At 44.6% G+C, this 144,179-nt stretch overlaps 1 protein-coding gene across 1 annotated transcript; it reads right to left on the minus strand.

The window, feature by feature from the left end:
* Positions 1-27,164: 27,164 nt before the first annotated feature.
* On the minus strand, positions 27,165-94,757 carry BSDC1 (BSD domain containing 1). The gene is made up of 11 exons (XM_040424574.1): positions 94,695-94,757; positions 94,090-94,150; positions 80,896-81,012; positions 78,320-78,487; positions 58,586-58,640; positions 57,708-57,823; positions 56,786-56,854; positions 55,173-55,254; positions 38,799-39,221; positions 30,089-30,186; positions 27,165-28,286 (listed from the first exon to the last, which is right to left on the minus strand). The coding sequence occupies exons 1-11, from the start codon at positions 94,703-94,705 to the stop codon at positions 28,254-28,256; spliced, it is 1,233 nt and encodes a 410-aa protein (XP_040280508.1). The 5' UTR covers positions 94,706-94,757; the 3' UTR covers positions 27,165-28,253.
* Positions 94,758-144,179: the final 49,422 nt, after the last annotated feature.

A 144,179-nucleotide genomic window follows, 5' to 3' on the forward strand; every position in this document is an offset into this window, starting at 1 on the left:
GACCCCCCCCCACAGTGCCCCATCCCTTAAAATTGGACCCCCACAGCAGCCCACCCCTTTAACTTTGACCTTTACAGCAGCCTTCCCCTTTAACAGTGACTTTCACAGAATACCACCCCCTTGACAGTGATCTCCACAGGGGCCCGCTCCCTTAGGGCTCATGCACACGACAGTATTTTGCGTTCAGTATACTGGCCGTTTTTGTAGTTCAGTATGCGGTACATATACTGAACCATTCATTTCAATGGTTCAGCAAAAAATACTGAAGTGTCTCCGTGTGCATTCCGTTTCAGTATTTCCTTACCGTGAAAAGATAGAACATGTCCTATTCTTGTCCGCAAATCACGGTGCTTGGCTCCATTCAAGTCAATGGGTCCGCAAAAAAAACGGAACACATACGGAAATGCATCCGTATGTCTTCCGTATCCGTTCCGTTTTTGCTGAACCATCTATTGAAAATGTTATGCCCAGCCCAATTTTTTCTATGTAATTACTGTATACTGTACATGGCATACGGAAAAACGGAATGGAAAAATGGAAAGGAAACGGAAACAAAAAACGGAACAACGGATCCGTAAAAAACGGACCGCAAAACACTGAAAAAGCCATACGGTCGTGTGCATGAGGCCTTAACAGTGGCCTTTACTGGACCGGGGGCATGTCCTTGAACAGCTCACTCTAACAGCAGCACTGTACTGTCTGAGTGTGATCTGCAGGGAGAAAGTCACTGTCCCTCCCACCCCTGCAGCTGACAGAAGTTGATTTTTACCTTAATTTTTTCAATCCCTGTCGGCTGAGGAGTGGAGAGGTGGTGTGGCCTAGCCAGATCGGGGCGTGGCTTAGCGCGACCTAGAAGTTGATTTTTAACTTAATTTTTTCAATCCCCGTCAGCTCAGGAGTGGCCTAACCAGATCAGAGGCGTGGCTTAGCGGGACCTGGGGGCGGGGTTTTAAGTATTTTGAGGGTGGACATATTGTGGCAGAGGGCGTGTCTGGGCTCCTTCCTGAAAGAGTGACGACCATCTGAGCACATTACTGGCTCATTTGCATACCAAATAAACTGGATTTTCAGAGGATAAAAACATCTATTGGTGGAACAAAGGCACATCTTGAAATAAGGTACTAAGTTCTATTAGGCCATGGCTTTACTTCAATAGCAATTATCCTTGTGACAGATTTCCTTTAAAGTTCTCCTACAGCAGTGAAGAAAAATGGCTGGGTTGTTATGGAAACCTGGAGTAAAACTGTATGTGGAGGCTGGAGGACCTGCGAGCTTCTATTGGCTGATAAGGGTCATGTGACCAAGCTTCTATTGGCCGATGCATTTTTTTGGGAATATCTAAGGAACGGTACATCCTAGAGAGCTGAGACCTGGTCTAAAACCTTCCCGGACACCCGATGTACCTGTGTGCCAAATGTCGTGATTGTAAATACGACAATACGGATTCCTTTAGCGGACATACACTCAGCTTTAGGGTACTTTCACACTAGCGGTAGTGTGATCCGGCAGGCAGTTCCGTCGTCGGAGCTGCCTGCCGGATCTTCCGATCAGTGTGACAACTGACAGCATTTGTAGACAGATCCGGGGGCAGATCCGTCTACAAGACGGATCCGTCTCTCCGCTTGTCATGCAGATGAACGGATCCATCTTGTAGTCTTTTTCACAGTTTTCCCGGTCTGCGCATGCGCACACCAGAAGGACGGATCCGTCCTTCAGTTGTTTTGCAATGCCGGATCCAGCACTAATGCAAGTCAATGGGAATTAATGTCCGATCCGGCATTTCAGCGTTTGATCAGGCATTTTGGACGGACATAATACCGCAGCATGCTGCAGTATTATGTCCGGCAACAACGCCTGACAGTGACTAAACGGAAGGCATACTGATGCAAACTGAACGGATTTCTATCCATTCAGAATGCATTGGGATATGCCTGATCAGTTCCTTTCCGGCATAGAGCCCTTTTGACGGAAGTCTATGCCAGAAAAGAATAACGCTAGTGTGAAAGTACCCTTATATATTAGATATAGCGGGATTTGAACCTAGTTCTGTGTAAGAGCAATAGGATGCGTTATTTTTCACGCTATCCTTGCTCTTTATCATTTATCACTTTTATACCTTACACACTGCTTGTTGCTACCTGGTTTCAGGGAAAAACATAATGCCCTGAATTTCCTTTATTTGTAACAACTGTATCTGTTTTAGGATCTTACTTTAAAATAAACAGAGATTGTATTACGCGATTGAAGTCGCTACATAAGCTATCCCTTGCTACCAGAAGCTTAAAGGCTTTCTGTCACCAGATTTAACCCTATTAAGCTAGCTGACATTAGCGATGTGCTAATGTCAGCTAAACCTAACTATTCTATTCCTACTTTTATCTATGCCCATTACGCCAGAAATCTAACTTTTATAATATGCTAATTAGCCTCTAGGAGCAGGGGGGGGCGTTGTTCCTGCTCCTAGAGGCTCCGTTCTCCCACCTTTGTCACCTCCCTCCAAGTCCTGATTGACAGGGCCAGGCAGCGCTCGCATCTGTCTGCCAGCCCTGTGCTCTGGTGAAATCTCGCATCGTTCAGCATTAGTGTTTAAATGCGGGGAGAAAAGGTCTCTCACCACCTATGCCCAAAACTTTTAGTATCTGACGTTTCTGTCCATAACTTATCAGATCACTTACCCAGAGCTTGCGTGCGGGACATAGTCTCAGAAGCTCCAAGTCCTCCGTGCCCATAGCGCATGTCATCGGTCTTAGTGATTTTTCACTACCTATCTCTATAGATCCTATGTCATCCTAACTTCTGCGCATGTCTTAACACTTAGTCTTTTTCCAGGATAATGTGCATGTGGCATTAGAAGAATTGGACTATATAGTTAGTTATTTGTTTGAATCTTTCATATGTGGAAAAAGAAATAACCTATATCAATTGCATCCCTATCTCCTCCTCCATTATATCTGAAAGCTCACTCCTTTCCTATGATAAATCAGATAATTTTATTCTTGGATACCTTTATAGATATTACATAAGGCATGATTTCACCTTTATCATATTTTTATTTTTATATTCTACATTTTATACTTTAATCATGATTATTCTAATAGTACATATATTCCTCATTTATCTAGTTTTTATATTAATATCTAATTATAAAGAACATGATTCTAGGTTGTACCTTATAAGATCAAACTATCAGTCAAATAATTTTCGATTTTATTATTTAATCATGCTTATTTAGTTACTCTAATCATGTTTATTTTAATTTTATATTTTAATCATATTTATTTTGATAGTACTTACCGTATATTCTTAATTTCTCTAGTTTTTAAATTATGATATATCATTTTTGAAGAATCATGATTGATACATTGTGAGGACATCCTATTAGTCAGAAATTTTAATCCAATAATCATGATTGTCAGATGCCATTAAGAGGAATAATATATATATATATATATATATATATATATATCTATCAGCAATGAAAGTCCGCAGCACTCCTTGAAAGATAAAATGTGTTCTTTATTCACACATATCAAGTGACAACATTTCGGTTCTCTCACAGAACCTTTCTCAAGTCAGGTGAAACATAAAGTGCAGTAGTGCCAGTATAAATACATGATAAGGTTGTTTCCAATTAATTCATCAACCAATACAAAAAAAGTGCACTCCCCTTTGTGAACATTACAATTCATTCATTTCAACGTTACAATTCAACGTTACAATTCATTCATTTACACCACATCTCAAATGAGGACTGAGACCGCCCAACGTCCCATACATATCCTGTAGTGTTATAGCTGTGATATCTATTCCAATATTTCATAATCATTGTGCATATAATAAAGTGCATAAGTTAAAGTGCATGGTGCAATTAAAAACACTTAACATACATCTATACCTTGTTGGGAATTTGTGAAAAGAACCCAGGGGGTGGCGTCTTAGCTCGTGTGGAGGCACGCTGATTCTCTGCGTCTCTTCCCCGCCAATGCGCATGTGTCTACCCTTACCCCTCCTGTTGGGTGGTACATAACAACTGTACGTCACCAGTAGGCGGAGACCAGAGGCCGCAACGTCTGGTGTACTGCGTCGGCACACACCGCGTGCATCACGTGCCCGCGAACCTGACGTCACAGACCCCAGCGTTTGAGATTGCTAGAAAAATTGATGTACAATTAAATATAGCAGATGAAAAGGGCATCATAAACAAACAACTCAAAGAATTTTTGGTAATGAGGTCTCCAGTTATACCAACTATATATGTATTACCCAAAATACATAAGAGGCTGACGGACCCTCCGGGGGGGCCTATAATTTCAGGCAGGAATTCTATTTTCTCAAATATTAATGTCTTTCTTGATAAAATATTGAGAGAATATGCCATGGGTGTGCGAAATCATATATTAGAGATACTGGAGACTTCATTAGCAAAATAAGAGGGATACGGATCCTGAAAGGGGCAATTTTGGCATCTTTTGATATAGTATCACTGTACACTGCGTGCAGAATTATTAGGCAAATTAGTATTTTGACCACATCATCCTCTTTATGCATGTTGTCTTACTCCAAGCTGTATAGGCTCGAAAGCCTACTACCAATTAAGCATATTAGGTGATGTGCATCTCTGTAATGAGAAGGGGTGTGGTCTAATGACATCAACACCCCCTATATCAGGTGTGCATAATTATTAGGCAACTTCCTTTCCTTTGGCAAAATGGGTCAAAAGAAGGACTTGACAGGCTCAGAAAAGTCAAAAATAGTGAGATATCTTGCAGAGGGATGCAGCACTCTTAAAATTGCAAAGCTTCGGAAGCGTGATCATCGAACAATCAAGCGTTTCATTCAAAATAGTCAACAGGGTCGCAAGAAGCGTGTGGAAAAACCAAGGCGCAAAATAACTGCCCATGAACTGAGAAAAGTCAAGCGTGCAGCTGCCAAGATGCCACTTGCCACCAGTTTGGCCATATTTCAGAGCTGCAACATCACTGCAGTGCCCAAAAGCACAAGGTGTGCAATACTCAGAGACATGGCCAAGGTAAGAAAGGCTGAAAGATGACCACCACTGAACAAGACACACAAGCTGAAACGTCAAGAGTGGGCCAAGAAATATCTCAAGACTGATTTTTCTAAGGTTTTATGGACTGATGAAATGAGAGTGAGTCTTGATGGGCCAGATGGATGGGCCCGTGGCTGGATTGGTAAAGGGCAGAGAGCTCCAGTCCGGCTCTGACGCCAGCAAGGTGGAGGTGGAGTACTGGTTTGGGCTGGTATCATCAAAGATGAGCTTGTGGGGCCTTTTCGGGTTGAGGATAGAGTCAAGCTCAACTCCCAGTCCTACTGCCAGTTTCTGGAAGACACCTTCTTCAAGCAGTGGTACAGGAAGAAGTCTGCATCCTTCAAGAAAAACATGATTTTCATGCAGGACAATGCTCCATCACACGCGTCCAAGTACTCCACAGCGTGGCTGGCAAGAAAGGGTATAAAAGAAGAAAATCTAATGACATGGCCTCCTTGTTCACCTGATCTGAACCCCATTGAGAACCTGTGGTCCATCATCAAATGTGAGATTTACAAGGAGGGAAAACAGTACACCTCTCTGAACAGTGTCTGGGAGGCTGTGGTTGCTGCTGCACGCAATGTTGATGGTGAACAGATCAAAACACTGACAGAATCCATGGATGGCAGGCTTTTGAGTGTCCTTGCAAAGAAAGGTGGCTATATTGGTCACTGATTTGTTTTTGTTTTGTTTTTGAATGTCAGAAATGTATATTTGTGAATGTTGAGATGTTATATTGGTTTCACTGGTAAAAATAAATAATTGAAATGGGTATATATTTGTTTTTTGTTAAGTTGCCGAATAATTATGCACAGTAATAGTCACCTGCACACACAGATATCCCCCTAAAATAGCTAAAACTAAAAACAAACTAAAAACTACTTCCAAAAATATTCAGCTTTGATATTATTGAGTTTTTTGGGTTCATTGAGAACATGGTTGTTGTTCAATAATAAAATTAATCCTCAAAAATACAACTTGCCTAATAATTCTGCACTCCCTGTATACTTCGATTAACCATGAAAAGGGCTTGCTGGCTGTAACGGAGATGTTGCAGGGTTCTGATTATCCTGCTCCAACCCGCCAGTTCATCTTGACACTACTGGAACTGTCACTTAGGAACAATTATTTTGTGTTCCAGGGGCAGTTCTACTTGCAGATGGTGGGTGCGGCGATGGGGTCCAACGCCGCGCCCACCTATGCAAATATATTTGTACGGTCATTTGAGGAACGTCTTGTCTATGTATCTCCCCACTTCAACCAGGTTTTGACGTGGTGGAGATACATAGATGACATTTTCCTCATCTGGACTGGCACCATGGAGGCACTGATGGACTTTCATGTATTTTTGAACTCCCTTGACAAGGAGATCCAATTTACATTAACGGCATCGGTGGACCGGGTGCAGTATTTAGATACTCGGATATACACAGAGGATGAACAAATACATATGGATCTGAATATTAAATCTACTGATAAGAATACATTACTGCATTTTGCAAGTGGACATCCAAGGAGGATGGTAAATTCTTTACCATTCAGTCAAATACTCAGAGTAAGGAGAATAGTGGATAAGGATGATAATATGAATCAGGCACTAAGGAATATGGAGCAGTCATTTGTGAATAGGGGTTACCCTAGACATTTGGTGAAAAAGCACGCTGATAAAGTAAGAGAAATGTCCATAGATGAATTGTTAACTTCTAAACAAAAACAGGCAAGTGAAAGGTTACCCTTTGTGTAATCCTATAATGAGTTGAGCCCAAATATAGAACGCATAGTGAGGCGCCATTGGGGGCTGCTTAGCAGTGGCCACCCTACTATAGCGGCTTTTAAAGAGCCTCCTAAGATGGCATATAAAAGAGCAGGGAACATTAGGGACAGAGTGGTGCATTCAAGACTGCCTGAAAAAGGCCAGTTGAGACAAATATTCTTGAAGACGAGGCGTACAGGATGTTTCCCATGTCTGGGATGCGTGAACTGTAAACTTATGTGTAAGGGATCAGTATTCACGCATCCGGGCACGGGAGAAACATTCAACATTAAATATTACCTTACATGTGATTCGTCATGGGTAATATACTGTATGTGTTATGAATGCCCTTGCAAAATGCTATATGTGGGCGAGACCACATGTGACCAAAAAAACAGGTTAAATAACCATAGGCAATCCATCAGAAGTAAAAGACAAGATCTGCCGGTGTCAAAACATTTTGTGGAAAAAAATCATAAGGAAAATGAATTGAGATTCAAGATTTTGGATCATGTAAAACCGCTAGAAAGAGGAGGTGACAAGTTAACTGTACTAAAGAAAAATGAGCTCAGATGGATTTTCTGTTTAGATACCTTGAAACCTAAGGGACTAAATGTTGAGTTTAGGGTAACAGGGGGGGGTGGTGGGCTAGGGCCCTCTCCTCTATTGCCTGGGTTCTCATGTATCCCGAACGCTGTATAGGGTGGATCCAGTGGAAGTTACACGGATCAATTATGCCACAATGTGATTTTTTTATATCTGCATGACTTGAATGTATAATCAGGAATTCGACCTGTTGGGTTGATGATTTGGTCTGTGAAAAGTAACGGGAATAAGGAGGATGGCAGATAGATCTATTGCCCAAAGGATTGCCCTGTTAAAAAATAGCGGAAAAGGCAGGCGTTGCAACGCTGGGGTCTGTGACATCAGGTTCGCGGGCGTGCCGACGCAGTATACCAGACGTTGCGGCCTCTGGTCTCCGCCTACTGGTGACGTACAGTTGTTATGTACCGCCCAACAGGAGGGGTAAGGGTAGACACATGCGCATTGGCGGGGAAGAGACACGGAGAATCAGCGTGCCTCCACACGAGCTAAGACGCCATCCCCTGGGTTCTTTTCACAAACTCCCAACAAGGTATAGATTAAGTGTTTTTAATTGCACCATGCACTTTAACTTATGCACTTTATTATATGCACAATGATTATGAAATATTGGAATAGATATCACAGCTATAACACTACAGGATATGTATGGGACGTTGGGCGGTCTCAGTCCTCATTTGAGATGTGGTGTAAATGAATGAATTGTAACATGTTCACAAAGGGGAGTGCACTTTTTTTTGTATTGGTTGATGAATTAATTGGAAACAACCTTATCATGTATTTATACTGGCACTACTGCACTTTATGTTTCACCTGACTTGAGAAAGGTTCTGTGAGAGAACCGAAACGTTGTCACTTGATATGTGTGAATAAAGAACACATTTTATCTTTCAAGGAGTGCTGCGGACTTTCATTGCTGTTTACCGCCCTGAATCGGGGGATTACCGCGGGCACCCTACGTTGCATACAGTCCTAAAGGGAGTGCTGCAAGATTTTTTATATATATATATATATATATATATATATATATAAATCCAGAAAATGGACGGCACTCCAGCTGGATGAAAGTGAAGTTTTTCTTTATTCAACCATACGGTGCAACGTTTCGGCTCCAAAAATGAGCCTTGAGAAAGGCTCATTTTTGGAGCCGAAACGTTGCACCGTATGGTTGAATAAAGAAAAACTTCACTTTCATCCAGCTGGAGTGCCGTCCATTTTCTGGATTCATTGATTGGGGTAAGAGGTCGATTCCCCTGGAACGTGCACCCAATTTTTCTGATTGCAGTCAGTGCCGCCATTTTTCATATATATATATATATATATATATATATATATATATATCCATGATCCAAAGTACAGTACAGACCAAAAGTTTGGACACACCTTCTCATTCAAAGAGTTTTCTTTATTTTCACGACTATGAAAATTGTAGATTCACACTGAAGGCATCAAAACTATGAATTAACACATGTGGAATTATATACATAACAAACAACTGTGAAACAACTGAAAATATGTCATATTCTAGGTTCTTCAAAGTAGCCACCTTTTGTTTTGATTACTGCTTTGCACACTCTTGGCATTCTCTTGATGAGCTTCAAGAGGTAGTCCCCTGAAATGGTTTTCACTTCACAGGTGTGCCCTGTCAGGTTTAATAAGTGGGATTTCTTGCCTTATAAATGGGGTTGGGACCATCAGTTGCGTTGAGGAGAAGTCAGGTGGATACACAGCTGATAGTCCTACTGAATAGACTGTTAGAATTTGTATTATGGCAAGAAAAAAGCAGCTAAGTAAAGAAAAACGAGTGGCCATCATTACTTTAAGAAATGAAGGTCAGTCAGTCAGCCGAAAAATTGGGAAAACTTTGAAAGTAAGGGCTATTTGACCATGAAGGAGAGTGATGGAGTGCTGCGCCAGATGACCTGGCCTCCACAGTCACCGGACCTGAACCCAATCGAGATGGTTTGGGGTGAGCTGGACCGCAGAGTGAAGGCAAAAGGGCCAACAAGTGCTAAGCATCTCTGGGAACTCCTTCAAGACTGTTGGAAGACCATTTCAGGTGACTACCTCTTGAAGCTCATCAAGAGAATGCCAAAAGTGTGCAAAGCAGTAATCAAAGCAAAAGGTGGCTACTTTGAAGAACCTAGAATATGACATATTTTCAGTTGTTTCACACTTGTTTGTTATGTATATAATTCCACATGTGTTAATTCATAGTTTTGATGCCTTCATAGTCATGAAAATAAAGAAAACTCTTTGAAAGAGAAGGTGTGTCCAAACTTTTGGTCTGTACTGTACGTGTAAACGCCATCCACTTATAACTAAAAATAGACTTCCAGATACAACTGATGAAGAAGACAAGGATTGACAATAAACATATGTACACGCCATTCATTTGTCACTAAAAATAATTATCTTTAGTATCTACTGGTTCAAAATAAAAAATACATTTCTATATAAGCTGAGGTGACTACTGTTCTGTCTAAGGCTTTTTTACTTTTCACTGTCATTTTTACCTTTTATAATTTTCTCCCATATTTAAGGCTGAAAAATAAAAGCCTTCATTAAGGCCCGTGGGACTCATTGTATTTAACTTATAAATCCAACGGGCCTCTATTTGCAGTAACTTTTTACCCAAGTTCCCTCCCCTTGGACCTAAAGACGCCTTTTCAATTCCCCAGAATTTCAAAACATTGGGGTTATTTTCATGGAAATATTTTATGTATCTTGCAATTGACGTATCCTTCTTTGTTTCAATGGCGCTTAAGTGGCCCGATATCAGTCATCTTAATTCCTGCATTGTTTTACCCACGTACAGTTTTGGGCAGGTACATTTAGCTACATAGATCACCCCCTGGGTTTTGCAGGTTATCAGTTGTCTAATTTCATACCTTCTGTCATCACTGGGGTTTATAAAGAATTTTGTTTTTAGAATTAATTTACAGAAGGAACAGTCGCCACAAGGTGCTGATCCTTTTGGACTATCCCTCTGTTTAGATGGAGTACCAGGTTGTTCCTGATGGTGGCTATGGACCAAATAGTCCTTTAGGTTCCGTCCTCTATGATACGTTATATTTGGATATGGGCTAAGAACCATTTTTAGGTCCCTATCCGACTGTAAAATATGCCAGTGTCTTCTCAAAAAGTTACACATTTCTTTTGTGTAGCTATTATATATTCCAATACATCTGATTATTTTTTCTTTTTCTGTTATTTTCGATTCCAATAAGTCTTCTCGTTTTCTTATCTTAGCCCTATTAAAGTTTTTTTTTAAGGGGTGTATAGGATAGCCCCTATTCCAGAATCTAGTGAATAATTCTTTACTTTCTCTGAGGAAGGATTCTTCATTTGAACAATTTTGGTGCGCTCTGAGATACTGACCCGTTGGTATCCCTCTTTTTAAGGGAAAAGGGTGCCAGCTTGTCCAGTGCAAATAGCCATTCGTTGACGTTGACTTCCTATATATCTCGGTGCTTAAAGTTCCATTTTCCCATTTCTTTTTTTTTTCAGATCTAAAAAATATTTCCGTTTCTTGATTCTCATGTGCATATTTAATACCTATAGTGTTATTGTTTAAAATGTGAACAAATTCAAGAAAGAGAGATTGTGTACCTTCCCAAAAAATAAGGATGTCATCTATATATCTGCCCCAAAATATAATGTGGCAGGTATAAGGTAGCATCTCCTCCATAAACACTATGTGATTTTCCCACCACCCTAAAAAAAGATTTGCATACATCGGTGCACAGGCCGTTCCCCATTGTGGTCGCGTTCGTTTGTTTATAGAAGCGGTCCTGAAAAGTGAAAAAATTGTGCTCCAAAATAAATTGAAGTAGTGACAAGACAAAATTGTTGTGTTGCTGAAAAGTGTTACTTTTAGTGTCTAGAAAATATTTTACCGCATTTAGTCCCAAAGTATGTTGTATGTTACTGTAGAGTGTCTCCACATCTAAGCTGGCCAAAATAGTATTCTGAGAAAGAAACATATCATTAATCTTCAAAAGCAGGTCTTTTGTATCTCTTATATATGAGGGTAATGAAATTACAAAATTTCTCAATATTTGATCCACAAAATTACTTATTCCTTGCGTCAGACTATCATTTCCAGATACCATTGGTCTACCTGGTATAGGAATTTTATTTTTATGTACTTTGGAAAGAGCATAAATGGTTGGAATTGTTGGACTTTTGTTGAAGAGGTATTGAAATTCGTCTTGGCTAATCAGACTATCAGTTTTTGGCTTTGTCAGAAGTTGTTTTAATTCTTTTAAATAGTCTTCAGTGGGGTTTTTTGGAAGTATCTGGTACGTTTGTCTATCATTCAGTAGTTTCAAAACCATATTCACATAGTCCCCTTTATCTTGTATGACTATGTTACCACCTTTATCACTTGGTGTTATTACTATTACTATCACTATCATTCTTGCTTAAAGTATCCAAGGCCTTACTTTCCTGCAGTGTTAGAGTCGATCTAATACAATCTTTTCGTAATTTTAACGCTTTTATGTTCTGGGTGACTAAATTCACAAAGGTGTCTATTTCTTTATATTGTGAGAAAGAGGGTGTTAGTTATGACTTAGGTTTTAGAGTAGTAAAAGGTGGTTCTAAAGTTGTTTCTAGGCTTTCACTCTCTCACGAAGCTCTCCAAAGTTTCTACACATTTTTTCTCCTTATCATACATTCTTTTCAAATAGTTTGCGTGCAAACAGGTTGACGTCTTTAATCCATGTGAATTTGTCACAATGCGGTACTGGTAAAAAAAAGTAAGGCCTTTTCGTAATAATGACCCCTCTACTTCCGTTATTTCATATGAGGAAAGGTTAATAATCTGTTCATTTTCAATTGGGTTATTACTTTTTTTCTCTATTTGTTGTAACCCCATTTTTACCGATCCTGTAATTGGACCCCTGGGTGGCCTAAAAAACGGGGGGCAATTGCTGCATTTTTCTCCCCATCCCAGATGGGTTTGAGGTTTGAGCTGCTTGGGTCAGTTGTGTACCCATAGTTTGTAGTGAATCGGTAGTCTGATTCAATGCTTGTGAGAAGACAAAAGGCTGTAAGCCACCAAGAGATACCTGGGGGGCTATGTTGGTATTTACATGTAAGAGTAAAAATCAATGTGTCACCCGTGGGTGGCACTGGACATAAGCGCAGGAAATACAATCTAAGCGGCTACTGATGCTGGGTGAGAGGACTGGATGGGCTGGGGACGCGACCAAAGAGGGGGGGGGGGGGGGGAGACAATATGCAGGCAAAGTGTAGCGTCCACCGGCTGTCTCAATAGAGCGGTATAATGTGAAACCGCTAAGGTTGGAGGCATATGAATAATACCAGTGTAATTCCTACCTGAAAAGGAGTTAGCTCTGGTGTGCGTGCTGCTTGTGGTTGAGGGAACCTTCTTTCCTATCCTGCTTCTGCGGAATATTCTTGGTAGTAGACTTCCTTCTGAGTTGGCGTGGGCTCTTCTTTCACCTTCTAGCACGAGCGCTGCCCCGGCCGGAAGCAAGCGCTCTGCGAGGTGGCTGGTTACTTCGGTTGTCCTGGAAACCGGGTCGGTGACGTCACCTGCGGCAATACTGTAGCCTCCGTAGGACAAAAAACCTTCCTACGCGTTTCGGGGCCGTGCGGGCTCCTTCGTCAGGAAGGTTTTTTGTCCTACGGAGGCTACAGTATTGCCGCAGGTGACGTCACCGACCCGGTTTCCAGGACAACCGAAGTAACCAGCCACCTCGCAGAGCGCTTGCTTCCGGGCGGGGCAGCGATCGTGCTAGAAGGTGAAAGAAGAGCCCACGCCAACTCAGAAGGAAGTCTACTACCAAGAATATTCCGCAGAAGCAGGATAGGAAAGAAGGTTCCCTCAACCACAAGCAGCACGCACACCAGAGCTAACTCCTTTTCAGGTAGGAATTACACTGGTATTATTCATATGCCTCCAACCTTAGCGGTTTCACATTATACCGCTCTATTGAGACAGCCGGTGGACGCTACACTTTGCCTGCATATTGTCTCCCCCCCCTCCCCCTCTTTGGTCGCGTCCCCAGCCCATCCAGTCCTCTCACCCAGCATCAGTAGCCGCTTAGATTGTATTTCCTGCGCTTATGTCCAGTGCCACCCACGGGTGACACATTGATTTTTACTCTTACCTTACCTCAAGGAGGACAACAGCTCCTTCTTAGGACATTCTAGCTGCGGTATCATCCCATCTGGGTTGATTTTCATACATCTAAACTTAGGGAGCGCAGGGAGGTCCATTTCTCTCTTTTTCGGTATTTACATGTATTTCTTTTGTATTTGGACCTGAGGTTTGTGTCCTCAACTATGTTTGTTTGCTTGTTCCTATATCCGGACATATTTGTCTCGTATCAGCCTGATCTTTAGTTTGTCTATTTCATGTTTGGTACCTTCTCTTTTTAAAATTTCTTTTTATACCTCATCTTTGTTTTTGTACTCCTGATTGTACCGAGGCCTCTGTACCTGAAGTTTCAGTATCTGAAAAATGCACTACATACGGAGGCAGTACATAACGTTTCAACCAGCCTATGTTCCTATAAAAAACGTGGCAGATTATTTAGTATATTACTCAGTTTATTAGTAAAGATGCATCTGGTGGCGGATATAACCTCTAGGTACAGAGTCAGGCCAGCCATTACCCTCTTTCCCCAGGGACTTACCCTCTCAAAGTTAAGGGTCCCCATGATTAATAATCTTGCTGCCACTATGTTGGCAGTTAATATTTGCATGTAGCTGTACAGTGGGCCCCCAGTATAAAATTTACTGGTGAGTCATAGGCACCACAGTCCTACACTGGTATGGTACCCTTTATCTTCGGTATTGGATGTCATACTTTGTTACTCTAGTTCATTTAGATATGGGTATTTATCTAGGAATATCTGGGTTCCACCTCTGTTCTTGTTTTGAACTGGGTACACATTAAAGGAAACGTGTCACCAAAAATGTTATCTGCCAGATGAGCGAACTTCTGTCCTCCCCTGCATAACAGAAATCGGACTGATCCGTTATACTGGCCATAGACTTCTATTACGACGGAATGCCTCTACAGGCATTCCGTTAAGTATTCCGTCATTGAATTGCGTTATGTTCAGTGGTAACGGAATCCATAACACAATTCAGTGTAAACCCGAACTTCAAAAAAAGTTTGCTCATCCCTATCTGCCAGTTAAAATCAGATAGTAGCACATCTCCTTTTTTTCAAATCTGTTTTTATTCTCTGATTGTAGATTTTTTTATATTCCATTTCCTGAATATGATTATGGAGGCGGCCATCTTGCCTGAGCTGTTCTTAACAGCATTTAGAAAGCATTAAGAAAACTGCTTTATGACAACCATATTGACTTCTATGGGGGCGTTTTCTAGGCGTGCTCTGTGACCTGTGCAGAGGTCATTGTACAAGGAAAGAATAGAGGAGCTCTTACAATCCCCTGTTGTGAATGGAGGATCCAGTCTTATCTATACACAGAGATTATATAATTACAGGCAGGATTAGAATGAGTTAGTGGCGCCGATTATTAGACATAGTGGCCAGTGAAAAAACTGCAGGATTTTTTTTTTTTTGTTTACATACAGTACAGACCCAAAAGTTTAAAGAGGACCTTTCACCGATTCTTACCCTATGAACTAACTATACAGACATGTGGAGCGGCGCCCGGGGATCTCACTGCACTTACTATTATCCCCGGGCGCCGCTCCGTTCTCCTGCTATGTCCTCCGGTATCTCCGTTCCCTAAGTTATGGTAGGCGGAGTCTGCCCTTGTTCTTCTGTAGCGCTGGCCAATCGCATTGCATAGCTCACAGCCTGGGAGAAAATAACCTCCCAGGCTGTGAGCTCTGCGCTGCGATTGGCCAGCGCTAGGGCAGACTCCGCCTACCATAACTTAGGGACTGGTATCTCCGCCTACTATAACTTAGTGAGCGGAGATACCGGAGGACATAGCAGGAGAACGGAGCGGCGCCCGGGGATAATAGTAAGTGCAGTGAGATCCCCGGGCGCCGCTCCACATGTCTGTATAGTTAGTTCATAGGGTAAGAATCGGTGAAAGGTCCTCTTTAAACACACCTTCTCATTCAAAGAGTTTTCTTTATTTTCATGACTATGAAAATTGCAGATTCACACGGAAGGCATCAAAACTATGAATTAACACATGTGGAATTATATACATAACAAACAAGTGTGAAACAACTGAAAATAGGTCATATTCTAGGTTCTTCAAAGTAGCCACCTTTTGCTTTGATTACCGCTTTGCACACTCTTGGCATTCTCTTGATGAGCTTCAAGAGGTAGTCCCCTGAAATGGTTTTCACTTCACAGGTGTGCCCTGTCAGGTTAAATAAGTGGGGTTTCTTGCCTTAGAAATGGGGTTGGGACCATCAGTTGCGTTGAGGAGAAGTCAGGTGGATACACAGCTGATAGTCCTACTGAATAGACTGTTAGAATTTGTATTATGGCAAGAAAAAAGCAGCTAAGTAAAGAAAAACGAGTGGCCATCATTACTTTAAGAAATGATGGTCAGTCAGTCAGCCGAAAAATTGGGAAAACTTTGAAAGTAAGGGCTATTTGACCATGAAGGAGAATGATGGGGTGCTGCGCCAGATGACCTGGCCTCCACAGTCACCGGACCTGAACCCAATTGAGATGGTTTGGGGTGAGCTGGACCGCAGAGTGAAGGCAAAAGGGCCAACAAGTGCTAAGCATCTCTGGGAACTTCTTCCCCCATTTCAGGGGACTACCTCTTGAAGCTCATCAAGAGAATGCGAAGAGTGTGCAAAGCAGTAATCAAAGCAAAAGGTGGCTACTTTGAAGAACCTAGAATATGACATATTTTCAGTTGTTTCACACTTGTTTGTTATGTATATAATTCCACATGTGTTAATTCATAGTTTTGATGCCTTCATAGTCATGAAAATAAAGAAAACTCTTTGAATGAGAAGGTATGTCCAAACTTTTGGTCTGTACTGTATATGGAATACACTGCGTGCAGAATTATTAGGCAAATGAGTATTTTGACCACATCATCCTCTTTATGCATGTTGTCTTACTCCAAGCTGTATAGGCTCGAAAGCCTACTACCAATTAAGCATATTAGGTGATGTGCATCTCTGTAATGAGAAGGGGTGTAGTCTAATGACATCAACACCCTATATTAGGTGTGCATAATTATTAGGCAACTTCCTTTCCTTTGGCAAAATGGGTCAAAAGAAGGACTTGACAGGCTCAGAAAAGTCAAAAATAGTGAGATATCTTGCAGAGGGATGCAGCACTCTTAAAATTGCAAAGCTTCGGAAGCGTGATCATCGAACAATCAAGCGTTTCATTCAAAATAGTCAACAGGGTCGCAAGAAGCGTGTGGAAAAACCAAGGCGCAAAATAACTGCCCATGAACTGAGAAAAGTCAAGCGTGCAGCTGCCAAGATGCCACTTGCCACCAGTTTGGCCATATTTCAGAGCTGCAACATCACTGGAGTGCCCAAAAGCACAAGGTGTGCAATACTCAGAGACATGGCCAAGGTAAGAAAGGCTGAAAGACGACCACCACTGAACAAGACACACAAGCTGAAACGTCAAGACTGGGCCAAGAAATATCTCAAGACTGATTTTTCTAAGGTTTTATTGACTGATGAAATGAGAGTGAGTCTTGATGGGCCAGATGGATGGGCCCGTGGCTGGATTGGTAAAGGGCAGAGAGCTCCAGTCCGACTCAGACGCCAGCAAGGTGGAGGTGAAAGACTGGTTTGGGCTGGTATCATCAAAGATGAGCTTGTGGGGCCTTTTCGGGTTGAGGATGGAGTCAAGCTCAACTCCCAGTCCTACTGCCAGTTTCTGGAAGACACCTTCTTCAAGCAGTGGTACAGGAAGAAGTCTGCATCCTTCAAGAAAAACATGATTTTCATGCAGGACAATGCTCCATCACACGCGTCCAAGTACTCCACAGCGTGGCTGGCAAGAAAGGGTATAAAAGAAGAAAATCTAATGACATGGCCTCCTTGTTCACCTGATCTGAACCCCATTGAGAACCTGTGGTCCATCATCAAATGTGAGATTTACAAGGAGGGAAAACAGTACACCTCTCTGAACAGTGTCTGGGAGGCTGTGGTTGCTGCTGCACGCAATGTTGATGGTGAACAGATCAAAACACTGACAGAATCCATGGATGGCAGGCTTTTGAGTGTCCTTGCAAAGAAAGGTGGCTATATTGGTCACTGATTTGTTTTTGTTTTGTTTTTGAATGTCAGAAATGTATATTTGTGAATGTTGAGATGTTATATTGGTTTCACTGGTAAAAATAAATAATTGAAATGGGTATATATTTGTTTTTTGTTAAGTTGCCTAATAATTATGCACAGTAATAGTCACCTGCACACACAGATATCCCCCTAAAATAGCTAAAACTAAAAACAAACTAAAAACTACTTATTCAGCTTTGATATTAATGAGTTTTTTGGGTTCATTGAGAACATGGTTGTTGTTCAATAATAAAATTAATCCTCAAAAATACAACTTGCCTAATAATTCTGCACTCCCTGTACATTTAAAATTAAAAACATCATCATCAAACATTCTTCAAAAGCATAAACATAAAGTAAGTGTTAAACAAAAGCAAGTGATTTAAACAGCAGGTTATTTTCTGATGACACATTCCCTGTAGTATCTAGGGACTGATTTTGGTCCTTCATAGGATTCCTATTATATACAGTATTGTAACTTTTTGTATTGGTGGTTTGAATAAAAATTGCTATATTTTTGGATGTGCGACTTTCTAAATAGGTGTTCTTTCCTATTATATGCTCATGATTGTTTGTATGGACTATTAGTATTTCCCTCCTTCATACCATTAGTGCCCCCCCCCCCCCTTCCTTCCTATTACAGGGCTGGTTCCAGCTTTGTTAGAAAAAGACTGTCATGTACCATATGATGTCTGATTTTCACTTGTTTTACAATAATCATGGGATAACACCTTTAATGGAAACAGGATGCGCCTGAGTATTGTGTGTGGAAGATTTACTATTGTGGGGAAGATTTACTATTGCAAATGCTTCAAAATTCTGTTTCAAAGTGATCTAGAATTTTGGAGCACAGGGTGTGTGCCCCATTTAATAAGTGTTGCAGACATTTTTTTTTGCCTCAGTTAACAAGGTTGGGGTGTTGCTTAGCAGCATAGGTGTGGTTTTTAGGGCTCTCTCACATGTGTACCCCTTGCAGGAATCACACTCCGTGTGAGATATCATGTGGTCTAGACTACAGAAGTGCACAGCATTATCATGATTTATAATGCTGTGTGCCTCTGCCTGACCTTTCTGTAACGGAATCATACATAAAGCTGTTGGTATGATTCTGGTACAGAAAGGTCAGGCAGAGGCACACAGTATTCTCAATCATGATAATGCCATGTGCTTCTGTACTCCAGACAGCACGATCCCTCTTTCACACGGAGCGTGATTCCCGCAAGGGACAGACTCGTGTGAAAGACCCTTAGATGTGTTAAATTTGACATATTATTCTGGCACAAAGCAAGACACCTAATACTGTGTTTAGTAAAAAGTAGACAGTCTAAGGCTACGGCTACACGACGACATTTGTCGCGCGACATTTTGTTGCACTAATGTCGCGCGACAATTTTTATAATGGCAGTCTATGGTGTCGCACTGCAACATGCTGCAACTGCGACGCAACAGTCGCAGAAAATCCATTCGAGATGGATTTTTCTGCGACTGTTGCGTCGCAGTCGCAGCATTTTGCATGTTGCAGTGCGACACCATAGACTGCCATTATAAAAATTGTCGCGCGACATTAGTGCTACAAATGTTGCAGTGTAGTTGTGCCCTATCTGTCGCGCGACAAATGTCGTCGTGTAGACGTAGCCTAATGGTATGCAAAATCAGACACTGTGATTAATCCGGCAGGTTTTTAGACTGCCTGGTCTAAGCTTTCACTGAGACAATATTAGTAAATATGCTCTTAGAATTTTAGAATAAGACTTATAATGTAATAAAATCTTACTTTCTGTATATAGAGTTCAAAATTTGTAGATCATTCATATATTTGTTTAAAATCTCTTGCCTGAATAGAACGATTCAAAATTTACATTTTATTTAATGCTATTTAAAAAGATTAGTACCCAACAACTGTTGTGGTCAAACAGGCCTTCTGCAGGGGTATGGTAGAGACTGGAGGAAACTATATTTATTATTGCTATTTATCCTCTTAACCATGGAGCCATACTAGAGTGTTTCATTTTGTAATGTAAAAAAAAAAAGTAAAATTTTGCTTACACCCCGAGTCTCAGTGATGTAAAATATATATATGCCAAATTTCAAGAAGATTGGATAATATTTAGAGGTTGCACACTTTAATCAGTTTTATAAAAGTAGGCAAAAAATTGGATTTTTCAATGCTAATTACTTTTATTGGGAAAACTAGAAATCACAAACTTAAAATAATATTAAAACTAGACACTAAGATTAATAGGTAGTATGATAGGCAAAACATGTGTTATATTAATCAACTTTGAACGATGCAATCCCTTCTTTTGTTAGCTTTTCTGTGATGCTCGACTACCCTCAACAAGAATTGTTTTTGTTGTTCGTCCCTGACATATTCGTTAAACTTTTTTATCAGATCAATTCCTCTTTCTGTGGTATCATTGACCACCTTAACAGCATTCACATGGCTTCTTAGAGAATCACAGCAGTATTCTGTCACGTCGTGGATCCCAAACAATTCAAAGAACGTCTTTGTTTTATTAGTAACAAAATGTCTCAGGTCTTTTCCCTCAAACACTAGGTTTTTACCCTCTAATCGTTTCATTTCCTTTTTCTTTGCAGGTTTGGTTTCAAATTTTTTGTCATATTTTCCTTATCAGCCTGAGTAATACGTTCGTCCAAAAAAGCCAATCCTACGTTTGTTTCTGACAGATACCAAATGTGTCTCTTAGCAACTGTGAGAGCACTTTTTTGACGTCTGCATCTGTGCTCAGAAGCTGTAGCATATCCAAATCATTCTTTAGAGCCCATCGACTTACAATTGCCTTGTGCAAAAAGCAAACATATATGAGGCTGACAAAATGTGCAACCCGTTTCATTCCTTTCAATTCTCGTTGAGGAATATTCAACTGTTTAGCGAAAAGGACAATTTTAAGTGCATATATTGCCTTTGCCATCCACCTTGCTTGATGCAGAGCCGCTGGGATCCTGAAACTGAAGTTGTTTTTAGACCAACCTCCTAGGTACAGGAGTGAGAGTAGTAATAAAATTTATCAATGTGTGCAACCCCTAAATATTATCCAATCTTCTTGAAATTTGGCATATATATCTTTTACATCACCGAGGCTTGGGGCATAAGCAAAGTCATATGAAAATCACATCTTTGGAAAAATGAAACACCCTAAGCCAGTGATGGCGAACCTTTTAGAGACCGAGTGCCCAAACCCCAAAACCCCCTTATTAATCGCAAAGTGCCAACGCGGCAAGTTAACCAGAATCCTACAGTCCAATATAGTATATCTTTCATGTACTTTATCATGTAGTAGCTATAATAGCCTGTCTACATTCAGTGCGCTGCCTGTTCATGGTGTGTCCTGCGCTGATGAATGGCAGGAAAGGTCTAAGGCATATTGGTACAGTCAGACTTTTTCCAGGGTGTGGGTGCCCACAGAGAGGGCTCCGAGTGCCGCCTCTGGCACCCGTGCCATAGGTTCGCCACCACTGCCCTAAGCCATACCTCCCAACTGTCCTGGATCCAGTGGGACAGTTGGGGCAGCACTATTGTTAGGGAAGCACTAAGCGGGCACTGTGTGGGGATACAACGGGAAATAGGTGGGATTGGGTATGTAAAAATAGGCATTAGGCAGAGTTAGAGGGTGGCTTTCTGTGCTGATAGTGTCAGTCCTTAGGCTTTTCAAAAGTTGGGGGTTACGATGGAGCCCACCACACTTTCATAATCACTCCACGCACTGTACTGACCCTAACATTTCAACCTACGCATTTCTACACAGACATTAACTATTCAGTGTCTTCAGGGTGTAAAGTATGATAGTCATATAACACAACATCATTGGGTGCTAAACATAACGTGGCACATTTTGTTTGAGTGTACGGCCCTAATAACTAGCCATGCAGCCTATGGATCAAAAGCCCAATATATACTCAAAATGCCTCCTCCTTGATGATTTTTGCATCACCAACTTTCACTGAATCACCAGCCTATCACCTACAGCTAGACAGGTGGTGGGGAGGAGGTTCAACCAACATCTCTGGTTACCCAGAAGATTATTAAAGGAGTTGAACAATGCTACGATATTGATGACCTATCCTCAAGATATGTTATCAATATCAGATTGGTGGGGGTCCAACTCCTGGGACCACGCAATTCAACTGTTTGAAGAATGTGAGATACTCGTGCAAATGCTGCATCCTCTTCACTGTTTAAATCGCACACCATCTAGCTTGTACTGGTGGTATAGTATAGCTACAACTACTCATCCAATTCAAGTGAATGGAATAGGTACCGGTAGTTACACTGCACTGCTGCTACTAGCTAGACTGTGTGCTGTGCAACAGTTAAAAGTACACAGCTTTTGTCTGACTGCCGCAACCACTTCAAGAAGCTATTCTGATATTTTGAGGATAGGTACCGTAATCAGTATCATAGCACTACACAACCCCTTTAAGAGGCCCCTGACAAGATAAATAAAGACATTATCAACGATAAGAGTGATCAACCAGTAGGTTGTGTATGTTTAAATTGAGATCTAAACACATAGCACCATTAAAGGCATCCATATTGTTCTGCCAACAGTCTAATGTCTAAGGGGAGCTCCCGACTCTCCTCTGACAGATGATGTAGGGGAAGAGAAGGATCGGGCAAAGTGAATATTTTTGCCCGATCCTTTTGTTCTCCCAGGAAATAAGTAGTCAGAAGTGTCTGTCAGTGGCCTTCTCCTCTATTCTCACTGCATACACATATACGGATGAACCGAACATGTGTGCGTGTACGGGGGAGTCAGGAGAGATAGCGGTCGGCCAAATGATAGTTCAGAACTTCAGCCGACAGATATTGAATGTGTATTAAGTCTTGAGGCACTCCAATCCTGAAAGCGATACGCTCCAATCAAACTGCATTGCGATTAGCACATAAGAATACATCCTTCAGCACCAGGGTTGCCAACTGTCCAGAAACTGCTGGATAGTCTGTAAAAAATAGGTGACTTTTTTCCTGTGTCCGTGAATTATTATTTTTTAGGCTGGTGGTACTTGACTACATTATTTTGGTGGTAATTATCATTTTACAGCTCACAGTAAATGATAGTAATGAGTTCAGTATAATCAGCTCAGTATATTGAGCTATAGACATGTATTACTTAGAATCTTTATCATTTATTATGGTTTTCCAATTTGTCCGTAAAAAATGTTGCCTGTCAGTGATTTTGGGTTGGCAACCCTGTTCAGCACAAGAATGTGTTTTTATGTGCTGATCACAGTGCAGTTTGATAGGAGCACATCTACTTAAGGACAGATGCTTTGCTTTAAGTGATGACTGATTGGATTTTTTTTTTGTGTTCCCTAACTCCATCCACAATGTATACAGTATATTTATATTCCAGCCTCTGATGGCCTGTGCAGCTGAAACATAATTTTACATGGTCCTCTTTAAAGAGATCGAGCTGAACTGTGTCAACCCAATATTTCTGAAGTGACAAGGATATGATATCATCAGCTCCCTGTCACAAAAATTGCATAACACAGCGCTTAAAGTTAGCACTATGTTCTGTAGTGTATGTGACCCAGATACAGGAAGCCCCCTTCCTCCTTTCAGGTCGTTGCCATGGAAAGTGGTGATGTCACAATGACCTCATGGGCATCTGACGGATACTGAGATGATCTGATCTGTGTCCTCCTAGAATTCCTCTGTATGCAGGTTACTCCTAATATTATCTAATGGCTATTATCTGTGGTCTGCATACAGAGGAATGCTTGGATAACGCACATCATTTTATCCTTGCTTTCTCCAGAAACAGGAAAATATTATGAAAAAACAAAAATCTAAGAGAAAATATACTTCCCTGTTTTATACTAATGACCTATCCTCAGTGCCACCACCTACTCATCAAGTCCTAGCTCTTCATTCTCTTCCACTTCTTCCTACACTTGCAGCTAACCAACTGGCAAATGGTGGTGAGCAAGGTGTGGAAGTTATTCTTCTTCCACCATCCCTTGTTACATCAGTGCTCCAACATAAATATCAGGTGGATGACATTGTTGATACCGCTGTTGTCCCTGCTCACAAATCTGGTGGACTCGTCAAAGGTCCTGGGTACACGACATGCATCCCTGGTAAGCTGCCTCTGCCTGAGCTCAAAATAACACATAAACCCTAGTGGGCTGGTGCTTGATGTAGTCATTAACCACTTTATGCTGCTCGTAGAGGTGTTCCAGTATATGCCAGTGGGAATGCCAGTGAGTTGCAATGTTGCAGACCAGGCATGCAAAAGCAGAATGTTTTGTCTATGCAAGTCCAGAAGAGTTCTTAGCCACATAAGGCTACTTTCACATCTGTGTTTTTGCTGCCTGGTTTTGAGATCTGGCATGGGATCTCAAAACCACAGCAAAACGCTTCCGTTATAACAATACAACCGACTGCATCCATTCAGAACGGATCCGGTTGTACTATATTGAAAATAACTGATCCGGCATCATTGATTTACATGGTTATTTGGTGCCGGATCCGGCTTCTTCGGTTTACCATGCAACACACAAAAACGCTGCTTGCATTGTGCACTCCGTTCTGGTTTGTTCAGTTTTGTCCCCATTGACAATGAATGTGGACAAAACTGAAGCGTTGTGCTGCGGTTTTGAGACCCTTTGCTGGATCTCAAAACGGGGCAGCACAATGCAAATGTGAAAGTAGCCTAGAAATACCAAAAATATGCACATACTCCTGCCTATGTCAGTACCTTCTGTAAGCCATGATACATTAAGAAAAAAATAATAATGTTGCACCACTAAATGTATGATGGCACCAGGCAGGGAGCATGTGTTTTATATCACAAATACAGTGCAACCACAATGTCATTGTTGCTATGCTACATAGTTGTAATTAGCAGCAAGATTTCCAGCAGGAAATCTGATGCTTGATGCACAATAGCAATTGATTAACTGTGTGGCTTCTCTCAGCATGGTAGCGCTGCAGCTTTCACATATGGAGGGCGGGGGGGGGGAGTGGAACCAACATTCTGCCCTGTTTCTGTTTGGGATGGGAGGATGTCCATTGAGTAACACATGGAGGAGATACATAAGCTCCACGCATGGGAACCACACCTGTAGAACCATGAAGGTGTCAGTAGCACCTGGTGGTGCATCATTACCATTGCCGCACAAAACTGACTCAGCCAATAAAGACATGTACTGTGTCTGACTGAACTTGCTGCACAATGTGTCTGACTGAAATTGCTGAGACAATTCCACTTGAGAGTACAAGGCAGGGATGGGTTTTTATGAGAAATAATGTTAGCTAGGTATCTAAATTGAAGCTAAGTATGCACCATCAGTTGCCTATAGGCAATGATATCCACTAAGTGGTACAGCAGCAACTACACTGTTAGGAACATAGCCAGGTGGGAGTTCATTCATTATAAATGACAGAAGGTGGAGCAGGGGAGAGCAGTAGCACAGTAGACGTTGACAGTGATGATCATGACAATGTGGCCTAGATAGCAGAATGACAAAGGGGAGGAAGACTGTCTTGCTCACTGTGCTGGTCAGTTCAATTTTCCCACGTGAACCTGATGCCGATTCATGTGCTGAAGGAGATCTACAGGTGAAACTCGAAAAATTTGAATATCATGCAAAGTTCATTTATTTCAGTAATGCAACTTAAAAGGTGAAACTAACATATGAGATAGACTAATTACATGTAATGCGAGATATTTCAAGCCTTTATTTGTTATAATTTGGATGATTATGGCTTACAGCTTATGAAACCCCAAAGTCACAATTTTGAGGTACCCTTTGCTCAGGGGATATGGATTAGCTAGCTGACTAGAATTTGACACTTTGAGCCTAGAATATTGAAACTTTTCACAAAATTCTAATTTTAAGCTGCATTAATGCAATTCCTTTTAATTTGCATTACTGTAATAAATGGACTTTTGCACAATATTCAAATTTCTTTTAGTTTTTTACCTGTATAGTTCTCACATTTGTTGTTAAACAGCCACATCTTAGGCTAAGACATTTGTGGCGCGACAATTTTTAGAATGATAGTCTATGGTGTCGCATTGCGACATGCTGCGACTGCGACACGACAGTAGAAATAAATCCATCCAAGATGAATTTTTCTGCGACTGTCGCGTTGCAGTCGCAGCATGTCGCAGTGCGACACCATAGACTATCATTATAAAAATTGTCGCGCGACATTGGTGTGACATCAATGTCGCGCGACACATGTCGTTCTGTAGCCCTATTCTGCAGAACTTACACACTGCGATATTGTTTGCTGGCAATGTTGTCAATAATTCCTGCACAGAGTCATCGCCACCACCAGACCTTGCCCTAGGTCGGATAGCTTTTGATTCTACTCAACAGCAGTTGCATTACCGGCTTCCAAAGCTGAAGTATAAAGTAAAAGCAAATCTCCTTGAACTTTTATTTTTTTATCCATATGTCAGCTCCGCTCGATTGCAGTCACCACCACCCTCCTCATCTCATGTTAGGGCTCTTTCACACCTGCGTTCTTTTCTTCCGGCATAGAGTTCCGTCGTCGGGGCTCTATGCCGGAAGAATCCTGATCAGTTTTATCCTAATGCATTCTGAATGGAGTGAAATCCGTTCAGGATGCATCAGGATGTCTTCAGTTCCGGAACGGAACGTTTTTTGGCCGGAGAAAATACCGCAGAATGCTGCGCTTTTTGCTCCGGCCAAAAATCCTGAAGACTTGCCGCAAGGCCGGATCCGGAATTAATGCCCATTGAAAGGCATTGATCCGGATCTGGCCTTAAGCTAAACGTCGTTTCGGCGCATTGCCGGATCCGACGTTTAGCTTTTTCTGTTTGGTTACCATGGCTGCCGGGACGCTAAAGTCCTGGCAGCCATGGTAAAGTGTAGCGGGGAGCGGGGGAGCAGCATACTTACCGTCCGTGCGACTCCCGGGGCGCTCCAGAGTGACGTCAGGGCGCCCCAAGCGCATGGATCACGTGATCGCATGGCACGCTCTGACGTCATTCTAGAGCGCCCTGGGAGCCGCGCGGACTGTAAGTATACCGCTCCCACTATGGCAACCAGGACTTTAATAGCGTCCTGGCTGCCATAGTAACACTGAAAGCATTTTGAAGACGGATCTGTCTTCAAATGCTTTCAGTACACTTGCGTTTTTCCGGATCCGGCGTGTAATTCCGGCAATTGGAGTACACGCCGGATCCGGACAACGCAAGTGTGAAAGAGGCCTTAGCCCCGACCGCTCCAATATTGATGACCTATCCTTACAGTTAAAGGTAAAGATCTGGGTCAGAGGGAGCCCCTTCTCTCTGACTAACCAGTTGGATGCCACAGTTGCTATTCACTGCGGCATTAGAGTGGTTAAAGGTCTGTGATCAGAACCATCTCTGATCAAGGACACTGCCTGCATGTATCAACTGTGTAACACAGCTTGCACCCACCAGCTATGATGTGAGCTTAGGTCCTGAACCGGGTTAAACTCAAATGTACGTGACACAACATTGGAAATAAATAAAAAGAAACACGCAAAAGAAGTAGAAGGTTGCTTAATGTACTTTATTTACTATAAAATAAAAGAGCTTTTTGTTGGATTTCTAAGGGCAAAGAAAACAACTGTCATCCAAACATTTCTGTCTCAACCTCTAAAAGCAAGACTGGTGTAAGCTTTGGGAGGAAAAAAAAAAAGAAGACGACCAAGAAGCAGTTTCCTTATGGGATTTTCTCCTAAAATGTTGCTCTTCCTCCACCTTGCTGCCATAATAAATAGGAAATATATATTGCACGAACAAATGACAGGGATAGTAGGATGAGTTGATAATTATTAGAGAGGCTAACATAACAAGAGCCTATTTTCTATACACATCAGAATCTGGTCCCCACAGCAAAATGGTGCACACATTACTGCTTGACCCACACAGAAATAAAGAGATAGTTTATTAGTTTATAGCATCGTCTTCCGATTCATTTGGCAAATATTTCTGTTTTTAATGTTTCTAACTTTGAGTGAAACTATCCGATTCAATATATGCCGAAACATTCCAATATGGGAAAATTCCCTAACATACCCTGGAGAAAGGTATAAAAGCCTGGAAAAAAACTAGTCTAATATGAAGCAAGCGTTCTGTAAGTATGGTGATTGTGTTTCATGTTGGGCATATCCATAAACACAAACCAAATTACCCCAAAATTAGCAAAATCAAGGCGAGTTTTTTTTCCTCCCTACATTGGAATGAAAAGAACAGTTCGGGGTTATGTTCCCAAATCAGTATCTATTCAAGCATTTTACAACACAAAAAAGCAGCTACTAAGCAGCCCTGCCAAGGAACATCACATCCACATGCAACTGCCTCCAGATAGCAAGAAATGTCAACTGGATTGAAAACCTGCTTTCTATCCAAACAGGGGAAGGCAAGGTTATAGGGAGAAAGGGCAAACTTTAAAGAAAATATTCAATTAAGCCTTAAAACCCTGCTATGCCAGTGGACACTGATGCCTTTGCTCTCGACATGTGCCACCCAGTGCAGACCAAAGCAGCATGATGGATGTCTGGCAGATGACGTTGGAGGAAAAATTCAGGTCCGAGTGTAGTGTCCAGGAGAAGAAGAAGTGACCTCTGGCCATCAGTTATTCCCAATTTTCCCAGTCTTCATCCTCAAGCTGAAAATATGTACAAGGGAAAGTTAACCTCTTTGATGCAGAATAAGTTGAGTATCACACAATGGGCACTGTGTAGAAAAACCGAGGCAGCGGCAATGCCTCTATTAATCCTAATAATCATGTGGCAAATCACATGATCACAGGGAGGAAAGTGACATAAATAGAATGTAGATCATATAGCGGCAGATGATGGTGAACACAGTGTCTATGTTAGGGCTATTTTTACTTAACTGTACAACTCTACCTCTATTAGGATATAATGAGGTCATAGTGAAAAATTATCTTTAGAAGATATGTTTTCCAACTTTCTAATATATTTTGTATTTCCTCACCATTTTCAAGATGTTTACTTGCTGTTAGTGAACCATATAGGTTAAATTTATCAGCCTAGACTCCACTTATATCAAACTCTCAGCATCTGGACAAATATAAAATGACTTCAATTTACTGACAAACATCTTAAAAATAGTCAGAAATTGAAAAAAAAACTTAATTCAAAATGTTCCTATTTTTATTTTGTACAGTGACTGGACTCACATTAAAGAGATGGTCTCATCTCGCCGTTACTAAGGCAAGATGAGACACAGTCGTGACCACCAGCCGGCCGGGAAACAGTAGAGAGCACTGATGCTCGCTGTTTCAGTAGCTCACATTGTGGTGCATTAGAGCTAAGGAAACAGCACAGCAAGCTATGTTATATCGGAGTTAGGGAGACAGTATAGCTTGCTCTGCTACGTTGTTTCAGTAGCTCTCATCAACCATGGCCATGACAGCTACTGAAACAGCAGAGCGCCGGAGCACTCTGCTGTTTCCCAGCCAGCTGGTGGTCAATACGGTGTCTCAGTTCACCTTAGTAATGGCGAGATGAGACAACCCCTTTAAGACTGCAAAAGCACTTTAAAGGGTTGTCTTAGTATGACAAACCCTCTAGATATGCCCTACTAGGGCACACAGACACTTAAACCCTCTCTATGAGCCAGTGCAGAGATACGGTATGTTACGTAATGCATTACATAAGCTTTCATTTAAATGGCAACCATCTCTAGGAAAATGTATAACCAGATGCCCCAGGGAAGACTGTCGGCCGATTTGATAATGATGGCCTATCCTAAGGAAAGGCCATCAATACTGACAGACTGGAAAACTCCTTTAAAAAGCGGTTGTCCAGGTTTCTTATTTCTTTTAAAATGTGAACCCAAACCAAACTCCCCCCCCCCCCCAAACCCCTGTCATCGGGATGTGTGAAGAACTCCATACTCAAATGGTCCCTGTGACATTTGGTCTCTGCCTGTCAACTTCCTGTACAGTCTGGGACACATGCACCACTGCAGCCCATGACTGGCCAAAGTAGTGGCATATCCCCTAGCAGCACGTAATCCAGCAGTGAAATGCTACTTGGAGACACGTCACCTATGAGTCCAGTAATTGGCTGCAGCAATGCATGTGTCCCCATCAGAGCAGGAAGTTGACAGACTAGGGCCAGAGGTCCAGTGAAGACAGACCATGAGCCAGGGAACCGAAACAGTGGCGAGGACCAGTTGAGCATGGATTTCTCCACAAGACCAGTTCTTTGTTGGGCGGGTTAAAAAAAAAAAAAAAAAAAAAAAAAAGCCTGGACAACCCCTATAAGGCCTATTCAGAAAGTCCTTAAGGGGTTAAAACACACTGTGTGTGTACAAAGTGTAAGAATGATAATATTAATGACAATTCCAATGAGGAATGTACCTCTCTAGGTATCCACATGGTTTCTGGCTATGTAAAAAGACTCAAGAAAAAAAATGATTCTGACTTCAAGCCCTCACCTCTCCAGATACCTCCACCCGGGAAAGTGCCAGCTGTACTTCCTCTTCTGTCATGTCGAAGTCTTTCTCCCAGTCCTCACTGACATCTGTACTCGACCCTGCAAGAAGAGAAGCCCAACTTAATTAAACCAACCAGACAACAGTTAAAGGGAACCGGTCATCAACTTTATGCAGACCGATTTCAGCAGTCTGTCATTTATAAGTAAAAAATAAGTGGTTGCCGAAAACCAACATCACAATCTTTGCAGACTGGGTCTGGAAAAGAGTCCTGGCCACCTGAGAAGAGTCCTGGTTATACATAACTTCCTGCTCTCCTGCCCACCTGCTGATGACTGATCTTCTACCTAGTTTTCTCCCTTTCTCTAGGAGAGAACTGACAATCATCAGCAGATGGGTGAGAGAGCAGGAGACTATGAATAACCAGGACTCTTCTCAGGTAGATTTGACTCTTTTCAAGGCCTGGGCTGCAATGATTATGATGCTGGTTCTCAGCAACCACTGACTTTTAGCTCATGAGTGACACACCGCTGAAATCAGCATTTCTGTCACTAATTTTATGCTGTCCTCAGTTTGATTAGCATAAAGTTGATGACAGGTTACCTTTAAAGCAACACTACAGCTGGACACTTTTCATTCAGCTCCGCCCTTCTTTTAGAAATTGTATTGTGCCAGTTGGGAAAAGCGGTAGTTTGAGACACTCCCCTTGGCTGTTCTGCCACCTAACCCCTTAAAGGGATTCTGTCATGAGATTTTAGCCCTATAAGCTAAACATATGCCCATGTCCGTACTAATAACATGAAACTGGCCTTATTAAACCTGATTGTGGCTCTATTAGCCCAAAGAACAGGTTTTTATAACCGGTCAATCGCCTACCTAAGGTGCCCAAGGGGACATCAGTTAATACAGGGTGCCCGGCCGTCTGCTGCCCAGCGCCTCCTTCCCAGTCTTAATCGCCGCCCTGTCTGTCTACAGTGACGCCTTCCTCACCTCAGCGCCACCTCCGGCCGGCCCTCTGCTAGATCCGGCGCCTGCGCACTATGCTCAGCCTGATGCGCCGCGGACTCCAGGCCGCTGCCAGGAGTCCGCGGCACCTTAGGTAGGCGATTGACCGGTTATAAAAACCTGTTTTTTGGGCTAATAGAGCCACAAGCAGGTTTAATAAGGCCAGTTTAGGATTCATGTTATTAGTACGGACATGGGCATATGTTTAGCTTATAGGGCTAAAATCTCATGACAGAGTCCCTTTAAGGACCAGGCCAATTTTCATTTGTGCAGTCTTGTTTCTTTCCATCCCACCAGCTGTAATTATATATTTTTTTTCTGTTCACATAGTCGTATGAGGGCTTATTTTTTTGTAGGATAAGTTGTATTTTTTTAATGGCACCATTTCATTTGCACTGTAATATAGGAAACAATTCTTTGTTAGGTGATACTGAAAAAAATGCAATTATGCCATTGTTTGTTAGGTTTTATTTACTTTTACAGTTTTAACTGACTTATTCTGCAAGTCAGTACAAATACGGCAGTACCAAATTTATATACCGTATTTTCCCCCCTATAAGACCCCCCCCCCCCCCCCCCCCAAAAGTGTGGGGGAAATGTCAGTGCGTTTTATAGGGTGAATAGTAGGAGTGGCGAGTATAGCGCTTGTGCTGGCTGTACTCACCACTCTTTCCTTTTCTCCTTCCGGCGCCACACACATTGACCTAAGCACAGCATGAGGATGTAGGCATGCTGTCACTTCACACTGTGCTACACTGGGTCACAGCACAGGGCGGCAGAAAGGGCACTGAATCTCCAAAGAGGTGGCGGCATCAGAAGCAGGAGAGGCAAGTTGATTTATTGTTTTTTATTCTTTTTTTGTCTGATGTGAGGTCTGATTAACACATTGGGGGGGTCTGATCTGGAGTATGATTAACATTGGAAGTCTGATCTGGGGTCTGAGCTGAGGTCTGGTTAACACTGGGGGTCTGAGCTAAGGTGTGATTAAACACTGGGGGTCTAAGTTCAGGTCTGATTAACATTGGGGATCTGTGTTGAGGTCTGATGAAAAATATTTTTTTATTATTTTCCTCCTCTAAAACCTAGGTGCATCTTATGGTGCCTCTTAGATGGCGAAAAATACAGTAGTTTTTATTGTTTTAAATAATTTTGGAAAAAAAAATATTTACATTGCCATATTATGTTTACATATTTTTTTTCCCCCCTCTACAGAACTGATCCATTGCTTGTGTATGGCAGAAAAAATAGGTGGTAGGACAGCACCACTTACTTGGATAAACTCAAGAGATTTTGCGGCGGTGCTCGTGGCGTCAGGTCTCGGCCTCAGAGACCCCCAAAATTACCATGTAGAAATGAAGAAGGTCACGGCACTCCAAAAGCTTCCTTATTCAGTGTTCTTTATTGCACCAAAAATACAGCAGCAAATACAAATACAGCTGCTGTATTTTTGGTGCAATAAAGAACACTGAATAAGGAAGCTTTTGGAGTGCCGTGACCTTCTTCATTTCTACATGGTTGCTTGTGTATGGGGGAATAGCTGTAGCTTTTATTGGTATCATTTGGGGGAACATACGACTTTTTGAACACTTTTTATTCCGTTTTTTTGGGGGGGGGGGGGGGGGGGGAGAGGAAGGCTGAGACCAAAAAATAGCCGTCCATTTTTATTTATTTTTCTGTTGCGGTGTTCACCATGCGCAATACATATTTTTAGAAGTTCAAACTTTTTTGGACACAGGATAACAATTATTTTTTTTCCTTTTTTAACTGTCATTTTTGGTGCCCTTAAGGGTTCTCTGATCGCTTAAACCATAGACTGCAATGGTATACTTACGGAGAATTCCTATTGATTGCAATAGGACTTTTTGTGCTTACCTGTAAAATCCTTTCCTCGCTGAGTTCATTGGGGGACACAGAAGACCATGGGTATAGCTACTGCCACCAGTAGGCAAAAAAAAGTGTTTGCTCCTCCTCTCAGCTATACCCCTCCTGCAGACACTGAGCTAACCAGTTTGTACAAAAGCAGTAGGAGCAGTCAGGAAAAGCCAACAGAAAACAATAAAAAGGAAGAAAACTGGAGATGGGTCATCATCAAGAACCAGAAGGACCCATCTAGAAGAAACAGCAATGTACATACAGGGTGGGAGCTGTGAATAAACTCGGATTTTTTGTGCTTACCTGTAAAATCCTTTCCTCGCTCGTATCATTGGGGGACACAGAAGACCATGGGACATTAAAAAGCAGTACCATGGGGAGGGAACAAGAACAGAACGAATCCAAGGCCGGCCATAAGACCCTGCACAGAAATGTGGGGGAAAGACACACCAGGAACCCTGAAAAGGGACAGGAAGACCTATTCCCCGGAATGCCAGCCAGAGAGCAGCTGAATACGCAGAGGCGTGGGGAGAAAAAAAAACAGCCCACGGAATCACGGCTTAGGAGACTTCAGAAGAAGTGGAGAGCACACAGAATATCCACAAGATGGACAAGAATGAAGACAAGACAGTCACTAGAAGCAACGGAGCGATTGCGGAAGATACAGGAGAGAAATACGTAGCCTGGATCCAGAAGAACTCTAAGGAGTGATGCCCATGGATCAAAACCCCAGAAAAAAAAAAAAAACACTCAGTGGAATACTGATTGGAAGAAGACGAACTGAAAATGGCGTCTGGATATCAAGGGCCAAAGAACTGCAGATGTGACAAAACGTGCCCCCCATGGGGGGAAGAAGTAGGAATGACCTAAGGCAAAGGCCCTACACACCATACCGGACTGCTAGAAAAGAAGAACACTCTAGCAGGACCATAACGAACAAGTCAGGGCTAGAGAACCTGGAAGTCAGGCATGAGAATGTCCCACAAGAAAAAACCCCAAAGGGAACAAGGAAGTGGAACCGACCCAAAACTGACAAAAAAAAAAAATTGGGTAGTAACCTGACAGGGAAAGAGTGTCCTCCGGGATCAAAAATGTCCCCTTAAGACCTACGGCCAAGGCGGTTTCTTCATAAGAATGTTTCCCCAGGAAGCAGAGGAGGTAAGCAGAGGCATGTAGAGGAGGATCTTAAATTCCAGAACAAGAGAGTAGAGAAGCCATCTGATACTCCATGGCAGGCTGCCTGAACTGGCAGACCTAATCGAAAGCTGCAGACAGGAACCAGAGATAGGAAAATACTGCGCCAGAAATGGAGTGTGGACCCCGAACACCACAAAGTCCCAGAAAAAAAACTGGTAATAGAACCAACACCACCCGCACAGGCACGCCACAGCAGAAAGGGGCATACGAGAACCCAATAGCTATGAACATTGGCCGAGCAGGCAGTAACAGTATGTGGGTGAGCGCAACTACTTGCCCTGCGGAAGGGGAGAAGTAGAAGCAGCCAATGTGTCTTAGTAGAAAACCAGCACTTAGGGGTGACAAAAAGGGTAGTACGACCGCTCGACCCGGTGAGGGGAGCCATGCAGACAACCCACATATGCAAACTGAATAAATGCATATCCAAACTCCACAAGGAGGAAACGCTGATACTGAGAGGCAATGTGGTGCATGTAAAGAGAACAATGCGCTAAGCCAGCGCCATAGAAATCGGTAGGTTTTACCAGGTACAGAAAACGTACTAATGCCCAGCAGAAGTGAACAAACCCCTCAGCCGCAGCGTGTCATGGCAGAACATAAGCAAAGTGCCCCCTGTGGAAGAAGGAAATGTAGACACGATCACAACTACAACTAGCGAGAAGGCACCATGCCTAGAAGGAGGAATGCTGTGTAGATACTGACGGAATGCCAGGGCCGATACTTCACATGGAGGAAGGGGTAAGAAAACCATAAATGTAGTGTCCCCCGCCTATGTCATGTAAGTCGCAGTTGAAGGATAAACGCAAAAATTCCCCCTGGGAAGGGTTCACGCAGTAGCAGCCACGGAACCGGAGTAGCCAGAATATCTATGGGCAGCGCAAAGACTGCCTCACGGGGGGAAGCGATAGCAACAACTATGCCTGAGAAGGAAGAAAACTGGCAATCAGAGCACACGTTCCACCTACGGAAGGAGTGTGGAGTGCCAATGACAATCAACCAAACGAGATTGCCTCTCACAGGGACTCAAGGCACAAGGAAAGGTATGAGGTATACCAACGGCCTGTTAGAGTTACATGCCGACCTGGAAGACAGAGGCTGCCACATAGGTGCCAGACACCAATCCAAACTAAGACTACCTGAGGAAGGGGGTAGTGTGAAGCAGTCCGAGTATCCACAAGTGGTGCCAAAATACCACCTATGACGGGGGATAAGGCCATTGTAGGTATCACCCATGGAACGGGATTGCCATGCGACAAGGAACAAATGAGAGTAGTCGCGGTAGACAATGTTGAAGCAATTACTCCACCCAAGAAAGACGAATAATGTAATAGGAGGAACAGTTTCCAGTGGTAGTGGAAATACTCCGCCGACGGAAAGAGGGGAACCGAAAAGATGTACAGGGTCCACTGGTAGTCAATGGGGGGAGGGTAATGCTACAGGATCTACAGCACGCAATTGTGGTGCAACTAATCCCCCAATAGAAGGGGGAAAGCTGACAGGACAGATGATTTCCAGTATGAGAGTAATTACTCCGCCTGCAGAGGGGTTTATGCAACAGGACATATGGTATCCGGTGGAAGTGCAATAATCCGCCTAAGGCAGGAGGGTAATGCGACAGTCTGTACAGGATCCAGTGATAGTGCAATTACTCTATAGAAGGAGGATACTGCTACAGGATCTACAGTATGCAACTAAACCACCTATATAAAAGGGAAAAACAACAGGACAGGTGATATCCAGCATTAGTGCAATCACTCAGCCTGCGTAGGGAGCAATGGAACAGGACGTACAGTATCCAGTGGTAGTGCAATTACTCTATAGAGGAGGGTAATGCTACAGAATGTACAGTACCCAGAGTAAGTGCAAATACTTTCACTACGGAAGGAGGGTAATGCTACCTGAAGCATAGGATCCAGTGGTAGTGCAACTACGCAGCTTCTGGAAGGAGGGTAACGCTACCGGATGTACGGTATCCAGTGGTCGTGTAAATATTCCGCCCATGGAAAGAGGGCAATTCTACCAGATGTATAGGAACCAACAGAATGTAAACACTCCGCCGATTAGAAGATTACTCTGCCCATGGAAAGAGGATAATGCTACGGGCTGTACAGTACTCAGTGGGGTGCAATTACTACTCCTACGGAAGGAGAGTAATGGCACAGGCTGTACAGTATACAGTGGTAGTGCTATTACGCTGCCTATAGAAGGAGGATAATGCAATGGGCTGTACAGTTTCCTGTGGTAGAGTAAGTACACCGCCTAAGAAGGAGGGTAGCGCTACAGGCTGTACAGTATCCAGTGCAAGGACAATTACTCTGCCTATGGAAGGAGGAAAATGCTACAGGCTGTACGGAACCCAGTGGAGTGCAATTACTTCTCCTACGGAAGGAGAGTAATGGCACAGGCTGTACAGTATACAGTGGTAGTGCTATTACGCTGCCTATAGAAGGATGATAATGCAATGGGTTGTACAGTATCCTGTGGTATAGCAAGTACACCGCCTAGGAAGGAGGGTAGTGCTACAGGCTGTACGGTATCTAGTGCAAGGAAAATGACTCCGCCTATGGAAGAAGGGTAATGCTACAGGCTGTACGGTATCCAGTGCACGGGCAGTTACTCCGCCTATGCTACAGGCTGTACAGCAGCCATTGGTAGTGAAAGTACTCTGCCTATGGAAGAAGGGAAATGCTACAGGCTGTACGACATCCAGTGCAAGGGCAATTAATCAGCCTATGGAAGGAGGGTATGCTACAGATTGTACAGGGTCCAGTGGTGAGAGCACATATTCCGCCTAAGGAGGAAAGGGTAAGTTACAGGGAGTGCAGTATCCAGCAGTAGTGCCAGGATTCCGCTTACACTATAGGACGTATGTATCCAGCAGTAGGGTAAAGAAATACTGCCTACAGAATGGCATGGGAACTAGGTCCAGAAGGATTAGATGGCTCCAAGGGTTAATATATAAATATATATATTTTTTTTTTTACACATACAGCTCAATTCTAACAAAACAGAGCTAGGGGAACTGAACCCACATCCGTCTGTACTAATGACCAGCACTGTAAGCCTCAGCAGAGAGCCCAGTAAGCACTTTCCTCAGCACAGTAGTACTGAGGCAAGGAAGGGGTTAAGCAGAAGGCAGGGGTGGAGCGGAGGCATGGGCGCAAAATTTTCGCGCTCTGAAAATACAGATCCTGCCCCCGAAACACGCTGGGAGATGCGGCCTAGTAGGCCGCAGAGCCTGGGCCTCGAGTACAGGCAGGGCTGACCGGAAGAACTTCCGGTTGGGGCAGCGATGTAGGGAGGGAGCCGAGTGGACTGGGAAACAAGGAAACCGGGAGCGGGCATACCGATGCCCCGAGTAGAAATGCGGCGTCTGCCCAAGGAGAAATGCGACCGCTGGGACTAGCTCACAGGTCGTGGATGGGGCCAGGGGCCAGAGGTGGGACCGAGGCTGTGAGTCACCAGATACAGGGGCCAAGGTCTAGGAGAAACAACATATATTCCTGTGTTCACTTAGAGAAGACAGGAGAAGGGGGGCTCAGGCACAGGAGGGGGTGAGCAGGGGAGGTAGGTAATGTACTTACCCATACGGTTTCTGCCCACCCTGATTCCAGCAGTGTCACCTTCCTCAGTTTCCTGCCCCTTGGGGAGGGCGGCTACACTGGTAACAGGGGGAACTTCCAGAAGTAGTAACCAAGGTGACACTGTAGCTGGCGGGTAACAGCGGATTTGAGATCCACTGTTCCTCCTTGTCTTCCAGAGGTGGGGAATGAGCAGCAGGCTTGAGGACCCGCTGGTCTCCCCCCTCAAGTGTGGGAAAAACAGGTGGTGAGAGCCCACCTGCAGCCCAAACCTGAAAAATAAAACAAAAAGGAAAACTTTGGCAGACCTGCAGAAAAAATGTCTGCCTCCTACGGGCACTAAGCTAAAATTGATTAGCTCAGTGTCTGCAGGAGAGGTATAGCTGAGAGGAGGCGCTAACACTTTATTTGCTTAGTGTCGCCTCCTAGTGGCCGTAGCTATACTCATGGTCTTCTATGTCCCCCAATGATACGAGCGAGAAAGTATTCTGAGCAAAGCTTAAAAAGCAGTTTGCTATAGCAGTCCTGGGAGCCTTCATAAGTACCCATGCTGCCACATTAACAGACTGGAACCCCTGGTGGCTCTGACTAGAGGACAGAGGGAGACTCATCCCTCTGTCTAGCCTCATAGAAGCTGTGGCATCTGAGGGGTTAAATGAACAGGATTGATGTTATGTCTGATTCTGGTCATTGCAGCAGGCTGTCAACTGTATTATACAGCCAGCACCCTCTGCTTATGGAGCAGGTTCAGCTCAATATTCTCCACACTATATATTCCTCATACGCCTATAACAGATATATCAGTCATGAGTCGTTAAGAAGTCCATTAAGTAACTCCACTAGGGCAGGCACACAGAAAATGGTCCACCAGTAACCACCCACCCTACTCAGCAGTAGTGGGTATAAAGAGCCATGCCAGGACATTGTGGGGAGGTATGAATGTCTTTGACTAGACAGTTACTTTAATCAAAAGCATTAAACATTGTCAAACATAAATGAAGAAACTAGCGTAACACTTTAAAAATGGCTGATCTATTAAGAAAAGTTACAATACATACCTTTCTGGCCATTATTAGAAGGTGTGGATTTCCCACTGTCACTATTGAGCTCAAACACACGAAGGTCAGAAGGTGGCTCACGAACTGCATTTTGCGTGTTTCCTTTGGCCAATTGTTCTTCAAAGTTTGAAGAAGACTGCTTATCTGGTTTGTCTTCTTGCAAATCATCAGTTACTGGAGATGGACTGGCAGGGTTTTCAGCTGGTGCAGTGGGACCATGGTACGCTGGATTGTCAATCTGAGTGATGGGGGAGAGACTTTCACTGCTCTCTGAAGGACTTGTGACACAGACAGTTTCTTTGCCAGGTTGTTCTGGCTCCTCAGAACTGCCTTCCACATTTAGAGTTGGAATGGCAGAAGGCAATATCCTTAAATTATCTTCGAAGCTGGTGCTGCGAGGGGAGCCTGCTTTGACTAATTCTTCTGCAGAAAAAACAAGAAAACCTTATATCATTAACCCCTTGCCAATATACGCTGTACATGTACGGCAAAGTTGCATCTTTAGAAATGGCACCCAATGACTGCAATGGTAGACCTTGGGATCACAAGTTCAAGTCCCTTTAGCTTAGAGGGTTTTTCCAAATACATTAAATGGGTTTCTGTCATGAGAAATAACGTTATGTAGCGATGTGCTAATGTCAGCAGTACATAACAGTGCTTTATAACTCCCTGCCTGCCGCCGTTCTCTTAAAATAAAGACTTTTAAAATATGCTAATGAGCCTCTAGTTGCTATTAGGGCATTGCTTCAGCACCTAGAGACTCGGTCTACGCACCTTTTGGCACGCCCCCATGTCCAGTTGATTGACGTCCGAGTTCTCCTAATCGTCCCGTAAATCCCGCGCCGTCCCGTTTAGTATTCGGCGCAGGCAGTGAAGGACGCGCTCCTGCTGCCGGCTTCCTCACTGCACCTGCGCCGAAGGAAGAAAGCCGGCAGCAGAGGCGCGGGATTTACGGGACACTGAGGAGAATTTGAAAGTCAATCAACTGGACCTGGGCGTGCCAAAGCCTCTAGGTGCTGAAGCAACGCCCTAATAGCAACTAGAGGCTCATTAGCATATTATAAAAGTCTTTATTTTAAGAGAACGGCGGCAGGCAGGGAGTTATAAAGCACTGTTATGTACTGCTGACATTAGCACATCGCTACATAACGTTATTTCTCATGACAGAAACCCTTCAAAGAAATTACAAATTGAAATCACCCCCTCTCCTCATTTTACAAAAATAAACAAAAAAAAAACTAAAATAATCAACTGGTATCGCTGATCTGAAAATGTCTTACTCTTAACACATAGAGTATATATAATATAGTATATAAAATAAAGAGTATTTATTCCGTAGAATGAACACCGTAATGGAAAAAAATAAAAATCCATAAAAGGTTGGTCACTTCATCTCCCCCCAAAAAAACGAAAAAAATAAAATCATCAACATTTATACACACTTAAAAATGGTATCAATGGTGTAATAATTGTTGGGGATAGCAGTGTGGTACAGCAGGAATACCGTGTTAGATATACATTTACCTAACATATGACGCAACAGGAGAGATTTTATATATATCAATATATATATCTATATATATATATATATATCTATATATATATATATATATCTATATATATCTATATATATATATATATATATATATATATTACACATATATATATATTACACACACATACACCGTGTATATATATATATATATATACACACACACACACACACTCTATACATGATGCCTGTATAGAATTTATGCTATGAATAAGATCACTATCTGATCGAAACGCATTGGTTAAGAATGTCTTGACATTGGAGATGTATTTTAATCATAATTAATAAAGCAAGAAGATTCAATTCCAGTCCCTGACAACTTTGTTTCTATTGGATTGAATCTCCAGCAAAAAGGAGAGCTCCCAAAAATCAAAAATAAAACCTATGGGGATTAATTGGCAATGCAAAGAAACTTTTTAACAAGTGTATAGGAACAAGCCATCCCATTGAAATGAATAGGACGGCTTAGGTGTAATTATCTCTGCTGTTGCGACAGCGAGCAGGTAAACAATGAAGAGGAGGCAGCACTGCCTTCTTGTCAAACAGCTGATCGGCGGGGTACCGGGTGTCAGACCCTCGCTGTTCTGATATCGATGACCTATCCTGATGATGGGTCATCAATAAAAATAACTTGCACAACCCTTTTAAAACATAGCAAAACTATATAAATTCAGCATCCCTGTAATCATACTGACCCACAGAATAAAGGTAATGTGTCAGTTTAACGTCGCAAACGACAAACTCATAAAACAATGGTGGAATTATGTTTGTGTTTTTTCCCTAAATCCACCCCCATTTGGAATTCGTTTCTAGCTTCCCACTTGTCCCGCATAAAACAAGCTCTCATACAGCTAGGTGTAAAAAAAATAATAATAATAATGATTTTTAGAAGGCATGAAGTAAAAAACTAAAATGAAAACATGAAAATTATTTATGGCAGGAAGGGACTAAAAGCAATGAGCTAAGTGGTCAATTTATGAATGGTGGGGGTTCCTACCTCCCGGACCCTTACCGATCCTGAGAATGAGGGGTATGCAGTGCTGCAAAGACTGATTATTTGGAAAATAGATTGCGCCGCAATAATATACGGCTAGCTGGGGTCCCTGAGCCAGTGGAAGGCACTTAGCCGGACTCCTACTTCGCGTACTGGCTGCTTTAGACATTTGGAAAGGAGACATTGTCTCATTTATTTGCTGTAGAGTGAGCTCAGAGTCCCTAGCCGAATGGGGATGCCAGGCAGATCACTGCATCCAGTATAGGTAAAAAGACTACACTACAAGGATCGCAATCTGATATTCAAAAGGCTTGTGATATAAAATATAGTTTGCCACAACTGCAAGTCTCCTATTTCATAGTGTATCCGGCCAAACTAGAAATTGCCTTACATTGGCTGGATGCACATGAAGCACAACTCCACCAAGACGCTCCAAGCTAGATTTCTGGAGATCGTGCCTTCGATAACTGATGTGACTTTGGCTGTTATAAGGACCCATGGGCGAGAAGATTGTGATTACCACTAGTCACTAACACGGACTCTCTGTTTCTGCCACTATTTTATTTTGTTGTGCTTTTTCCCCCCAGAATTGGTTGCATGTAAAGGGCTGTTTTGATACCACTGTTTATATGCCGATCGTTATGTCTATAGATAACGATCGATTTCTGCTCCTATGTTACTGCAGATCAGTGTGTTGTACTACAATTCTAATGGTATATTTCTTTCAGATAGGACTTTTCCTGCTCTTATGCTGGGTGGCACATTACAACATTTGGAGGAGATAGAGAGCAGGGCACCTACTGCTACAATACGAAGAGCACAGTACCAAATAACGGGTCCAAATGGGCAAGTTGTTGATACAACCGCTAACATTCTGTGGGTGTTCTGCTAATTCTATACCGATCTGTACAAGGCTAGGGTAACTTATGATAGACAGGGGATACAAGTCTATTTAGATACTGTTACTTTGCCGGTTCTGTCGGCAGAGAAGAAAGATAGTCTGAAGACTCCTATAAGCTTGGAAGAAATACAGAGGGTGGTTAGTAGTATGTCTAATGAAAAAGCCCCCGGCCAGGATGAGCTACCAGTGAAGCTATATAAACTCATGGGAGATGACCCATTGCCTAAATTGTTAGATGTCTATAAGGATGCCTATATGACAGGACATTTACCCTCCTCTTTCTATAAAGCTACTATGGTGGTCCTACCTAAACCAGGAAAATACCATAATATTCCCAAGTCCTATAGGCCGACCTCAGTACTTATGAAGGACTTGGCTAAAAGTTTAGCCAAGGTGCTTGCTACGAGACTGCTGGGGGTGATTACATCTGTGGTGCATCTTGGCTTATGCCTGCAAAATCAACAGTAATTAAAGGGCATCTATCAGCAGATTTGTACCTATGAAACTGGCTGACTAGAGATGTCAATGACTACCTAAGGCCTCTTGCACACGGCCGTTGTGTGCCTGTGGCCGTATTGCGGCCCGCATACGGTAGGTTTGCAATACACAGGCACCGGCCCGTGTGCACTCTGCATCACGGATGCAGACCCATTCACTTGAATGGGTCCGCAAACACGGAGATGCAGAACGGAAGCACGGATCAGAACCCCACAGAAGCACTACGGAGTACTTCCGTGGTGTTTCTGGCCGTGTCTCAGCACCGCAAAAAAATAGAACATGTTCAATTTTTTTGCGGTGCCTACGGATCATGGAGCCATCCACGTTGAATGGGTATCGATCCATCCCGGCCGCCACACGGACGTTGCCCGTGCAAATTGCGGTCTCCAATGCACGGAATTGATGCACAACGTGTGCAAGAGGCCTTAATCTCATGCTCTTATTAGACAAGATAAAACATTAAAGTTGAGGCCTGGATTAAATTTACCCTTGCCAGTTATGGGAATGGGCTAATTTAGCTAAAATGATTCTGATGTCACAACTGGTTGTATGTACTGTACAATGCTCCGGTCTGGATTCCTTACCATTTGTTTAAACAGATTGGTGTAATCTTTAGACCTCATATTTGGAACAAGGGGACCCCGTAAATTAAACTGTGTAAGATACAACTTGCCACTTGCCCGCATCTGTGGGCATGCTTCTTAGCTGCAACAGCCACGGGGTGGTAGTTACAAAGAACACGACTCCAAGGAAACGACCGTTCAATTTTTAGTACCAGAACATCAGATAACTGGTGACAGCACATAAAGTTACTATCTCCTGGTTTACCTACTTTACTTCTACTGGCAGACTAGGAACTGTTACGGATTGAAGGATGCACTAAATATATGCCTTTACATGAAATGTTTAAATTTGAGGGGGTTTAGAGCTGGGATCATAACTGTATGATAATGGACTGCTTAAATCTTTTCAGCAGCTTTCAAGAGTGTGATTTACAATGCAGTGTTCTACCAATAGTTGCAGATACAGCATGCGGCATAGAGCCAAAACCATACTGCTCCCATCTCCTCTACTGCGCTTTTTGATCATATAGTGAAGGCCACTACTCTAGTATGCTCTCTGTATAGGTCTATATTACACTGCTCAAAAAAATAAAGGGAACATAAAAATAACATCCTAGATGTGAGTTAATTAAATATTCTTCTGAAATACTTTGTTCTTTACATAGTTGAATGTGCTGACAACAAAATCACACAAAAATAAAAAAATGGAAATCAAATTTTTAAACCCATGGAGGTCTGGATTTGGAGTCACCCTCAAAATTAAAGTGGAAAAACACACTACAGGCTGATACAACTTTGATGTAATGTCCTTAAAACAAGTCAAAATGAGGCTCAGTAGTGTGTGTGGCCTCCACGTGCCTGTATGACCTCCCTACAACGCCTGTGCATGCTCCTGATGAGGTGGCGGACGGTCTCCTGAGGGATCTCCTCCCAGACCTGGACTAAAGCATCTGCCAACTCCTGGACAGTCTGTGGTGCAACGTGACGTTGGTGGACAGAGCGAGACATGATGTCCCAGATGTGCTCAATTGGATTCATGTCTGGGGAACGGGCGGGCCAGTCCATAGCATCACTGCCTTCGTCTTGCAGGAACTGCTGACACACTCCAGCCACATGAGGTCTAGCATTGTCTTGCATTAGGAGGAACCCAGGGCCAACCGCACCAGCATATGGTCTCACAAGGGGTCTGAGGATCTCATCTCGGTACCTAATGGCAGTCAGGCTACCTCTGGCGAGCACATGGAGGGCTGTGCGGCCCTCCAAAGAAATGCCACCCCACACCATTACTGACCCAATGCCAAACCGGTCATGCTGGAGGATATTGTAGGCAGCCGAACGTTCTCCACGGCGTCTCCAGACTCTGTCACATGTGCTCAGTGTGAACCTGCTTTCATCTGTGAAGAGCACAGGGCGCCAGTGGCAAATTTGCCAATCTTGGTGTTCTCTGGCAAATGCCAAACGTCCTGCACGGTCTTGGGCTGTAAGCACAACCCCCACCTGTGGACATCAGGCCCTCATATCACCCTCATGGAGTCTGTTTCTGACCGTTTGAGCAGACACATGCACATTTGTGGTCTGCTGGAGGTCATTTTGCAGGGCTCTGGCAGTGCTCCTCCTGTTCCTCCTTGCACAAAAGCGGAGGTAGCGGTCCTGCTGCTGGGTTGTTGCCCTCCTACGGCCTCCTCCACGTCTCCTGGTGTACTGGCCTTCCTCCTGGTAGCGCCTCCATGCTCTGGACACTACGCTGACAGACACAGCAAACCTTCTTGCCACAGCTCGCATTGATGTGCCATCCTGGATAAGCTGCACTACCTGAGCCACTTGTGTGGGTTGTAGACTCCGTCTCATGCTACCACTAGAGTGAAAGCACCGCCAGCATTCAAAAGTGACCAAAACATCAGCCAGGAAGCATAGGAACTGAGAAGTGGTCTGTGGTTATCACCTGCAGAACCACTCCTTTATTGGGGGGTGTCTTGCTAATTGCCTATAATTTCCACCTGTTGTCTATGCCATTTGCACAACAGCATGTGAAATTGATTGTCACTCAGTGTTGCTTCCTAAGTGGACAGTTTGATTTCACAGAAGTGTGATTGACTTGGAGTTACATTGTGTTGTTTAACCTCTTAAGGACATAGGGCGTACAGGTACGCCCTTGTGCCCTGGTACTTAAGGACACAGGGCGTACATGTACGCCCTGTGTATTTTCGATCACTGCCGTGCGGCTGGCAGTGATCGGAGCCCGGTGCCTGCTCAAATCATTGAGCAGGCACCTAGGCTAAATGCGCGGGGGGGTCCCGTGACCCCCCCATGTCGGCGATCGCGGCAAACCGCAGGTCAATTCAGACCTGCGGTTTGCTGCGATTTCTGAAGTTTCTGGTCCCCGCGATCCCCCGCCCGCCTCCCCTTGTATAATCGTTAGTGTCTAGTGGGGATACCAGGGTGCCAGCACATTGCTGGCATCCTGGTATAAACGGCTGACATCTGCGATGCGATGTCAGCCGTTTAACCCTTTCCATACAGCGGTCCGTACGGACCGCTGTATGGAAAAGGTTAACAGCGCAGGGAGCTCCCTCCCTCTCCCATCGGGGGGCTGCTGTGCCTTTGCAGCCCCCCGATGGAGAGGGAGAGAGCCCCCAGAGAGCCCCCCGAGAGATCCCCTCCTTACCCTTCCCCGTCTGCGAAGTTCTGAGCAGACGGGGAAGGCTCCCATGGCAACAGGACGCCTCTCAGGCGTCCTGCTGTCCATGGTGCTGAACAGATCTGTGCTGAAAGGCATAGATCTGTTCAGTGTAAGTAAAATACAGTACAGAACAATATATATTGTACTGTACTGTATTATACAGACATCAGACCCACTGGATCTTCAAGAACCAAGTGGGTCTGGGTCAAAAAAAAGTGAATAAAAGTGAAAAAAAAGTAAAAATCAAAAAACACATTTATCACTGATAAAAAATGAAAAAAATAAAATTCCCTACACATGTTTGGTATCGCCGCGTCCGTAACGACCTGATCTATAAAACGGTCATGTTACTTTACCCGAACGGTGAACACCATAAAAATAAAAAATAAAAAACTATGATGAAATTGAAATTTTGCCCACCTTACTTCCCAAAAAAGGTAATAAAAGTGATCAAAAAAGTCGCATGTACGCCAAAATTGTAACAATCAAACCGTCATCTCATCCCGCAAAAATCATACCCTACCCAAGATAATCGCCCAAAAACTGAAAAAACTATGGCTCTTAGACTATGGAAACACTAAAACATGATTTTTTTTGTTTCAAAAATGAAATCATTGTGTAAAACTTACATAAATAAAAAAAAAGTATACATATTAGGTATCGCCGCGTCCGTATCGCCCGGCTCTATAAAAATATCACATGATCTAACCCCTCAGATGACCACCGTAAAAAAATAAAAATAAAAACGGTTTAAAAAAGCCATTTTTTGTCATCTTACGTCACAAAAAGTGTAATAGCAAGCAATCAAAAAGTCATATGCACCCCAAAATAGATGCCAATCAAACCGTCATCTCATCCCGCGAAAAATGAGACCCTACTTAAGATAATCGCCCAAAAACTGAAAAAACTATGGCTCTTAGACTATGGAGACACAAACATTTTTTTGGTTTTAAAAATGAAATCATTGTGTAAAACTTACATAAATAAAAAAAATTGTATACATATTAGGTATCTCCGCGTCCGTGACAACCTGCTCTATAAAATTACCACATGATCTAACCTGTCAGATGAATGTTGTAAATAACAAAAAAAAAAACGGTGCCAAAAAAGCTATTTCTTGTTACCTTGCCGCACAAAAAGTGTAATATAGAGCAACCAAAAATCATATGTACCCGAAACTAGTACCAACAAAACTGCCACCCTATCCCGTAGTTTCTAAAATGTGCTCACTTTTTTGGAGTTTCTACTCTAGGGGTGCATCAGGGGGGCTTCAAATGGGACATGGTGTCAAAAAAACCAGTCCAGCAAAATATGCCTTCCAAAAACCATATGGTGTTCCTTTCCTTCTGCGCCCTGCCGTGTGCCCGTACAGCAGTTTACGACCACATATGGGGTGTTTCTGTAAACTACAGAATTAGGGCCATAAATAATGAGTTTTGTTTGGCTGTTAACCCTTGCTTTGTAACTGGAAAAAAAATATTAAAATGGAAAATCTGCCAAAAAAGTGAAATTTTGAAATTGTATCTCTATTTTCCATTAAATCTTGTGCAACACCTAAAGGGTTAACAAAGTTTGTAAAATCAGTTTTGAATACCTTGAGGGGTGTAGTTTCTTAGATGGGGTCACTTTTATGGAGTTTATAATCTAGGGGTGCATCAGGGGGGCTTCAAATGGGACATGGTGCCAAAAAAACAGTCCAGCAAGATCAGCCCTCCAAAAACCAAACGGCGCACCTTTCACTCTACGCCCCGCTGTGTGCCCGTACAGTAGTTTACGGCCACATATGGGGTGTTTCTGTAAACAGCAGAGTCAGGGCAATAAAGATACAGTCTTGTTTGGCTGTTAACCCTTGCTTTGTTAGTGGAAAAAATGGGTTAAAATGGAAAATTAGGCAAAAAAAATGAAATTCTCAAATTTCATCGCCATTTGCCAATAACTCTTGTGCAACACCTAAAGGGTTAACGACGTATGTAAAATCAGTTTTGAATACCTTGAGGGGTGTAGTTTCTTAGATGGGGTCACTTTTAGGGAGTTTCTCCTCTAGGGGTGCATCAGGGGGCTTCAAATGGGACATGGTGTAAATAAACCAGTCCATAAAAATCAGCCTTCCAAAAACCAAACGGCGCACCTTTCACTCTACGCCCCGCTGTGTGGCCGTACAGTAGTTTACGGCCACATATTGGGTGTTTCTGTAAACGGCAGAGTCAGGGCAATAAAGATACAGTCTTGTTTGGCTGTTAACCCTTGGTTTGTTAGTGGAAAAAATGGGTTAAAATGAAAAATTAGACAAAAAAATGAAATTCTCAAATTTCCTCCCTATTTGCCAATAACTCTTGTGCAACACCTAAAGGGTTAACAACGTATGCAAAATCAGTTTTGAATACCTTGAGGGGTGTAGTTTCTTAGATGGGGTCATTTTTGGGTGGTTTCTATAATGTAAGCCTCGCAAAGTCACTTGAGACCTGAACTGGTCCCTAGAAATTGAGTTTTTGTAAATTTCGGAAAAATTTCAAGATTTGCTTCTAAACTTCTAAGCCTTATAACATCCCCAAAAAATAAAATATCATTCCCAAAACAATTCAAACATGAAGTAGACATATGGGGAATGTAAAGTCATCACAATTTTTGGGGGTATTACTATGTATTACAGAAGTAGAGAAACTGAAACTTTGAAATTTGCTAATTTTTTTCAAATTTTTGTTAAATTAGGTATTTTTTGGTGCAAAAAAATTTTTTTTTTGACTCCATTTTACCAGTGTCATGAAGTACAATATGTGACGAAAAAACAATCTCAGAACGGCCTGGATAAGTCAAACCGTTTTAAAGTTATCAGCACTTAAAGGAACTCTGGTCAGATTTTCAAAAAATGGCCTGGTCCTAAGGTGTAAAAAGGCTGTGTCCTTAAGGGGTTAAGTGTTCCCTTTATTTTTTTGAGCAGTGTAGTTAGGTGTTTAACCGCCTAACGCACGGATGCGTCCTGGAGGCGGTCGATTCATTTCTCCTGGACGCATCCGTGCGTCATCTCGCGAGACGGCAAAAGTTAGAGGAGTATTTCGTCAGCAACCTGCCAGCCAATGATCGTCGCTGGCAGGTTGCTGATTTAAAAAAAAAAATAAAAAAATCGAATCACAAGCCATCTAACATCTTATATTTATAAATATAAGGTGTTAAATGGCTTCTCTGCTCCTCTGCTTGTCCATTTGGTAGGTTGGTTCCAGCAGAGGAGCAGACATTACAGTGAGTACCCACCAACACCACACTTAGCCCCAGATCACCCCCCATCACCCCAATTAACCCCTTGATCGCCCCCTGTCAATCACCTAGTGAAAGGGAAAAAAGTGATCAGTGTAAACGGTCACATTTTTTTTTCACTGGTATTGACTGATAGGTTTTAGGATAGTTTAGGCCCCTTGGTTAGGTAGTTAGCGTCGGTTAGCGCCCAGCCCACCGCACCGCAGTCACTGATTCGCTGATTAGCGTATCGCTAATCAGCTTTTGTACTTTTATAGTATCTGTAAGTGATCAAAACTGATCACAGTCAGATCTATAATAGTATTAGTGTCACCTTAGCTCGCCCTCCACCCAAAACGCAGTGTTTGCCCGATCAGGCCTGATCGGTCGCCCACACGTGCATTCACCCACGCCCGCCCCGCCGCAGTGACAAAAAAATAAAAATTTTTTTGATCACTGCACAATCACTTTACAAGCGCTGCGGCGATAAAAAAAATCAGTTTTGATATTTTTTTATCAATCGCAGCGGCCTCCGGTACTTTGCTATCCTCCCATTTGTAAGACAGGCTTGCTTTTTTTTCTTCGGTAGTCTCAGGGAATACCCCTAAATTTAGTAGTCCAAATTTCAAACAGGTTGTATTCTTCTGAAGAGGCCTACAGGCTTCTGACCCAGTCGGATGAGGAATGGGAACCCTCATCTGATGAATCTAGCGGGTCAGAATATGAACCTATAGAAAGCAGTGGCAGTCTGACCCAAAGTTCGGACGAGGAGGTTGAGGTCCCCGATAGCACCAGGCGTACCTGGCCCCGTGTCGCTAGACCACAGGTTGCGCAGGATCCGTTTCAAGGGCAGCAGAGTGGGGCTGGCGCTGTCGGATTACGTGGTGAGGCATGAACCAGCAGCGCAGCCCATCCTGGACCTAGTACCAGCACTGCCGTACAACATGGTGAAGTGGCGAGCACCAGAAGGGCAGTTGAAGCTGGTACGGTGGCACGTGCAATAGTTACCCCGTCGCAGCCACCGCACAGACAGGCCCGTAGAGCCCCTAGAGTCCCTGAGGTGCAGGCAAACCCTGATTGGCAGTCCCCAACTTCAGCCGCACCTGTAGTTTCCCCTTTCACCGCCCAGTCTGGAGTTCGGGTTGAGACAGCTCAGATCGGTTCGGCACTGGGATTTTTTGAGCTGTTCTTGACTGCGGAGCTCTTGGACTTAGTCGTGGCAGAAACAAATCGGTATGCCACTCAATTTATAGCCGCCAACCCGGGAAGCTTTTATGCCCAGCCTTTCCGGTGGAAACCAGTTCAAGTTTCCGAAATTAAAATTTTTCTGGGCCTTCTCCTCAACATGGGTCTAACCAAAAAGCATGAATTGCGGTCATATTGGTCCACGAACCCAATTCATCACATGCCTATGTTCTCTGCTGCTATGTCCAGGACACGATTTAAGACCATCCTGCGTTTCCTGCACTTTAGCGACAACAGCACCTCCCGTCCCAGAGGCCACCCAGCTTTTGACCGGCTCCACAAAATTCGGCCCCTCATAGACCACTTCAACAACAAATTAGCAGATTTGTATACCCCTGAGCAAAACATCTGCGTAGACGAGTCCCTTATACATTTTACCGGGCGCCTTGGCTTCAAATAATACATCCCAAGCAAGCGCGCCCGGTATGGGGTCAAATTGTATAAGCTCTGTGAAAGGGCCACAGGCTATACCCACAAATTTCAGATCTATGAGGGAAAAGATCAGACCCTGGAGCCGGTCGGTTGCCCTGACTACCTGGGGAGCAGTGGGAAGACAGTCTGGGACTTGGTGTCACCCTTATTTGGCAAGGGGTACCATCTTTATGTGGACAATTTTTACACAAGTGTGGCCCTCTTCCCCCAACGGCTCGTTACCACCCATCTTGCAAGGGGGGAGAGGGCTGCCTTGTGTAACGAAGAACTGCTCGCGGTGAAATGGAGAGACAAGCGTGACGTTTACATGCTCTCCTCCATTCATGCAGACACGACAATACAAATTGAACGGGCAACCAGTGTCATTGAAAAGCCCCTCTCAGTCCACGACTATAACCTTCACATGGGAGGGGTGGACTTCAATGACCAGATGTTGGCTCCCTTTTTAGTTTCCCGACGCTGGTATAAGAAGGTGTCTGTATATTTGATTCAATTGGCTGCATATAATAGTTTTGTTCTCTACAGTAAGGCTGGGAGAACAGGATCCTTCCTCAAATTTCAGGAAGAGATCATCGAGAACCTCCTGTATCCAGGAGGTTCCGTGGCCCCATCCACCAGTGTAGTGAGCCGTCTACACGAGCGACATTTCCCCGTTGTCGTTGCTGGTACCTCAACCCAACCGTCACCCCGAAAAAGATGTCGTGTCTGTAGCAGGAGTGGAATAAGGCGTGACACCCGCTATTTCTGTCCTGACTGCCCTGACCACCCTGCCCTATGCTTAGGGGAGTGTTTCCGGAAGTACCACACACAGGTACACCTAGCATAGGGATTGCATCTCACAGGACAGGCACACAGGGCTATTAGGGCCCTTACACTCACAGCTGCTGCAAACCTCTCCTTTCACCTGGGATAAAGTGCATAATGTACTTCGCCACATCTTTGGGCGATTTGCGCTTTGCACATTGTCCCATGGGGAAGGAGAGGTTTGTCCTATAAAAAGGTAAATAAATAAAAAATAATTACCGGTAAGCAAAAAAGTTAACGTTCAGTTCAAAAAGTTAAATAAAGTTTATATGTTGCGTTCAAATTTTATTATAAAGTTAATAAATTTATTGCGTTGCGGCCTGGTTTTTTCTTTTTTGTTTAGTTTTTTTTACCTTCCAGGTGGACCAACCGATCGACTAGCTGCAGCACTGATGTGCATTCTGACAGAAGCATTGCGCTGCTGTCAGATTACACAAAAGTCGGTGTATGCGGCGCTGCAAGACGAGATTTCTCCTCTGCAGTAAAAGATACGTTTGCCGAGGCATATGAGCTGAGGAGGCGGCGGTGTTCATATACTTTGGCACTTTGTATATAAAAAAAAATATAAAAAATCCCGGCAATGATTTATTCATTCACATCGATTGATGTGAATGGAGAAATCTGGTTTGCCAGGGCATACGGGCTAAGTGGGTATGGATGTTGGGCGGAGCTCCTATGTCCTGGCAGACGCCTTTCCCCTCCTTTTTTTTTTGGCAGAGATTTTTTCATCCACATTGATCGATGCGAATGAAGAAATCTGTGCCGTTCATTTTTTCTTTCAGCCCAGAGGCTGAATGTAAAAAAAAAAATCTCATTACCCGTATGCTCAATATAAGGAGAATAGCAGAAACTCCTAATGCTGGCCATACATGTAATGATTGCGGAGACCCTCAAATGCCAGGGCAGTACAAACACCCCACAAATGACCCCATTTTGGAAAGAAGACACCCCAAGGTATTCGCTGAGGGGCATATTGAGTCCATGAAAGATTGACATTTTTGTCCCAAGTTAGCGGATAGGGAGACTTTGTGAGAAAAAACAAAATAAAATCAATTTCTGCTAACTTGTGGCAAAAAAAAAAAAAAAATTCTATGAACTCGCCATACCCCTCATTGAATACCTTGGGGTGTCTTCTTTCCAAAATGGGGTCACATGTGGGGTATTTATACTGCCCTGGCATTTTAGGGGCCCTAAAGCGTGAGAAGAAGTCTGGGATCCAAATGTCTAAAAATGCCCTCCTAAAAGGAATTTGGGCCCCTTTGCGCATCTAGGCTGCAAAAAAGTGTCACACATCTGGTATCGCCGTACTCAGGAGAAGTTGGGGAATGTGTTTTGGGGTATCATTTTACATATACCCATGCTGGGGGAGATAAATATCTCGGTCAAATGCCAACTTTGTATAAAAAAAAAAATGGAAAAAGTTGTCTTTTGCCGAGATATTTATCTCACCCAGCATGGGTATATGTAAAATGACACCCCAAAACACATTCCCCAACTTCTCCTGAGTACGGCGATACCACATGTGTGACACTTTTTTGCAGCCTAGGTGGGCAAAGGGGCCCACATTCCAAAGAGCACCTTTAGGATTTCACAGGTCATTTTTTACACATTTTGATTTCCAACTACTTACCACACATTAGGGCCCCTAGAATGCCAGGGCAGTATAACTACCCCACAAGTGACCCCATTTTGGAAAGAAGACACCCCAAGGTATTTTGTGATAGGCATAGTGAGTTCATGGAAGTTTTTATTTTTTGTCACAAGTTAGTGGAATATGAGACTTTGTATGAAAAAAAAAAAAAAAATCATCATTTTCCGCTAACTTGTGACAAAAAATAAAAAGTTCTATGAACTCACTATGCCCATCAGCGAATACCTTAGGGTGTCTACTTTCCGAAATGGGGTCATTTGTGGGGTGTTTGTACTGTCTGGCCATTGTAGAACCTCAGGAAACATGACAGGTGCTCAGAAAGTCAGAGCTGCTTCAAAAAGCGGAAATTCACATTTTTGTACCATAGTTTGTAAACGCTATAACTTTTACCCAAACCATTTTTTTTTTTTTTACCCAAACATTTTTTTTTTATCAAAGACATGTAGAACAATAAATTTAGAGAAAAATTTATATATGGATATCGTTTTTAAAAAAAAAAAATTTACAACTGAAAGTGAAAAATGACATTTTTTTGAAAAAATTTAGTTACATTTCGATTAATAACAAAAAAAAGTAAAAATGTCAGCAGCAATGAAATACCACCAAATGAAAGCTCTATTAGTGAGAAGAAAAGGAGGTAAATTCATTTGGGTGGTAAGTTGCATGACCGAGCAATAAACGGTGAAAGTAGTGTAGGTCAGAAGTGTAAAAAGTGGCCTGGTCATTAAGGGTGTTTAAGCTAGGGGGGCTGAAGTGGTTAAAATTAGAGGGTCTCAAAGAAAAGTAGGGCACTGAACAGTGGAAAATATATTGCCAGCTACACCTACCTCTTCCCTGTGCACTGTGCAGCATCGCTCAAGCTTTTCTTGCTACACAGGGTGTATGACCCCACAACTTATCTAAAATGAGAAGCAGAAGCAATGCACAATACCCTCATTGCGCAGAACCAGATCTTAGGCATATGCTATGGTCCTGTCCGGTCCTAAACGCATTATGGCCTGGGGTATTTGATTTGTTGGATGGGTTATATGACATCCAGATTCCTAGACTTCCTTTGGTTGGGTTTATAGTATATGTACATGAACTGCAGACAACTGACTGGATAAGGGTGGGTTCACATGACGTTTTTTGTCTCCGTGTGACGTATATGTTACAAAAAAAAAAAAAAAAAAAATACAAAAACGCAGCACACCACGTTCATGTATACTGAACAGTCCAGTATACATTTTTTTTTCTTTTTTGCAATGGAACTCTAGTGGAGGCCACTCCGTTTAACATATACGTTTTTTGTATACGTTAAAAGGATGGGAAAAACATGATGTGAACCCACCCTTAGATTCGCCATTGCTAAAATATTATACATAACTCATACGTTAATAGCTAAGTATTGGATTAAACAGACCCGACCCAGCTAGTCATAGGTGAAATGACTAAGATTCAAATTCTATGATTCCACTGTAATGAGGAGTATATATTTAAAAAAAAACTGTGTGAACCCTGGTTGGTGTCTCCTGCTGTCTTGAGATTTAGTTTATTTAATAGCCTTATGCTATTAACTAGATCTGTTTGCTGGGGGAAGGGTTAGGGTAATCTTTGGAGTTATGCATTATAAAATAGATTATGCACATATTTCGGCTTTGACTCAAAATATAGATATTAGCTTATCTATAGAGTAGATAAGCTAATAGACCGTGATTTCAGTAAATGGATGAAAAAGAAGTATGAAACCATCTGGACTGTATAGATGTATAGAGAAGCAAAGCATAAAACTATTACTAGAAATACATATGCATATTTCTTTTGTAGACAAGAAATGTGCTCACCCTCTTCCTCCTCCCATCCTGGATCTTCAAAATGTACACTTTGTTCTGCTCTCTGCTTCAGAGCATCTCTCCGAGCTTCTTCCTGAGAACATAAACTCCACATAATATCTTCTAAAAATCCACATATATGCTGCATTTAGCTAGTCCCCACCCTGCTGTAAACACCGTAATAAGCCCCACCACAGTCCGATGGAAAGGTGGCTTCACACCCAGAATCACTGAAAAACGTAACTGCAGGTTTTGAGATGGTGTTTTAGAGAGGACCCACCAGCTCTCCTGACTGTCTGTATAGTATATACTTGCTTTAACCATGTGATAATTCTGGAGCATATATTCTTAGAACTATGTTCTGCCACTCATTTATTATTCCTTCTAGAAGTTCTTGAATAAATTGCCAGCAGTTTGCAATGAAGGCCCCTCTTGGTGTTATGATTTGGGGGTCAGACACTATACAATCTGTGGTTTCAGTAGCAGACTGTGAAAGGACACATCCCCAAACTGCTGGCAATTTATTCATAACTTCTAGCAGGAATAATAAAGGTATAAGACAACAGAGTCATAAGAACAGATGTTCCAGAAGAGTTATTACATGGGAAATGCAATTCGTTACTAAAATAGACTTGTAGATCTAAAAACAATGAGAAGAATAAAGAACTAGTAAGTACTTACTGGACAGATTCCATGCCACAGCTCTGGCTCTTCCGGCCAGGCTTTTATTTGGCGTTCCGTTCGACAACATATGAATGCAGCGGCCAATCGCTGGCCCCAGCAGTGAACACAAGGCCAATGATTGGCTTCAGTGGTCACCTGTTGATGATGTCACATTGCAGTGGGTGTGTATTTACAAGTTCTTTATTGCAAGCGGATCCCAAGGGTTGTGAAGTTTCTTCTTGAAACTTGACAACCTCTTTAGTATTTCTAATTCATTTTGAAAACACTTCTGGCTTTAGATCATAAAACTGCAGCATTTAATAAAAAACGATGTTCTGTGTGAAACCAAGCTTAAAGGTTTTGCTATCTCAGACAATGGGGGCATATCGCTAGGATATTCCCCACCCGCACCTACAATGAGAACGGAACGGGGAAATGAACGGAGGGCGCACTACGCATGCGCAGCCGCCCTCCATTCATGTCTATAGGGCCGCCAAAAATAGCCGAGCACTGGCTTGGCTATTGCCTTTTGCCCCATAGAAATTAATGGGAGCATGGGCCGCGCATGCACGGTGCGCTCCCATTCACTTCTATGGGAGCAGCGCTTGGTGGTGGACGGACCCTGGGAAATCCAGGGTCCTCCAGCCACACCGCTCCCCGCTTCGTTCTCATTGTAGTTGCGGGTCCAAGTGATGATCTTGAGGATAGGTCATCCGATAAAAGCGAAAAAAGAGCAGCACAGTCAAGATGATAAAATGGACACTGGACGTAATGGTAATGGGTAATGCTAACTTATTGACCTGCATGCATGATACAATATTTTGGCCACACAAAAACACTAAATTCCCACCATATTATAAACAAAAACTAAGTAATCACATTAATGTTAAAAAAAAATGTAAAAAAAATAAAAAAAAAATACCATGATCAATCAGAGCATTAAAAAAATATTTCATACATACCTGTTCCAACTGATGCACTTTGTAGAAATACCTTTGCCAGAATTCTGAGTGTGAAACAGCTGCGGGTACCTATAAAATAAATTCATCGACTGAGAGTTATGAAAAAATAGGTAGTTTTCAGCACAAATGCACTGCCTTCCCAAATTACCTCAAAATGTTGTGGTCACGCTAAAAGTCTATCAGCAGAAAAGTCTGTATGCAACTACAATCTTTACAAAAGCCATGTTAAAAGTTCACGCATAAACTAGATAAGGAAAACACCCTATAGCTCCTGTATCCATGTACTTGAAACTAGTGCTACCCACAGACTAGCAGAGTGACAACTGCAGAACACAGGAATACACAGGGCTACTAAATAACTGCAAGCATATGTAAATGTGGTATAACCCCTATGAAAAAAGGAATAGGGTCATATGAATCACATATAGACACAATCCTTAAAGGGGTTATCCAAGTTCTCAAACAGCCCCCCCATGTGCCGGGCTCCTCACAGGTAAGATACTTACCCTGCTCTTTCTCCCTGTACACAGATGAAAACATCTGGTGTCGGGAACAGCCAACGGCAGGAGGGAACGGGGACGAGCCTCCCTAGCGTCACACGCGATGCTAGGAGGCTCATCCCCATCCCCGCCTGTTTCGACCCCCCAACACCGGCGGGACTAGGAGAGGCGTCAGGAGCAGGGTAAGTATATTACCTGTTAAGGGCTCGGCACATGGGGGGGCTGTTTGAGAACTTGGATAACCCCTTTAATGGGATTGCCAGTAATTTTTAAATTAAGCCTTCCATGCACCATGCTGTGCACAAATTGAAGAGAGTAGCTCTGTTTCCATAGATAGATGGATAATTCTATGTTTAAACATAAGAAAGTATATGCCCTGTATATAAACGACAGCAGTATAGAAGAAATGTATAGAGAAATACCATTTTCGTGTAGAGTGCTCGAATGGAGGGGCTGGAAACCAGCAGTTCTGAGATTTCTGCTTTCCTTTCCTGCGAGTCCCAGGAGGTCAACCATTCATCCAATAGTTCCAGGGGACCTGTCATTCATGAGAGATGTTAAAGTAGTTTATTGGTTAAAAGGAATGGACAGAAATATTATCACCACAGTTATTACTTGGTCATTATAAATAAAATAAAAGTATACCTTTTTTTTTTACTGGACTGTGCAGGATACAAGAACGTTATGTGCTGCGTTTTTGTATCCTTTTTTTTCTTCTAACGTATACATCAAACAGGGGCATAAAATGTGATGTGAACCCACTCTAATATGGATTTGTGTGGTAAGAAGTCATGCTTTAGGGCAGTGTGTTCCTCTTTAAATACGATGATGGCCGTAAGTGTGGAACCAGAATTAAAGGGGTTGTGCAGGGATTTTATATTGATGACCTATCAATATTTGACCGGGATCCGAAACCTGGCGCCCCTGCTGTTCAGTTGTTTGAGGAGGCAGAGCTCAATGCGAGCGCAGCTTGCTCTTGATTACACTGCACGTCGTCTTGCTAGCGAGTGAAGCTACAAGTACTTACTCCGTTCACTTGAGTGGAGCGAGTACTTGAAATGACATCACATCACCGCTACAGGGGAAATGACGAGTAATGTAATGAAGAAGCAGCAGCACGCGCATGAAGCGCCACCTCCTCTTCAAAGGACTGATCAGGGGGGTGCCTAGTGTCAGACCCCCGCAGATCAGATATTGATGACCCATCCGGAGGACAGGTCATCAATATAAAACCACTGCAGAATCCCTTTAAATCTATCCCCCCCAGCTACATTTTGCTGTTGTATGAAAAATTATATACCATCAGGTTCATTGCAGTATGTTGCTGGATCAGATTGCAGACTGTACAGGCGCGCCTGTAAGACAAAAAAAAAAAAAAATCTGTAAATTGCAAATCCTTACAAAATAAAAATGGTCCAGTTTAAAGGGCTTATCCCATGAAAAGTTTTATGTCTAGTCAAATAAATATATCATCACCTAGCATTTCAGCTCACTTGATAGCGCATCCACTTTTGTGTCTGTTCAGTGGTGGATATGTGTACCATTTATGTGCTCGGTCACCTCATCTTTTGCAGTGCTGTCAGTAAACAGGTTGTATAATAATCATCATTTTTCGGTTTGTCAGGTAGAGAACCCTATTGCGTATGTTCAGCATCTGCTATACAGGTGGGGTCTGCCAGAATGGCACTTCTTTTTGGTTCAAAAAGGAGGATCCTGAGTGGGTCCTCTGTATGATAGCTATGTGCCCTAACAGGGTTTATGATCAGGGGTTCCCTAAAGGGGGTTATCCCACAAAAATTATTTAACACTCATCCACAATATAGGTAATAAAGAATAGAAGCATCAGCCCCATTGAAGTGAGTGGTGTGGCAGACAGAAATGCACACTGCTGCTCCATTCAGAGAGGGGGCCCGGGGACCGCTCATTCTCAAGATTTTCAAGGACCCCCACAATCTGTTATCACCTATCCTGGGGTATATGCTTTTCATTGGATAACCCCTTTAATGTGAAGATCCCTTTAACAGAAAAAAGATAATGTACCGTATTTTTCGCTTTATAAGACGCACCCCAGATTTTAGAGGAGGAAAATAGGAAAAAATATATTTCATCAGACCTTATATTAGCTCCTCAGATCAGACCCCCATAAATATCAGGACATCATATCAGATCCCCATATCAGCCCTCAATGTCAGACCTCAGATCAGCCCTCAAATCAGCCCTTTATTTCTGACCCCCATCAGACCTCAAATCAGCCCTTTATTTCTGACACCCATCAGACCTCAAATCAGCCCGTTATTTCTGACCCCCATCAGACCTCATATCAGCCCGTTATTTCTGACCCCCATCAGACCTCAAATCAGCCCTTTATTTCTGTCGCCCATCAGACCTCAAATCAGCCCGTTATTTCTGACCCCCATCAGACCTCAAATCAGCCCGTTATTTCTGACCCCCATCAGACCTCAAATCAGCCCGTTATTTCTGACCCCCATCAGACCTCAAATCAGACCGTTATTTCTGACCCCCATCAGACCTTAAATCAGCCCGTTATTTCTGACCCCCATCAGACCTTAAATCAGCCCGTTATTTCTGACCCCCATCAGACCTCAGATCAGAATAAAAATTAAAAAAAACTCCTCTTACCTCTCCTGCGCCGCGGCTCCTCTTTATCTCCGGCAGAAGTCGCGCTCCCCTGTCTTTCCAGCCCACGCTGCACTGTCACCTGACAGAGTGCAGCGTCAGGTCATAGTGCGCGCACTACGTTCTGATGCTGTACGGGGTCAGGACAGTGCAGCGCTGGCCTCATCAAAGAAGACCAGGGGGTGAGTACCGGAAGCGATTGCAGCGCTTCTTCCCCGCTCCCGGCACCTAATGCATACTAGTAAGCGCTTCCATAATGGAAGCGCTCACTAGTATTCGCTTTATAAGATGCACGGCCATTTCCCCCCCACTTTGGGTGGGAAAGGAAGGGGGGGGGGGGGGTAGGGGTGCGTCTTATAAAGCGAAAAATTATAATTACTCTTACCAGTCCATGATAGCACCAGCAGAGAGGATCCTCCGCCCAGGACAGGAAACCCACAGATATTTAAGAAGGAGGGACCTCTCCATTCCTTAGTGGTCTTCAGAGACAAAGAGAGCATTCCCGATAATTATCCTTCTAAATCCATTGCGTTTAATTCATTTAATTTTATAAAAAAAAATTTTGGGCTGCGCACCCTGTGCACCATAACCAAGACCCATCACCAACACCAAAACCAAGGGAGGGAATATAAGGGTGCTGTCATGGACTCTGGAAAATCAAATTACCGGTAAGACAGCACCAGGAGAGATCTCAGACAGAGAGCTAGGGTGGGATAACAGCCTTCAAGACTTTACGCCCAAAGGAAAGGTCAGAGACAGAAGAAAGGTCCAGTCTATAGTGCCTAGACAAGGTTAGAGCAAAAACCAGGTAGCCACTTTGCAAATGTCGAGAATAGACGCTGTTGTGCTTCTTCATACGTATATAACATTTATATCTAAATATAATTATAGTGGATTTAATTTTTATATATATATATATATATATATATATATATATATATATATATACACACACACACACACAGTACAGACCAAAAGTTTGGACACACCTTCTCATTCAAAGAGTTTTCTTTATTTTCATGACTATGAAAATTGTAGATTCACACTGAAGGCATCAAAACTATGAATGAACACATGTGGAATTATATACATAACAAACAAGTGTGAAACAACTGAAAATATGTCATATTCTAGGTTCTTCAAAGTAGCCACCTTTTGCTTTGATTACTGCTTTGCACACTCTTGGCATTCTCTTGATGAGCTTCAAGAGGTAGTCCCCTGAAATGGTTTTCACTTCACAGGTGTGCCCTGTCAGGTTTAATAAGTGGGATTTCTTGCCTTATAAATGGGGTTGGGACCATCAGTTGCGTTGCGGAGAAGTCAGGTGGATACACAGCTGAGAGTCCTACTGAATAGACTGTTAGAATTTGTATTATGGCAAGAAAAAAGCAGATAAGTAAAGAAAAACGAGTGGCCATCATTACTTTAAGAAATGAAGGTCAGTCAGTCAGCCGAAAAATTGGGAAAACTTTGAAAGTAAGGGCTATTTGACCATGAAGGAGAGTGATGGGGTGCTGCGCCAAATGACCTGGCCTCCACCGGACCTGAACCCAATCGAGATGGTTTGGGGTGAGCTGGACCGCAGAGTGAAGGCAAAAGGGCCAACAAGTGCTAAGCATCTCTGGGAACTCCTTCAAGACTGTTGGAAGACCATTTCAGGGGACTACCTCTTGAAGCTCATCAAAAGAATGCCAAGCGTGTGCAAAGCAGTAATCAAAGCAAAAGGTGGCTACTTTGAAGAACCTAGAATATGACATATTTTCAGTTGTTTCACACTTGTTTGTTATGTATATAATTCCACATGTGTTAAAGGGTTTCTGTCACCCCATTAAACCGTTTTTTTATTTTTTTTCTTTACTAATAATCCCTATAGTGCGATCTCATGATACATAAGCAAATTAATCATTTTGGTTCAGTAGAATTTGCTAAAAATCGATTTTTAAAATATGCTAATTATCTTGCTACCAGCAAGTAGGGCGGCTACTTGCTGGTAGCAGCCGCATCCTCCGATGGTAATGACGCCCCCTCGGCATGCTGATTGACAGGGCCAGGGAAGGGAATCGTTCTCTGCTGGCGCTGTTAGAATTTGAAATCTCGCGCCTGCGCCGTACCTGTCTTCAATCGGCGCAGGCGCACTGAGAGGCGGCCGCTCGCTCGACCGCTCCATCCTCAATACGCCTGCGTCGATGACGTCATCAAGTACACCCGGAAGAGAAGACGCCGGCATCGCTGGAAGGAGGCGGAGAGTCTGGTGACGTCGCTGGATGCTCGAATCAGGTAAGTATGTACATAATAAGCATGCTGCCACAAAAACCACCAACGAAATGGGAATAAATAATTTTATAAAAATGACAGTTATTAACACTATACCACCAACGATTATTAATAATAAATCTATTCCGAGTGTACTTGATGACGTCATCGACGCAGGCGCATTGAGGATGGAGCGGTCGAGAGAGCGGCCGCCTCTCAGTGCGCCTGCGCCGATTGAAGAAAGGTACGGCGCAGGCGCGAGATTTCAAATTCTAACAGCGCCAGCAGAGAACGATTCCCTTCCCTGGCCCTGTCAATCAGCATGCCGAGGGGGCGTCATTACCATCGGAGGATGCGGCTGCAACCAGCAAGTAGCCGCCCTACTTGCTGGTAGCAAGGTAATTAGCATATTTTAAAAATCAATTTTTAGCAAATTCTACTGAACCAAAATGATTAATTTGGTTATGTATCATGAGATCGCACTATAGGGATTATTAGTAAAGAAAAAAAAAAAACGGTTTAATGGGGTGACAGAAACCCTTTAATTCAGTTTTGATGCCTTCATAGTCATGAAAATAAAGAAAACTCTTTGAATGAGAAGGTGTGTCCAAACTTTGTCTGTGTGTATATATGTAATATATATATATATATATATATATATATATATAGCGCCATATTGTGATATATTCACAATTTTTTTATGTATTTTTTTTGGCCGAAACAGGTTAATGGAAAGGACACTGTTCATGAGGTTTCTTCTCTATAGATGTACCAGTCTGAGAAGAGTCAGACTAGTACTAATTACCCTTACAGTTGATGTCTATTGGTGAAGCAGGAAATCTGTGATGTCTGTATACACGTATAATGAATCTTATTATTATTTTTTTTATATATATAAGATAATCAATAGGACGCGTGTGTTGTTTTATGTTGTTAAATATTATGAAGGACGTCAATGCATCTATTAGCTTATATATTTCTCACTAGGAACGCATGTACTCCTAAAATATGATGAGAAGAATTTTAAGTATATACTTTGTTAATGAATCTCCGTTCAGGGAAGGCGATGTTATTTTAACTAACAATCAATCACCCATTGAAGTGACAGAGGAGGCATACATGTCTGTGAGAGTACAAGGTCTATTATATACTTATCGGTACCATAAATTTGATAGTTGGGAGATGTCTAAAATGGTACCTTAATGTCTATGCTTTAATTGGTACATGTGTCAAAGTTAATCCCTGTAGCTCTGATTTAGGATTCCATATGTTATGTTATGGAATGTAAGATGAAGTCAGACCTGGACATTTAACCCTTACTAGTAATGATGCTAATAGCTTATGCAATGGTGCCATCTAGGTATAAATATGTAACATTACACCAACAGCAGAAATGCATTCTAGGTAATACAGTGACATCACAGTCGTTTATCATATATACACGCCTAACCGTAAATGATTGGAAAACTCCAAGCTAGGAATGTTTGTCTAACTGATAAGTTTTTGGATAAAAAAAAAAAAAAAACACATACAGGAGGGAAGAGGGAGATAGAGAAAGAAAAGAAAGGAGGTACACCCCAGAAGAAAAATCCCAATGATCAGAACAGACTTTAGAGCTGACTTCCCTTAGACTCCGCATATCTGCATTCTCGGGTAACATATAACTTTATTATGTGTAGTACTGATTATATTGATTGGCCTGATATTTAGTAATTCCCCGCTTTAGTGCAGATGTATAATGTTAAAAGTGCTACATCAATATTATCACTATTCAGTAAAGATGCATATTACTGAATAAAAGATCTAATATTGATATCAGAGAAACTCTCTGATTGGAATATTCACATTCCATAGTCAATATCAGGCCTGGGTTTGAGCAGAGCAAGGGTTAGTATCTATCTTTGTCACTATTAAGTTACTGTGTATAGTCAACTGATAGTATATCTCATAATTGTGGTCGAGACGGTTGTATTACATTTTATGTTTGAGAGGTAATATGGAACACTGGTATTTTTGTTAGAGCCATCTAGTGGCGAATTTAGGGCACTGCGTATCACTGTGTTATTGCATATTATTGAATTTTATATTGATTAAACTTTGATTGTATTCTAAGTTATTGTATAATAAATCATTTATATTTTTTGCATAGACGCTTGTAGCATGCTTTTACTGATTGCACAGTATAATTAAATTAACGACAAACTCTTTTTGAGGTGTTTTATATGTCCACCTCTAGGATCAATTCCCTTTGAACTTTTTCCTTTGATCCTTTCTTTTATATAAAGCATTTGCTTTATATCCCTGACAACACATCTGCTCTCTCTGCCCACAAAGTAGATACCGCTCTTGTGGTGTGCGCCGTCCAACCCATAGGTACTGGTTTCTGTAAGGAAACATAGGCTAGACAGATAGCTTGCTTAATCCACCTGGCTGTGGAACTTTTGCTAGCAGCCTTTCCTTTATTAGGACCTGAATACTGGACAAACAAGGCCCCTGACTTCCTCCATTCTCTAGTAGCATCCAGATAGTCTAGAACACATCTCCTAACGTCCAAGTAACTAAACTCCAATTCCTTCTGACACCTGGGATTGGTACCAAAGGACAGAAGAACTACCTCCTGAGATTTATGGAAGTTTGACACTACCTTGGGATGAAAAGCTGGTTCGGGTCTAAGAACAATTCTATCCTCCTGGATGGAAGTATATGGGGTATTGATAGACAAGGCCTGGATCTCCCCTATCCTTCTAGCTGACGTGATTGCTACTAAAAAGGCATATTTAAAAGTCAACATTCTGATCGAGATCTTAGAAATGGGTTCAAAGGGTCCTTTCTTTCATCAAACACTGTAACACAAAATTTAGGTCCAAGGGAGAAACTTGGAAAATCCTAGACGAAACGTCCCTTGCAATTGCTTTACAAAACCTCATGATAAGAGGATGGACAGCTATTCTAACATCAAACAAAACGCTTAAAGGGGTTGTACGGGTTTCACCCAGGCAGCCCCCCTGATTTTAGCATCAGAGCATCTCATGCTCCGATGCGCTCCCTTGCCCTGCGCTAGATCTCGCAGGGCAAGGGCTCTTTTGTTTACAATAACACACTGCCGGGCGGAAGCTTCCGCCCGGCATTGTGTTCGGTGACGTCACCAGCTCTGATGGGCTTACTTTAGCACTACCCTAGGTGTTTTACTGGCTAGGGCAGCGCTAAAGCCTGCCTATCAGTGCCGGTGATGTCACCGGGCTTCCTGGCAGCCCCATGGAGAGCACGGTTCGTCACCGGAACTCCTGAAAATGCCTTTGCCCTGTGCAATTTAGCGCAGGGCAAAGGAGAGCATCGGAGCATGAACTGCTCCGATGCTCAAGTCAGGGGGGCTGCCTGGGTGAAAAACGAGATTTTTGTATAACTTACCAGTAAAATCTCTTTCTCGCTCTTTCCTTGGGGGACACAGAAGACCTTGGGTATAGCTCATCTCCATAGGAGGCGTGACACTAAGTGAAAGCTGTTAAGCCCCTCCTCCACAGCTATACCCTCAGCCTGGAGAGAGAGACTCCAGTTGCGTGTCCAAGCAGTGAGAAAAGGCAAAGTCCAACAAGGAACCAACAAGCCAACTACCCAACGGGTAACACAAACTCGGAAACTGTGTAGAGAAAAACAATGAATGGGTGGGTGCTGTGTCCCCCAAGGAAAGAGCGAGAAAGAGATTTTACTGGTAAGTTATACAAAAATCTCGTTTTCTCGCCCAGTTTCCTTGGGGGACACAGAAGACCTTGGGACGTTCAAAAGCAGTCCAAAAGGGGAGGGACCACAGCTCCAAGGCGAAGCACCCGAAGGCATCAATGAACCGCCGCCTGCAGACCCAGGCGGACCAAGGCAGCATACGCCGAAGCCAGAGTATGCACCCTGTAGAACTCTGTAAAGCGTGCAAGGAAGACCTGTGGCCGCCTTGCTCAAATGCATGGCCGAAGCCCAATGCCTCCGGCCCAGGAGGCACCGACCGCTCTGGTGAAATGAACGGTGACAGCAAAGGCAGAATCCTGCCCTCGGTGCAGTAACCTCAGCAATAGCCAATCTGATAAAGCGGAGGAAAACCACCCTGGCGTCCGCGGAGGAAAACCACCCTGGCGTCCGTCAACTCTAAGCGCGGACCTCCAGGAAACCCAAGAGACCGAACGTCGACAAGAGTCGGAGATCTCCAAGTAAAACCGGCAAGGCCCAAACAACGTCCAAATCGGTGAAGTGTTGAAGCGAAAGGCAACACCACCTTCAGAAGGAAGGAACGGGATGTAGAAACAGCCCTGTCCTGGGAAAAGACAGAAGGCTCAGAACAAAAAGGGGCCATTCAGGCACCCGTCAGAGACACGACTGATACGGAAACACAACCGTACAGGACAGGCGGGGTAGAGAGAACTTCTGTAACGGCTCCAAGGAAAAGATTGGAGCGCCGAGAGCTCAGTATGTAGTTCCCAGGGCGGTACCGAAGGACAGTACAGAGGAACCAAAGAGCCATTTCGAGTAAGAAGGTCTTGACAGGCCCAGAGGGCCGGGGAACGCTGGAAGAGGAAGAACAGCGCTGACACTTGACACCTCAAGTAAAGGAATCCCAGTCCCAGGTCCAGGCCGGACTGGAAAAAAGACAGAACCATGGGGAGAGAAAAAGTCAGAGTGGGGAATGCACAGCTTCCCACAGAACCCCAGACAAAAAAACCATAAGTCTTACGACAGATCCTGGACGAAATACAGCCAGGAGCGGACAGTAGCGAACCCGCTGGAGTCGCCTGGGAAGCGGGCGAAAACCCAATGTGATCAGGCGCAGACCAGTAACACGGGCAGAAGTCGACAAAACTGGTCCCGTCGGCCCCCGAGCAACGTTGTCCCGTATCCACCCGAGTGGGGGAGCAGAAGGACAGACGGAACGGAACCAAAGGGTCCGCCCAGTATCCGCCAGATGCCAGGACAAGACAGGCTAAAGTCCATGCTGATGTTTCTACAGTCCCGGTGTGGGAGATCAAAGGACAATCTGGACCGAAAGGTAGTCCCCCCCAAGTTACCGAGAAGGTAAGTCTACAGCAGGACCATTGTCTTAGAATGGACCACGCAATCTGCACTCAGTGGAGGGACAGAACGCGGTAGACTCGGTAAATAGGCACAGCTAATACAGACAGTGTGAACAAGGGAGACAGTACGAGGCCAAAAGGAACACCGGAACCATCCACATGAACAACCATGCTCTCCCCAGAGGGGAGGACAGTGAAGGAACAGCCTCTGAAGTCTGGCGGGACAGAAGCCACATCGGAGTGATCTGTACCGAGCGGGAGCCAAACAGAGCCGGCGAGATAAGGTAGTCGAGACAGAGGCCGGCATAACACCCTCCAACCGAACGGAGGAGTGGGCAACAGGGAAGCCATAGGACAGCTCAAAAGCAGAACCCTGCTACACTGTGAGATGCCCGGTTCACCGCCTCGCAGAAGGCGAATACCCTGAAGAACCCAAGGTGGAGGTCCTCCGACCTGGGTAATCGAGCACCCAAGCGAATTTGGGTGACCTTCCCGAGAAAAGCGGCCCGCACCTGGTAGCAGATCAGACTGAAGCGTAGAGGCGCCAAGAGGAAGGACTCATACCACACTACATCCGAAGAGGAGGAAATTGCAGCAGGCAAGGGAACCACAGTCCTGCCAGAGCCAACGAAGAATTCGAGGGGCGCTCCAGACAACAGCACTCTCGACCATGTGACCACTAGCGCAGGGAAGCAATACCGCGGAAGGACGAATGGGCACGCATCTAGGAACCACGAACACTCCCTGGGATGAAGGGCCAACTAAATGAATGAGTACCACCCAGCTCCGTGCAGCAGAGAGCAAGTAGAGCCCGTCCGGGTCAGGTGGACAGAATGAACTCCTTAGAGACGAGTGCAAGGCTTGCGGCAAGCATCGTATCCCAAGAAAACAAAAGTATGCCGCAGGAAGCAGATGAGGCATACGTACGAGCAGCCCGTAAGCAGTGAGAAGGCCAACCCACCTACAGGAGGAGAAGGCATACACGGCCCAAACAACGCACAAGAACGTCCGCTCACTGCAAAAAGGTTAATTCAGCGAAAAAGGGGGCTCGCCACAGAGTGCCACAGCATGTACGTAATTGCAAAGTGCAACCTGCAAGGGAGTTATGCACAAGCCTAGTATAGCATGCGATGGAACGCAAGCAGTCCGCCCCGAAAAGGGGGAAATTGTATCTGGCAAACTGCAGTCGGCAAGAGTGCAAAGGCAGGTCCCAAAAGGGAGTGATGCCTAAGGCCGTACCTACTTCAGAGAAGCAGGACATACCCTATAATCCAGCAGGAACGCAGGAGGTCCACCTAGTGAAAGGGGAACATGCACAGGGTTATCCTAGCATTAAGTGAGTGTGCAATAATACACCCAACACTGACTTAGCGAGAGTGCAACTACTCTGCCAATGAAGGGGGACATGTACAAGTCCAGCACAGCCATACAAGGACAGCCGTGAATCTCATGAGCGTGCCAAATTCTGCCCATGGAATGTGGGGTGGTCACGCACAAGGCCAGCACCGTATCCAATGGGAGTGCAAGCTTTCCACCCATGTTAGAGGGCCATGCTCATGGCCAGCAAGGTATCCGGTGAGAGTGTAGCATGCCGCCCAGAAAAAAAGGGGGGGTAATGCACATGGCCAGCATCTCATCTAGGGAGAGTGCGTGCACCCGCCATGTATGGGAGTCATACACATGGCCAGCAACGTACTGGTGAGAGACAAACACAGTCAGTGAGAATGTGTGTATGTCACCTGAGGAAGGAAGGCATGCCCACGGCAGGCAGCGAATCCAGCGAGAGTGCGTACACCGCCCACGGAAGAGGGGTCATGCATATGGCCGACAGCGGATCCAGCGAGAGTGCAAGCACCCCGCCATGTATGGGGTACATGCACATGGCCAGTAACGTACCTGCGAGAAAACAACCACAGACAGAGGGATGTATCTATGCTGCCTGAGTCATGCCTATGGCCGGCAGCGAAACCAGTGAGAGTGCAGCATAGTAACATAGTACATAAGTACATCATAGCCCATCAGAGAGAGTGCAGCGTTACGCCTATGGAAGGGGGTCGTGCACATAGCCAGTACCGTATCCGGTGAGAGTGCAGTATTCCGCCTAAAAAGGGGGGTCATGCACATGATCGGCAACTAATCCAGTGAGAGCGCTGCGTTCCGCCCATGGAAGGGGGTCACGCACATGGCCGGCAGTGAATCCAGTGAGAGTGCAGCGTTCCGCCTAGAGAAGGGGGTCGTGCACATGGCCGGCAGCAAATCCATAGAGAGTGCAGCATTCCGCCTATGGAAGGGGGTCGTGCACATGGCCAGCACCGTATCCGGTGAAGGTGCAGTATTCCGCCTAAAAGGGGGTCATGCACATGGCCAGCCGGCAGCCAGGGAGAGTGCAGTATCCCGCCTAGGAGGGGGGGATGCACATGGCAGGCGCCATAACTGGAGAGATGATGAATGCTGCCTACGGAAGGGCCGCATGCACTTGGCCAGCGCCGTATCCTGGAAGAGGGCAGGAAAACCGCCTAAAAGGGGAAATGCCCTAGCAGCGACGCAGGTTGGGAGCGCAACACTATGCCGCCTGTGGAAAGAGGGCATGCAGACATGCAGCACTACTGATGAGGCTGCAGCGTCCTGCGCAGTCCAAAATAAATCTGTTATTATTAATATATAAATAAATATATATATATATATATATATATATATATATATATATATATATATATTTTTTTTTTTTTTTTAAAACACAGCCTCTCTGAGGCTAAAGGGGGCCACCATATAGGGGCACAGATAGTCAGGAAAAAGGAAAAAGGGGGGCCAGCCATACAGGCCCATTGGGATCCGGCCTGTACCCAAAGGGTTAACATGGATCCGGCCTGGAGGGCGGCGCTGCGATCCCCTGGGGGAGGAGGAACCTCCCGGCGGGAAGAATTCGCGCCTGGAGAAGTTCCCGCCCCCTCCACCAGAGGCCGGAATTTTGCGGCCTAGTAGGCCGTGAAGCCGGGGACTAAATTTGCGGCGCCCGGTATGTACCGCCGGGACCTGAGGCGGAGTGGCGCATCAAACCGGCCGCGGGTGCCCACCCTGCGGGCCGGTCGGAATTGCGGCCAGCAGGCCGCGAAGCCTGGGCCAAAATTTGCGAAGCCCCACCGACCGGCACACGACGGTCGGCCGGGCCTGCTGGGCCTAGAAGTCAAGCCCAAAGCCGGCCGCGGGAGCCCACCCCGCCGGCCGGAAGAGTCAGGGGCCCAGAATGGCGGCTTGCCGGCCGCGGGAGCCCACCCCGCCGGCCGGAAGAGTCAGGGGCTCGGAATGGCGGCTTGCCGGCCGCGGGAGCCCACCCCGCCGGCCGGAAAAGTCAGGGACCCGGAATGGCGGCCTAGCAGGCCGCGGAGCCTGGGCTAAGATTTTTGCGGCGCCCGGCCGCACCGGAATACCAATGTCGGCCGGAGGCGAGGCCTTACTCCACAGCCGTCAGGAGCCTCAGGCCTGGAGCAACACTCCGGTAGGAGATGTAGGGGGGGACCCAGAGACCGGGTGCCTGTGCTGATAGAGAAATAAACTATGTTGCCGCTTCTGTAGCTGGCTGTGGAGACAGCCACTGGCTGCATGTCTATGGGAGCCAGGCAGGGGGGGGGGGGGGGGGGGGGCAGAAGGAGATTGCCGCAGAGGCACCCCAGGGGCCAGCATAGATCCAGCAGGGGACTAGAGGCCCAGCACGGGGGTCAGGCACGCAGGAGACCAGGGTGGGGGGGTGGGGGACGTAGGGCCGGAGAAGCCTCTCTCTTACCACAGCCGTCTTCACCCTCGGTCCATTCCAGCAGGGTCGCCCCTTCAGCTACTGGCACCGTAGTGGCAGGACGCTGGAAGAGGGACTTGGCGTGCGGGCGACCCTTGCGCTGGCGGGATGTAGGGGAGCTGGGCTGCCCTGATCCACCTTGTCTTCTGTGGGGGAGGCAGCAGTGCGGGTGACCGGCACTGGCGCAGCTCAACCCCGGGAGAACAGAGAGGTCTAGTGCGTCTCTGTTATCCCTGATGATCTGGAACAAAAAGAAAAGAAAAAAGTAAAAATCTAGCAGGGAGTGTCTTGCCTCCTTGGACACTAAGCAAAAACTGGCAGTCTCTCTCTCCAGGCTGAGGGTATAGCTGTGGAGGAGGGGCTTAACAGCTTTCACTTAGTGTCACGCCTCCTATGGAGATGAGCTATACCCAAGGTCTTCTGTGTCCCCCAAGGAAACTGGGCGAGAAATGGAGATATGTCCGGGTTCAGCTCTGAACCTGGACAACCCCTTTGAAGCCGAAATCTGCACCTTTATAGTACTAAGGGAAAGACCCTTCTCTAGACCCTTCTGAAGAAATTGCAAAGTCCTGGGAATAGAGAGACTACACTGTGCGACAGGATCAATTCCCAGGAAAGCAAAGAAAGCCACCCAGGTTCTAGCATAAATTCTAGTGGTTACCGGTTTCCTACTTTTAAAGGGAACCTGTCACCAGTTTTATGGTGTCCTAACTAACTGCGTATCATCAGCCTCTGTTACCGCCAGAACGTGTAGCCACCATCCTTCGGCTACGAAATATCAACAAAGCCCCCTGACGAACCAAGCTTTTGTACTTGGGGAAACGCGTCGGGACATTTCTTTTTGGACCTTCCATCATCGGAATTCACCATCCACAGGACAATCCATCTTGTCCTCTATACTAGCAGCCTACTTGAGAAAGCATTAGGGTCATGTAGGGGTAAGTAAAGGGTTAGTCATCACATATCCTTTAGGATATTGAACCCTCCACACGTACATACATCATCAAAACGTAAGTGTTGAGTCTCTGCTTTCTATTATATCAATTGAACATCTTTTACCCTTATGTTCAGGATAGGTCTGCTTGTAATCTAGTCTGGCATACCAATCAATATCATAGAAATAATTGGAATGATGCTCTTATTATTATTATTAATTAAAAGTTATTTTTTAATAGGTAGCTATATATTTCTGTGATATTATTTGATGATAGCGTACCACTACAACATATGACACTCTGTGATTGTGTCCTAACTAACAGCAACATAAATAAGTGACTGATTCTCTTAGCAAAATGCTGGGTCACTTTCTTTAATTGACCCAGTCAATCTGCCAACATCTTGTATTGAAAAGCTCCAGCTGATAATAATGAGTCATGAATATTCATGAGCTCCTGACTCTCCCCACCTACCTGCTGCTGAATGACAGTTTTTTTCCATATGAATCAGCAGCAGGTGGGCAGGGGAGTGGCTATAGCTGTTAATTAAATAAACGCTGGACTCCATGACATCACGCTGGACTCAAATCAGCTCATAAGCATGCGGCTTCTTTGTGTGTATATTAGGAGGTAACCATCTGTCTGTCACACCAGTAAGTGAATACATCTAAGGTACTTTTTAGTAGTTAATGATTGTATATAATTAGTTAGATAATAAAATATCCACATGACAGGTTCCCTTTACGCAAGGTGGAAATACCGGATTCAGACAATCCCCTATGCATTAGCAGTGACCTTTCAAAAACCAGGCCGTCAAGTGAAGGCCCTTTACCAGAGGGTGGATGACTGTCCCCTGGTATAATAAGTGCGGGATCTCTGGTAGCACCCAAGGCTCCCTGACTTAAAGAAGCCTCAGCCACGTGAACCAAGCACGACAGGGCCAAAAAAGGTCATGATCACCGAAGCCCCGCCCTCTCGTATCTTCTTGAGAACCCTGGAGATCAGCTGAAGAGGTGGGAATGCATAGAGAAGACCCTAGTTCCATGGCTGTAGAAAGACATCCACCGCCAAAGGAAGGTCTCTCGGGAAGAGGGGAAAAAAACCTTTTCACCTTTCCTTTGGATCGTGTAGCGAAGAGATCCACCGATGGTTCCCCCCAAAGCTGTACTAGCTGGGAGAAAACCCCCCGATTTAGGGACCACTCTCTCTGGTCTAGTTTGATACGGCTCAAAAAATCTGCCTGTTGGTTGTCCATTCCCCTGATATGAAGGGCTGACAATGACAGGACTCTCCCTTCTAGTAACAAAAAAATCTGAGCAGCCATTTGTTGTAACTATGGATCTGGTCCCTCCCTGGTGATTCAGATAAACTACAACGGAACCATTGTCTGACAAAACCTTTAGATGACGGTTCTCGAGCAAGGGCAAAATCTCCTGCAATGCTTGAAGAACCGCCATCAACGCTTTTACATTTGAAGAAGCTGCACATATCGATCTGTCCCAGGGGCCCTGCAAAACCCTGCCCTGGACGTGAGCTCCCCAGCCAAATGGACTGGCATCCGTGGTTACTACTATTGGATCCACAATCCTCCAGGGAACACCCTGGACAAGATTGACTGGAGCAAACCCCCATCTTAAGGAACGTCATGTCTGACTGGAAATAGACATTTTTCTGTCTAACTCTTCTCCCTTCCCTGACCAAGTATGGAGAATCTCCCATTGAAGTATCCTGGAGTGAGCCTGAGCCCACAGAACCGCTGGAATGCAGGAGGTTAAAGTTCCCAGAGCTGACATGCCCTTTCTGATCGACAGAGTAGGATTCTGATTAAGTTGATGTATTACTGACCTTATTCTCTGGACCTTTTCAGGAGACAGAAAAGATTTCTGAGATGTAGAATCCAGTAATATGCCCAGGAACTGTTGAACCTTCTGAGGAACCATTCTGGATTTTTCTGCATTGATTATTCACCCCAGAGAGTTCAGAATGAAGATCACCTGTGTCATCTGGGTGAGAAAGGCCTGTTCAGACTGGGCTATAATCAGGAAATCGTCCAGATAAGGCACAAACAGGATGTCTTTTTCTCTTATTTGGGCTGCTATCTCTGCTACGAGCTTTGTGAAGATCCGTGGTGCCATGGAGATTCCAAAGGGTAGCACCTGGAACTGAAAATGTCTCAGACATCCCTGCATCTTCAGTGCCACGCTCAGGAACGTCTGATGAGCTGGATATATTGGGAGATGGTAATATGCGTCCCTGATGTCCAGGACCACCATATAACAGTTCCTGTACAGGAGGTCCACTACTGACTTCATTGTCTCCATTTTGAATTTTCTGTATACTAAGAACTTGTTTAATTTCTTTAACTTTATAATAGTTCTGAATTCTCCATTGTTTGTTGAGGGAGGACAAGAGATAAACGCACTTTTAAAATAAGTTTCTCTACCTCCTTTTCTAGACCCTCCTGAGCCCTCAGGCCTACCTCTGTTACCCAAAAATTTTCTGGGGGAAGACTCTTGAATTCCAGTCTGAATCCCTTGGATTTGGAAGAAGAGAACTTCCACTTGGAATCTCTCTTATTCGGACTCTTCTCTGTACCTGAGAGTCTTCTATTCTGGCGAAAGGAGGTATTCTGCTTACGAAAGGAAGAGGGAAATGCTTTCTTTCTATCGCCTGCTTTTTCAAGAATATCGTCTAAGGCAGACCCGAACAAGTATTTCCCTTCACACGGAATATTACATAGTCTATTCTTAGACCCCACGTCCCATGACCAATTCTTAAGCAAAAGGGCTATGTGAGCAGAATTAGCTAGGGAAGATGAAAGAGCAGACAATCTAACGGCATCGGAAGAAGCATCCGCCAGAAAGTCAGCTGCTTTGGCACTAACTGGGATAGATTCTAATAGCTGGTCCCTAGGAGTCTTATCCTTAATCTGGTCCTCTAATTGCTTAACCCATAAGATAAGGGCCCTAGCAGTACAAGTGGCCGCTATGTTTTGTTTAAAGGAAGCCCCTGCTGACTCCCATGTTCGCCTTAGGAAGCTATCTGCTCTCCTGTCCATGGCGTCTTTAAGCTGCCCTAGGTTATCAAAAGGCAAAGATGATCTGCATGACACTTTAGCAATTGGTACGTAAATTTTCAGTGCGCGGTCCCAGCGTACTGAATCCGCGGCATCAAAGGGGTATTTGCGTTTAACCGACGAGGGAATAAAATTACGTTTGTCTGGATTTTTCCACTCGTTCGTTATCATGGCTGCCACGGTTTTATGAATAAAAAACGACCTCTTTTTCCTTCCTTCCAACCCTTCAAACATTACGTCCTGGACTGATCTTACTTTCTTGGGGTCCTCAATATTCATTGTAGCTCTAACTGCTTTCAGAAGTTGATCAACGTCTTGAATGGGAAAGAAGGGTCTACCACCTCTATCCTCATCTGAGGATGATTCGGTTAAAACCTCGCCACTTTCCACTAACGTATTTTCATCTGAACTAGAGACGTCCGAAAACCTTTGCTCAGAAGGGGATCTGTCTTTGCTTCTATGGGCTACTTTTTTAGATTTAAGGGCAATACCCACTTCTTCTCTAATCAGTCTTTTCATACATTTGAACATTGAGGGGGATTCTTCTGTTCTAGTGTTTTCTACGCAGGAGCGACAGTAGCTTAACATAAGAAGGGGGCAATTTGGCCTTACAAATTCCACATTCCTTATGCTGTGTCTTAGCCGACACTTTCCTGGGTTTATCCTAAAAGACAATATGCCATAATAAACCCAATTTAAAGGAAACCCAAAGAAGGGGGATAGAACCCCCTGCCATACATACCCTCCAGCCATACCAAAGGTGCAGGGGTAGACGGGTCCTTCTGTGCCTCTCCAGCGTCCTCCATGCTGACAGAGGTCAAACATATGCCTTGGATTAGGTCCTTCACGGCAAGGATCTACAGGCTGCTTTAGATGGGCTAAATGTGCCGTAAATTCAAATATCCCGCGCTCCAGCGCCCAGGAGATGAAGTATCGCAAGATCTCGTCCTTGGTCTCGCGACACTACGGACAGGAAGCGCTACGTTCGCAATCCCTGCGTTCCCATCCCTTGCCGATGGAGCCCATACCACAGATGGGGAAGCGCGATGTCTAGGCAGAAAGGAAGGACCTCCGGAGTTTACAGGTATGCCCCCACAGTCTTCAGGGAGCGCGTAGCGGGGAACTCACCCGGCACGCTCCCCAGTCCAGCCGGCTAGGTTAACTTAGAGAGAAACTAATCCCCAGCAGACGCTTGTAGGAATCCTCTCCTAGGACAGGAAAACCACTGAGAAATGGAGAGGCCCCTCCTTCTTAAATATCTGTGCGTTTCCTGTCCTGGACGGAGGATCCTCTCTCCTGGTGCTGTCATAGGACGAAGGGAAAAATACGGTATTTAGGAACAGCAGATACGATCATTACAACAGAATGTAGCCAGGCAAAAGCCCCTCTATTCTAATAGTGTTTAAGCCTGGAGATATTTTATATATTTGTCTTTCTATTGCAGATTTTGAGAACTGTTGGGATATCCCCATACACATTAGACTGTTAAAGGGGTTTTCCAGGCTTTTGATATTGATGACCAGTCCGACACCCCGAACGCGCAACGATCAGCTGTATGAAGAGAAGGCATGCGCAAGTGCCGTCTCCTGTCTCTCTTCCTGCTTGCCATAGAAATAGCAGCAGCGAGGAGGAAGAGAGCCTTCTCTTTTTAACGCTGATCGGCATGGGTGCTGGGTGTCGGACCCCCGCCAATTTGATATTGATGACCTATCCGGAGGATAGGTCATCAATATTAAAAGTCTGGAAAACCCCTTTAACATGTCCTTGAAAAATTGTCATTTTCTGTATACTGCCTAACAAATGTAGGTTATACAGACTTTATATTACTAAAGGAATGCTATATCTAAAGAATTGCAGAATAGCCATTTCTTTAAACACAATTTCCCCTGCATGAGACTGGCATATCGCTTTCATTAACCCCTCGTTTTTGCGTTTTCATTTTTCTTCCCCATCTTCCTTGAGCCATAACTTTTTTATTTTTCCGTTCACATATCCATATGAGGGCTTGTTTTTTGTGGGACAAGTTGTACTTTCCAATGCCACCATTTAATATGGCATACAATGTACAGGGAAACCGGAAAGAAAATTCAAAATAGGGTGGAATTGGGGGGAAAAAACGCAATTCCTTCTCTGTTTTACGGGTTCTGTCTGCGTTCCCTTTGCAGCAAAACTGACCTGTGCCCTTCATTCTCTAGGTCAGTACAATTAAAATGATACCACATATGTATAGGGGTTTTTTTATGTTTAAATAGTGTAAAAATTAATTAAAACTTTAAGAAAATTTTTTTTTTTTTTGCATCATTATATTCTGACCCCCATAACTTTTTTATAGTTATATCTACTGAGTTGTGTCGGGGCTCATTTTGTGCGGGGCGATCTGTAGTTTTTATTGACACCATTTAGTGTGACTTTTTGATCACATTTTATTACATTTTTTGGATAAGAGAAGCAATGAAAAATAGTGAATCGGCCATTTTGACCCTTTTTTGCTTAATATATACACACACAGGTGAAACTCGAAAAATTTGAATATCATGCAAAAGTCTATTTATTTCAGTAATGCAAATTAAAAGGAATTGCATTAATTGCAATATATATATATATATATATATATATATATATATATATAAAATTATTTTTATATTTTTTTTTTTAATTCTGCCACCTGCCCGCCAAAATAAAAATTGCAGATCCAATACCCTGGGTCTCTTCAAAGAGACCCAGCATATTGCAATCAATTACCAGCCTCCTCATTGGCCACAGGGGATGCATGTAAGAATCCCAGAAGCATGTGCTTTTGTGTTTTTTAGCTTTTAGATGCCGTGATCACACTTGATCGCAGCATCTAAAGGCTTTGGCATTATTGCAGGTTGTGGGCATTAGCTGCGGGTCTCTGCTGTTTGAAATATGTTCAGCAGGCGCCGTGTTTACCCATCGCTGTACATGTCCAGTGCTGGTAGCCAAAGGGTTAAAAGGGGTTGTTTACCTTTACTGTCCTTTCTACAGACCTCACAGTGGTAATCATATTTATCTGATCCTGCTGCTCAGTACCGGCTCTATCACTGCCCTGCTGGCTCTGCAGGTCCCGGGTCTCTCGGCGACAACATTCATTTGGCGGGAGGTCACTTGACCGCTGCAGCCAATGACTGGCCGCAGCGGTCATATGTCACCCATGCAGTGGGGCCTGTAGAAAAGTGTACTAAAGTTGAACAACCGCTTTAAATGACTAGACAACTAAGTGCCCATGGTACCTCATCAGTGATCTCTGGAAATGCTCAGGATCCTATACCTTGGTGCTGTCATAGAGTTCTGTAGTCCCAGACGGCGTGGCCATCAACGTGATAACATCACAGTCAATTGTCTTGTCGGGAGATGGCGCAAAAGTGTCGGAGATCACTCCCAGAAAATCTGAAAGACTTTTCTTCACTTTTTCTGTAGTCCCTGAGGAACCTTCCACCTGCCCGGATAGAGAGTACAAGCATTCAGAGAAAAGACAGAACATCTGTTTTCCAATAGTTTACTATTATCCTAATGAAGACTATTATTGATGAATGCACCATGTCATTCTCACTTAGATGTGAATATTAAGGCAGGATTATACTGCCTTTCTTTACTTCTAAATAAGATGCATATAAAAGATTAAATGTTCACACTTTAAAAGGGTTTCCCGAGATTTTAATACTGATTACCTATCTTCTTGAGTTGAAAAGGTCATCAGTATCTGATCGGTGAGAGTCATCAGTATTGAAATCTTGGAAAACCCCTTTAACTTATTGGCCCAAACCCTGATGGCTGCATTAATGAAAGATTCTGATAATGTGACCCATATGATTTCTGAAAGGTGCAGGGCTGTCACAAAGATCTTGTGTGAATCCAAACCACCAAATACAATGATGTCCTTACCTATACACACATTTTGCCATCATGCAAGCCAGACATGACATTTAAATCTCTCAGTAGTGCAGCCTACTGGAGAGAGATCTGATAGTATTTCATTAATATCAAAATCTTAGACAACCCCTTTAAAGGACATCTGTCAACAACACAATTGGGACCATCGCAGATGCCTTCAGCTGTCAAGTGCAAATGCAGCAGGTCAGCCAGTTTCATAGGTACAAATCTGATAACAGTTGCCCTTTAAAAGAACAGAAAACTCCCCAAAAAAGCATTTCTGCAATTATCACCATTAGATTCATTGGTGTAATATTGGCATCAGACATGCTCAATAAGCAGTTCAATGATAGTTTGTGTGACGAATACCGCACCTTACGTCAAGCTCACGAGATACGGTATAGTCACTGGTTACCAAGACGTGACGTTACGCCCTCCCGGAGGAGCAGGTAAGGCAAGTTTAGTACAGTTTACACAGTTGCCTCCTGTCCACACAGGCACAGAGAGGCAGAGGGTTAGAGACACTCGCTCACAACCCTGACAAGCTGAGAGAGCCTTTTCACTGCCCCAGTGAAACAGCGCTTCCTCAGCCCAGGTATACTGCCACCAGTTTCTCGTTTGATATAACGATCCGCTAACGGTATTATATAGGGCGAGAAACCAACCCGCGGTAGCGTATAACTACGCCGAAACATGGACGTGGGGATTCGTGATCGAGATACAGGACAGCACAAGATTAAATTATATATTTAATCGCCTTAAGGGCTCATTACACAATATAACAGAGAATATATACAGTGGTCCGATGTGCAGAATACAGGTGGTATGGTACAAACAGGATTAAACAGAGCAAAAAGTCAGTTTACCAGATGGATGAGTCCTTCGGGTTGATGAATAATGGTTCCTGTAATCCTTGGCTGTCGTCACATGGGAGGCAGTGATGTCAGCAGTTTTAAAATGTCCCTCCAAACACGATGCTCAGCGTGACCCTCCTTCAGAGAAAAGACGCTGGACTCTGCCTGCATGGGTCTTTTCACCTATAGTCGGTCACGCCCCTCCCTGCCTCTGGGAGGGGTCCCCGCCTCCCTCCTGGTCCTGGCAGCCAAACGACCCACAAAACCCATTAGGGCCCATAGCTCTAGACCAGAAGGTCACAGGGAGATGGTTCTGGGACCAACGGGTCCGCCTGGGTTCTGGCTACAGGTAGAGTCCACACATGGTACAGTTATTAGGTTTCTGTGGGGAGATCTCTATCTCCCCTCCCTGGCATCCTACCACCCAACTACGAGCAGGAGCCAGTCCATCTTGGCCACAGGGTCGCAAATATATATTTGGTTTATGCCTGTGATGAACGGGCGATTGATAATCCCTTATGAATCACAGGTTCCATGAGGTCTGATAGTTGCTTTTGTTCTGAGGAATGACTTAGACCCCCTGCAGGATCCGTGCTGTCTGAATGGAGGTGTGAAATGTAACCAAAAGTGGCCTGCTAGGAGTTTTTTGCTATCTGGCTGTGCTTTAAAGCAGGGCCCCCTGTGTGCAAGTGCAGAGCAAACAGACATCACCCTATTCTCAGTGAAATGTCAGATATGCTCAGCGTGACTCCATTCCATCATCTTTGTATAATTTCTGTACTGTCTGCAAGCCTCTCCTGTCGAAAGTAAAGAACACATGACACGAACTTTCCACTTTTTTTTTAACACTCAAGTCAATGAATGACAAATAGAAATGGGAGGTGTTCCACTTGTATCCGTTATTCAATCCGTTCAAATAGATTTGGGTTTTTTCTGTTGTTACGATGGACAGACAACCGACAAGTCAACGTAGAAGTGAACTTATCATTAACATTTTTCACTGTGCATTCTGAACCTACTGCAATAGATATTGTGTAGATATCTGCCATGCTTGTATGGCTTCTCTCATTTGCAGACTCCATTTCATTGGCATCCACACATTTATCCATGTAAAACTCACCGCCAGTTTCTCCTTGACAACAGTGGCAGTCGCTGCAATCGTGCACGCCGTATCATGCTGCACAACTCGTGTAAACTCCGATAGGTCTCTCTTCATAAACTCCAAAGCCTCTGCAGACTGAACACACCAGGAAAATCACATTAAGTTTACAAAACCAAGAAAGAGAGCCATCCAGCACTTTATAACTCTCATAATTCTTATTTAACGTGTAATTCAAGTATTTGCTAAATCAAACAGGTCAGGAGAGATGAACTTCATTTTTCATAATGGACACTAGATGTCAGCATAAAACAGTCTGGTAAAACAAGATATATAAACTACTCACAAAAAGTTAGGGATATTTGTTTTGTGGGTGAAATTTCAGGATGAATCTAAAATGCACTCCAACCTTTACAGGTGAACTTAAAGGGGTATTCCCATCTGAAACAATGGGGCATATCGCTAGGATATGTCCCCATTGTCTGATAGGTGCATGTCCCACCAAGAATGGAGCTGGGAAGGTGGTGGGCAGAGGACCCCAGGTTTTTCCGGGTCCGGCCACCACAAGCACTCTCTCCGTGGTAGTGAATAGGAGTGCGCCGGACGGAAATAGCCCAGCAGCCCCATATAAATGAATGGAGGGCGGTTGCACATGCACAGTCCACCCTGCACAACTTTCAGGACTCCGTTCTCAGTGTAGGTGCGGGTACCAGAGGTAGGACCTGCACCTATCAGACAATGGAGGCATATCCTAGCGATATGCCCCCATTGTCTGAGATGGGAATACCCCTTTAATGTTACGTCTAAACTTTTTAATGCACATATCCAACTGTTCAATGCTTCAGTACTTTTTGCACAACTTGCTGTTCTCTAACAAGGAGCTTAATTCACAACAGGTGTTTGATCCATGAATCGCCCAATAAATTTCCTGGTTCAATTAGAATTGCTATTTAAAAAGGGAACCTGTCACCTGGATTTTGGGTATAGAGCTGAGGACATGGGCTGCTAGATCACCGCTAGCAGATCCGCAATATCCATTCCCCATAGCTCTGTGTGCTTTTATTGTGTCAAAAGAACTATTTTATATATATGTAAATGAGGCTACTAACGTTTCCGGAGCCCAGCCACGGCGACTGTGAAGGAGCCCAGCACTGCCCTGCATACTCTGAATCTCCACCTTGCTCCCCGACGTCACAAAGCTAGAGCGCCGTAATATTGAGATGCGCGAGCTACCGCATGTGCAGTGTCGGCATAGTGTTCCTTCCCTGTGCTGGCATCAGCCTCAGGAAGAGATTACGGTGCTCTAGCTTTGTGACGTCGGGGAGCAAGGAGAAGTTTCGGAGGATGCGGGCTCCTTCACAGTGGGCGTGGCTGGGCTCAGAGTCAGAGAACGCAGGACTCATCTTTCAAGCATGGAGGACGCAGGACTCATCTAAGGTTCATTTACACATCTATAAAATCTTTTTTTGACACAATAAAAAGCACAGATAGCAATGGGGACTGGATATTGTGGATGTGCTAGCGGTGATCTGGCAGCCCATGCCCTCAGCTTTATACCCAAAATCCAGGTGACAGGTTCCCTTTAAACAGTCCTCCTCATCATTCTGTTCACATTTTGACATCACGAGACCAAGATGACGCCTAACAATTAATCAACAGTACCTCCCCATTGTGAAGCTTCAAACAAGATGTTCTCAGATAGAAGTGGCTACTGGGCTTAGAGTGTCACAGAGTGTCATCAGCAGGTTGAAACAAAGAGGCTGGAAGAGTCACAGAAAGACATAGAAAGTGGACGTCCTTTGGACACATCCCATACTGATGACCGCTTCATTGTGAACAATGCCCTGCGGAACCGGATGATGAATGCCACACAACGCCAGGCACATTTAAGGGAGGTGAAAGGCACCCAAGTGTCACATCAGACCATTCGAAACAGTTTACATCAGCATGGTCTGTGTACAAGATGACCTGCAAGGTACCTGACCACACCACCAGGCAAAGGCGTCATCATCTTGCACTGGCCAGGGAGCATCTATGCTGGACGAGGGACCAGTGGGCCTCAGAGTTGTTCACTGATGAAAGTCGAATCATGCCAACCAGAAATTATGGCCGCCAACAATGTTGGAGACGTCAAGGAGAGCGCTATGCATCAGCCACTGTTGTCACCAGGCACCTTTGGTGGTGGTAGTGTTACAGTGTGGGCAGGAGTGTCTAGTCAATACAGAACTGCCCTACACTTTGTGAATGGTACATTGACAAGCCCATACTACTTGAATAACATCATTAATCCAGTCATTGTGCCTCTGCAACAATACAGGCCTAATTTCATCTTCATGGACGATAATGCGTCCATGCGTTTGAGATGAGGAAATCACCACTGCATGCTTCTACTTAAATGCCCTACTTTCATGATAGAGGATATATAGACATATAGATATATGGGATAGGATAGTTAGATTTTTATTTATTTACCACTCTGCTGTGAAGTAGTAGACATTTTCCCCAGGAAAGTACAAGCCTATCTAATAGGCCTGAAGGGGACCAATTGCAAGTCATGGTGCAGAACAGAAAACGTTTTTACCAGTGTGTTATGTATTTTTTTTTATTCTACTACTTCTTGCATTTGGGATAACTATTTGAATATCAGAGAAGCCTCTAATGGCAGAATGACAATTCTAATGCACAGCCTAGAAATGCAGAAAGCAGAGTCAACCTCGACAGTCTCAGAGGAGGTGTAGATTTGTAGTAAAATTTACGCCAGTTTTTAACCCCTTAGTGACCAAGCACATTTAAAAAAAAATTGCATTCAAAGAGCTAGAACTTTTTTATTTTTTTTAAAATGTACTTGTATGAGGTCTTATTTTTTGCAGGACAAGTTATAGTTTTTAATGCACCATTTTAAGTACATGTAATGATTGATCAAATGTTAGCCTACAAAAAGGCAGCTCTGTCAACTAAGACAGCTATAGTACCCACTTGTACCACATCCAGAGTAAACTAAAAACCAAACAAGTGGAATATAGTATCACAAAATATCATTTATTATAAAATATAAAAAAAATCTGGAGAACAACGGGATGTTATACAGTACACGGAGAAGCACAAGGCCAGCAGCATCAAAAACACCACCATGAAACTGCGCAATGTGTGGCGCAGAATGGTATGACCGAAAGATAGAGCTAAGACTCTGGGATAACCAGATGGATATCACATGTGAAAGGTCTCCCCAATACGGGTGTAGTATGCAGAGTACCACAGACCAATTATGGTAAACCCAGAGCCGTAGCTGGCAAGCACGGAAATGATGTAGGCACCACAGTCAGCCAATAAAAAATAATACAATGAATGTAGATCACTGGCTGAAATCAAAATAACAAACGTGCGCCTAAGTACAGAGGCCCCAGTGTGGATACATACGAGGGTGCCCTGCACGCAGCATGAAACCGTGCTAATAGCGGGACGTACCTGAAGACATGGTGGTGGGATGAATGACAGGCCCTGAGCGCGAGACCTCGACGCGCGTTTCACCTCAGCGGCTTCACCTCCTGACGAAGCCGCTGAGGTGAAACGCGCGTCGAGGTCTCGCGCTCAGGGCCTGTCATTCATCCCACCACCATGTCTTCAGGTACGTCCCGCTATTAGCACGGTTTCATGCTGCGTGCAGGGCACCCTCGTATGTATCCACACTGGGGCCTCTGTACTTAGGCGCACGTTTGTTATTTTGATTTCAGCCAGTGATCTACATTCATTGTATTATTTTTTATTGGCTGACTGTGGTGCCTACATCATTTCCGTGCTTGCCAGCTACGGCTTTGGGTTTACCATAATTGGTCTGTGGTACTCTGCATACTACACCCGTATTGGGGAGACCTTTCACATGTGATATCCATCTGGTTATCCCAGAGTCTTAGCTCTATCTTTCGGTCATACCATTCTGCGCCACACATTGCGCAGTTTCATGGTGGTGTTTTTGATGCTGCTGGCCTTGTGCTTCTCCGTGTACTGTATAACATCCCGTTGTTCTCCAGATTTTTTTTATATTTTATAATAAATGATATTTTGTGATACTATATTCCACTTGTTTGGTTTTTAATGATTGATCAAAGCCAGCCGTTTAGCTAAAACCCCCTTTGTTTACGTCAGTAAAAACACGTATGGGTGGTCACTAAGGGGTTAAAGCACAAATTATAGTAAATGTGCTGGGCTGCAAGAGAGCACGCTCTTAGGGCTCATGCATACGAACGTATTTTCTTTTCATGTTCGTTTCGTTTTTTTGCGGAACCATTCATTTCAATGGGTCCGCAAAAAAAAAAAAAAAAAAACAGAAGGTACTCAGTGTGCATTCCGTTTCAGTGTGTCCGTATTTCCGTTTGGCAAAAAAATAGAACATGTTCTGTTATTGTTCGCATAACGGACAAGGATAGGACTGTTCTATTAGGGGCCAGCTATTCCGTTACACAAAATATGGAATGCACATGTACGTCATCCGTATTTTTTGCGGATCCGTTTTTTGCGGACTGCAAAATACATACGGTCGTGTACATGAGCCCTTAAGCAACTTCTACATTTCACAGAGGTGGAAAATGGACAAAGGTTTCACATTTTTTGCAAATATGGCTTACACCAAAATGTGCACCTTCTCCATGCCAGTATACCATGTTTCTGCCATAAAGTCACTGATAAATTCCCTTCTTTGTACCCATGTCCCCTGCTTCTAATATATCTACTAGTGTTGGTCGAGCACCAAAGTGCTCGGGTGCTTGAGTAGAACACCTCGGGATGCTGGGGTGCTCTACCGAGCAACCGAGCACAATGGAAGTCAATGAGAGAACCCAAGCATTAAACCAGGCACCCGCTGCTCGGAAGAGGGGAGGGTGTCTGCTTCATAGGAAAAAGGCAGAAATTGATAGAAACACCACTGAAATGATTCGGGAACAGCATGTGGAGGATGTCTGGATGCATCTTGGACTTCCAAGTCGCTGCTGGGAACGATGTTGTCCGAGTAGTATGCCACTTTTACAGACTGACAATAATACGCACAAAACCGAACATAAAATTGATTTTAGAGGAAAAAAATTGTTAGGAAACATTCTTTCCTGTATATTTACTTGTATATAAAGTGCAAGTGCTGCCAAAAATTAAAAGGAACCGGCACTCCAATACACCCTTTGTTACACATAAAGGAGGGCATCATACACACCCTTGAAAAATTATGATTGCTGGCCTGCTGGTGACCCTCAACAACATTAGGAGCAAGGGCCTGCTGGTGACCCTCTAAAACATTAGGGGTGAGGGTCTGCTGCCGAGCTGACCATCTAAAAAATGTTGTGGGCTAGGGCCTGCTGCCGAACTGACCATCTAAAAAATGTTGTGGGCTAGGGCTTGCTGCCGAACTGACCATCTAAAAATTTAGGGTTGAGGGTCTGCTGCTGAGCTGACCCTCTAAAACTGAGATGCTCAACCTGCGGCCCTCCAGCTGTTGCAAAACTACAACTCCCAAGATGCCCCAATAGCTGTAGGCTGTCCAGGCATGCTGGGAGTTGTAGTTTTGAAACAGCTGGAGGGCCGCAGGTTGGGCATCCCTGCTCTAAAACATTAGGAGCGAGGGCAGCCTAATTAGCATGTTGATATGATGGCGGAGGACGAGAAAAGGGAGATTGAACCATATACCCTTTTTAGGGGTGGAAGGGGTGCATGGAAATACAGTGTATTCAATACACCTCTGGTGGAGTAGAGAAGTCAGGGGCAATCCAGGCCTTGTTCATTTTGATAAGAGTCAACCGGTCAGCATTTTTAGTTGAAAGGCGGATGCGCTCATCAGTTATTATGCCCCCAGCAGCACTAAACACACGCTCTGACAAAACGCTGGCGGCGGGGCAGGCCAGCACCTCATAGGGGTAGAGCGCCAGTTTGTGCCACGTGTCCAGCTTTGACACCCAATAGTTGTAAGGCACAGAGGGATCACTGAGGAAGCTGACACGGTCTGCTACGTACTCCTTCACCCTCTTCCAAAATTTTTCCCTCCTTGTGACACTAGGCCGCGCATCAGGCTGAGTGTGCTGGCGGGGTGTCATGAAACTGTCCCAGGCCTTGGAGAGTGTTGCCCTGCCTCTGTTGGACCTGCTGTGTGTTCCCCTCATCTCCCCTCCTCAGTTGGCCAAGGAACTATGTACTCTGCCGCCAGCGTTGTCAGCTGCAAATTTTTGGAGCAATTTTTCCACAAAGACCTTCTGGTATTGCACCATTTTGCTCGTCCTCTCCACCACAGGAATGAGAGATGAGAAGTTATCTTTGTAGCGGGGGTCGAGAAGGGTGAATAACCAATAATCGGTATTGGCCAAAATGCGTACAACGCGAGGGTCACGGAAAAGGCAGCCTAACATAAAGTCAGCCATGTGTGCCAGAGTCCCAACAGACAAGACTTCGCTGTCCTCATCAGGAGGATGACTCTCAATCTCCTCTTCCTCCTCTTTTACCCATCCACGCTGAACAGATGGAATAAAACTTCCATGGGAACTACCCTCTGTAGCGGAAGCAACCGCCTCCTGCTCCTCCAATTCACGCTGAGAAGACGAACTGAGGGTGGTCTGGATATCACGCTGTGTACTTTCTTCCCCCATTTCCACCTCTTCCACATGCAAAGCGTCCGCCTTAATTGTGAGCAGCGAGTGTTTGAGTAGACATAGAAGTGGGATGGTTACGCTGATAATAGTGGCATCGCCGCTTACCGTCTGTGTTGATTCCTCAAAGTTGCGTAAAACCTCCCAGAGGTCAGACATCAATGCCCACTCGTCGTTTGTGAAGAGCGGAAGCTGACTGGAAAGGCGACGACCATGTTGCAGCTGGTATTCCACTACTGCCCTCTGCTGCTCACAAAGCCTGGCCAACATGTGGAACGTGGAGTTCCGATGCGTGCTCACGCCACACAACAGTCGGTGAGCTGGCAATTGCAAACGCTGCTGCAGCGTTGCCAGACCGGCGGAAGCTGTCGATGACTTGCGGAAAAGGGTACACAAGCGGCGCACCTTCACCAGTAGCTCAGGCAAATTGGGGTAGGTTTTGAGAAACCGCTGAACCACTAGGTTGAACACATGGGCTAGGCATGGGATGTGTGTGAGCTTGCCGAGCTCCAAAGCCGCCACCAAGTTACGGGCATTATCAGACACAACCATGCCTGGTTCTAGGTTGAGTGGCGAGAGCCACAGCTCAGTCTGGTCCCTTATTCCCTGCCACAGATTGGCGGCTGTGTGCTGTTTGTCACCTAAGCAGATCAGTTTAAGCTCGGCCTGTTGCCGCTTCCCCACTGCAGTGCTACACTGCTTTCAGCTACTGATTGATGTCTCACTGGTGCTGCAAGATGATAATTCAGAGTTGGAAGTGGAGGAGAAGGCAGAGGAGGAGAAGGGGGGGTTGCAGCCACTAACATAGGTGGTGGTGGAAACCCTGATGGAAGTAATGCCCGCAATCCTTGGCCTCGGTAGCACCTGTGCCATCCCAGGGTACGACTCGCTCCCGGCCTCCACAACAATCACCCAGTGTGCAGTCAGGGAAATGTAGCGTCCCTGGCCAAATGCACTTGTCCATGTGTCAGTCATTAAGTAGACCTTCCCAATAACTGCGTTGGTCAGGGCACGGGTGATGTTATGGAACACATGCTGGTGTAAGGCTGGGACTGCACACCGTGAAAAATATTGGCCATCAGGCTGCGGAAAGCCTCAGTGTCCACAAGCCTAAATGGCAACATTTCCAGGGCCAGCAATTTGGAAAGGTGTGCAATTAGTGCTATGGTCTGTGGGTGGGTGGATGGGTATTTGCGCTTTTGTTCAAAGGCCTGGGGTATAGACATCTGTACGCTGCGCTGGGACACAGAAGTGGATGTGCTAGCTGATGGTGCTTGTGAAGGTCCAGGTGCATGCCAGGAGGCATCCGGGCCTGCGTCTTGGACAGGTGATTGGCCAGCACGTAACACAGGGGAAGAGAAGGCAGTGGTGTGACCCGCAGACACTGGTTGTGGACCCAGGCCTTCGGCCCACCTATTAGGGTGCTTGGATGTCATGTGGCGGATCATGCTGGTGGTGGTGAGGTTGCTAGAGTGCACTCCCCTGCTCATTTTGGTACGGCACAGGTTGCAAATGACAATTCTTTTATCGTCTGCACTTTCCTCAAAAAAGCGCCAGACTGCGGAACACCTACCCCTTGGCAAGGGAGAGTGCCGCAAGGGGGTGGCCTTTTGCGGGCCTGTTTGGTGTGGCCCGCCTTCTCCCTTTTGCCACCTCACTGCCTCTTCCAGCCTGTTGTGGTGCTGCGGATCCCTCCCCCTCTGTACTGCTGTCCTCGCTCGGCTTGCCACCTTCCCAAGTTGGGTCAGTGACTTCATCATCCAGCACCTCCTATTCCACTTCCTCACTCTGGTCATCCTCCTGACTAGTTGACCTAACAACCTCAGTTATTGACAACTGTGTCTCATCCTCATCATCAACCTCTTGAGATACTAATTGCCATTGACTTATTGGCAACTGTGTCTCATCATCATCATCCACCTTGTGAAACACTAATTGCCATTCCCCACCGTCATCTTCTTCTGACTGTGGATGCTCCAGAGTTTGGGAATCAGGGCACAAGATCTCCTCATGTCCCTCTTCAACTGGGCTTGGTGAGAGGCCCAAATTAAGGAATGGCAATGAAAACAGCTCCTCGGAATATCCAAATGTGGGATCACTTGTTTGCCAATACTCTCCATGGTGGGTGGAAGGAGTATCAGGGTGAGGATTCTGTTGACCAGACTCTTGGCTACTGAGACTGGACTTTGTGGAAAACAGGGTGGTGCATAACCGACTGGAAGCATTATCTGTTGCAATCCAACCGACTACCTGTTCGCACGGGTCTGACTTCAAGAGTGGTGTCCTGCGCTGCCCTGCAAACTGGGACATGAAGCTAGGTATCGTGGATGATTGTTTTTCTTGTGCTCTGACAGCAGGCACAGTTTCACCGCGCCCAGGGCCACGGCCTCTGCATGCACCATCAGCAGCACGGCCACTTCCCGGTCCCTTACTGTTCGCCTTGTGCATATTAAATGGTATATATGCTTGCAAGTATGTCACACGTACAGTAGCGCAGGTTTAGTAAGTGTATGCCCCAATAAAGTACACAGAATGTCACAGATATTTTTAGGATGCGCACACGTTAAACAGGAGGTATAGTGCAAGTAATGTCGCTGTCACCGCCGCCTAATTACACTAAATTAATGTCACTGATATTTCGGATACGCAAACATTATACAGATGTAGAGCAGGTAACGTAACTGTCTGCAGCAGACACCGACTACAGAAAAAGTACACTGGATGTCACATATATTTTTAGGCTGCGCACACGTTACACAGGAGATGTAGCGCAGATAATGACACTGTCACCAGCGGTGAAAAAAATTGCACTGAATGTCACTGATATTTCGGATGCGCTAACGTTATACTGGAGATGTAGAGCAGGTAATGTCTCTGCCACCAGCAGCAAAAAATTTTTTACTGAATGTCACAGATATTTCGGATACGCAAACGTTACATAGGAGATGTAGCGCAGTTAATGTCGCTGTCTGCAGCGGCCAAATAATTGCAAGTTATTTAGTGCAGGTTGCGCTAAAAATATATATTGTTGCCACACACAATAGTCCTTAAAAGGACTTTTTGGTCTATAACAAGTATAAAAACGAAAATATTGCTATTTCAATTCCTACACTATCTCTCCCTTCTGCTCTCCAGCTCTCTCTGACTAATACTGAGCCAAACACGAGTCATCGGGTGCTATATAGCACCCAATGACGCGTTCCAGCCAGCCAATCACTGTAATGCCAGCAGCCAATATGGCTATGGTATTACAATGAATGGCAGTACTTATCCGCATGATTATTGGCTGTGTAGCAGCCAACAAACGTGCAGGGAGGAGACTCTAGCATCGCGCTTGAGCACACGCGGTATTCGTCCGAACACCGCGATGCTCGAGCCAAACTAGTGTTCGGCCAAGCATGTTCGCCCAACACTAATCTTTACCCATCTTTCCATACTTATTTACAAGAAGAGCTGTGCCAGTAAGACACACTTGGTACCTCCTGTGAGACCCCAAATAAGACCCCATTCAGACGACCGTATGGCAATTGTGTGTTGTGGACCACAAAGAGCAAGTCCGCAAAACACGGGCACTGGCCGCGTGAACTCCGTGCTGCGATGTGAACCTACTGACTTGAATGAGTCTGCGATCCGCAACATACAGCAAAAGATAGGAGATGTCCTAACTTTTGTTATGCAGAGGCACGTACCTGAAAGCTCACGGAAGGGCTTCTGAGTCTGTCTGTGGGCTTCGGATCGCAAAGGATGGAACATGTCCTATCTTTTGGCGTATGTTGCCGATCCATTAAAGTCAATGGGTCCGCACCTCAGCAGGGAGTTCACACTGCCAGTGCCTTTTGCGGACCTTCTGTTTGCAGTCTGCATCATGGGCACGGCGGTCATATGGTCGTCCGAATAGGGCTTAAGTGACGTTGTAATTAATAGTCTAATTATTAAAAGGTGTAATGGATTACGGTATTTTTCGCTTTATTGGACGCACTATTTGCCCCCCAAAAGTGGGGGGAAAAAGGCAGTGCGTCTTATAAAGCTTATGGTGCGCTTTTTAAATGTCTGACACTGATACATTGCCGGTCGCTATGCTGCACAGCGCGGCCTGCGATGTATCAGTGGGGAGGGAGGAGGGGCTGGAGGCCGGCAACTGCCGTTTCACACACGGCGGGGCCCGGTACAGTCACTGTACTCCATTACATCGGGCCCCGCTCACAGCATTCTTCATATGTAAAGTCCATTCATGTAATCTTCAAGCAGTGGCTCTCCTTTAAACTAGCGCAATCCTCTGTAGTAGTACTCACTATCAAAGCGGCAGGCAGGCCGGCAGCGTAATGTGACTCACTCACTCATTCACGTTCCTGCTTCATTAATGAAGTGGGAGGAGCATGACCGAGTGAGTGACGTCACGCGCCAGCCGGACCGCTGCTTTAAAAGTAAGTACTGTTACAGAAGAAATCAGAGCCATTGCTGGAGCATTACACAAAAAGATTTTGCACATAAAGACTGCTGTGAGCGGGGCCCGGTGGTGTAATGAGGGTCACTATTCACACAGGGACAATATACTGTGACCAGCATAAGATCATCTTGTCCCTGTGTGAATAGTGACCCTCATTACATAAGATGCTATGTGTGTCATCCACACATCTCCCCCCCCCCATAACAGTGCGTCATCCCCAGATCCCCCCATAACAGTGCGTCATCCCCAGATCCCCCCATAACACTGCGTCATTCACAGATCCCCCCATAACACTGCGTCATCCACAGATCCCCCCATAACACTGCGTCATCCACAGATCCCCCCATAACACTGCGTCATCCACAGATCCCCCCATAACACTGCGTCATCCACAGATCCCCCCCATAACACTGCGTCATCCACAGATCCCCCCATAACACTGCGTCATCCACAGATCCCCCCATAACACTGCGTCATCCACAGATCCCCCCATAACACTGCGTCATCCACAGATCCCCCCCATAACACTGCGTCATCCACAGATCCCCCCCATAACACTGCGTCATCCACAGATCCCCCCCATAACACTGCGTCATCCACAGATCCCCCCATAACACTGCGTCATCCACAGATCCCCCCCATAACACTGCGTCATCCACAGATCCCCCCCATAACACTGCGTCATCCACAGATCCCCCATAACACTGCGTCATCCACAGATCCCCTATAACACTGCGTCATCCACAGATCCCCCCATAACACTGCGTCATCCACAGATCCCCCCATAACACTGCGTCATCCACATATCCCCCATAACACTGCGTCATCCACATATCCCCCATAACACTGTGTCATCCACATATCCCCCATAACACTGTGTCATCCACATATACCCCCATAACACTGCGTCATCCACATATCCCCCCATAACACTGCGTCATCCACATATCCCCCCATAACACTGCGTCATCCACATATCCCCCCATAACACTGCGTCATCCACAGATCCCCCCATAACACTGCGTCATCCACAGATCCCCCCATAACACTGCGTCATCCACAGATCCCCCCATAACACTGCATCATCCACAGATCCCCCCATAACACTGCATCATCCACAGACCACCATTAGTTCAAAACCCACCAAAAGCACAACTTTTGATTCAAAATATTTTTTTCTTATTTTCCTCCTCAAAAATCTAGGTGAGTCTTATAAAGCGAAACATACGGTAATCATTAACAGCATATCCACTACCCAAATAGTGACCTGTGGAAGAAGTGTTGGACCGAGCCCAGGTCTAATTTGTGGATGATACGGGCGCATTCAGGGGCAGCACAATGTATAGATATATTCAACAGTGGGCGTTAGGCCTCATTCACACATATGTGGACCACGGGCCGTGAAAACCCATCCTGCTGAGTGCACGAACGCATGGCGTCATTGGTTGCTATGACGCCGTGCAATTCGTGCAGCGCTGTACAGTAATACACTTGTATGATCTATACCAGTGTATTACTATACATCGGCGGCACGAAGCGCACAGTGTCATAGCAACCAATGACGACATGCGTTCGTGTACTCAGCAGGATGGGTTTTCATGGACCGTGGTCCACGTATGTGTGAATGAGGCCTTACACTGAGGGTTAAAAGAACTCCAAATTAGGACTGAGAGTAGAGTAGTGGTCATCTGGGCGACTGCAGCCAATCACTGGCTTCAGCAGTTATGTGCCAATCAGGAACATGTCACCGCTGAAGCCAGTGAATGGCTTCAGAGGTTCATGTGACCACGGATGGAAAGTCAAAATTCAAATCCACCTGGACTAGAAGTAGAAGAGATGGGAGCCTCAGCACTAGAACTAATAGGCATTCAAAATGTGTTTTTGTTTTTCTTCTTGCAAACAGTTTCCCAAGTCTCTCTAAATACATTTTTGGATCTCTTAATACAGCTCATATAGGATAGAAAAAAAAAAAAAAAATATATATATATATATATATATATATATACCCTGCCCATTATCTGTTTAAGAAGGCACTGGTGCTCCTGTCAAACAGGTTCCAGGTGTGGGACCCTATGCTAATGACCTATCCTGAGAATAGGTCATCAGTCACAAACAGTTGGATAACCCCTTTAAGCAATGGCTACATACCTTGTCTCGTACGTTAGTGTAGCTCTGGTGTAACCAGCTCCTCCACCAACCCCCGTCCTCCCTGCCAAACAAATCACAAGTGGTTAGGTAAATGTACACCAAGAAATGGCAACACAGACAGACTGTTACGTACAAACGTAGCAGAGTAGAGTTTATCACTTTGGAGAATTCATCACAATGTCTTGTGTGGTTTTACTAAATCTAAGGAGATATTGTAATAGCAGCACACAGAACACATTCAGCTCTGCTACATCTGAAGATAGTACTGTGTTTCTATAATACATGATACGTTTGTTCAGAGGGCTTGTTCACATTGCACACCTAGCTGTGCCATGGCAGCCTGGGGCACATGACCAGTACATATACACGAGATCATTCTTATAGAGAAGCAAGCAGAACACATCTCCAAGTATAGAGACACTAGGCTTGTCCGACATATGCGAGCTATGGAGACTCTGCAGGCACAGGACTGTGAAGCGCCACCATCTATGTACATAGGGTGACCGTGTGGAAGACCTGGCCCCTCCTGCCTAGGAATAAGCTATGGTCACAGAGCAGGATAAACAAGCCGTACGGAAAAGCCGAAAGCAAAACACCATTCTCACCCTTCCGCCATGTCGGCTGCGTGACATCACCAATATTTACCGACCTCTGACCCCTAATTCCGGCAACACCACAGCGGAAGTGTGTAGGCGGCCGCTCGCGGTGGGGCTGTGCTGCCACCTGGCTGTAAGGAGGCGTACTGCGCGGCGCTGTGTATACTGGCTCTATACTATATCGGATGAAGCATAAACATAAAGTACCTAAATAACCAGAACCTCTAAATATATACATAACCCAAACCAGACCCTAAAAAAAGTGCACAAAATAAAAACATATCCCAAACCAGACCTTCAATAAATACATACCCCAATGCGGGTCCTAAACAATCACATACCCCATACCTGACCCTCTAAATAAAAACACACCAAACTAGACCCTCAATAAAAGCATGTCCCAAAAAGATGCTCTAAATAAAACCTACCTCAAATCAGACCGTAATCTACACGCCCCAAACCCCACCCTCTCAATAAATGTATACCTTAAAAAAAGACCATCTAAAAATACATACCCCCAAACCAGACCCTCTAAATAAGGCCTCATGCACACGACAGTATGTATTTTGCTTTCTGCAAAAAACGGATCCGCAAAAAATAAGGATGACGTCTGTGTGCATTCCATATTTTGCGGAACTGAACAGCTGGCCCCTAATAGAACAGTCCTATCCTTGTCCGTAATGCGGACAACAATAGGACATGTTCTATTTTTTTGCGGAACGGAAATACGGACATGTGGAAACAGAATGCACACGGAATAACTTCAATTTTTTTAGCGGACCTATTGAAATGAATGGTTCCATATACGGTCTGCAAAAAAACGGAAGGGACACGGAAAGAAAATACGTTTGTGTGCATGAGCCCTAAATATGTACACCACACCAGACCCTCTAAATAAATGCATACCCCAAAACTGACCCTCTAAATAATTACATACTCCAAACCAGAGCCTCTAAATAAATATGTACCCCACACCAGACTGACCCTCTAAATAAATGCATTCCCCATAGCTGACCTTCTAAATAAATGCATACCCCAAACCAGTCCCTGTAGTCTAAATGAATAGATACCCCAAACTAGATCCTCCTAATAAATGCATACCCCAAACCTGACCCTCTAATTAAATATCCCAAACAAGACTTGCTAAATAAATATGTACCCAAACCAAACCATGTCAATAAATACATACCCCGCGCTCCAGTCCCCACTGGTCCTGCAGCAATTACTTGCTGTTCATTATTTACTTAACAGTTGCAGCCAAATCACTGGCCTCAGCAGTCACATATGCATGGAAAACACTTGACCACCGAGGACGGTGACTGACTGTAGTAGTCCGGTGAATAATGAACAGGACAGCGTCACTGGGAACTGGAGAAGTGGCACATTTAAAGTGTGAGTAAGGGTACTTTCACACTAAGGCCTCTTTCACACGGGCGTTGCGGGAAAAGGTGCAGGTGCGGGTGCGTTGCGGGAACATGAGCGATTTTTCAGCGCGAGTGAAAAACATTGTAATGCGTTTTGCACTCGCGTGAGAAAAATCGTGCATGTTTGGTACCCAAACTTCTTCACAGAAGTTCGGGCTTGGGATCGGTGTTCTGTAGATTGTATTATTTTCCCTTATAACATGGTTATAAGGGAAAATAATAGCATTCTGAATACAGAATGCTAAGTAAAATAGCGCTGGAGGGGTTAAAAAATAATAAATAATTAAACTCACCTTAATCCACTTGATCGCGTAGCCCGGCATCTCTTCTGTCTTCATCTTAGCTGTGTGCAGGAACAGGACCTGTGGTGACATCACTCCGGTCATCACATGGTCCAACACATGATCCATCACCATGGTAAACGATCATGTGATGGACCATGTGATGACCGGAGTGACGTCACCACAGGTCCTTTTTCTGCAATCAGCAAAGAAAGAAGACAGAAGCAGATGCCGGGCTGCGCGATCAAGTGGATTAAGGTGAGTTTAATTATTTATTATTATTTTTTTAACCCCTCCAGCGCTATTTTACTATGCATTCTGTATTCAGAATGCTATTATTTTCCCTTATAACCATGTTATAAGGGAAAATAATAAGGTTCGGGTCTCCATCCCGATCGTCTCCTAGCAACCGTGCGTGAAAATTGCACCGCATTCGCACTTGCTTGCGGATGCTTGCGATTTTCACGCAACCCCATTCATTTCTATGGGGCCTGCGTTAAGTGAAAAACGCACAAAGAGGAGCATGCTGCGATTTTCACGCAGCGCACAAGTGATGTGTGAAAATCACCGCTCGTGCGCACAGCCCCATAGAAATTAATGGGTCATGATTTAGTGCGGGTGCAATGCGTTCACCTCACGCATCGCATCCGCGTGGAATACTCGCCCGTGTGAAAGGGGCCTAACGTTTTTGTTTTCCAGCATTGAGTTCTGTCCTAGGGGCTCAATACCAGAAAAGAACTGATCAGTTTTATCCTAATGCATTCTGAATGGAGAGAAATCCTTTCAGTATGCATCAGGATGTCTTCAGTTCCGTCCGTCTTACGTTTTTTGGCTGGAGAAAATACCGCAGCATGCTGCAGTTTTCTCTCTGGACAAAAATCCTGAACACTTGCCGGAATGCATTAATGTCGGATCTGGCCCCAAATGTTCCTGCAAAACGGACCCGGTTTGCGGTCTGAGCATGTGCAGACCTTTAAAAATGAGAAAAAAATTTATACCGGATCCGTTTTTCCGGATGACAATCGGAAAGACGGATCCGGTATTGCAATGCATTTGTAAGACAGATCTACCTCCGGATCCGTCTTACAAATGCATCCGTTTGCGTCCGGATTGCCGGATCCAGAAGGCAGTTCCGGCGATGGAACTGTCTGCCAGAATCCTCTGCCGCAAGTGTGAAAGTACCCTAATACTTTTTGTTTCTTTACATTATACCGGTACCTGCCCTTTACCCATTTTTAAGAAACTTCAGGAAACCTCTTTACCCAGTCCACAGAGGATCGTTTCTCCTTATAAGGCCCCTTTCACACGAGCGTGACGGATTGGCTTCGGATTCGTTCAGGGTGCGTTTAGTGAAACTCGCCCCATTTTGCAAAGCAAGTTCAGTCAGTTTTGTCTGCAATTGCGTTCAGTTGTTCAGTTTTTTCCGCACGAGTGCAATGCGTTTTGATGCGTTTTTCACGCGTGTGATAAAAAACTGAAGGTTTACAAACAACATCTCTTAGCAACCATCAGTGAAAAACGCATTGCATCCGCACTTGCTTCCGGATGCAATGCGTTTTTCACTGAAGCCCCATTCACTTCTATGGGGCCAGGGCTGCGTGAAAAATGCAGAATATAGAACATGCTGCGTTTATCACACGTGAAAAAACGCTCATGTACATAGACCTATTGAAATGAATGGGTCAGGATTCAGTGCGGGTGCTATGCATTCACGTCACACATTGCACCCGCGTGGAAAACTCGCTCGTGTGAAAGGGGCCTAGGGCCCCTTTCACATGGGCAAGATTTCCGGGCGGGTGCAATGCGTGAGGTGAATGCATTGCACCCGCACTGAATCTGGACCCATTCATTTCTATGGGGCTGTTCACATGAGCGGTGAATTTCACGCATCACTTGTGCGTTGCGTGAAAATCGCAGCATGCTCCTCTTTGTGCGTTTTTCACATAACGCAGGCCCCATAGAAATGAATGGGGTTGCGTGAAAATCGCAAGCAAGTGTGGATGCGGTGCAATTTTCACGCATGGTTGCTAGGTGACGATCGGGATGGGGACCCGATCTGTATTATTTTCCCTTATAACATGGTTATAAGGATAAATAATAGCATTCTGAATACAGAATGCATAGTAAAACAGCGCTGGAGGGGTTAAAAAAAGAATAATAATTTAACTCACCTTAATCCACTTTCTCGCGCAGCCCGGCTTCTCTTCTGTCTTCATCTTTGCTGTGCACAGGAAAAGGACCTGTGGTGATGTCACTACGCTCATCACATGGTCCGTCACATGATCCATCACCATGGTAAAAGATCATGTGATGGACCATGTGATGAGCGCAGTGACATCATCAAAGGTCCTAGTCCTCAAAGAAGAAGACAGAAGAGATGGCGGTGTAACGTTATACTTCCCTACTTCGTGAGATTTCCCTACCCTCGTCACTTCCGGTCGCACCGGACATGACGTGAGGAGGTATGCAGCGCAGCGCAGGCGCACAACGACAGGTTAGGGAAATTTCAGATATTTCACAGCAGAGTGCGCAAGCGCCGGGAGCCTCGCCGGCGGTTAAGGTAGGGAAAAATTATGGGCCAGTGCGCAGGCGCGGTGATCGGATGGATGTTCTCAGCTGGACACCGGCCGACACTGCGTATGCGCCGGGAGCCGCACCTGCGGTTAGGGAAGGGAAAAATTACGCACGGGCCAGTGCTTTTTTCCTACCCTAACTGCTGGTGAGGCTCCCAGCGTATGCGCAGTGTCGGCCGGTGTCCAGCTGAGAACATCCATCCGATCACCGCGCCTGCGCACTGGCCCATAATTTTTCCCTACCCTAACCGCCGGCGAGGCTACCGGCGCATGCGCACTCTGCTGTGAAATTTCCCTAACCCGTCGTTGTGCGCCTGCGCGGCGCTGCAGGCTCCCGGTGCATGCGCACTCTGCTGTCAAATTTCCCTAACCCGTCGTGTCCGGTGCGACCGGAAGTGACGAGGGTAGGGAAATCTCACGAAGTAGGTAAGTATAACGTTACACCGGCTGCGCGAACAAGTGGATTAAGGTGAGTTAAATTTTTTATTTTATTTTTTTTAACCCCTCCAGCCCTATTGTACTATGCATTCTGTATTCAGAATGCTATTATTTTCCCTTATAACCATGTTATAAGGGAAAATAATACAATCTACACAACCTTGAACCCTTCGGGTCTGGGTACCACATTCAGTTTTTTATCACGCGGATGCAAAACACGATAAAAACTGAACAACGGAATGCAATCGCAGTCAAAACTGACTGCAATTGGGTACCTACTCGTGCGGGTGTGCCGCAATGCACCCGGGACACGTCCGGAGCCAAAGCGCGACGCCCGTGTGAAAGAAGCTTAAGGGTTATCCAAGACTTTTATAACAGACCTCTTCAGAGTGTCATGTGACCGCTGCAGCCAATCAGTGACATGTGATCCAGCGATGCAGCCTGAATCCAGTAGTGTGGACCAGGTAAGTATGAACCCCAATATGATTCCAGTCACTCTGAAGAGGTCTGTTAAAAAAGCTTAGTCTTGGATAACCCCTGTTAGGACTGGGGCAATTTTTGTTTTTGAATTTTTGTTTTTTCTCCCTGCCTTCCAAGAGACACAACTTTTTAAATGTTTCATTCACATAGCCATTTGAGGGCTTGTTTTTTAAAGGTACCACTTTAATTTTATTATATAGTGTATTGGAAAACGGGGAAAAAATGGTTGGGTGAAATTAAAAATAAATAACAACACAATTCTGCCAAGGTATTTTGATTTTTGTTATTATGGTGTTCACTATGCACTAAAGATCACATGACAAGTTTATTTTGCGGGTCAGTACGATTACGATGATACCACTTCATATAGTTTTTAGTTTGTTTTACTACTTTAAAAAAAAATTTAAACTTTTGAAAAAATATACTTTTTTTTTTCCGTATCATAACTCTGGAAGGGAGCATCAGATCAACAAAAGAAAAAGTGTTTTAGTCAGGTGAACCTCCACTATGTGTCTATGAAAAACGTTGGATAAGGAGGTCGCAGGTGACAGATTCCCTTTAACCTCCTCCTTAGGCCCCTTGCACACGAACGTATTTTCTTTCCGTGTCCGTTCCAATGGGTCCACAAAAAAACGGAAGTTACTCCATGTGCATTCCGTTTCCGTATGTCCGTATTTCCGTTCCGCAAAAAAATAGAACATGGCCTATTATTGTCCGCATTACAGACAAAGATTGTACTGTTCTATGAAGGGGCAGCTGTACCGTTCCGCAAAATACGGAATGCACACGGATGTCATCCGTATTTTTTGTGGATCTGTTTTTTGCGGACCGCAAAATACATATGGTTGTGTGCAAGAGGCCTTAGGCTAGTTTCCCTTCTAAGGCCCTAAGGCAGAACTCTCCAAGAGGCTGTTCCAGCATAGAATGCTGGAAATTGTCAATGAGGTCCAGCAGGCAGGCAGCAGTATCTAGCAATGCCAGATCCTGAGAACTGTGGCAGGCTGTTGTCTTCCGCAGATGTGAAACTAGCCTTAAAAGAGTTGTCTCTTTTCAAAATTAATACACGGCACTTCCTAATGTATTGTGATTGTCCATATTGCTTCTTTGGCTGGCTTGATTCATTTTTCATCACATTATACACTGCTTAAATCCAGGGGTTATGACCACCCTGCAATCTAGCAGCGGTGGATGTGCCTGCTCACTATAAGAAAAAGCACCAACCTGTGCACACTCTTGCAGTCCCAGACGGCGCTTTTTCCTATATTGTGTAAGCACAGCCATCTCTGTTGGATCGTAGAGTGGTCGTAACCTCTGGTTACGAGCAGTGTATAATGTAATGGAAAAATTAATCCAGCCAGCAAAGGAAGCAATATGGACAATCACAATACGTTAGTGCCTTGTATTAACTTTATCTGCATAATAAATGTAATTTGCTGTAGTAAGAAAACCCCTTTAGGCTTTTCACAACTTTCTAATTCTTCTACACATGAAGAGGGGCATTCAAGTGATCTGATCATCTTCTTTCTCTGCACAGTTTCTGACTTCATAAACTCTCCTCTCCCTCTCTATGACCACAACCTTCTTTTTCTGCTATCAAAAATGCTCAGCCTCTAACCTACTGAAATCTACATCCCATCAACACGTTCTACATTTACACATCAGCTTACAGACACTCTACAGCAGGGATGGCCAACCTGAGGCTCTCCAGCTGTTGCAAAACTACAACTCCCAGCATGTGTAAAACCCCAGAGTTGTGTTACTAAACTCTTTTACCCCGCTACAATCTGTTAAGAGCCTTAACCTTGTCATCTCATGTAATTTCACATAATATCCTCACAACTGTGCATTCTAAACCTTGTCAAATGTATAATTGTTGTCATTCTTCATGTTCACCAGCAGGTGGCAGAAATGTTCTGGCCTGGACTTAAGTTCAGTTTAGTGTTCCAAGGCTGGAATAGTTCATTCCAGTTTAGCTCCCCCCTCTGTGAGCAGAGTGGGTTGCGCTCACATCCTGCCTCATGGGTGGAGAAGGAAGTTAGAATCAGTGTGCAAGTCACCCCTGCTAGGGGAAGGCTGTACATGTATGAGCTCCCAGATATAGGGAATCCAGCCAGGATCTTGTCTCGGCTGAGACATTGATCATCATCACCAGCCTGAGCCCTTCAGCCTCAGCGGGAAGAAAGCAAGCAGACACCTCCAGTTACAGGAAGAAAGCATACCCAGTGAAGATAACTGTGAGTAGAGTCCAGAGACGCAGGAGAAGCCATATTCCTCCTTAGCTAGTCAGTCCCCAGACAGCAGAAGATAGAGAGTGCAGAAGCCAAATTCCTGCCATAGTATAGAGCTACAAAGCAGACATCCTTTCCTGCAAAGCTCCAGGTACATGAGAGAGCAGAAGATAAATTCCTGCCAACCATTGCCAATACCTGCTGATGACCTAAGACTAAAGCTGTATCTTGTTTGGATGAAAGTTACTATCAGTAAAAACAAGTTTGAACTTTACCCAAGGTCTGGATCTCGATTACTGCTGCAAATCCCTCTATTACTCCTACTAGCACTACACTTATTTTATTGTAAGTGAGCCAGGATCCAGGAGTCCAGCCGTACCCAGGTAGGAGAAACCGTTGACACTATTACCACTACCATACATGTAGAGTTGTAGCGTTATTCAATCACAGGAGGCTGGTTTGCAAGTAATGGATGTTAAGATGTTGATCGCTTCCAGTACATCAGGATGGTTAAAAAAGGGGCCAGTCAGTCTTGCCAAGATTGGAGGTTGTAGTCTGTTATAGTTAGTACTATTTTACTGCTTATAGGACATTTACCAAATGCCTTTCAGAGCTACGTGCGCCTTCTTCAGTAGCCTGCAGTGAATAGTTGGGTGCATCTTTTTAAAGGGTATTCCATCATTGAGGGGAGGTGCCCTTTAAAGTCCAAGTGTTAATAAAGAGGTGGACTGGATTGACTCACCCTATGTTAGTATATTATAAGGAACGTAATCCCATACTGTGCTGTATATATCTATATACAGTACAGACCAAAAGTTTGGACACACCTTCTCATTCAAAGAGTTTTCTTTATTTTCATGACTATGAAAATTGTAGAATCACACTGAAGGCATCAAAACTATGAATTAACACATGTGGAATTATATTCATAACAAACAAGTGTTAAACAACTGAAAATATGTCATATTCTAGGTTCTTCAAAGTAGCCCACTTTTGCTTTGATTACTGCTTTGCACACTCTTGGCATTCTCTTGATGAGCTTCAAGAGGTAGTCCCCTGAAATGGTTTTCACTTCACAGGTATGCCCTGTCAGGTTTAATAAGTGGGATTTCTTGCCTTATAAATGGGGTTGGGACCATCAGTGGCGTTGAGGAGAAGTCAGGTGGATACACAGCTAATAGTCCTACTGAATAGACTGTTAGAATTTGTATTATGGCAAGAAAAAAGCAGCTAAGTAAAGAAAAACGAGTGGCCATCATTACTTTAAGAAATGAAGGTCAGTCAGTCAGCCGAAAAATTGGGAAAACTTTGAAAGTAAGGGCTATTTGACCATAAAGGAGAGTGATGAGTGCTGCGCCAGATGGCCTGGCCTCCACAGTCACCTGACCTGAACCCAATCGAGGTGGTTTGGGGTGAGCTGGACCGCAGAGTGAAGGCAAAAGGGCCAACAAGTGCTAAGCATCTCTGGGAACTCCTTCAAGACTGTTGGAAGACCATTTCAGGGGACTACCTCTTGAAGCTCATCAAGAGAATGCGAAGAGTGTGCAAGGCAGTAATCAAAGCAAAAGGTGGCTACTTTGAAGAACCTAGAATATGACATATTTTCAGTTGTTTCACACTTGTTTGTTATGTATATAATTCCACATGTGTTAATTCATAGTTTTGATGCCTTCATAGCCATGAAAATAAAGAAAACTCTTTGAATGAGAAGGTGTGTCCAAACTTTTGGTCTGTACTGTATAATAGACAAAGATCATTTATATTTATGTTAGACCCAATAGGAACAGGTACTAGGTTTATCAAAGAGGATAATAATATAAAATATAAGAAGCCGCTGTTCGAGTTTTCATTATATTTGTTCATTAAGAACTTAAACAGTTTAATGGGGAAAAAAAACATTATCATAATTGTGCTCCTACTCATTGTATACAAGATTGCACCTATGTACCAACATTTGCAAAGGCGGATCTGCAAAGTAAAAAACGTGGCAAATGGATACGAGACCTGAATGATTACGCAACAGGATTTATTTACAATTGGCAAGGAGACCAAAGGAGAAATCGCAGGATGCCGGGGGAGAAATATGGTCCTATCTCTCCATCTAGGAATAAAAAGTCACAGGGACACTCTGCTCGGGACATTGCTACAGATTCACAATTGGATACCATGCCCTCTGTTCCTTTTTTAGGGGCAACCCCCGAGTCAACAGGACTCGCAGAGGGGGGAGGAGACAACATAAACAGAAGAAAAGGGAAAAATGTGCAGCCCCAACAGGGCAGGACTCTAAGACGCAAGATATAGGGCATGATACAGTGGTAAATATTTCTTCGGCACAATTGAGTGCTGCACAATTGTCCTTGCTAAACAAAGGTCTATCATTCTGCCCTGTAAATGCCACCAAATGGTTTGATTTAGAAATGGATCTGCAGAGATTCATACGTAATATTAAGTTGAAGGTATTTTTTGCGAAGCAGGATGCTAGACCTTTGTCTGAGAATGCAGGTATTAGCGAATTGAATTTGAAAAATTTGGGGTTATTTCTCAAAAGTGATTTTACTCCTGTCATTGACCACCCTGCTATTGAGGCTTTTGGTCTCGCGGTCAAACGCGACATCGAAGGCCTCAAACAGGATACACTTCAGCACCCATTGAAATTTGCCAATATCACTTCAGCAGAAATTTCGGCGCTTAGAGATCTGGCTTCGGACCACAGCCTCACCATCAAGTCCGCCGACAAAGGTGGTGGGGTTGTGGTCATGGACACCGGATCCTATGTGGCCGAAATTAGAGAGCAATTGGCTGATACTAAGGTTTATGAGAGAATCTATAATGATCCGAAGTTTGTGCTGTTAAGAGAACTAATGGATATTCTGATTAGAGCAAAAGTAAAAGGTATAATTGATGACAATATTTTTTCATTTCTATATTGTGACAAGCCGACAACGCCCATTTTATATACTTTACCGAAAATACACAAATCCCTGACTCCACCCCCGGGACGCCCCATCGTCTCGGGCGTGGACTCATTGTTTTGTAAGGTAGCTATTTTCCTTGATAAAATCTTGCGTCCTTATGCAACAGCATCACGTTCCCATATCAGAGATACCAATGACTTTTTAACCAAAATTGCAGATCTGTCCATACCAGAGGGGGCAATATTGGCTTCATTCGACGTGGTAAGCCTCTATACCTCTATAGAACATGAGTTAGGTATACGAGTTATCGAACAGACACTAGAAAAGACACAATACAGTACTGACTGTCAACAGTTCTTAAGTTCCCTTCTCAGGTTCATCCTGACCAGGAATTATTTCCTATTTCAGGATGACTTTTTCCTACAATTGCGTGGTACCGCGATGGGGTCCAACGTGGCGCCGACTTACGCAAATCTTTACATGTCCCATCTTGAGGAGTCTGTCGTCTATGTGTGCCACCACTTCAGCCATGTGCTGGGGTGGTGGCGATACATCAACGACATTTTCCTGATTTGGGTCGGCGCCACGGAGGACCTCATCGCCTTCCACGTTTTCCTTAATACCATTGATCCTAGTGTGAAATTTACACTCTCCCACTCTGAATCCACAATACAATTTTTAGATACCCAGGTTAGCATCCAAAATGACAAGCTAATAACCGACCTATATGTAAAACCAACCGACAAAAACACACTGTTGCGTTACGAGAGCCACCATCCAAAACCTATGCTTAGGTCACTCCCTTTTAGTCAACTTCTCCGTGTGAAGAAAATTGTACAAGATCCAGCACTAGTTGATGTCAGATTAAAAGAGATGGGCCAGAAATTCCAGATACGCGGTTACCCTAAAAAGCTTATCCAAGAACACACCAATAGGGTGAAACCCCTTACTAAAGAGACTATTAAGGCGGGACTAGGTGATCCTAAACGATCCCAGCCCCGGATCCCGTTTGTCTCTGAGTATAATACTAATAGTACGACTATTGCGGCAATTATCAGAAAACACTGGCGCATTCTGGCTAGTAACTTTGAACAAATTGAGGAATTTAAGGCCCCACCTCTTTGCTCCTATCGACGCAGTCGCAATTTAGGCGACAGACTGGTTAAATCAGATATTGGCACATCCAGGGAGACATGCGAGTCTTACTTTGGGTCCACCAGGAAGGGTTGCTATCCATGCTATAATTGCATTAACTGCAAGTTGATGCTGAAAGGTGTTACATTTCCCCATCCAATTTCAGGACAGAATGTGAAAATCAGACAGTACCTAACATGCGACTCGTCCTATGTTGTTTACTTACTGATTTGCCCTTGTAACCTTTTATACATTGGGGAGACTACTTGGGACGTCAAAACTCGTCTCAACCAACATCGCTATTCCATTCGGAAACAAAAAATGGATCTCCCAGTGTCAAAACATTTTGCTGATGCCAAACACACACAAAATGACCTAAGATTTAGAATTCTGGAACAAATAACTCCTTCCAGACGAGGGGGTGATCGTGTCAAATTACTAAAAAAACGTGAACTATACTGGATCTATACTTTGGGCACCCTGAAACCTCAGGGCTTAAATGTGGAGTTCAGGGTAGTCTGACTGCTGGCTATGCATGTCCTTTCTTTTTCTGATTACGTTTATGGAAAATAACATGTGCTATTTATCTAATTGGTTTTCTCCTTATCTTCTCTGTTTTATACAGGATCTTACTATGACTTCATATTATGAATGAACATTTGGGGTGAAGACTGGAGGAACTGTGTCGGCGATCCTTATTCACATTCTTGTACTTATCTGCGTTGCTGAATGGTGAAGTGATTGTCCCTGTCTGTCTGCTGTGGCTCTAGCCCCTGTAAGTGGGACTGGGGTCACATCACACGGACGGTTGGATAATCCTGCTGTTATCCTCATTTTTTCATATATCTTTACTATTACAAGTTTACCGATGCATTGGATCCTTGCGCTCTTGCAGTCTGTTGTGACTGATCCCTGATTGGATCGGTTATTACATGACAGGCACGAGCGCTTTGGAGCGGATGCGCCGATATATCTGGACGATGGGGTGGAGCTGGTATGAGAGCCACGCCCCCCTGTCATGACGGATGTCCTGACGGTGATCGGCGTTGAACCGCCGGCCCCCGATCTATGGATCGGCTTCTCTGCTGAAAATGCGGTATATATCTTATCAACTAGTGCTCTGTTAAGCTGGATGGGCGTTAACGCCTGGTGGCGCATGCGCCCTTACTCCATTTTTTCCATTGTGGCCATGTTTGTTATGGCCAGCAACGTCACTCAGTTTCGGTACAAGTCTCGCGATGATATACGGCGCGGCGCATGCGCCGCTGCTGTTTCCGGACGCCAGCAGTCTCCACCATGCTGCTTCAGCCTCTTACCCATTCAAAGGTTTTTAAGTAATTTTTTCAATATATTCACATATTTGTTCACATCTGCAATAATCACCAATTATGCAAGATTGGGGCATATTGTACACATTATGAATTACACTATGGATTTTTATGCATGCGCCTACTCGCCACTATATGTACACTAGCTGTATGGATGAATTATACTCTTTATATGATTGTAATTTTTATATTCATCTTATTTATGTTTATGACCATTGGAATTGATTTGTAATCATGTTAATCACTGCCACTATTTATGTATGCCATTATGCACATGTTACTCAGCTGGACAAAGGCTCCATAGAGAGAGCTGAAACGTTGCTGCTGGTTGGGTGAATAAACCTTCCACTTTTTTTCACAACTTGGAGTGCTGCCTTCGTTTTTGCTGTATGTTTACAATTTGGACCTTGGTCACAGGTCCCATAAGGAGGACTTTTTGCACCCGCATTTATTCTTTGAGTGCTGCTTCTTTTCTTTTCTCTTCTATATATATATACATACAGGGGCGTAGCTATAGGGGGTGCAGAGGTAGCAGTCGCTACCAGGCCCAGGAGCCTGAGGGGGCCCAAATACCCTTGTGCTGCATAAGAAGACACACAAAGCACTGAGGGAAGGGGGGCCCAAGCCTAACTCTTGCACCAGGGCCCATGAGCCTTTAGCTACGCCCCTGTATATATATATATATATATATATATATATACATACACACTGTATATATATATTCTGAAAAAGGAGCAATACAATTATCCAAGAGACGCACCTTCGTTAATAGTGCATTTCTGATGCGTTTTTGTCAGCAGTGTTACTAATAAGAAATTGAACCAAATATATAAGTAGATGTACTATGATGTTCCCATTGTAAATGTAATTTCAAACAGTTGGTAAAAGGGGACAATATAGATTCATGTACTATATTTGCTCTATTTCTGTTTCTGTTATTATTTATCTTCTTTTTTTTTTTACTCGTTTTATTGAAGTATAACAAGTAAGGCAAGTTTACATCAGGACAGTGCAGGGGTAAATCCCACGCAGGGGATACAATGGCATCATGATATATCTCGAGAGTCTTACATCAGACCTGAAGAGGAACCCATTCTCAGATAAATATAAGAAAACATCAGAGGTAATGAGGCATAAGCTAGAGCCCGGGATCACACAGCAGGCATATGGATAACATCAGCCACAGAATACATGCATGCATTGTGTAATGTTAAAGGAGATGAACACCACTCTCCCCACACCTTGTGAAACTTTTGTGGGCATTTTCTGTGAATAAATACAATTTTCTCCATACTCACAGCGTGATTGACCAGTGGCCCAGTGTGGGTGCTCTGTCAGCCATCCACCTCAGAGCAATGGCTTTTCTAGCAAAGAATAGAGTCTCGCTCAAGAATATACTGTGATGATGCCCCCAGGTTTCCTCATCTAATATTCCCAAAACACAGACTTTAGGGCAGAGCGGTACTGCAATGGGGACCAAAGTTGTCAGCACCTCTGTGACCGCTCTCCAGAAGCCTTGTAAGTGCATGCAATCCCACATGAGATGCCAGAAGTCAGCATTATCCTGCAAGCATCTGTGACACCTATTGTGAGGTAGTCTGGCCATTTTGTGCAGTCTAGTGGGCGTGAGGTAACTTCTGTGCAGAATAAATAGCTGAATCAGCCTATTATTAATTGATGGGGAAACTTTTACTGGAGCCATCAGGGCTTCATTCCAGTCATCAGCCGTCAGAGAAGGTATGGAATTTTTCCACTTTTCCTCGACAGCGAGAGGGTTCATCAGCATCCGGTTATTGAGAAGATGTGTATAGAGCACAGAGATAATACCCCTCGGACCCTGTGATCTTAGAACCCCTATTAAAGGGTATTTTGACATTTTCCGGTCTCCCGTCCCAAATTGAGCTATTAACGCGTGCCTCAGCTGCAGATATCTAAAGAAAAAATTATGAGGCAACTCAAACTTCTCCTGCATCTGCGAAAAGGAGCAAAGAGTGCCCCCGACATATAGGTCTCTCAGGATAAGAACCCCGTGGGACTTCCACAGATTCCCTCCCTCTAATTCTTTCAGATGTGCGAACATGGGGTTGTCCCATATCGGTATATCATCCGGGAGATCCTTAAATGATTGCATCTTGGCAGCACTCCACACCTGGTGGGCCAATTTGTGTATAGGAAGCAAGCGCGTAGGAACAGACCGTGACCCCTCTAACAGTGGCCACAGAGAAGACATGCTCAGATATTCCCTTAGATAGTATTCCGCATTTGGCAATTCTGACGTTAGGATCCAGGGAGATAAGAATTTCAACTGACCAGCTAGATAATACAGGAAGGAATCAGGCAAGGCGGCTCCGCCTTCTAGCTTAGATCTTTGCAGGACTTTAAGGGAAAGCTTCCTTCTAGACTCCCCCCAAATGAAGTTAGCTACTAATGAATGAATGCGTCCAAAGAATCTCTGTGATTGAATGCGACCAAAGAATCCCTGTGATTGAATGCGACCAAAGAATCCCTGTGATTATCATTTATCTTTTATCCTATTTCCCTTTCTGTTATCTATTTTCCTTTTTCTTATTCAAATAATAATCACATAAATGGAAAAAAATAAAAATAAAATAAAACAAAAATAAAAATAGGATAAAGAATAATATATATTATGGTAAAGAGACAATATGATTATCCAAAAAAACACACCTGCGTTAATGGTGCGTTTCTGATGCGTTTTTTGTCATCAAAACTTCTAATTGTAAATATATTCTCAATAGTTCGTGCAAGGGACATAGATATGTTCATGTATTGTTTTTGCTTTATTTGTATTTTTCTTTTATCTTTTTATTTTTTATTCTTTTGTTCTTTTGTTTTGTTTTTTTGTTCTTATTTTTCTTTTTCAGGTGAAGATCACATAAGTAAAGGAATGGGAGATGGATGGATAAAGGGATGGGGGCATGTAGCTCCAAAACGCGTTTGGTAAATGTACTATAAGCAGTGAAATAGTAGTAACTATAACAGACTACAACCTCCAATCTTGGCAAGATGTACTGATGTACTGGAAGCGATCAACATCTTAACATCCATTACTTGCAAACCAGCCTCCTGTGATTGAATAATGCTACAACTCCTGACCACGTGGGACACCAAATGGTAAGCCAGTAAACAGAGCAGCAAGCACACAGTGAGCTTAGCAACATAGTTGCTGATTCGGAGATACAAGCCGTCTTCCACGGGATTGGTAACATACTGTTAACTGGCTATAAAGCCATAATTAATAAGAGATCACTTACTACTGCGGTATATTGATTTATGAATATTAGCCATTGTGATATACAGTAAGGAACAGAAGTATTTGAACACCCTGATATTTTGCAAGTTCTCCCACTTAGAAATCATAGAGGGGTCTGAAATTCATATTGTAGGTGCATTCCCACTCTGAGAGACAGAATAAATAAATAAAAAATCTGGAAATCATATTGTATGATTTTTGAAGAATTTATTTGTCTTGCACTGCTGAACATAAGTATTTGAACACCTGAGAAACAGCAAGAATTCTGGCTCACAAAGACCTGTTACTGTGCCTTTAAAACGTCCACCTCTACTCGACTCATTAATCTAACTTAGTAGCACCTGTCTGAGCTCTTTAAAGACACCTGTCCACCTCACAGTCAGTCAGTCAACTACTACCATGGGCAAGACCAAAGAGCTGTCAAAAGACACCAGAGCCAAAATTGTGGACCTCCACAAGGCTGGAAAGGGCTACAGGGCAATTGCCAAGCAGTTTGGTGAAAATAGATCAACTGTTGGAGCAATTGTTAGAAAATGGAAGAGGCTAAAGACGACTGTTAGTCTCCCTCGGACTGGGGCTCCATGCAAGATCTCACCTCGTAGGGTATCACTGATGATAAGAAAGGTGAAGAATCAGATCAGAACTACAAGGGAGGAGATGTACAATGACATGAAGAGAGTTGGGACCACAGTTTCAAAGGTCACTGTCGGTAGAACACTACGCCGTCATGGTTTCAAATCATGCATTGCACGGAAGGTTCCCCTGCTCAAGTCATCACATGTCCAGGCCCGTCTGAAGTTTGCCAATGACCATCTGGATGATCCAGAGGAGGCATGGGAGAAAGTCATGTGGTCAGATGAGACCAAAGTAGAATTTTTTTGTCTAGACTTCACTCGTCGTGTTTGGAGGAAAAAGAAGGATGAGTTGCATGGGGATGGTAACATCATGCTTGGGGGGTGCTTTTCTGCGAAGGGGACAGGACGACTGCACTGTATTAAGGAGAGGATGAATGGGGCCATTTATTATGAGCAACAACCTCCTTCCATCTTCAATGCTCTGACTGAGGGGTCGTGGCTGGGTCTTCCAACATGACAACGACCCGAAGCATATCAAGGTTCTGGAGTGGCCTAGCCAGTCTCCAGACCTAAATCCAATAGAACATCTTTGGAGGGAGCTGAAACTCCGTGTTGCTCGGCAAACCCTGACAGATCTAGAGGAGATCTGTGTGGAGGAGTGGGCCAAAATCCCTGTTGCAGTGTGTGCAAACCTGGTCAAGAACTCCAAGAAATGTTTGACCTCTGTAATTGCAAACAAAGGCTACTGTACCAAATATTAACACTGATTTTCTCAGGTGTCCAAATACTTCTAAGTGGGAGAACTTGCAAGATCGCAGGGTGTTCAAATACTTCTGTTCCTCACTGTATAAAAAGAGGAACTCCAACCATTCTCTACCATCCAAAACGATACTGGTGCCTTTTCAATACAACTATAAATGGTCGCCAGCATCTAGGCAACTCAGCGTAATATCAACATAGACCAATACAATAATAGCATAATTTGGAGCTCTAAATAGACACTGCATTTGCCATCTATATATTACGATCCTATATGCCAGCAGGCCTAATATACATTGGAACACTGCATTGAATAATTGGGACACTGCAACGGAGCTACATTTAATTTTTAACTGTATTTTTAACAGCATTTTTATTCTTTATTTAAATTTTTGTCAATTTTAATTTTAAGTTGATCAACTATAGACATTTATCTTACCTTTCTAATTGGGGTTTATGCATATTTTACCTAACCATGTATTTTTGATAATGTCCTAAATGTATGTGGTCGATGTTTGGTTAGATTCGGCGGATTCACCATGCAACAAAAAAAACTTTTCGTCTGCTACTGGGCAAAAAACATTTGTCCTATACTAAATCGAGTGTGCAGATTACAAATCTGAAGTCAGAATTGTTGTAACACATCACGAAATTTTACTATGCATAAGTATGCCTAAATGAATTAAGCACTTGGAAAGCATTGAATAATTTTGAACAGAACGAGTTTTACTCCAACAATTACCTGATCTACCTAGCGTAGTAAACAGTGTATGAAAATGTAATGGAATAACAAAATTTCAAAAAGTCTAGTTTTTCAGTTTAAAAGTCTTACTTGAGCAAGGCCTAGTACTGTTAAAAGTGCTTCAGGCATCTGCTTTGGCGTTTGTGAACGGTCATATTTTCCCGTTGCAAAAACCAACAGTAGTCCCCCATCATGTTGGGATTCCAGCGGCCTTGATACCTGTTCTTCATTGTAGAAAAATCCTTATGAAACCGGTCTCCATGTTCGTCACTTACGTGTCCCAAATTGGGTGGGAAAAAGTCAAGATGGTAATGTAAGAAATGCACTTTCAATGACATTTGGCAGTCAAGTTGTTCATATGCTGTAAGCATGTTGTCTACTGATTCAGCATAGTTTGCAGCTCGTCTGTTCTCAAGGAAGTTCTGCACTACTAGTACAAATGCATCCCAAGCTGCAAGTTCCAGAGGGTTGAGTTTTGTTCCGAATGTGTCATCATGCATTAGTTTGTTGATTTCGGGGCCAATAACAATTCCAGCCTTTTTTTAGCATCAGTTTTCAGTGTGCTAAACTTCTCCTTCAAATACTGGAAACCATTTCCATCACGATCAAGTGCAATTACCAAATTTTTCATTAAACCAAGTTTAATGTGAAGTGGTGGAAGATAAACTTGAAGTGGATCGACCAGTGATTTGTGTTGTACATTGTACTGACCAACTGTGTGCTTGACTCTGAGAGACCATTGTCTCTGTAGGCCAAGCAGCAGTGCTACCACTTTCAGGTCAGCAGAAATTTTCCATTTATGTTCTGAGTATTTGATCATTTTCAAAATTAACTCATTTTCAAAATTCATTCCAACCGCATGAGCCAATGGAACAGATAGTTTTTGTTACCATTGCGCAACAAGACAGCTTTCAAACTTGTTATGAATAGCCTCTATTCATCGGGAACATGTGTACCATCTAACTCCATCATAAGACCATTTACATTAGTACAGAAACAGACATCGCTTTCCATTGCATAGTATGCAGCTAACTTGGTGTGTCGATGAAGAAAGTGTGAAGTTGTGGTGCCTCATTGTAGCAAATTCCATTCCTGAAGTCTAGCAGTTATGAATTTTCTTTAGATAATGACAGATCTCTTACCAGATCATCTAAATCTTATTGGCTCAGCAAGTGCGGCTGACCCTCCAATTGTTCTGGATCAGGAAATACATTGTGACAATCAACATCTTCTAGTTCATCAGGATCAGAACTGTCTGTTTCAATTGCCATTCCTGCTGTGGGACTGGATTCTCTACATCAAGTGGTACTGCTCATAGTACCAAAGAATAAAAATATATATTTTATTTAGGACATAATTAAAAATACATAAATAAATGAAGAAGCCAGTAAGTGTGATGCCATGAACAAGGCAAGTAGACCCCCTGACGAAGGCACGCCGAAACGCGCGTTGGGGTAGCGCCATCCTGGGTTGTCCAACACATGGTCCTTAAGAGGGGACTGACTTAGCTTTTCTCCAAGAGACCCATTTTAGGCACTTACATATCCCTAAAACAGTAAATAAGCATTTTACAGTATGGCATCATGCCTCATACTCCTCAGCCGCTAGAGGCGTCTCCATAGCTCTAGGTCAGAAGTTCCCATTTACTTTAGAGGCCAAATTAGCCGACCCTCAAGGTCGCTTTTTATTTTTAAAAGGCAAAGTGGTAAACACTATGTTCACTCTAGTGAATCTGTACGCTCCAAATAGTAGACAAATCACCTGGCTGTTACGCACCTTGGAGACTTTGAAAGCGTTTAGAGAGGGATACCTCATTATAGGAGGAGACCTTAACCTCACGCTTGATCCCTCAGTTGACTCGACTTCTTCAGGTCGCCCTACCTCAAGAAGGCTGTTGAGGAGACTTCTTATTGCTCTCAGAGACCTGGGGGTCTCGGATGTCTGGCGTCTCCTCCACCCTGAGGAAAAAGATTACACCTTCCACTCACAGGCGCATAATTCATACCAACGCTTGGATTATATTTTTGTTGCTAACCACCTGCTGTCCTCGATTTCTGAGGCAAGGATAGGGAATATAGTCATCTCTGACCATGCGCCTGTGAGTGTGGGGGTGAGGATCCACGCCCTACCTCCGAGATCCTGGGTCTGGAGGTTGAATGAGACGCTCCTGGAAGAGGAACCCCACAGGAAGGCGGTTGAGTTGTGCCTCAAAAATTATTTTAAAGAAAATACTGGTAACCTCGCTAATGAGACATCACTCCGGGAAGCACATAAAGTTGTGGTAAGAGGGGAACTCATTAGCCTGGGATCTAGTGCCAAAAAGCGTAGACAGAAGCAATTAGATGACCTTCTTCAGCAAATCTCCACGCTTGAGACCCTCCACAAGAAAACTAAGACGGAAGAGGTCTTAGTGTCACTTAAGTGCTTGAGACATAAGATTACTGACCTATTAAACATTAGAGCAGCAGGGGCCTTGAGGACATTGCGCTTCAAGCAATACCTTCATGGAAATAGAGGCTCCAAGTTGGTATCCAGCCTTATCAAGGGCCAAAGGAATAGGTCCTTTATTCAGGCTATCAGATCAGCCTCGGGCCCCCGACTTATCAACACCCCAGCGATTGCCCAGGAGTTTTGCTCCTTTTATTCGAACCTGTATAACCTCCCGGTACCCCTTACTAATCAGCAAATTGAGACACGTACATCGGATTTCCTCAAATCCATCAAGATCCCGAGACTTTCAGCAGATGACATACATCAACTGCTTCAACCATTCACAGTAGAAGAAGTTGAAAAGGTCCTAATGTCTATCCCCACAGGTAAGAGCCCTGGGCCTGATGGGTTCCCTATATCTTATTACAAAAAGTTTAAGGACATTTTGATCCCGCACTTCGTTGACGCTTGCAACCTTCTTACAGGAGGCTCCCTGACCCCACAAGCCCAGGAGGCACACATAACGATCATCCATAAGGATGGAAAGGATAAGGAGGCCTGTGGTAGTTATAGGCCGATCTCATTATTGAATACCGACTTGAAGTGGTGGGCCAAGTTGCTCAATAGTAGGATATCCAAGTTGCTCCCTGGGCTTGTGGGTGAACAGGTAGGATTCGTGGCGGGCAGGGAGGGTAGGCATAATGTCAGCAGAGTGATACATGCGATCACCCACTCTATTAAGTTTAGATCCCCTCTTGTGCTATTAGGTACAGATGCAGAGAAGGCGTTCGATAGGGTCAGTTGGGCCTTGTCACGGAACCATGAACCAGACGTACAACAAGAGATAAGTGAAAATAAGAAGGCTTTATTGAAAATAAAGCTGTAAAGCAAAAGTCCAAGCGGATGGTGAAACCGAAGCAGAGTCTTTGAGAGGCCAGGGGTCAGGAACCAGAAGGGTAGTCAGACGAAGCCAGGATCAGGAACCAACAGGGTAGTCAGACGAAGCCAGGATCAGAAACCAGCAGGGTAGTCAGACGAAGCCAGGATCAGGAACCAGAAGCAGCAGCAGTCTTAGAAGCATGTGAACACAGGAGGACCAAGCAAGGAACTGAAGCCACAGACCTCCTATATATATGAGCTAGGCATCCAGCTCCTCCCAGTGGGAAGGAGGAGCCGCAGGGTGGAAGGCTACAAGAAACCCAGAAACCAAGATGGCCGCCAGCACATGTCAAACGAAGGAGAACAGCAAGAAGGTAAGACCATGACAGTACCTCCCCCTCAAGGGCCCCTCCTCCGCAGAGCAAAAAACGGTTTCTGAGGGAAGCGTGCGTGGAAGGCTCGGAGCAAGGCAGGAGCATGGACATCTGCGGAGGGAACCCAGGAACGCTCCTCTGGACCATAACCACGCCAATGGACCAAAAACTGCACCCGACCGCGGACCAGGCGTGAGTCCAGGATATTGCTCACCTCATACTCCTCACGATTGCCCACTCGGACCGGACGAGGCCGAGGAACCGAGGAAGTGAAACGATTACACACCAGTGGCTTCAACAGGGAGACATGAAACACGTTAGAGATCCGCATGCCAGGAGGAAGCGCAAGGGCATAGGCTACCGGGTTTACCCTGCGAAGCACTCGGAAGGGACCAACAAAGCGAGGCGCCAGCTTGGGAGTGGGCACTCGAAGGTTGAGGTTGCGGGTGGACAACCATACACGGTCTCCGACCTGGTAGGAAGGAGCAGGCGCTCGTCTGCGATCAGCCTGGAGTCTCTGGCGCTGCGCAGAGGCCTCAAGGGACTTCTGGATCTGTACCCAAGAAGCACGTAGGAGGGAAAGGTGATCCTCCACAGCCGGAATATCCTGGGGAGAGAATACCTCCGGTAACACGGCAGGTTGGAACCCATAATTGGCCATGAAGGGAGACGTCCCAGAGGAAGAGTTCACCGCCGTGTTCCTGGCAAACTCAGCCCAAGGCAGGAGGTCAACCCAATTGTCTTGGTGATCGGAGACATAGCAACGAAGGAATTGCTCCAAGGCCTGATTGGATCGTTCTGCGGCCCCATTGGACTGAGGGTGGTAGGCCGAGGAGAAGGAGAGATGAATCCCCAACTGGGAGCAAAAGGCGCGCCAGAACCTGGACACAAACTGACTCCCCCGATCCGACACAATCTCCTTGGGCAAACCGTGCAACCGGAAGACCTCCCTGGCAAAAATCGTGGCCAACTCTTGTGCAGAGGGTAACTTCTTGAGAGGAACACAGTGGCACATTTTGGAAAACCGATCCACAATCATGAGAATGACCGTATGGCCTCGGGATGCAGGGAGGTCCACAATGAAATCCATCCCCAGGTGTGACCATGGGCGCTCCCCGGTGGCTATGGGTTGCAGAAGGCCCAACGGAAGGTGCCGAGGGGACTTACTCTGGGCACAAACGGAGCATGCCGCTACATATGCGGCGATGTCGGAACGTAGGGAAGGCCACCAGAACAGACGTGAAACAGCCCAGGACAGCTGATTCTTTCCAGGATGCCCCGCGGTCTTGGAGTTATGGTAGGTTCGCAACAACCGAGTGCGCAACTCCTCAGGCACAAAACATCTGCCGTTGGGTCTCCCAGAGGGAGCACCAGATTGAGCCGCCAAAATCTGCTCACCCAGGGGAGAGGTCAGGCTGGTGCGAATGGCGGCCAGGATCTGATTCGGAGGTATGACCGAAGTCGGAATCGACTCCTCCCTGGACAGCTCGGAGTATTGCCGTGATAGGGCATCCGCCCTGATGTTCTTGGAACCGGGTAGGTAGGAGACCACGTAATTAAAACGTGACAAGAACAGAGCCCATCTGGCCTGACATGGTGTCAATCTCTTGGCCTCAGAAAGGTAGGTCAGATTCTTATGGTCCGTCAGGATGAGAACCGGAACCACCGAACCCTCGAGCAAGTGCCTCCATTCTTTAAGGGCCTGCACGATGGCCAATAACTCCCTGTCACCAATCTGATAGTTGCACTCCGCGGAAGACAGTTTCTGGGAGTAAAACCCACAAGGAAGCAGAGGACCCTCTGGTGTTCTACGCTGAGACAGAAGGGCGCCTACTCCCGTCTCAGACGCGTCCACCTCGAGGACAAAGGGCAACCCAGGGTTGGGATGCGACAGAATCGGAGCCGACACAAAAGCGGACTTTAGGGCCTCAAAAGCTCGGATGGCCTCGAGCGGCCAGACCTGGGAATTACTGCCCTTCCTGGTCAGATCCGTGAGAGGCTTGGCCAGCATGGAAAAGTCCCTGATGAACTTCCGATAATAATTGGCGAAGCCCAAAAAGCGCTGCAGGGAACGAAGACCACTGGGCTGGGGCCACTGTAAGACAGCCGAAACCTTCTCAGGATCCATGGAGAACCCCTCAGCGGAAATGATGTAACCTAAGACGGTTACCTGGGATCGGTGAAATTCGCATTTCTCAAGCTTACCGAACAGCTTGTTCTCTCGTAACCGTTGCAACACTCGTCTGACATCCAGAATGTGGGCCTCCATGGATTCAGAATATACCAAGATGTCATCCAAATAGACCACCACACACTGCTGCAACAGGTCACGGAAAACATCGTTGATGAATTCCTGAAAGACTGCGGGCGCATTGCACAACCCAAAGGGCATAACCAAGGATTCATAATGACCGGTCCTGGTGTTAAACGCGGTCTTCCACTCATCGCCCGCCTTGATCCTTACCAGGTTATATGCCGCCCTCAGGTCGAGTTTGGTAAAGAACGTGGCCCCTTTAAGGCGATCGAACAGCTCGGAAATCAAGGGTATCGGGTAAGCGTTCTTGATCGTGATGCGATTGAGACCCCTGTAATCGATGCAAGGCCTCAACTCACCGCCCTTCTTTTTCGCAAAGAAAAATCCAGCCCCTGCCGGGGACGAGGATTTGCGAATGTGTCCGCGTGAAAGCGCCTCCCTCACGTACTCCTCCATGGCCTCATTCTCCGCTACCGACAGTGGATAGACTTTGCCACGAGGAGGAACGGCACCAGGTTGTAACTCTATGGCACAATCGTATGGGCGGTGCGGAGGTAGGGCAACCGCGCGCACCTTATCGAATACATCCCGGTACTCCTCGTATTCAGGAGGCAACAGAGAGTCCGAGGAAGTACACAGCAACTTGACAGACCCATGGATGCAACTAGCCCCACACTGCGGTGACCACGAGAGGATCTCGGCCGATCTCCAATCGAAAGTCGGATTATGCTTCTGGAGCCAGGGGTACCCCAAGACCACCGAGTAGTGTGGAGACGAAATAACCTGGAGGCAGACCGACTCTCTGTGAACGGCACCAATGGCTATCCCCACTGGAAGGGTCTCATGAGTCACGTGTGGCGGCAGAAGGGGTCTGCCGTCTATCGCCTCAAGAGCCAGTGGAGAACCTCGAGCCTGCAGAGGAATGGAATTGGCGGCAGCGAACACACTATCAATGAACAAACCACCAGCACCAGAGTCCACCAACGCCTGGGTCGTCACCGAGCCCCCGACCCAGGAGAGGACAACAGTGATCAGTGGTTTGTCAACACGGGAAACCCGGGGATGAGGAGACTCCACCCAAGATCTGCCCCCGACAGGATCTCAGGTGTGAGCGTTCTCCCGGACGGTTCGGACATGCCAACCGAAAATGCCCACCGAGACCACAGTACATGCATCGGCCCTCGCGTCTCCGGAGTACCCTCTCCCCCTCGGACAGGCGAGCAAACCCCAGCTGCATGGGTTCACCCCCAGACAAGTCATCCCCAGGAGGCGTGGGAGGAGAGGGAGGCACGGGTGGGACAGCAAACGTAGGCGCCAATCTGTTAGAAGACCTCCGCAGGCTCTCCTTAAAGGAAGGTCTCTCCCTGAGTCTGGTGTCAATCAAAATCAGGAAAGAAATAAGAGACTCGAGCTCCACTGGTAGGTCCTTAGCTGCAACCTCATCCTTCAAGGCATCCGAGAGACCATGAGAGAAAGCAGCGACCAGAGCCTCATTATTCCAGCCCACCTCTGCTGCCAGGGTACGAAACTCAATGGCGTATTCAGCTACGGATCGTGAACCCTGTCTGATGGACATAAGGAGCTTCGCAGCAGAGGCAGCACGAGCCGGCACATCGAATACCTTCCGAAGAGAAGCAACAAAACCGGAAAACTCGGCAACCACCGGATTGTTGTTCTCCCATAAAGGGCTGGCCCAGGCCAAGGCCTTGTCCGAGAGCAGCGAGATCAAGAAGCCCACCTTTGATCTCTCAGTAGGAAAGGCATGTGGCAGCAACTCGAAATAAATGCCCACCTGGTTAAGGAAACCTCGGCACTGAGTTGGCTCTCCCCCAAAGCGCTGTGGAAGAGGGGCAGAACCGGTCATACCCCGAAACACCGCAGGCGCAACAACAGGTGTCGGGGTAGACTCTGGCGCAACAACCGGAGCGGCAGTAGGAGCGACAACCGACCCATCGGCAACGGGAGCGAAATGAGCCGTGCGTTCAAGCAGGGTTAGCAACGCCACAGCGAACCGACCCAACAGGTGATCCTGCTGATCAAGTCTGTCAACCAGCATGGGTAGCGAGGATGGCCCTGTACCGTCAGAATTCATGGCTTGGTCCTAATGTCACGGAACCATGAACCAGACGTACAACAAGAGATAAGTGAAAATAAGAAGGCTTTATTGAAAATAAAGCTGTAAAGCAAAAGTCCAAGCGGATGGTGAAACCGAAGCAGAGTCTTTGAGAGGCCAGGGGTCAGGAACCAGAAGGGTAGTCAGACGAAGCCAGGATCAGGAACCAACAGGGTAGTCAGACGAAGCCAAGATCAGGAACCAGCAGGGTAGTCAGACGAAGCCAGGATCAGGAACCAGAAGCAGCAGCAGTCTTAGAAGCATGTGAACACAGGAGGACCAAGCAAGGAACTGAAGCCACAGACCTCCTATATATATGAGCTAGGCATCCAGCTCCTCCCAGTGGGAAGGAGGAGCCGCAGGGTGGAAGGCTACAAGAAACCCAGAAACCAAGATGGCCGCCAGCACATGTCAAACGAAGGAGAACAGCAAGAAGGTAAGACCATGACAGGCCTATATGGGTAAAGTATTAAATGCCTTTGGTTTCCCTGAAGAATTCATCAGAGCTATCTACTCTCTATACTCTGCACCATCTGCGAGAGTACTGGTTAACGGCACCCTATCGGACGCCTTCCAAATTAGAAATGGCACACGTCAGGGATGCCCTTTATCCCCTACTTTATTTGTACTCACCCTAGAGACGCTTCTTCTTAAGTTTCGACAATCCCCCTTGATCCAAGGAGTGAAAATAGGTAATTACACACACAGGATGGCCGCCTTTGCGGACGATTTGCTGCTTCTGATGACTAATCCTGAAGAGGCACTACCGGAGGTTATGCAGATTTTTGAATCCTTTGGGGCTATATCAAACTTTAAGATCAATTTTGATAAGTCGGAGGCCCTTGGTATCTCCCTTCCGTCTATCTTGCGTACTAAAGTCAAGGCCCTCACGCCATTCAAATGGCCTACACAAGCAATAAAATACTTAGGAGTGATTATCTCGATGGACCCTAAGTTGCTGTTTAGACTTAATTTTCCCCCGTTGCTTTCTAAGGTCACTTCTGTTCTCTCTAAGAGCAGCTCTCCTTTCCTTACCTGGCTAGGTAGGAAAAATGTCCTTACTTACCTATATTTTACCATTGATTATGTACACTTTAAGAGCTCTTCCCATTTTAATCCCTGCCAGTTTCATTAATAAGCTTCAATCCATTATGAGCAGTTACTTATGGGATGGGGGCCGTCCTAGAATGTCCTTTCGCCTTCTTTCCCGTAGGAGGAATAATGGAGGTATTTCACTACCTGATCTGTCATCTTATATGCAGGCTATCAGTTTGGAGAGATGGCTTAGGTTAGCCAGACAAGAGACGCACTGTATGCATGCAGACTTTGAATTGGCTCTCTTGGGTAAAGAATCTTTCCATAGATTGTGGACACCAGGGGGGACAGGGGTAGGACCTAAGGTAGTGAGTGAATTGACCAGAGGGATGCTGCATGCATGCCACAAGGCCACGGCTTTAACCTCTACTCAGGGCAAGATATCCCCTCTTGCTCCTATTACAGTTATTCCCACACTCATGTTCCCGCAAATCATTTCTCCTTCAGATATTTGGCTAACGCTTTCACATCATAGAATAGGAGACATGAAAAAGCTTTAAACCTCATCAGACTTCTACACTGTTCTCTCAGGTGACTCAGCCCCTGGTAAAGACTTCATCCAGAGAAATGATTTTGAGAGTATCTGTAAACAGTTTATGACTTCTAAATTCCTCCCAATTCCAGATCCGACGTGGTTAGAGAATTTTGTACTATTGCCAAGCCTGCCTCACAAATGTACCACCCTTATATATAGACAGGTTCTAGGAGCAAGAGACTCCACTGTCCCGCCATGGGTTGCTGAGTGGGGAAGAGAGCTTCACGTTAAGTTTGATGATAATGATATTAAGTGGATTCAAAAGGCCTCACACGGCTTCTCTAAGTGTATAAAAATTCAGAAAAACTCTGTTAAGACAGCGTTGCGGTGGTACAGAACTCCCGAATATCTTTTTAAAATCAAGTTGCTCTCCACTGACCTCTGCTGGAGGTGTGCAGCCGCCACCGGCTCCCTATCTCACATCTGGTGGTCCTGTCCGGTCATCAGATCCTACTGGGAAGGTATTGAATCCGCCATTAATGTGATTTGTGCAACGACTCTGAAGCTTACAGTTCAGCTGATTTTGCTCTGGTTACCCACTCCAGATTTCCGCCCAGGAAAAAATAACTTGGCCACGCATTTGCTCATGGCTGCAAAACTTTTGATTCCAGTTAAATGGAGATCAATTGAGCCACCAACACTGGGGATGTGGCGGGATAGGGTCCACCAGATGTGCCAGATGGAAGAATTGATAGGCTGGACATATCATAACAGAGACAGATTTTTGCAGCTTTGGCAACCTTGGTTAAACTATAGATCAAATCTTCTTGAATCTCAGCAATGGGACTCCGAATAGGATCTTAGGTAGATAATCAATTATTCTCGACCCCCCCCCCCCCCTCCCTCATCTGACTCACCTTGGAGACGCACTCTGGCTGCGCGCAGTCAATATATGTTTGTACCACACTTCAGACAGTATGAGCAGTCATATCTTCATTTCTGGCTCAAGCAGGATGCATAATACAATTAGGGCTGACACAATGTTGGGGCTGTTTTGTACCTCTCCCTCTTATTGATATGTAACTTATGTGTATTTGTAATGTAAGATCAATCACTTTAAGGGCCTTTAGCCCTAGCTAAGTGGTGGTTACATCCTAGCCTGTATTGTTAGGCATTGCCTTTGAAGCTGTATAACTAAGCTTGATTGTGGTGTGATACACGCTATATTAAGCTTTCTACTATGTGATGTTCTTTGTTTATTTGATCAATAAAAAGAGATTTCAAACAACACATGGTCCTCTCTAGGTGAGCCTTGGTCTGTGCTATCACCTCCACGGTATCTTGATTCAGGTATCCCACCACACCGGGCTACTCATGTTTTGGTTTGTTGTTTACTTTTTATCTGCATTTGCTTAACAAACCATGTTTCATCGCCGCGTGGGGTCTCTTGCTGACCATTGACTCGCCTATACATTTTTACTTGTACTTGGTTCATAGGCGGGTCATTGTACCGTACATTCTTCTATGATCCTTTTTGTTATGCTGTATTATTGACCTGTGTGTACACCCCAGGGTGGCGTTTTTTCTTTCTTTTCCTTCTTTTTTTCTTTCTTTTCCTCTGCCCTTACTTGCCTTGTTCATGGCATCACACTTACTGGCTTCTTCATTTATTTATGTATTTTTAATTATGTCCTAAATAAAATATATATTTTTATTCTTTGGTACTATGAGCTCTACTTTTTCGTGTTTCTGCTACTGTACTCGGGAGCTTGTACCGAGTTACCCATCAAGGGTGCCCTCTGTGGTTATATTGGGTGGGCACTGCCCCTCCCCCTCCCTTGGGACACCCTGGGTCGTTTATGTCTTTCTAATCAAGTGGTACTGGTTTAAGAGCAGACTCACAGTCAGGATACACAATTTGTGACTTGTTTCTTTTTGAATATCCGGCGATTTTAGTCATGCAAAAGTAACAGTCTGAATGGTGATTTTTCTGCTCACGCCAAACCATAGGCACTGCAAAAGCCATTCCTTTCCTTTTACCATTCAACCACTACGTTAGCCCAAAGTAACACACAGTGTAACAAACATGAGGTGCCCAGCTTTTATCTTGATCTCCAATTTTACAGTCAAAGTAATACTTGTAAGCAAGACGTACTCACTTTGTCAGATTCTTCTGATCATAAGTAGTGTATTTGCCACAAATGTAGCAGAAATTGTCTGGATCGTTAACACATTTGCGTTTATCCATCTTAAGTTTCAAAACTGATAGCACTATAACAGATCACTTTATCAAAATCTGTCCAGCTTGCCTTATATACTTACTGCTGACATCAGCCTGAGTGCGCCTGGACATGTTTATTGGAATATTTCCAATATAATGCATTAATATTATAACTGAATAGGCTTTGCATGTATAACTTAAAATCTAGACATGTCAGGCAAATTCCGAGTTCATATTTGGAATCAGCGCGCTCATTTTAGTATAAATCCCATGTTTTTCTCTCAGTAGCAAAATCATTGTTGCGCGGTGCATCCACACATTATATTTCTGTATATTGTTATTTGTAATTTTGAATAAATTTTTAATTTTTTCCATATGAGCTGATCATTTATAATTCCATAGAGTACTAGATAGTTCAGTGCCACCCAACTATTTCTTCTACTTTTTTCCTCATCGACAGTGGGTGTGTCGTGGGGAGTGCACCGAACCATAATTTCTCAGGTTAGTTGAGCCACTAGCTTTCTACTTGGAAAAATAAATAAAAATAGCTCTTGGAAAGCGATGATGAAAAAAGGAAGACAAACGCTTGGTCACTAAGGCATAAAACAGGCTGGTCACTAAGGGTATAATAATTATTACATTGGCACCAGCCCCCAGGACATTACTTATACCACTGTGTTAGGGCTCATGCACACAACCGTATGTATTTTGCGGTCCGCAAAAATAGATTGGCATTCCGTATTTTGTGGAACAGAACAGCTGGCCCCTAATAGAACAGTTCTATCCTTGTCCGTAATGTGGATGATAATAGTACATGCTCTATCCTTTGGCGAAACGGACATACGGAAACAGAATGCACACAGAGTAACTTCCGTTTTTTTGTGGACCCATTGAAATGAATGGTTCTACATACGGTCCGCAAAAAAAATGGAACGGACACGGAAAGAAAATACGTTTGTGTGCATGAGCCCTTATACAAGTCCAATATCTGAACAATATAACAAAATAATAGCAAAATCTGAACCCCATATAAGCTGTACTCCCTTCATGTCATGATTAGCGTTGGGCGAGCATGCTCGGCCGAACACAATTTTTAATCGAGCATCGCGATGCTCGGCACATCGCGGTGTTCGGCTGGACACGGTGTGTGCTCAAGCGTGAAGCTCGAGTCTCCTCCCCGCACATACGCAGCCAATAAACGTATGGGGAAGTACTGGTACTCATTGTAATGCCGAAGCCATGTTGGTTACTGGCATTACAGTGATTGGTTGGCCGAAACGCATCATCGGGTGCTATGTAGCACCTGATGACACGTGGTTCAGCTCAGTCTTAGTCAGGGAGAGCTGCAGCAGAAGGGACAGATAGTGTAGAGACAGGAATTGTTTTATTTTTCAGGCAGGGTTTACTGTTGAAAGGTGCTGGAGACCCAAAAGTCCTTTTAAGGACTATTGTTTTATCTGGCTGCAATATATATTATTAGCGCAATTGTTTGGCCGCTGCTGACAGCGACATTACCTGCGCTACATCTCCTGTATAAGGTTTGCGCATCCTAAATATCTGTGACATTCAGTGTAATTATTTCGCCGCTGGTGACAGCGACATTACTTGCGCTACATCTCCTGCATAACATTAGCGCATCCTAAATATCAGTGACATTCAGTGTAATTTTTTCTTAGCCGCTGGTGACAGCGACATTACCTGCGCTACATCTCCTGTATAACGTTTGCGCATCCTAAATATCTGTGACATTCAGTGTAATTTATTTGCGCATACACTTACAAAACCTGTGCTACTGTAAAAGTGACATACTTGCAAGCATATATACCATTTAATATGCTCAAGGCGAGCAGTAAGGGCCGTGCTGCTGATCGTGCATGCAGAGGCCATGGCACTGGGCGCGGTGAAACTGTGCCTGCTGCCAGAGCACAAGAAACACACTCATCGACGATACCTAGCTTCATGTCCCAGTTTGCAGGGCAGCGCAGGACACCACTCTCGAAGTCACACCACTGCGACCAGGTAGTCGGTTGGATTGCAGCAGATAATGCTTCCAGTCGGTTAAGCACCACCTTGTCTTTCACAAAGTCCAGTCTCAGTAGCCAAGAGTCTGGTCAACAGAATCCTCACCCTGATCCTCCTTCCTCCCACCATGGAGAGTCTTGGCAAACAAGTGATCCCACACTCAGATATTCCAAGGAGCTCTTTTCAGCGCCATTCCTTGATTTGGGCCTCTCGCCAAGCCCGCTTGAAGAGGGACATGAGGAGATCTTGTGCACCGATTCCCAAACTCTTGAGCATCCACAGTCAGAAGAAGATGATGGTGGGGAACGGCAATTAGTGTTTCACAAGGTGGATGATGATGATGAGACACAGTTGCCAATAAGTCAACGGCAATTAGTGTCTCAAGAGGTTGATGATGAGGATGAGACACAGTTGTCAATAAGTGAGGTTCTTGTTAGGTCAACAAGTCAGGAGGATGACCAGAGTGAAGAAGTGGAAGAGGAGGTGCTGGACGATGAAATCACTGACCCAACCTGGGAAGATGGCAAGCCGAGAGAGGACAGCAGTACAGAGGGGGAGGGATCCGCAGCACCGCAACAGGCTGGAAGAGGCAGTGGGGTGGCAAAAGGGAGAAGGCGGGCCACACCAAACAGGCCCGCAACTGTCTGCCGGAGCACCCTCTTTCAGAAATCTCCCTTGCCAAGGGGTAGGTGTTCCGCAGTCTGGCGCTTTTTTGAGGAAAGTGCGGACGATAAAAGAATTGTCATTTGCAACCTATGCCGTACCAAAATGAGCAGGGTCGTGAACTCGAGCAACCTCACCACCACCAGCATGATCTGCCACATGGCATCAAAGCACCCTAATAGGTGGGCCGAACCCCTGGGTCTACAACCAGTGTATGCAGGTCACACCACTGCCTCCTCTTCCCCTGTGTTACGTGCTGGTCAATCCCCTGTCCAAGACGCAGGCCCGGATGCCTCCCGCCCTGCACCTGGACCTTTGCAAGCACTAACAGCTAGCACATCCACTTCTGTGTCCCAGCGCAGCGTAGAGATGTCCATACCCCAGGTGTTCAAATACCCAGCCACCCACCCACAGGCCATAGCACTAAATGCACACCTTTCCAAATTGCTGGCCCTGGAAATGTTGACATATAGGCTTGTGGACACTGAGGCTTTCCGCAACCTGATGGTGTCAGCCGTCCCTCGTTACTCAGTCCCCAGCCGCCACTATTTTTCCCGGTGTGCCATCCCCGCCTTACACCAGCATGTGTCGCGTAACATCACCTGTGCCCTGACCAACACAGTTATTGGGAAGGTCCACTTAACGACTGACAAATGGACAAGTGCTTTTAACAACACAACATATAATGCAACAGCTCTCTGCGAACCAAATAAAGTACAAAAACATATTATAATGCTTTTGCTATGCTAATAAAGTAGAGATGCTTGGCAAATAAATTTTGTACAAAATGATTTGAGCCCGTCTGCCACACGTCAAGGCGATCTCTGTAAGACGGGAACCTAACACTAAGTTCTACCTGTTAAGTGCCATGACAGCGGCCATGAAATTCAGGGGGTGTAGCTTCCACATGCATGCTGGGTCCCCTTTGATTTTTATCATTTATATAATGAGAGTGACAAGGGAGTGGGGGGGAATTGCATACGTGTGAATGGAGCCTAAAAGGACACTATAGTCCCAGAACCACTACAGTTTAATGTAGTGTTACTGGTGTCTATAGCCTGTTCCTGCAGAGAAAAGACACTGTGCAGTACTGGTGGTAAAGGAGCACTATAGTGCCAGGAAAACAAACTCATTTTCCTGGCACTATATAGTTGTTAGGAGTGGGGCACCCTCGTGTCCCCCTCCCACTGGGCTGAAGGGGTTAAAACCCCTTCAGCCACTTACCTTTCTCCAGCGCCGGCACTGGGAACTCTTCTCCCCGATCCTCCTCTCAGCTGCGAATGCACATGCGCACGCATTCAAAACTATGTTCCGCGTCTTCCCACTGTAATTTTCACAATGAGAATCGCGGAAGCACCTCTAGCAGCTGTCAGGGAGGCAGCTACAAGAAGCTGGATTAACCCTAAGGGAAACATAGCAGTTCTTTTAATTTAAATGCTGAGAAAGGGGTGAAACATGATATGGGCAGATCATCTGATAGGGGGGGGGGGGCGGCAATTTTTATCTTGCCTAGGGTGGCAAAAATCCTTGCACCGGCCCTGCTGGAAACATAAAACAACACAACATATAATGCAACAGCTCTCTGCGAACCAAATAAAGTACAAAAACATACACTGCCTGTCCAAAAAAAAAAGTCGCCACCTGGATTTAAAGGGAACCTGTCATGTGGATATTTGATTATAATCTAACTAATTATATACAATCATTAACTACTAAAAAGTACCTTAGATGTATTCACTTACTGGTGTGACAGATGGTTACCTCATAATATACACACAAAGATGCCGCATGCCGCATGCTAATGAGCTGATTGGAGTCCGGCGTGATGTCATTGAGTCCAGCGTATATTTAATTCAGAGCTATAGCCACTCCCCTACCCACCTGCTGCTGATTCATATGGAAACAAACTGTCATTCAGCAGCAGATAGGCGGGGAGAGTCAGGAGCTCATGAATATTCAGGACTCATCATTTTCAGCTGGAGCTTTTCAATACAAGATGTTGGCAGATTGACTGGGTCAATTAAAGAAAGTGACCCAGCATTGTGCTAAGAGAATTAATCACTTATTTATGTTGCCCTTAGTTAGGACACCATAAAACTGGTGACAGGTTCCCTTTAACGAAGCAAATAGGTATGAGCCACCTATTGTATAATTACTACATGGGCGATTATCTTTCAGCTGGCAACAAGTTATTTAACCCCAACTGGGGCAATGAGTTGATTCTCATTTCTTAAACAACCATGTCGAAAGACACATCTCGTGGTCTTGAAAAAGATGTTAGTCTGTTTGAGAAGGGTCAAATCATTGGCATGCATCAAGCAGAGAAAACCTCTAAGGAGATTGCAGAAACTACTAAAATTGGGTTAAGAACTGTCCAACGCATTCTTAAAAACTGTAAGGATAGTGGGGACCCATCGTATTCGAGGAAGAAATGTGGCTGGAAAAAGATCCTGAATGATCGTGATCAGCAATCACTTAAACGTTTGGTGAAATTAAATAGAAGAAAAACAACAGTAGAACTCAGGGCTATGTTTAATAGTGAAAGTAAGAGCATTTCCACACGCACAATGCGAAGGGAACTCAAGGGATTGGGACTAACAACTGTGTAGCTGTAAGAAAACCACTAATCAGTGAGGCAAACCAGAAAAAAAGGCTTCAATTTGCTAGGAAGCATAAAGATTGGACTCTGGAGCAATGGAAGAAGGTCATGTGGTCTGATGAGTCAAGATTTACCCTGTTCCAGAGTGATGGGCATCAGGGTAAGAAGAGAGGCAGATGAAGTGATGCACCTATCATGCCTGGTGCCTACTGTACAAGCCTGTGGGGGCAGTGCTATGATCTGGGGTTGCTGCAGTTGGTCAGGTCTAGGTTCAGCAACAGTATGTGCTCCAAGAATGAGGTCAGCTGACTACCTGAACATCCTGAATGACCAGGTTATTCCATCAATGGATTTTTTCTCCCCTGATGGCACGGGAATATTCCAAGATTACAATGCCAGGATTCATCGGGCTCAAATTGTAAAAGAGTGGTTCAGGGAGCATGAGACATCATATTCACACATGGATTGGCCACCACAGAGTCTAGACCTTAACCCCATTGAGAATCGTTGGGATGTGCTGGAGAAGGCTTTGCGCAGCAGTCAGAATCTACTATCATCAATGCAAGATGTTGGTGAAAAATTAATGCAACACTGGATGGAAATAAATCTTGTGACATTGCAGAAGCTTATTGAAACAATGCCACAGCGAATGCGTGCCATAATCAAAGCTAAAGGAGGTCCAACTAAATGTTTTTGGTGGCTGACTTTTTTTTTTTTTGGACGGGCAGTGTATTATAGTGCTTATGCTATGCTAATAAAGTTGAGATGCTTGGCAAAAACAATTTGTACAAAATTATTTGTGCCCGTCTGCCACACGTCAAGGCAGTGGACAAGTGCTTTTAGCCTGGGACGCTACATTTCCCTGACGGCACACTGGGAGATCGTTGTGGAGGCTGGAAGTGAGTTGTACCCTGGGATGGCACAGGTGCTAATGATGCCAAGGATTGCGGGCCCTACTTCCATCAGGATTTCCGCCACCACCCATATTAGTGGCTGCAACCCCCCCTTCTCGTCCTCCACCTACTCCTCCACTTCCACCTCTGAATTCTCATCTTGCAGCACCAGTCAGTCATCAGTCAGTAGCTGGAAGCAGTGTAGCACTGCAGTGGGGAAGCGGCAACAGGCTGTGCTTAAACTAATTTGCTTAGGTGACAAACAGCACACCGCCGCAGAGCTGTGGCAGGGTAGAAGGGATCAGACTTAGCTGTGGCTCTCGCCACTCAACCTACAACCAGGCATTGTTGTGTCTGATAATGGCCGTAACTTGGTGGCGGCTTTGGAGCTCGGCAAGCTCACACACATAACATGACTAGCCCACGTGTTCAACTTAGTGGTTCAGCGGTTTCTCAAAAACTACTAATTTGCCTGAGCTACTGGTGAAGGTGCGCCACTTGTGTGCCCATTTCCAAAAGTCATCTACAGCTGCCGCCGGTCTGGCAACTCTGCAGCAGCGCTTGCAATTGCCAGCTCACCGACTGTTGTGTGACGTGAGCACGTGCTGGAACTCCTCGTTCCACATGTTGACCAGGCTTTGTGAGCAGCAGAGGGCAGTAGTGGAATACCAGCTGCAACATGTTTGTCACCTTTTTAGTTAGCTTCCGCTCTTTACAAGCGACGAGTGGGCATAGATGTCTGACCTCTTTGAGGTTTTACGCAACTTTGAGGAATCAAACAGATGGTGAGCGGCGATGCAGCTATTATCAGCGTAACCAACCCACTTCTGTTTCTACTGAAACGCTCGCTGCTCACAATGAAGACGGACGCTTTGCATGTGGAAGAGGTGGAAATTGGAGAAGACAGTACACAGGGTGAGAGCCAGACCACCCTCAGTTCGTCTTCTCGAATTAGATGATTATGAGGAGGAGCAGGAGACGGTTGCCTCCGCTACAGAGGGTAGTACCCATAGCAGGTTTATTCTATCTGTTCAGAGTGGATGGGCCGAAGAGGAGAAAGAGGATGAGGAGATTGAGAGTCATCCTCCTGATGAGGACAGCGAAGTCTTGTCTGTTGGGACTCTGGCACACATGGCTGACCTTATGTTATGCTGCCTTTCCCGTGATCCTCGTGTTATACGCATTTTGGCCAACACCGATTTGTTAACCCTTCTTGACCCCAGCTACAAAGAGAACTTCTCATCTCTCATTCCTGTGGTGGAGAGGACTAGCAAAATGGTGCAATACCAGAAGGTCCTTGTGGAAAAAATGCTCCAAAGATTTCCAGCTGACTACGCTAGCGGCAGAGTACATAGTTCCTTGGCAACCGAGGAGGGGAGACAAGGGGAACACACAGCAGTTCTAACAGAGGCAGGACAACACTCTCCAAGGGCTGGGACAGTTTCATGACACCTCGTCAGCACCCTCACCCTGATGCGCGGCTTAGTGTCACAAGGAGGGAAATGTTTTGGAAGAGGGTGAAGGAGTACGTAGCAGACCGTGTCAGCGTCCTCAGTGATCCCTCTGTGCCTTACAACTATTGGGTGTCCAAGCTGGACACGTGGCACGAACTGGCGCTCTACGCCTTGGAGGTGCTGGCCTGCTCTGCCACCAGCGTTTTGTCAGAGCGGGTATTTAGTGCTGCTGGGGGCATAATAACTGATAAGCCTGGATTGCCCCTGACTTCTCTACTTCACCAGAGGAAAGCGGCTGAACATAAAGGCACTTTAAATGTGCCTTTTATGGTGTATTGAATACATTGTATTCACATGCACCCCTTCCACCATAAAAAAGGGTATATGGTTCAATCTTCCTTTTCTCGTCCTCCTCCATCATATCAACATGCTTATTAGGCTGCCCTCGCTTCTAATGTTTTAGAAGGTCAGCTCAGCAGCAGACCCTCACCCCTAATGTTTTAGAGGGTCACCAGCAGGCCCTTGCCCATAATGTTTTAGATGGTCAGATCAGCAGCAGGCCCACGTCCCTAATGTTTTAGAGGGTCAGCTCTGCAGCAGACCCTCACCCCTAATGTTTTAGATGGTCAGATCAGCAGCAGGTCCTCGCCCCTAATGTTTTAGAGGGTCACCAGCAGGACCTTACTCCTAATGCTTTTGAGGGTCACCAGCAGGCCATCAATCATAATTTTTCAAGGTTGTGTATGATGCCCTTCTTTATGTTATATACAGGTTGTATTGGAGTGCCTCTTCCTTGTAATTTTTTGCAGCACTTGCACTTTATATACAAGTAAATATACAGGAAAGAATATTTCCTAACAATTTTTCCTCTAAAATCGATTTTATCTTTGGTTTTGTGCGTATTATTGTCAGTCTGTAAAAGTGGCGTACTACTCGGACAACATCGTTCCCAGCAGCGACATGGGAGTCCAAGATGCATCCAGACATCCTACCCATGCTGTTCCCAAACCATTTCGGTGGTGTTTCCATCAATTTCTGACCTTTTCCTGTGAACCAGACAGCCTCCCCTCTTCAGAGCAGGGGGTGCCTGGTTTAATGCTCGGGTTCTCCCATTGACTTCCATTAGAGTACCCGAGCATCCCGAGGTGTTCTACTCGAGCACCCGAGCACTTTGGTGCTCGATCAACACTAGTCATGATGTAATGTACAATCTGCTGGCACCCTCCACTCCAGGTATAATGCCCCCATTCTTGTCTGAATGTAATAATTCTATACAATGCTTCTATATATTCAGCTTATTATAACTAGATTTCTATACCCACCCATTCAGCCTCCCATCCATGTCCTCTTTCTGCTCTTCTTCATTATCGTCCTCGCTATTGGACATAGAACATGTCTTATATCGATTGTTCTGAAATGGACATGATGTTATCTAGCTCCCGATTTATTCCTGTTCTTCTCGGTCTATAAAATAAGATGCACTTCACTTGTCCTATTATTACACACACTGACATTATATCAGAATGTAATATCGTCACTCCCATGTATAATGACTGGAGCCCCTCATCACCTGTACCCCTCAGGTCCCCCCTGTACCTCTCAGGTCACCCCTGTATTGTACAATATGCTGCATGACCGGTGCCTATGTTTATAGATGGTATATGTGGTGCCCTGTTTTATCTACATTCCGATAAAGCAAATTATTCCAAAACGACAATTATGTTTAATCATATTTTATTAATTTTCGGAAGAATAAAGTGTACAATACAGCAACGAGACACCTACACACTAGGCGCTCCATATTAAGTTACAATAATTCTGAATCATGAGAGAACAACAAGAGTTCACAGAGAAAGTACAGTATATGACAAATCAGTTTTCATATATCAAGGATTAATCCATAAACCCGTTTGACATCAGGTCCTTGGACTAGAAAGAAAAATAAAGGAGAAAGAAAGAGAGAAGAGAAGAAAAAAAAAGGGGGGGGAGGGGAAAGAGGGAAGGAGAGAGGTAAAGGAAGGTGAACAGAGTACATTGTGAGTCACTAACACATCTAAAGAGTCATACTATGTTGTATTCTGCAGACTTTGTATCGCTTTATACAGCCAGCAGAGAAAGGAAATCGGGAGATTCTAGTGCATTTATCCAACACGCCCAAACCTTGCAGTATTTAGTAGATAAATCAGCTGCGTCAGCTGAAATTTCCTCCATCCTAGCTATCTGTTGCATTTCTTGGAACCATTCCCTCATAGTGGGGACATGTGTTGAACGCCAATATCTAGGAATCACTGTTCTAGCGGCCGTAATAAAAAATCTTAGGAGGGACCCTTTTTGGGGGTGATATAGAGCCCGGTAGGATGGAGAGGAGCGCCATTTGAGGAGACTTATCCACCTGTTTTAGTGAGATTTTATTAAAGGCTTTAAATACTAAGTCCCAAAAGGGTTGAATTAAGTTGCAGCCCCACCAAACATGAAGCATCGTGCCTCTTTCCTTACAACAGCGCCAGCAAAGCTCCGGCACCGAAGGGAAAATTCTATGAAGTCTCACTGGGAATCTATACCATCGGGATAAAATATTATAGTTCTTTTCTTGAGCGGCACATGCCATTGAGAGCTTGTGAGAGTACAAGAATGCTTTTTGACAGTCAGCTTCTCCTAAGACAATACCTAAATCTGATTCCCAACCACTAATGAAATTAGGGCGGTCCTTGTGAGAACTTGTTAGAAGAATCTGATATAGATGTGAAAGGAGATGGGTCGGAGGAGAAGACACTGTGAACAATTTTTCAAACTCTGTTAGTGTGGCTCCAAAAGAACACTGAGCACACCTGGACAAGATGAAGGATTTGATTTGTTCATATTCTAGCCAGGAAATTCGTGTATCCGAAAACTTAGATGAAATGGAAGAAAGAGATGGGAATGTATTCCCTGACATCAAATGGTAAAAGCGAGGATCATCCGAGGCTTTCATGCCTAAGAATGAGTCTTTTCCCAATCCGGCAAGAAATGCAGGATTACAGAAAATGGGGGTAAGCGGGCTAAGTCTTCTGATACCCACCCCCCTGCTGGTTAAGGAATATTTTGAGTGTATGTTGCAATAATAAGTGATGACTAAGCGTCCGAGGACGGTCTACAGGCAAGAGCCAAGGAATATGTTTGAGAGGGAGAGAGCACAAAGTCTGCTCCAAACCTACCCATTGTTTTGTGCATTGATTGTGCTTCCAGTCTAGTGCTCTGATGAGTATTGCGGCCGTATGGTATAATTTTAGATCAGGCAGGCCCACGCCCCCAAGAGATTTCGATCTAACCAGAGTGGAATGACCTATTCGCGGACTACCCCGTCCAAATGAAGCGCAAAAATGCAGTTTTAGCTTTCCGGAAAAAAAAAAAGAAGATGGCGGTGAAAGTGGGACCGCCTGAAATATGTATAATAATTTGGGCAGAGTGTCCATTTTTAATGGATTAATTCGCCCAAACCACGAAAGTTCTTTTTTATTAAAAGCTTCAAGGTCCTTCAACAACCTATCTAATAAAGGAAAATAGTTTGGTTTCAGTAGATGTTTACTATCAGCTGGTTTATAGACACCTAGATATTTAATGGCAGATGGTTGATGTTTAGAATGTTTAGAATTTGAAAGAGGACAATAGTCTAGTGAATTCGCCGTGGGGGACCGTTACGTTGAGAATTTCCGATTTAGTGTAATTAACTTTAAAATTACTTAAGTGACCAAACTGTTGGAATTCCTTTAGAATCGAAGGAATGGAAATATGTGGCTGAGTGATATACAGTAGAAGATCATCGGCATATAAAGCCGTCTTGTACTCTTTACCATCAACTGTGAGGCCATGACAGGATGGATTCTTACGAAGGGCTGTGGACAGATGTTCCATTACTAACACATATAGCAGTGGAGAGAGGGGACAACCCTGCCGAGTTCCATTCCGAATTGGTATGGGTGAAGACAAGAGTCCATTAATTCGTACCATAGTAGTGGGGTCTGAATATAAGGCACGAATACCATTCAAAAATTTGGGACAAATCCTAATTTGTTGTAAAGTGTGATCAAGAAAAGACCAGTGGACCCTATCAAAGGCCTTCTCCGCATCAATTGAGAGCAGACAAAGGGGGGGGGGGCACTATTCCTTGCTATGTCTGTGAGGAGTAAAGTTTTGATCGTGTTGTCTCGTGCTTCTCTCCCGCGGACAAACCCCACCTGGTCTGTATGCACGATGCTAGGAATTATAGGGGCTAATCTGTCAGCGAGTATTTTAGAGTATAACTTGATATCTATATTGATCAATGAGATTGTCCGGAAATTCGAGGAGAGGGAGTGATCTTTCCCTGGCTTGGGTAGTACGCTAATATGAGCTTCTAATGATTGCCTGTTAAATAGAGTTTCTGGACCAATGCTATTGAAAACCTTCGCGAGGAAAGGGGACAAGAGATCATTTAATTGTTTATAAAAAGCCGTTGTGAAGCCGTCAGGGCCTGGGCATTTCCCTGCAGGGGAATTTTTAATAACATTCTTAACATCTCCCTCAGTGATGTCAGAGTCCAGTATATCTCTATCCGACGCGGATATTGTGGGTAAAGCCGTTTCCGCAATATATTTTCCGATCCACTTCTCTAACGAGGTCGGTGACATGTCAGTGAACTGGCCTTTAAAATTATATCATTTGGAATAATAGTCCCGAAAGAACTCTAAAATGTCTGTTGGATTATGTGCATTACTGCCATTTTCGTTTTTAATGTATGGTATAAAGGTTTGTGGGCCCCTGGGATGTAACAGGCGTGCTAGAGGTCTACCACATTTGTTTGAGAACTCATAAAAGAATCTTTTCCCACATTCACGATACTTCCTGAACTTCTGGTCTAATAGGGTTTTAATGGAGTTTCGAGTAAGTAACTTCGTGAGTGACAGCGCCTTTTCTTTTTTTAATCTAGAACCATGCTTTATTAATGTGCCTCTAAGGACGCATTTCAATGCCTCCCATTGGATCGGAAGGGAAGTGGACTCGGAGGTGTGAATTTGTAGGAATTCATTGATAACATTTCGTACATCCGTCATGCAAACCACATCCTTCAGAAGATAATTGTTTAATCTCCAGTTCCACGGTTTAGCCAGAGTATTAGGCAACGTAACCGAAAAAAAAATGGGTGCATGGTCGGATAATAAAATGTCCACAATGGAAGCTTCAGGATCCCAAGCCAATATGTGATGACTAACAAGAAAGAGGTCAATACGGCTGTATGACTGATGAGGGGGTGAAAAGAAAGTGTAATCCCTACCTTGCGGATGTAAAATCCTCCAAACATCAGTGAGTTGGAGGGAGTGAAAGCGGGTAAGTAGTGATCGTAATTGTCTACAGGGAGCAGTGTTCTGTCTTGCCAAAGAGTCTAAAGCTGGATTCAGAGTGAAATTAAAATCTCCACCGACAATCACCTGACCCTCCATAAAGTCTTCTAATTTGCTCAGGAAGCATCTGCAAGTAGAAAGCTGTTTTACATTCGGTAGATACTAGTTTACTATTGTGAATATTGACGAGTTGATCTTCAATTTGATAAAGATAACGCCCCTCTCCATCCATACAGACATCAACAATGGTACCCTGAAATGATCTATGTAGAGCCACAGAAACCCCTCTAGAACGTGAATCCGGACTAGGGTTATGGTACCACTGAGAAAAATATCTATTCCTAAGCGTCGGCACACGTCCCACTCCAAAGTGAGTCTCCTGCAACATTAGAACATTGACCTTTTGTTTGTGCATATGATAGAGGACCTGAGATCTTTTTTGCGGGGTACTGAACCCCCTAACATTTAAGGATGCAACCTTAAAAGTACTCATTCTACCAGGTAAGTGGATAGGGACAGGGAAAGGAAATATGAATGGGGAAGTTAGGAAGGAAAAAATGAGAAATAAGAGGGGGGGGGGGGGGTGAAGTGAGAGAAGTTAGAAATGTCACCTATTGGAGAGATAATAGGTAGTAGAAGTACCAAAACACTTTGTGGGATGCTGTTCTACTAGAAAGATAATGGGACAATTATTCTACACAAACAAAAATTGTGTGTGTCCCTATGGGAGACGGGTTTTCGACAGAAGAGCCGCACCCGGCTCCAACTCTATAGGAGACTTATGTAAGACTTATCATATTTTGAACTAATCAATACAGAGGTCAAAAATGAAAACCCAGAAGAACATATGAAACCATTAGTGGATTCCTGCAAACAGATGGCCCAATTAAACTTGACAGAGCCACTTCCCCCTAACAGATCCCATCTAAGTATCTGCACACTGAGGGAAGAGACCCGCGCGTACGCAACAATGTATGTTGCTAAAAACAAGCTCACGGTTCGCACGAATCCCTTCAGCCCCAACCCAGACACTCCCTACCAGAACTAGAAACCTGAGAACCGTCAAGGTTAGGAATGATAATCTAGGAGGCTAGAAGAGTTTCTGCATGTGATATGACATTATCCGGAACAATACTGATTCCGCGATGACCCACCCTCCCCTGGACAAGCCTAAAGGCCGCTCCATAGAAGATGGGCCACTACGGGATCCACGTATGCATGGGCTGAGACAATTGCTATCTGAAAACACAAACATTATACAAGTAAACACTATTCATAGCGTAACAATCCTGAGTTTGAGGACAATGTGTCATCCTCCATTTTGGACATAAATGGCATATCTACAGAACTACTCTATAGAGATCATAATGAACAACCAACTCTGAGCCGTTAAGCAATGTCCCGTTAAGGTTAGGAATGATAACCTAGGAGGCTAGAGGAGTTTCTGCATGTCATATGACATTATCCAGAACAATACTGATTCCGCGATGACCCACCCTCCCCTGGACAAGCTCAGAGGCCAATCCATAGAAGATGGGCCACCACGGGATCCACGTATGCATAGGCTGAAACAATTGCTATCTGAAAACACAAACATTATATAGGTAAACACTCTTTATTATAGCATAACAATCCTGAGTTTGAGGACAACGTGTCATCCTCCATTTTGGACATAAAGGGCATATCTACAGAACTACCCTATAGAGATCATAATGAACAACCAACTCTGAGCTGTTAAGCAATGTCCATTCCATCTTGAAAGTCCCTCAGACCTTGGCTCCTTATGGTGCGGTGAGGGTTGCGACGAGGGGTTTTGGGCTCCCTCTGCGGTCTGGGTGGCAAGTCCATCCTGGTGTTGTCTGGCAAGGAAGGCCAGTCAGTGATCTTCACAGGTAGAATACCTACAGCAGCAGAAAAAGATGGAACATCTCTAGGATGTGAGAGAGATATCATTCGCCCATTAACTCCAACCTTAAGGCGGACGGGAATCCCCAGGTGTAAGCAATACTATGCTGTTGCAAAATGGATAGTAAAGGACGCAGGGCCTTCCTTTTCAGCAAAGTGCGACGTGAGAGGTCAGATAAAATCTGGATTGGAGCGCCTTAATAGAGCACTTGCCCTGCTTCTCTTGCTTTCTGCATAATGTCCGCCTTTTGTTTGTAATGGTGTACGCGGCAGATGACGTCTCTGATCCTGTCAGAGTCGGTGGGCTTAGGGCCTAAGACACGATGAGCTCTATCCAGCTCCAGCGGGGCGTCAGGAGAGGATCCTAAAATATAATTAAAGATGTGTTGAAGCGTGCTGGCAAGATCCTTAGGAGTCACCTCCTCAGGAAGGCCCCTGATTCTTATGTTATTTCGCCTGCCCCTATTTTCTGCATCATCCACTACATCAGCCAAATACTGTATTTGAAAGGCATGAGATTCTAAGATGGCCTCCTGCGAATCCTATATGGAAAGATTGCGCTGCAGGAGAGGAATCTTTTCTGTGAATAAAACTTCCTTTTATAAATCTTCAACTAATGTGATCACAAGTCCACCTCACAATCCGCCACTGGTATGGAAACCTATAATGTAATGAAAAAGCGCACTATGGTGTAGCAAATTCCAGGCACTTAACGCACCATGTGAATAGATTATACTAACAGGATTTCTGATTAAAGAAGGCGTGTAGAAAAACTGGATGGTATCTTCAATAGGACTCTGCTGGAAGAAGAGAACTATAGCGTAGTATGTAAAAACACTTAAAACGCCTGCACAAAGATTCTACTCACAGAGCTTCACTGGTAAGATGCATGGAAAAAATTCCCGGCGAAGTCCTCACAGACAGCTGGGCAAGTGGAGCAGGCAAGGTCAGGAAGCTTCAGCATAAGAGGTCCCAAATACCGATCCGACAGATGAAACACTACTACACCTGGATGGCAATAGACCACAGCTTCCAAGAGGAGATAGCACGTAGGACAGATGCGCACCAGAGGTCAGATAAAAGTTATTTAATAAAGACAAAAATTACAGCTAAAAAACATGTGTTAAAAGTCTCTGTAATGCCCGACCCGGGTTTCACCGTGATGCTTCGTCTGACGAAGCATCACGGCGAAACCCGGGTCGGGCATTAGAGACTTTTAACACATGTTTTTTAGCTGTAATTTTTGTCTTTATTAAATAACTTTTATCTGACCTCTGGTGCGCATCTGTCCTACGTGCTATCTCCTCTTCCTTTTATTTATAAAAGGAAGTTTTATTCAAAGAAAAGATTCCTCTCCTGCAGCGCAATCTTTCCATATATCTTCATACAGCGGACTTTTCCCACATTGTCATTAGATTTGCAGCGCTAGAGAGGACAAGTATTTCTAACAGAGACTTTATTTTATTTTATCTCCTGCGAATCCTGTTTAGAGCTGACAGTTAGCACTGAATGCTCTACTTCTGTGACCCTCTCTCCTATTGCAAGCAGTTCATGTTTAATGGTGTTCATTTCTGCCCTATAGACCCTCTCCAGTCTGGCAATATATGACTCCATGTCAGACTTAGTGGGCATAGATGAGATCTGTTTGCGGATGTCCCTTATCTCAGCAGTAGCCGCTGCCCCAGGTTGAGAAGAGGTATTGCGTGATGTCTCCTCAGAAAAGCCTCTAACCGAGGCATGTGAGACAGTAGGGGGTAAAGTAGAGGGAGCCAGCGGTATATCTAGTGGGCCCAGTGGAGGAAAGTCCCGCTCCCACTCACTCCATTCTTCAGAGATGGTGCTTTCCCGCCTTTCTGTGTTAGGGGGACATGGAGGTGGTAAGTAAGCCTCCGTCTGTGCCTCCCTTCCCAGTACCTCATTCACGGGTTCCACCCCGATTGCTCCCGCCGTTTCAGCCGAAGATTCCATTCCGGACTGCTGAAGAGGCTCGTCTTCTTCGGTCTGCTCCGGCGCGTGCGTCGGCCATCTTGGAGCCACAAGTGAGGAACACTGGTCTCCGGCAGAGAAGAATTTCTCAATGCTCTGGGAAAAGGGAGTGGATTCCGGCTGGCTGGGGGTAGCCTGAGTCGGCTTCTTCTTCTTGATGACCATCTTATAAGTAGTTTTAATCTCTGATTGATGCGATATTGTCTCCTAATAGAGCGGAGCGCAGGAGCTGAAGCGAAGTGCGTCCTACTCCTCCATCGCCAAGCCACGCCCCCCAAAACGATAATTATAATGAGAGTCTATTAGACACGAGAAATATGGAACTTATCCGTGTTCTGTCAGTGAAAACAGTTTTGCTTAGTGTTTTTTCTACAAATCTGTTAAGTTAAGAAAAGCTGAAGAATAAAACACAATATGTCCTTGCAACCCATCAGCAAAAAATGTTTTCTGTTCTTTTTTTTTTTTACTGACCCATTAACATGAATGGACCAGTTCTGCATGAAAAGCAGATGAAGATAGAACATTTTTTTCCTAAAAAAGGCGTTTTTCCTAAATGGACAGATGGTCAGTGAAATAGACAGACATGTGAATAAACCTACTGGGGAAAAATTATTAACTCCCTATGGCTTAAAAAAGTAGCAAACCTTGTTACAACCTTTTTTCTATGCCGACCTAGCCACTTTTTTAAAAGAGTTGTGTCCAGCATATTTATCTTTATGTATTCCAGTTTTTTTTTGGCATAAATTAATACAGAAATCTGTGGAACGTCCGGACTTTTGTAGATTTCCTTTTAGGAGCCGGAGGATGCACCTAATTTATGAAGAGGACTTCGCCTTGACATAAACTAGGTGCATCCTCCGGCAGCGCAGGGGGTCTCAATACCGATGTAGCACACATTTACATTTTTTCATTTACAAGTGCTGTCTTACGTGCATGTTTTCTTCTCTTGAGTTTTTAGCTTTGTACTTTTATACATAGTAGGGAAGGGGGGGGGGGGGGGGGGGTTGCCACTGCTGTAATTTTGTGGTGTCCATCCATGCTATATATTATCCAACCATGTTGTATTATATTTGTATATCACATGGGTGGTTTTTAATCACTGTACACGTGAGATGCTTGTGTTTTTTCTTCACTAAAAGCTATTCTTCCTTTTTTTTTTATTAGAGGTGCTGTCTTAAGTGCATGTTTTTTGCTCTTGAGTTTTTAACTTTGTACTTTTATACAAAGTGATAGCAAATTGCTATAATTTTGTGGTGCCCATCCAGTCTATATATTAAATATTCACAATAATCTAATAAAGAAGTTTTACGCCCAATATTACATAAAATTATCTGCCTGAGTAGACGTATGAGGAGAAAAATAATAAAGGATTAATTAAATATAAATAGGGAAAACTGAATATCACGTCTGTGACAATCAGGCTTCCAGACTCCAATGGTGGTGCAGGAGAGGGATTAAATCCACACCACTATAATAGAGTCCGGACTAGAATCCTATACAGCTAGCACTGCAGTGCTAATATAAGCTGATCAGGAAATTGCACACGGCTCAAGGGGTTAAACCAGGCACAGGTTTGTCAGGTGTAGATCAACCTGGCTGGGCGATGTGGGATAGCTGACAAGTGAATCAAGCCCCCTTGGGGTAAAGCATCCACCAGGTGCCACAATATTGTGGACGCTCACTCAGCCATCTCCATCAGCCCAAACAGCCAAGGTGTAATGATGATCACAAACCCTAAGTACACAAGTCAGCTGTAGCGCTGCCTGAGTCAAGCACACACCCTGCCTTAAGAGCCGTGTAACAAACACAGGATCACCGGCTCAACGCGTTTCCCTATGGCCATATGAGCCACAATTCATCAGGAGCGAAGCGAAGTGTTTAAACAGTATTAGCCTGTGGAGCAGAACCGCCTCACACTGTTGTGTGTAGAGGCATTCGGCGCTGTGATGGCCGTACGCGGCCGCATGAACGCCGGCCAGATATCCAGTCAGCCCCGCCTACAAAGGGGGCGTGTGTTAGTGCTCGGCCGAATCGGAGCAAGGTGCGTCATCTGACTTACACCCCCGATCCGCCCAGAGCCCTCCTTACATCACACACCTCCATGCTGACACATCAAGTGCCCATGTATACAGGAGGAATCGAAAGTCGCGGCTATATGAGATATGTCACCTATACGCCTAGCACTGGTGTCAGCTATGCTGGAGGAGCCCAAATTGGTGACATCAAGGAAAATGTAAGTGCATCCCTAAACACAACCTTATACAAAGCGGCATAAATTAAAAGACAGTGACAAACATAATGACATGCATACAGAGATACGCCCCTCCTCCATAAATCCAATATGTCCATACCAGCAAGGGAGGAAAGGGGGAAATCATAGAGATACATCAAGCATTTATAGCTTATATAGTGGCCAAGGTCTTGAGACAACCACATGCACACAAGAACCAGTAAGGTATCCATATAGTGGTATGACTCAAATGAAGCATGAATACGAAATTGCTTCATTTAACCCATTAGGTTGAATGGTTTGCAATTTGAAGATCCACATCGCTTCTTTTTGGAGCAAGAGTGTGTCCATATCCCCACCGCGTATGGATCTTTTGGGCATAACAATACCCTG

The sequence above is a fragment of the Bufo bufo genome, chromosome 3, assembly GCF_905171765.1.
Source record: "Bufo bufo chromosome 3, aBufBuf1.1, whole genome shotgun sequence".
Taxonomy (NCBI): Eukaryota; Metazoa; Chordata; class Amphibia; order Anura; family Bufonidae; genus Bufo; species Bufo bufo.

Bases quoted from the DNA above. Each gene is read 5' to 3' on its own strand.
- BSDC1 (XM_040424574.1), bottom strand. The intron at 56,855-57,707 runs GTATTTCTCTAT...TTTATTTTATAG, and splicing joins GAGCACTCTACACGAAAATG to GTACCCGCAGCTGTTTCACA. The intron at 55,255-56,785 runs GTATGTATGAAA...TTATGTTCTCAG, and splicing joins AAGTGCATCAGTTGGAACAG to GAAGAAGCTCGGAGAGATGC.